Source organism: Neoarius graeffei, chromosome 1, assembly GCF_027579695.1.
Source record: "Neoarius graeffei isolate fNeoGra1 chromosome 1, fNeoGra1.pri, whole genome shotgun sequence".
NCBI classification, from domain to species: Eukaryota; Metazoa; Chordata; class Actinopteri; order Siluriformes; family Ariidae; genus Neoarius; species Neoarius graeffei.
Window position 1 is genome coordinate 44,458,189 of NC_083569.1, and position 121,896 is coordinate 44,580,084.

Genomic DNA, 121,896 nt, shown 5'->3' on the forward strand with positions numbered 1-121,896 from the left:
TGGAAAACCATATTGGGTGCCCGTGATCTTCGAGCCCTTAGACGGCACTGCATCACATACAGACATGCTTCTGTATTGGAAATCACATGATGATGATGATGATGATGATGATAGTTTATTTCAAACATGTAAACAAACAATGAATAAATAAGCAGATAACAAGAAAAACAAAACAGCATTTGCAACAAGAACACGTAAAAAGCCACTAAATTAGAAAATAAACCTTAAATAATATAGGTAATAATAATATATCAAAATTAAAACAAAAGAAAACAAGACAAAAATACAAACAAGGATGCACTAAGCAGTTTTGAGTTTACATGTCCGAAAAGGAGTGGGCTGAAGTAAAAACTTATTTAATCCCACCCCTCTACTTTAGTCAATATAAATTGATTATCGAGCTTCCTTATATATATATATATATATATATATATATATATATATATATATATACACATATATACATATATATACACACATACATACATACACTGTATATTACTTATTACTTCACCTGTTCAGATATCAATTCTCTATGACTATATCATATAATTAATTAATTATATGTGTATATCCATATGTCTAAACACAAGTTTACTACAAATGCCACACTCACAATGGAGAACAAAATAAAAACAAAACAAATAGATGAAGACTCAAAAAAGAAAAAAAGAAAATTTTTACAATAAACAGCCAGTTATGATTAATCCCCTTCATCCTTATACCTTGTGAAAATCAAATTTTTATACATCTTTTTAAACCGCTTCATGTCTGGACATCCCTTGAGCTCCTCATTTAAACTGTTCCACCGCTTCACCCCACAAACAGAAATACAAAAACTTTTCTTGGTTGTGCGCACCCTATAATTTTTACATTTAAATAAACCCCTTAAATTATTATAACTCCCTTCTCTTTCAGTGAACAGTTTTTGAATATTATGTGGGAGTTGATTATTGTTTGCATTGAATAATATTTGTGCCATTTGAAAGTCCACCAGATCTGCAAATTTCAGTATTTCTGACTGTAAGAATAATGTATTTGTATGATCCCGGTAACCAGCCTTGTGTATAATCCTTATTGCACTTTTTTGGAGAATGAATAATGAATGTATTGTATTTTTGTAATTATGGCCCCATACTTCTGCACAGTAACTTAAATAAGGTGAAACCAGGGAACAGTAAAGAATCCGGAGTGAATTGTGATCTAGAAACTGTTTGATTTTGTTCAATATTGCTATACTTCTTGATACTTTGGATTGTATGTTTTTTATATGTGGTTTCCAGCTGAGTTTTTCATCAGTAGTTGTTCCAAGAAATTAGATTTCCTTAACTCTTTCTTTAATAACCCTATCTATTTGAATATTTATTTGTGTGTTTGTTTTGTTGTTACCAAATATCCAGTTTGTGGAGGCTCAATGCCTCCACAAACTGGACAGTGTGTATCATGGTGCTCTTAGGTTTATTACAAACTGTAGAGCTCTAACTCATCACTGTGTCTTATACAGCAAAGTAAACTGGCCATCTTTATATGTGCGTAGGCTCGGCCATTGGTATGTGCTAATTTACAAGGCTATTCTTGAGATGACTCCATCTTACTTATCATCACTTTTAATCTTGAATAATAGGGCCTACAGTCTTCGCTCTCAGGACTTGTTTCATTTTACTGTTCCTAAGGTGAGAACAGAAATGGGAAAGAAAGCTTTTAGATTTTCTGCTCCAAGTACATGGAATAGTCTGCAGGCAGAGCTCAAACTTCAAAGTCTGGTATCTCTGAATGCATTCAAATCCATGATAAATTCCATTACATCCAGGCTTCAGGAGTGCAAATTTTTATTGGAGAGCAAATATCTGACTAAACCTTGTAAATTTACTAGTTTTGATTTTGAATTTCAGGTTTTGTCTGTTTTGATGTGATGATGTAATTATGTTTTTGTTTGTGTTGATGTGGCGATGTGATGATGTTTTGTTGTGCTTGTTGTGACGATGTGATGGAACTTCATGTACTGCCATTCTTGGCCAGGTCTCCCTTGTAAAAGAGATCGTGATCTCAATGGGACAAACCTGGTTAAAATAAAATAAAATAAAATAATATTACTTTGGATTTGTTCAAGTTTAATGATAATTTGTTACTGTTGAACCATGTTATTAATTTACTTATTTCTGTTGTGATCTCCTGCAATAGTTCCATTAAATTATCACCAGAAAAGAGGATATTTGTATCATCAGCAAACAAGACAAGCTTCATTACTTTAGATACACTACATATGTTGTTGATATATAGTATAAAAAACTTTGGTCCTAACACTGACCCCTGGGGAACACCACAAGTTATGTCCAAACATGAGGAAGAGCAATCTCCCAGCTTCACAAACTGTCTCCTGATACTTAAATAGCTTTTAACCCAGTTTAAAACTATACCCCTGATGCCATATCGTTCCAGTTTTTTTTATTAATATGTCATGATTTATTGTATCAAATGCTTTCTTTAAATCAATGAATATTCCAACTGCATGTTTTTTATGCTCTATGGAATTGGTGATTTATTCAACTAATTCTATTAAAGCCAGTGATGTTGATCTATATGCTCTAAATCCATATTGGCTGTCACTAAGTAGTTTATGTTTGTCAATAAATTTATCTAATCGGTTATTGAAAAGTTTTTCAAGGATTTTGTAGAATTACAGAAGTAGTGAGACAGGTCTGTAGTTTGTGAAGTGGTGTTTGCTCCCAGATTTGTACAGAGGAATGACTTTTGCTGTTTTCATTCTGTTTGGAAATGTACCAGTTAGAAATGACAAATTGCATATATATGTGAATGGTTTGAATGTTCCATCAATAACATTTTTCAATATCATCATGTCAATGTGGCGGCACGGTGGTGTAGTGGTTAGCGCTGTCGCCTCACAGCAAGAAGGCCCTGGGTTCGAGCCCCGGGGTCGGCGAGGGCCTTTCTGTGCGGAGTTTGCATGTTCTCCCCGTGTCCGCGTGGGTTTCCTCCGGGTGCTCCGGTTTCCCCCACAGTCCAAAGACATGCAGGTTAGGTTAACTGGTGGCTCTAAATTGACCGTAGGTGTGAATGTGAGTGTGAATGGTTGTCTGTGTCTATGTGTCAGCCCTGTGATGACCTGGCGACTTGTCCAGGGTGTACCCCGCCTTTCGCCCGTAGTCAGCTGGGATAGGCTCCAGCTTGCCTGCGACCCTGTAGAAGGATAAAGCGGCTAGAGATAATGAGATGAGATGAGATCATGTCAATGTCATTACAGTCAGTAGATTTTTTGTTCATACATTTCCCAACAATATCAACAATTTCTTTTTCTTCCACTGCTGTAAGGAACATTGAAAAAGGATTATTATCTATCAAATTGCCCAGATTTTCAGCAGATGTTCCTGGATCCGGGATTTGTTCTGCGAAGACCGGTCCTACGTTTACAAAGTAATGGTTGAAACTATTAACTACCACATCCATATTATATTCATCTTTGTCATTATTAAGAAAGTACCTTGGATAATTCGTATATCTTGACCCATTTTTTATAATACTGTTCAAAGTGCTCCAAATTACTTTGATATTATTTCTGTTATTGTTTAATAATTTCTTATAATATTCTTTCTTAGCAGCCCTTATAATATTAGTTAATTTATTTTTATATTTTTTATATCTATCTGCCTCTTTAGTTTTCTGCTTTATGAACTCTTTATACAATGTATTTTTTCTTTTTACAGGCATTTTGTAAACCCCTTGTAATCCATGGACATACTGTAAGTTTGATTTTTTTACTGCATTGAACAATTGGGCAATTTTTATTATATAATGATATAAATATCCTCAAGAATTCCTCATATGCTTTATTTATGTCTTTTAGTCAGTATATTTCATCCCAATTTTGTGCCAGCAAGTCATTTCTAAAAGTGTTAATTGATTCCTCTGATCTAAGTCGTCTGAAAAGTTTTGTGTTTTCTGGTTTATTATTCCCAAATTTTGTTTCATAAACTGAGAAAACTGGTAAATGATCACTGATATTATTTATCAATAGTCCACTTACTAAATTGTCATTAAAACTGTTAGTGAATATATTGTCTATGAGGGTGGCTCCGTGTGAGGTGATTCTGCTGGGTCTAGTCATTTTCGGGAATAAGGCCATACTGTACATTGTGTTGATAAAATTGTCTGTCATTTTGTGTTTATTTGGATTGAGCAGGTCAATATTGAAGTCTCCGCATATGAAGACTGTTTTGTGACTCACTTTTGAAAACATTTCCTCTATCCCGTTATTGAAGACCTCAATACTAGAATCTGGAGCTCTATATATACAATTAACAATTACATTTTTATGTTTCTCTCTGCAAATTTCAACTGTTATGCATTCCAGTGTGTTGTCAATTACTGTTGGTATACTTTCCATTACATTGAATTTCAAGCCCCTATCCACAAATATGGCCACTCCCCCTCCACTCTTGTTTTGTCTATTTACGTAGTTGAATTCATAGCCCTCCAGCTCAAAGTCCGTGCCTTTGACGTTATGTATCCAAGTTTCAGATATTGCTATGATGCTGAACAGATGCAAAAACTGTTATAGATATTCCTTGATGAGATTGAAATTTGCATACATGCTTCTGCTATTGAAGTGGATAATTGAGAGTTTGCCATCTGTCTGATGATATGTTCAAACTCTTTGCAATTTTACACTGTCGAACTCCTTTCTGATATTGCTCCACTATTTGTCGGCGCAGAATTAGGGGGATTGGTGATCCTCTTCCCATCTTTACTTCTGAGAGCCGCTGCCACTCCAAGATGCTCTTTTTATACCCAGTCATGTTAATGACCTATTGCCAATTGACCTAATGAGTTGCAATTTGGTCCTCCAGCTGTTCCTTTTTTGTACCTTTAACTTTTCCAGCCTCTTATTGCCCCTGTCCCAACTTTTTTGAGATGTGTTGCTGTCATGAAATTTCAAATGAGCCAATATTTGGCATGAAATTTCAAAATGTCTCACTTTCGACATTTGATATGTTGTCTATGTTCTATTGTGAATACAATATCAGTTTTTGAGATTTGTAAATTATTGCATTCCGTTTTTATTTACAATTTGTACTTTGTCCCAACTTTTTTGGAATCAGGGTTGTATTATTTCATTTATGAATCACATCATTATATATATTTTATAATAATAATTATTATTATTATTATTATTATTATTATTACACTTTTCAAATCCTTTTATCAGCTTTTGTTACAATCCCACTGCCGGGCTGTAACCAGAGATCTGAGGCAGTGGGAAAGTTGATGCTTCTATCTTTAGGCATAGAAAAACTTGTCAAAGTGAGAGAGCTTTCCTTAAGATATGAACTGTACTATTTAAAACTTTTTTGGGGGGGATTTCTTGTATCTTTGGCTTCCCTGGGATTTTTCAAGTTGCTTCTCAGTATCTTTCTTGACCAGACCTAAAGCTCTGACAACTACTAGTACAACTGTGGTTTTAAGGTGCCACATTCTTTCTCTTTCAATCTGTCGGTCTTTATACTTTTATTTTTTAAAATTCTTTCACAGAAACATTTCTGTCTGTAGGTACTGTCATATCAATCAACAGGCAAGTTTTTCCTTTCTGATCCTTAACTACTATGTCTGGTCTATTTGCTTGTTCTCATCTCATCTCATCTCATCTCATCTCATTATCTGTAGCCGCTTTATCCTGTTCTACAGGGTCGCAGGCAAGCTGGAGCCTATCCCAGCTGACTACGGGCAAAAGGCAGGGTACACCCTGGACAAGTCGCCAGATCATCACAGGGCTGACACATAGACACAGACAACCATTCACACTCACATTCACACCTACGGTCAATTTAGAGTCACCAGTTAACCTAACCTGCATGTCTTTGGACTGTGGGGGAAACTGGAGCACCCAGAGGAAACCCACGCGGACACGGGGAAAACATGCAAACTCCGCACAGAAAGGCCCTCGCCGGCCACGGGGCTCGAACCCAGGACCTTCTTGCTGTGAGTCAACAGTGCTAACCACTACACCACCGTGCCAGCCCCTTGTATGGTTCTATCAGTGTTTATGCTAAAATCCCATAAAAGAAAATGAGCTTGCTCATTTTTTGTGACTGGTGGGGATTTGTGCTCATACAACTTGTCAGCTGATGGAAGGCAATAATGTTGGCATATTTTCCAGTGAAGGTATTGTCTGATTCTACCCTGTCTATTTATGTATTCATTGGGTGTGAGAACTGAGCGGCCGGATTGTTTCATCAAACTTGTCACAGAAGCGACGTTTGGGTTAGCTCAATTTTTTAATAATTTTTTATTATTATTATCCATCCATACATCCAATATCTGTAGCCGCTTATCCTATTCTACAAGGTCACAGGCAAGCTGGAGCCTATCCCAGCTGACTATGGGCGAGAGGCGGGGTACACCCTGGACAAGTCGCCAGGTTATCGCAGGGCTGACACAGAGACACTAGTTAACCTAACCTGCATGTCTTTGGATTGTGGGGGAAACCGCGCACCTGGAGGAAACCCACGCAGACACAGGGAGAACATGCGAACTCCACACAGAAAGGCCTTTGCTGGCTGCTGGGCTCGAACCCAGGACCTTCTTGCTGTGAGGCAACAGTGCTAACCACCGTGCCACCCTTCCATGGTAGTAGTAGTAGTATGTGAATCACATTATTATTATTTGATGATTATGTCATTTGTCAGTCACGTGATTATGATTTCTGGTGAGGATTGTGGGACATTTGTGCAAAGGAAGGCGGCTGTGGGTTTTTGCGCAGTGGAAGCGGCTCCTGTGTAACCGTGTCCCCGCTCCAATGCGCGCAGTAATAAGTGGTCGCGTCGCCCTCCGTGACTCCTGTGATGGTCAGGGAAAAGGTTTTCCCCTTTTTACCACCATTAAATCTGCTGCCAAATCCCGAATCCTTGGTGGCTGATGAAGCTCCCTGTGCGAAGTACAGAATGCGCCTGAGGGCCTGTCCGGGTTCTGCTCTGTACCAGTGAACGGGCGTGTCTGAAGTGTCCAAGGTGCAGCTGAGGCGCTTACTCCTGCCCTTGCGAGCCAACTCCCACAGGACCTGGGGCGCAAACTGCGCACTGATGCAACCTGAGCAGCAGAAACACGCATTAATATTCCGAACATCACAGAAGAAATCACCAAAATTATACATGAGGAAAGTTTATCAGTGCGTTAATGGGCGCGATCTCACCGATTAGAACCAGCAAAAAGCATGAAACTGTCACTTTGGACATCTTGGGCAACACACACGACTTCCCAGGGGTCTGTCAGTGAGAATGGCTTTAAGGAAGCGCACATGCGGGGCTTCAGTGAGCAGCTCCTGTATGGTGCAGTGGGTGGGCATTAAACCTGCAGGAGGGCGAGTACACAAAGCAAACACTATTTCATCATCACTGACAAATGAGATGAATTCGAACTCCATTCGGCTACTAGAGGCAGGTGTGTGTGTGTGTTTTGCAAAGCACATAGTATACAATACTGAGCCATGAGTGTGTTCAGGTGTCAACAACTTAAATATTTGTAAAAAAATTTTTGTCTTTTTGTTTGTTTGGTTGTTTGTTTTTTGTAAAAGAAATTAATTTTGTGTTTGCCACAGGTAGGCTTAGGCATTTTGAAATATTAGGCAACCATAGACATATAACGTGCAAACTCTAAAGACCACATGAAGATTTTAAAAAATCATTTTAGAGGAATAGAACATTCAATTTGGCTTTATTATTATTATTATTATTATTATTATTATTATTATTATTATTATTATTATTTGCACTCATCACCACATTATGACACTGATCAATGTTAAGAGAACAATTTATTATAGCCAGTATGGTTAGCTTTTATTTTAAGTAAATAAGAAAGTAAGTAAGTGAATGAATAAGTAAGTAAGTAAATCCATAAATACATAGGGCAGACTTGGGACAGTTTGTATTCTCATGAATTAATTTCGACCAAATGAGATGAACTTGAACTCTATTCGGCTACTAGAGGCAGGTGTGTGTGTTCTGTTTTGCATAGCACATAGTCTACAATACTGAGCCATGAGAGGGTTCAGATGTCAACAACTTAAATATTTGTAAAGGGTTTTTTTGTGTTTTTGTTTCTTTGTTTGTTTTTGTAAAAGAAATTAATTTTGTGTTTGCCACAGGTAGGCTTAGGCATTTTGAAACATTAGGCAACCATATACATATAATGTGCAAACTCTAAAGACCACATGAAGATTTTAAAAAATCATTTTAGAGGAACAGAACATTTAATTTGGCTTTATTATTATTATTATTATTAGTAGTAGTAGTAGTAGTAGTAGTATTTGCACTCATTACCACATTGTGACACTGATCAATGTTTTAAGAGGACAATTTATTATAGCCAGTATGGTTAGCTTTTATTTTAATAAATAAGAAAGTAAGTAAGTGAATGAATAAGTAAGTAGGTAAATACATAAATACATAGGGCAGACTTGGGACAGTTTGTATTCTCATAAATTAAGTTCAACCAAATGAGATGAACTTGAACTCCATTCGGCTACTAGAGGCAGGTGTGTGTGTGTGTGTGTTTTGCAAAGCACATAGTCTACAATACTGAGCCACGAGTGAGTTCAGGTGTCAACAACTTAAATACTTGTAAATGTTTTTTTTGTCTTTTTGTTTGTTTGTTTCTGTAAAAGAAATTAATTTTGTGTTTGCCACAGGTAGGCTTAGGCATTTTGAAATATTAGGCAACCATAGACATATAACGTGCAAACTCTAAAGACCACATGAAGATTTAAAAAAATCATTTTAGAGGAATAGAACATTCAATCTGGCTTTATTATTATTATTATTATTATTATTTGCACTCCAACACATTGTGACACTGATCAATGTTAAGAGAACAATTTATTATAGCCAGTATGGTTAGCTTTTATTTTAAGTAAATTAGAAAGTAAGTAAGTGAATGAATAAGTAAGTAAATCCATAAGTACATGGGGAGACTTGGGACAGTTTGTATTCTCATAATTTAAGTTCAACCAAATGAGATGAACTTGAACTCCATTCGGCTACTAGAGGCAGGTGTGTGTGTGTGTGTTTTGCAAAGCACATAGTCTACAATACTGAGCCATGAGTGAGTTCAGGTGTCAACAACTTAAATATTTGCAAAGGGTTTTTTTGTTGTTTTTTTTCTTTTTGTTTGTTTGTTTGTTTGTTTTCGTAAAAGAAATTAATTTTGTGTTTGCCACAGTTAGGCTTAGGCATTTTGAAACATTAGGCAACCATAGACATATAATGTGCAAACTCTAAAGACCACATGAAGATTTTAAAAAATCATTTTAGAGGAACAGAACATTTAATTTGGCTTTATTATTATTATTATTATTATTATTATTATTATTATTATTATTATTATTATTATTTGCACTCATCACCACATTGTGACACTGATCAATGTTTTAAGAGGACAATTTATTATAGCCAGTATGGTTAGCTTTTATTTTAAGTAAATAAGAAAGTAAGTAAGTGAATGAATAAGTAAGTAGGTAAATACATAAATACATAGGGCAGACTTGGGACAGTTTGTATTCTCATAAATTAATTTCAACCAAATGAGATGAATTCGTACTCCATTCGGCTACTAGAGGCAGGTGTGTGTGTGTGTGTGTTTTGCAAAGCACATAGTCTACAATACTGAGCCACGAGTGAGTTCAGGTGTCAACAACTTAAATACTTGTAAATGTTTTTTTTGTCTTTTTGTTTGTTTGTTTGTTTGTTTGTTTGTTTGTTTGTTTGTTTGTTTTTGTTTTTGTAAAATAAATTAATTTTGTGTTTGCCACAGGTAGGCTTAGGCATTTTGAAATATTAGGCAACTATAGACATATAACGTGCAAACTCTAAAGACCACATGAAGATTTAAAAAAATAATTTTAGAGGAATAGAACATTCAATTTGGCTTTATTATTATTATTATTATTATTATTATTATTATTTGCACTCATCAACACATTGTGACACTGATCAATGTTAAGAGAACAATTTATTATAGCCAGTATGGTTAGCTTTTATTTTAAGTAAATAAGAAAGTAAGTAAGTGAATGAATAAGTAAGTAAATCCATAAGTACATGGGGAGACTTGGGACAGTTTGTATTCTCATAAATTAAGTTCAACCAAATGAGATGAACTTGAACTCCATTCGGCTACTAGAGGCAGGTGTGTGTGTGTGTGTTTTGCAAAGCACATAGTCTACAATACTGAGCCATGAGTGAGTTCAGGTGTCAACAACTTAAATATTTGCAAAGGTTTTTTTTGTTGTTGTTTTTTTCTTTTTGTTTGTTTGTTTGTTTGTTTGTTTGTTTGTTTGTTTGTTTTCGTAAAAGAAATTAATTTTGTGTTTGCCACAGTTAGGCTTAGGCATTTTGAAACATTAGGCAACCATAGACATATAATGTGCAAACTCTAAAGACCACATGAAGATTTTAAAAAATCATTTTAGAGGAACAGAACATTTAATTTGGCTTTATTATTATTATTATTATTATTATTATTATTATTTGCACTCATCACCACATTGTGACACTGATCAATGTTTTAAGAGGACAATTTATTATAGCCAGTATGGTTAGCTTTTATTTTAAGTAAATAAGAAAGTAAGTAAGTGAATGAATAAGTAAGTAGGTAAATACATAAATACATAGGGCAGACTTGGGACAGTTTGTATTCTCATAAATTAATTTCAACCAAATGAGATGAATTCGTACTCCATTCGGCTACTAGAGGCAGGTGTGTGTTTTGCAAAGCACATAGTCTACAATACTGAGCCACGAGTGAGTTCAGGTGTCAACAACTTAAATACTTGTAAATGTTTTTTTTTGTCTTTTTGTTTGTTTGTTTGTTTGTTTGTTTGTTTTTGTAAAATAAATTAATTTTGTGTTTGCCACAGGTAGGCTTAGGCATTTTGAAATATTAGGCAACCATAGACATATAACGTGCAAACTCTAAAGACCACATGAAGATTTAAAAAAATAATTTTAGAGGAATAGAACATTCAATTTGGCTTTATTATTATTATTATTATTATTATTATTTGCACTCATCAACACATTGTGACACTGATCAATGTTAAGAGAACAATTTATTATAGCCAGTATGGTTAGCTTTTATTTTAAGTAAATAAGAAAGTAAGTAAGTGAATGAATAAGTAAGTAAATCCATAAGTACATGGGGAGACTTGGGACAGTTTGTATTCTCATAAATTAAGTTCAACCAAATGAGATGAACTTGCACTCCATTCAGCTACTAGAGGCAGGTGTGTGTGTGTGTTTTGCAAAGCACATAGTCTACAATACTGAGCCATGAGTGAGTTCAGGTGTCAACAACTTAAATATTTGCAAAGGGTTTTTTTGTTGTTCTCATCTCATCTCATTATCTCTAGCCGCTTTATCCTTCTACAGGGTCGCAGGCAAGCTGGAGCCTATCCCAGCTGACTATGGGCGAAAGGCGGGGTACACCCTGGACAAGTCGCCAGGTCATCACAGGGCTGACACATAGACACAGACAACCATTCACACTCACATTCACACCTACGGTCAATTTAGAGTCACCAGTTAACCTAACCTGCATGTCTTTGGACTGTGGGGGAAACTGGAGCACCCGGAGGAAAACCACGCGGACACGGGGAGAACATGCAAACTCCACACAGAAAGGCCCTCGCCGGCCCCGGGGCTCGAACCCAGGACCTTCTTGCTGTGAGGCGACAGCGCTAACCACTACACCACCGTGCCACCTTTTTTGTTGTTTTTTTTTCTTTTTGTTTGTTTGTTTGTTTTCGTAAAAGAAATTATGTTTGTGTTTGCCACAGGTAGGCTTAGGCATTTTGAAACATTAGGCAATCATAGACATATAACGTGCAAACTCTAAAGACCACATGAAGATTTTAAAAAATCATTTTAGAGGAACAGAACACTCAGTTTGGCTTTTATTATTATTATTATTATTATTATTATGGGGTGGCATGGTGGTGTAGTGGTTAGTGCTGTCGCCTCACAGTAAGAAGGTCCGGGTTCAATCCCCGTGGCCAGCAAGGGCCTTTCTGTGCGGAGTTTGCATGTTGTGTCTGTGTGGATTTCCTCTGGCAGGTGTGTGTGTTCTGTTTTGCAAAGCACATAGTCTACAATACTGAGCCACAAGTGTGTTCAGGTGTCAACAACTTAAATATTTGTAAATGGTTTTTTTGTGTGTTTTTGTTTGTTTGTTTTAAAAGAAATTAATTTTGTGTTTGCCACAGGTAGGCTTAGGCATTTTAAAACATTAGGCAACCATAGACATATAACATGCAAACTCTAAAGTGGGTGGCACGGTGATGTAGTGGTTAGCACGGTCTCCTCACAGCAAGAAGGTTCTGGGTTTGAACCCAGCAGCCGGCGAGGGCCTTTCTGTGCGGAGTTTGCATGTTCTCCCCGTGTCTGTGTGGGTTTCCTCTGGGTGCTCCAGTTTCCCCCACAGTCCAAAGACATGCAGGTTAGGTTAATATGGGATGGCCTTGGGCTGAGGTGCCCTTGAGTGAGGCCCCTAACTCCCAACTCCTCCCCGGGTGCTGTTAGCATGGCTGCCCACTGCTCTGGGTATGTGTGTGTGCTCATTGCTCACGTGTGTGTGCATGTGTGTGTTCACTGCTTCAGATGGGTTAAAGTGCTGATGACACGTTTTTGACATCTTTGGCGATGTTTTATAACATAAAAAGTAATTCCCGATGATCCATATATTAATTCACGAAGGCGCCTATTTTACAAGTTATGATAAAAAACGCGGCTATTTGGGCAAATTTGACGGAGCTGCAGCACCCAGGAGACGAAGGATGAGGAGGAGCTATATAACGTCAGCGAAAGAACCTTCCTCCTAACTTACCAGTTTTTTGTTGATGCGACAGGTGTTCAGTTTATCATTATTAGTATTTTTATTATACATTATTATACATTATATATATATATATATATATATATATATATATATATATATATATATATATATATATATATATATATATATAGTTATTATGCCTTTGCGTTGTGTTGCCGGCTTTTGCTCCAAAACCTACAAGGATGGGGTAAGTTTATTCAAGTTTCCCAGAGATCCCGAGCTGCATGGGAAGTGGGTGAAGCAAGTCAGGCGCACTCGTGACAAGTGGGAGCCCTAACCAACATCCGTCCTGTGCTCTGAACACTTCGATTTGGATTGTTTTGACACCCTTCCCAGCTTAAAAGAATCTCTTGGGTGTTCAGTTCAGCACAAACGTGTGTTACTACCATCAGCAGTGCCTACACAGTGTTGCCAGATTGGGAGGTTTCCCCACCCAGTTGGGCGGTTTGAAGTGCATTTTGGTGGGTTTTGAACAAATTTTGGGCTGGAAAACATCAGCAGTATCTGTTGCCAGATACCACTGAAGTTTTCCAGCCCAAAATATGTTCAAAACCCACCAAAATGCACTTGAAACCGCCCAACTGGGTGGGAAACCTCCCAATCTGGCAACACTGCCAGTATTCCGGAGGGGGTCTACTAGTAGCTATGCCGGATCCAAAGACAGTCCTCCTGTCAGAACATGTGTTGTGAAACGACATAAGATAAAGGTACGTAGAGCTATAGATTCTACATGATAATCATAAATGTAATCATAAAGTCGGCGTGATATCAGTCATGTATTTGCTTGTGAAAGCTTGCGGCTTTCATGTAACTGCCGCCTAGCAACGAGAGGCAAAGGGTAAAGAGGGTAGGCTATCATAGATTCTATTCGGAAGAGATCAACACAATTCTAGACTCCCAGAAGAGGAAGAGCTAGCACTAGAGAGTTCACCGGCGTTTTCATGCGCCATTTCCATTGAGTAGAACCAGAGTAGAACAGCCAGTGAACCGCAGCGTGTTCTACCGCTGACGTCACAACATGGCCACGAGCCACGGACCCAGTTTTCTTGCGCTGTGCAATTAAAAGTTGGATATTTGCATAACAACAGCTTCTTTTCACGTAATTATAACAGAAATCTAACATGTTTGCCATGTTGTATAGTTTATTTAAGAAATTGCATAGAGTCATGTTCGTGTCATCAGCACTTTAAATGTAGAGAGGAAATTTCACAAGTGTGTGATGAATAAAGTTGTGCTTTCTTTCTTTTCTTTTCTTTTCTTTTCTTTTCTTTTCTTTTCTTTTCTTTTCTTTAAAGACCACATGAAGATTTTAAAAAGTCATTTTAGAGGAACAGAACATTAAATTTGGTTTATTATTATTATTATTATTATTATTATTATTATTATTATTATTATTTGCACTCATCACCACATTGTGACACTGATCAATGTTTTAAGAGAACAATTTATTATAGCCAGTACGGTTAGCTTTTATTTTAAGTAAATAAGAAAGTAAGCAAGTGAATAAACAAGTAAGTAGGTAAATCCAATACATAGGGGAGACTTGGAACAGTTTGTATTCTCATAAATTAATTTCAACCAATCAGGTTTGAGATTACATCATAACTTAGATGTTGCCCCTTAAAGTAACCTACTTCCTTTGGAGCCATGAAGCTGGACACTGCAGTAAGGTTTGTGCAGTTCAATATTTTAGTCAAGCAAAATTTGTGTTTTCTACTTTGCCTCCACCTCCATTCTATAGTGTAGTGTACGCTGGTGAATTTGGGATTTGATAGGAATTAAAGTATGGAGCCTGGAGTTACTATATATAGTATTTTTTATTCAACTTAAATTTTGAGGAGGAAAAAAATCAGTGAATTTTTTTTTTTTCAAAATGGCCAGATAGGTAGAGTTGGGACAGTTCATCATGTTACAGGGTTTTTTTCTTGTGGTTTACAAATATAAAATTGTTTAAAAAGTTTTTGTTAAAAATGTGATCATGTCCCTGCATGAGAATTAATCTTATTTCATTTCTTCTTGAGAATGGAGTCATTTTGTCTTGTCAGGTTTTGGGTAAACTGACATTTTTCTATCGCTGTACCACCATTGTGTGTTTATACAGTTCATATGTTACAAGTTCTGATAATTAATAAAAATTAAACATGTTGGCCTAGGTATTTTATTTTTGTTTTTGTTCCATGTCTCCCAACATAATGTCTCATGTCTCCCTGCAAAACATACTGACAGGAAAAGTGAAACCTGAAGGCCAATGTATGTAACAAGCTGAGAAACTAATGTTGTGGTAAGATGGTTTAGTAAATACTCTCTAATGCAATATGAATATGATGCTACCTGCGAAGAATTTCACACAATTTTACAAAAGCTGAAAACTTGTCCCAAGTCTCCCCGCTCTCCCCTACATACATACATTAAAAAATATCAAACAACAAATGGCCTAATTTACTGAGGATTCTTGATTTCATTGCTAAATATTTTTAGCGCATTCATATTATTAAATATAGTTTTAATATGCTTTAGTCTGTCTGGATTTTTATATTCCAAATATAAATTTTTTTCATATATTTTATACAAAGTGTAGCCATGTTAGTGTTTACAGTTTAGTTTCTGCTGCTGCTTGGTTGTAATATTGCACTCTGAATTACATTATTATTATTATTATTATTATTATTATTATTATTATTATTATTATTTGTGGCAGCGGGGGCGTGGTCAAGCGTCGGTCTGTGACTGGAGGGCGGAGTCAGGGAAGGTAAGTGATGTCAGTTAACCTGTGTCTGTGTGTCTTCCCCAGTGACCGCGCCCTATATAAGGATCTCTCCTTATATAGCAGAGGAAGGGAGCTCTCTCCCCAACCAGACGACTGATGTGTGTGTGCGTGTCTGTGTGGCTGGGAGATGGTGATAACACTGAAAAGTGTAAAAATAAAGAGTTTTGGAAACTCAGTTCTGGCCTGCCATACTTCTGTGCTCCACCCACCCGCTCAAAGCTCTACATTATTATTATTATTATTATTATTATTATTATTATTAATCTGTTATTTCGGATTCACTTCCTTCACACACATGTAGACCCACAGCTTCCTCTTTTGTCTAATGAACCAGCTACACTTTGGGCTACTGACGCTTTTCACATTGGTCAGATGAAAAAAAAATGCAACTCCATTAATTGTGGTCCCAAAATCTGTTTACAGACCATATTAAGCTCGGTATCCTATGTCTGGCAGCACAGTGGTGTAGTGGTTAGCACTGTTGCCTCACAGCAAGAAGGTTCTGGGTTTGAGCCCAGTGGTCGACAGGGGCCTTTCTGTGTGGAGTTTGCATTTTCTCCTCATGTCTGCGTGGGTCTCCTCCAGGTGCTCTAGCTTCCCCCACAGTCCAAAGGCATGCAGGTTAGGTTCATTGGAGGCTCTAAATTGACTGCACTGTAGGTGTGAATGGTTGTGAAGCTGCAACAGGCCTAGCAAGCCGATGGTAGAGTAAGTGTGCTCTCGATAGACACAGATAGCCTGGTAAGAGGCTGGCAACTGACAGGCCAATTGGCCTACAGGGTGTCAGGATGAAAAAAAATCCTATGTCTAAGGAAGCAGAAGGAGGTCTTTCTGAGATTATTGACTCCCTGGTGCAGAAGAGAGCCATTTCAGAACGTCACAGTACATCACTGTACCACCCTGAATCTGGCTACATGTTTTCCTACTGCTGAAGATCAGGTACCTCATGACTTTCAGACAGTCTTAGATATTGTTTCTAAGTCATGTCCTGGCATCTCCAATGAGCCTGATTATAACACAGATTGTTAAGGCTGGAACCATTTGTGGATGGGTCCAGCTTTTGTCCTTCTGCTTCCACTGCTTATACTATATGTACATCTGACTCTGTTATTGAAATGTTCATGCTTCCATCACACTTCTCAGGTCAGGTCAGAATTATTTGCACTTACCAGAGCTTGTATCTTGGCATCAGGTAAGTCTCTGACTGCTTTAACTATGCTTTTCATACATTGCATGACACCAGTGTCATGTACAAACATCATGGTTTTGTTATGTTTGTTAATAAACCTATTGCACACAAAACACTCATTGTGAACCTGTTAGATGTTGCTCTCTTACTTATATGTGTCACTGGCTACAAATGTCACGCACATTTGAAAGAAGATGATCCCATTTCTCTAGGTAATTTTTTTTTGCTGATGAAACTGCTAAACAGATTGCTCTAACTTCTTCACCACCTTTACTGATGCAATAACCCATGTCTAATGTATCACTGACTTTTTTGCAGGATCTCCCCATTATCCAGCAACGTGCCACCCCATGGAGCTGAAGGACTGGCACACTCACTGTCCAAAGTATCCAACTACCGGCACCTGGGTGACCAGTAATAACAACTTTACCTTCCCAAATCAGTGTTGCCCTATTTAGCTAAAATTATAGAAGAAGAAGCCTTTATTTGTCACATGTACACTCAAACACAAACTTAAGCACACAGTGAAATTTCTCCTCTGCATTTAACCCATCTGAAGCAGTGAACACACACAATAACACACAAGGGAGCAATGAGCACACATGCAACCAGAGCAGTGAGCAGCTATGCTACAGCACCTGGGGAGCAGATGCCTTGCTCGGGGCACTTCAGCCCAACCTCAGGACATAGCTGCCCCATGTTAACCTAACCACATGTCTTTCAACTGTGGAGGAAACCAGAGCACTCAGAAGAAACCCATGCAAATACAGAGGGAACATGCAAACTCCACACAGAAAGGCCCCCTTTAGTCACTGGGCTCGAACCCAGAACCTTCTTACTGTGAGGCGACAGTCCTAACCACTACACCACCATAGCATTGACCATGTCTCAAAGGCAAGGATGGTAAGCATGGTGAATAGATATTGGTATGTGCCTGGGTTCTCTATTGTTGCCTCCGAATTTTGCGAACAATGAGCTATATTTTTACAAATGAATGTTTCGTAATTGTTGATGTTTTCAAAATATCCTGAATATTTTCCCTGCAGGAAACAAGACACAATCACAGTGCCCAAATACCTAGTTAGGGACATCATTCCTAGATGGGGGATCCCTAAAAAAAATTCTTCAGACAATGGGCCAGGATTTGTGGGTAAAGTTACGGGATGTCTGTTGACACACTTAGATTTTGACCTCAAACACCATTGCGCTTATTACCTGCAATCAGCAGGTGCAGTAGAATGATTGAATCACACAATAAAGCAAAAATTGTCTAAAATAATGATGTATATGGGCTTAAATTGGTTCTGATGTATGTTCGTGCTTGAGCAAAACATCAAACAGGGTTAAGCTCCATTGAGGTGTTGACAGGCCTTCCTTACAGGAACAGTGAGTTGGAGAGCATACTACAACAGGTGGATTACCAATTGATGATATATATGTCTGGTTTATGTAACATGGTTAAGTCTTTGCATTCACAGGTGAAAGAGGCATTGCCTTATCCACAGGAGGGATAGCTGCACTCTCTCCGAGTAGGAGATTGAGTCATGGTGATAGACCAGAGAAGGAATTGTCCATGGAATCGTCCTTGTTGGTGTGGTCCTTGGTGTGTGCTTTTGACAACCCTTCCAACCATTCAGATGGCCAAAAAGGATACTTGAGTCCCCTGCAAAAAAGCATCTCTACCAGACTTGACGAAGACATCCATCCATTATCTGTAACCGCTTATCCTGTGCAGGGTTGCAGGCAAACTGGAGCCTATCCCAGCTGACTATGGGCAAGAGGTGGGGTACACCCTGGAGAAGTCACCAAATCATCGCAGGGCTGACACATAGAGACAAACAACCATTCACACTCACACACACACCTACAGTCAATTTAGAGCCACCAATTAGCCTAACCTGCATGTCTTTGGACTGTGGGGGAAACTGGAGCACCCAGAGGAAACCCACGCAGACACGGGGAGAACATGCAAACTCCATGCAGAAAGGCCCCCATCGGCTGTTGGGCTCAAATCCAGAACCTTCTTGCTGTGAGGCGACAGTGCTAACCACTACACCACCGTGCCACCCTTTGACTAAGACATTGGATAGCAATTGAAAGAAAGAAGAATCCCTTAGGGGAACAACGCACTAGATGGTGGTGGAACTTCTGAGCATTTCTAGTCACTGTAGAACTCACACTTTCAGAGCTCCCACACAGTATCAAAGACCAGGACTAGTCCTACAAATACACAACTACTAGGCCTTTGTTACCAGAAGTATGGGCCTCAGCTAATGTTCATAGAATACTTATGAGGCTTTTTAGAACCCATGTTATGTCATGTAACCCAACTTCAGCATCAACCCCATCCTCTTTATGAAATAGAAGTTATTGTACTGTATTAATATCTGTACAAAGGCATTTTGTTACTTCTTATGAACTTCTGGAAAAATGTAATTCTTGTGTACATCACCAAAACTAGAGAAACCAAATATACCCCACAAATCTTGTTTTGCATACTATGGCACCATTTGCCTCACAGTATAGATGTTGTGATCACAGACCTGAGACTGAATCTGTCGAATATAAAATGAGAACCGTTCTTATTATTGGACTCCTGCTTCGTTTAATAGGATGGCCTTTCATTTGTTTTTACAAGCAAAATACTTTCTGGAAACATGCAAATTTTATAGCCGTACCTCTAAAAGCTCATGTCTCCAGCTGCCATGTTTGTGCTTTCATACTTCATAGTGCTCTGAACCCGTTCATGTTCACATCACTGTTTTGTTGGCACGTAGTGTATGCGCCACCACATGAGGCATAATTGGGAATGGATTACCACTCAGTCCCAATGACAGTGTCACCATGACAGAGTGGGTTAAAAATCCTTGTCTGGATGTTGAAAAATAAAATTTCCACCATTAGCATTAGCCTTTATAGACTACAGAAAGAAAATAATTAAACTTTAATAATTGTGTGGCCCTTTTTATATGTTTGATTCAAAGTGTAGCCATGTTAGCAGACACAATTTAGTTTTTGCTGCTGCTTGGTTGTAATAATGCACTCTAGTAGTTGCTGCAATGCTTTTTTTTTTTAATTAAATTAATTAAACTGAAATCTGAAGAGTTGATCCCAAAATTTCTCCCTATTAAAGTGCACTGCTTATGTCATAAAAATTTATTGATAATTTTATTTATTTATTTATTTATTGGTCAGCATGTCCAGTTTTTAAAAAAAGTCATAATTATCAAGTGTGTTTCAAATAGAGTGCAGAGTATTTGGGGGGTCGTTTAGAAATCAGGTCGCTCGCTGACATTGTTCCTAAATGCACATTCATTAGAAAGTTTAAATCTCACTGATTCTAATCCTGTGTCTCGTACCTGAGACATAAAACTAAGATGGAGTGCAAAACATTAAAAAAACGAAACAGTTGAAAATATGATCATTATATAGCATTTTGTTTAAGTATAAAAAAGTATCAAATGGTCAGTTTGAATGATGTGTATGCTTGAATGGTGTGTGTGTGTGTGTGTGTGTGTGTGTGTGTGTGTGTGTGTGTGTGTGTGTGTGTGTGTGATGAATTTATAATTATTTGTGATTGTCAGTTTTGTGTTCTTGTGTTCTTTGTGTGCATGGCACGGTGGTGTAGCGGTTAGCACTGTCACCTCACAGCAAGAAGGTTCTGGGTTTCAGCCCAGCAACTGACAGGGGGCCTTTCTGTGTGAAGTTTGCATGTTCTCCCCGTGTCTGTGTGAGTTTCCTCCAGGTGCTCTGGTTTCCCCCACAATCCAAAGACATCCGATTAGGTGAACTGGCTACTCTAAATTGTCCATAGGTGTGAATGGTTGAGAGGAGAAAACCTCTATAATAATCCGGTAGAAGGCAATGGGAAACCACTACTGTAATGTTCCCTAGAAACTCTGATGGACATCAGAGCCAGACCTGTCATCAGGCAGAACACTAAAGAAGAAGAGAAGGGTTCTTTGTGTTGGCCTAGATTTTGGTCATGATTTGAGACAAGTAGCTACTGCAATTTATAAGAAGCCAAAGACAAGCAAAGGCTTTTGCACAAATGTAATGTTAAACGAGAAGGGCTATTAAAAAAAACTGTCAAGTAAGTAAAAATAAAATTAATAATTAATAACGTTTTTTATAATTAATAACTTAAATTCAACAAAATAAAAATGCATGTCAAAAATCCATCCATCCATCCATTATCTGTAACTGCTTATCCTGTGCAGGGTCGTAGGCAAGCTGGAGCCTATCCCAGCTGACTATGGGTGAGAGGCGGGGTACACCCTGGACAAGTCACCAGCTCATTGCAGGGCTGACACATAGAGACAAACAATCATTCACACTCACATTCACGCCTACTGTCAATTTAGAGCCACCAATTAGCCTAACCTGCATGTCTTTGGACTGTGGGGGAAACCGGAGCACCTGGAGGAAATTCACGCAGACACGGGGAGAACATGCAAACTCCACACAGAAAGGCCCTCGCCAGCCACTGGGCTTGAAACCAGGACCTTCTTGCTGTGAGGCGACAGTGCTAACCACTACACCATGTCATAAATCTCATCTCATCTCATCTCATCTCATTATCTCTAGCCACTTTATCCTGTTCTACAGGGTTGCAGGCAAGCTGGAGCCTATCCCAGCTGACTACGGGCGAAAGGCGGGGTACACCCTGGACAAGTCGCCAGGTCATCACAGGGCTGACACATAGACACAGACAACCATTCACACTCACATTCACACCTACGGTCAATTTAGAGTCACCAGTTAACCTAACCTGCATGTCTTTGGACTGTGGGGGAAACCAGAGCACCTGGAGGAAATTCACGCAGACAAGGGGAGAACGTGCAAACTCCACACAGAAAGGCCCTCGCTGGCCACTGGGCTCGAAACCAGGACTTTCTTGCTGTGAGGCAACAGTGCTAACCACTACACCATGTCATAAATCATAATGACATAAACCTGTGTAAAATAAAGATCAATAAAGTACTTGTCCAAAAATAAATAAAAGGTGTGGCAAAAGTCGCACTTTAAGTAATTGCAGGCTTAATTCCAAGCAATTCCCATCTAATTTGCAATTTGTCAGATGTGGTCAGAGAATATTTTTAACAGATGGTGAATTTTAGGCATTAGGACACATATTTACTTATACATGCATTTTTAAACTGAAGATCTACAATTGAGACGTGCATTCAAAACATAAAACAAGGCCAATAGCGCTCTCTGGTGGTCACAAGTTAGTGGTACATGTGTAGATTAATTTCCACAGAACCGGATAGTCACCAGCCGTAATATTACAACCAGTGACAGGTGAAGTCTCATCTCATTATCTCTAGCCGCTTTATCCTTCTACAGGGTCGCAGGCAAGCTGGAGCCTATCCCAGCTGACTACGGGCGAAAGGCGGGGTACACCCTGGACAAGTCGCCAGGTCATCACAGGGCTGACACATAGACACAGACAACCATTCACACTCACATTCACACCTACGGTCAATTTAGAGTCACCAGTTAACCTAACCTGCATGTCTTTGGACTGTGGGGGAAACCGGAGCACCCGGAGGAAACCCACGCGGACACGGGGAGAACATGCAAACTCCACACAGAAAGGCCTTCGCCGGCCCCGGGGCTCGAACGCAGGACCTTCTTGCTGTGAGGCGACAGCGCTAACCACTACACCACCGTGCCGCCCGTGACAGGTGAAGTGAATAACATTATCATATTACAATGTCACTTGTCAAGGGGTGGGATATTTTAGGTAGCAAGAGCACAGTCAGTTCTCAAAGTTCATGTGTTGGAAGCAGAAAAAATGGGCAGGCATAAGGTTCCGAGCGACTTTAATAAGGGGCAAATTGTGATGGATAAACGAATGGGTCTGAGTAGCTATAAAACAGCAGGTCTTGTGAGGTGTTCCCAATATGCAGTGGTTAGTACCTACCAAAAGTGGTCCAAGGTCCAGGGTCAAGAGTACCCAAGGCTCATTGATGCACTTTTTTTTTCCTCCGTGCTCTCACAGAAGGCGGTCGCATCTCTGCTCTCCTCTCCTCTCCTTCTTTTCCTGCTTGTGCTCTTTGTTCATCTCGTCTGCCTATACTTTTTTTTTGAGAGACTCTCTCCGCATTGAATTTCTAAACTAAAAAAGCATGGATTTGATAAACTGGTCTCCTAACAAAATTGACACAGTTTCTGGGTTCGGGGGAACCCTCCTGTCCTGCCGGAACGTCTGTAGAGGACATTGAAGATATCTACCTATTCGGAACCATGATTACAGGACTTTTGCTGATTGGATTAGGCATTGCCCTGGTATATCGAGGAAATCAGACAACGGTGACAGCTGTTCAAAGCCCCACAAAGCTGCCCAATATGATTGGAGTGGTGGGCAAAGCTGTTGGCACTCGGACTGTGGACATTCAGAACTTTAACCACAAAATGGTTATCTCAGAGCAGCTTTCAGCTTTGCAAGGAATATGTATTTCGGAGACCAAATGGAATTGAATTGAACAGAATGGACGAAATGGACAGATATGGACAAGTGGTGTGGACGTGTAAAGACTGCGTCTGTTTGAAAGACTAAACAATCTCTATCTTATCGACATTCGGCTCCCTGAACAGCACTGGCCTTGATCAAGGCCGTTGCTGGGATAACATTTCCCCCAGAGGGTTACTGCTGGGAGACACTCTCGCATTTTTCACATTCCTTCCCCAATTTTCCGCGGTCGCCGTTTTTCACCCCCAGTGTAACAAGCGGGTGCGTGACCAGCGTCGTTTGCATGGCTGCAGGAGCGGACGGCTGCTTGCTTGCGCTGGGTTACCTCTACCTCCTCCCCTCCTACCCCCTTACCCCTTCCCCCCACCCCTGATTGCCCCCTCCTTCCCCCTTTCCCCCCCTCAAGTCCCATGTTTTAAAGTGTACTTGTGTTATTGTGTGCTTTTGCGGAGGTTTTTTAAATGCTCCCACACTGTACTCCTGATAGGAGCATAGTGGGAGGGTGTTCTTTTTTCCTCATCTTTCCTTTTTTTCTTTTCTTTTTCTTTTATCCCTGTCTTCCTGTCCTGTTCCCCCTCTGTAAGGACAGGTTGATGGTCAATTTCACTGGTAACAGTGACAGTAAAGGGTTCATTCATTCATTCATTCATTCATTCATTTCATTCACATGAGGGGTGAAGGCTAGGCAGTCCTGTTCGATCCAACAGAAAAGCTTCTATAGCATAAATTGCTGAAAACGTTAATGCTGGCTATGATGGAAAGGTGTCAGAACACACAGAGCCTCACAGCTTGCTGTGTATGGGGCAAGATCAGTCAGAGTGTCCATACTGAGCCATGTCAGTGCTTTCAGTGGACATGTGAGCTCAGAACTGGACCATAGAGCAATGGAAGAAGGTGGCCTGATCTGATGAATTATGTTTTCTTTTATATTTTGTGGACAGCCAGGTGTGTGCACATCTAAGGTACACTAAGGGAAGAAGTCAAGCCAGTGGAGGCAGTGTGATACTCTGGGCAATGTTCTGCTGGGAAACCTTGGGTCATGGCATTCATGTGGATGTGACTTTGACACATATTACATTGCTGGTGACCAAGTACACCCCTTCATGGAAGCAATATTCCCTCATGGCAGTGCTCTCTTTCAGCAGGATAGTGCGCCCTGCCACACTGCAAAAATTATTCAGGAATGGTTTGAGAAACATGACATGAGTTCAAGGTGTTGATTTGACCTCCAAATTCTCCAGATCTCAATCCAATCAAGCATTTGTGGGATGTGCTGGACAAACAAGTCTGATCCATGGAGCCCAACCTCACAATTTACAGAACTCTAAGGATTTGCTGCCAATGTCTTGATGCCAGATACCACAGCACGCCTTCAGAGGTCTTGTAGAGTCCATGCCTCGATGGGTGAGAGCTGCTTTGGTGGTACTTGGGGGATCTACACAATATTAGGCAGGTGGATTAAATGTTATGGCTGATCAGCATAATTTTTTTTTTTAATTCAAGGTTTATTTGACATGGACAATGTGCATTAATAAACATAAAATGTAAACGTGCCAGAATTAACCAAAATGGTTATGTTACATCGGTTGTCCATGGACTAATGTTAAAAGGTCAGATGCACCTCAAAAAAAAAAAAAAAATATATATATATATATATATATACATCAATGTAAAAGTAAAAGGTAAAAGAACACATAACACATAAAACATGCAATAAGAATATGATCAGTATAAATTAGAGAAAGAGGGGGGAAAGAGGAAGCATGGCAGGAGTGGCATAAGTAGAACAGACAGCAGACAGAACAGGTGAGCAGAAGATTGAGCAGTGTGATGTTAATGTTTGGTGTTGACAGGTCTCATTGCTGGGCGGCACGGTGGTGTAGTGGTTAGTACTGTCACTTCACAGCAAGAAGGTCCTGGCTTCGAGCCCAGCGGCTGACAAGGGCCTTTCTGTGTGGAGTTTGCATGTTCTCCCCGTGTCTGCGTGGGTTTCCTCCGGGTGTTCCGGTTTCCCCCACAGTCCAAAGACATGCAGGTTAGGCTAATTAGTGTCTCTAAATTGACCGTAGGTGTGAATGTGAGTGTGAATGGTTTGTCTCTATGTGTCAGCCCTGCAATGAGCTGGTGACTTGTCCAGGGTGTACCCCGCCTCTCACCCATAGTCAGCTGGGATAGGCTCCAGCATGCCTACGACCCTGTACAGGATAAGTGGCTACAGATAATGGACGGATGGAAGGTCTGATTGCTAATTAGCCACTTCTTTAGATTGGATTTAAATGTAATGTATGTTTTTATATTTCTAATGTGGGTTGGTAATGTGTTCCACTTATGCATCGCTCTCATTGAAAATACAGATTGTCTGAAACTGCTTTTTCTTACAGCGAAATTATACAGTCTCCTCTGACTGCACTACATGTAGATTTATAAGCAGATGAACCTGTTTTTACAAATTGTCTTAGTACTGGAGGAGCCAGTCCATTAATAATCTTACATATAAGACAGGAGTTTGTGTATTTCACCAGGTTTTCCCAAGTTAGTCATTTATATTTTGTTAAAATGAGACAGTGATGATGATGTCTAGGTTTTTTGTCAAGAACTTTGAGGGTTTGTTTGTACAAAGAGTGGCTTGGTATAAGACCAGTGGCATGCACAGATAGACACGAGGTGGTGCTCAAGCACCTGCCCCACTGCCCTCTGTCCAAAAAAGTGCCCTTTTGGATTTTTTTTTTTTTACAGTTTACTGAGGCCAATGTCGACATGATCTTTTAGAAAAGCCGCGGCATTAAAAGCGTGTGTGAAAATAATGTCCCGATGTGTGCCCCCTCTGCACACACACCGGACCTCTGTCTCTCTTGCTCTGTCACGTGAACAAGTGTGCTTTGCATTCAATGTGAGGTTGCAGCAGCATAGTGTCCTGGAAGCCACGGCCTTGTCATAGCGCAGACAACACATCGGGCAGTCAGTCAGCTCTTCCCCTGCCCCACCAGCCAGGTAACACATGAATCGAGTGAAAATGTATTGTTTGCCCTCTAAGCCCAGGCTGTAATTATTTTGTCGTGAAGTAGCCCGTCGCATACAGAAACAACTGCACATAAGTATTATATTTTTTGCTAGACCATTTTCAAATTTAGGAAAACAAAAATTTCTTTTTCTATTTTGTTCAACTAGAGATTCCTGGCAAAGTCAAAAAGCCTTGGTGTAATAAATTAACATTAAGTGGTTGTTTTACACCTTTAAAAACTAAAATGGGTCAGTGGCGACCCGAACACAAGAGGAGGGTTAAATCTCAGACTTTTATAATAAGGTGTTCCACATGCGCAAAAAAGTGCCCTTTTCCCCCCCAGAGCACTTGCCCCCCAAAATGTCTGTGCACGCCACTGTATAAGACAAGTGGTATTGGCCTGAGACCAGGTCATTAAATAATATTTAATATGGGAGAAGATCATTGAGTGCATATACGTAATTGCAGCCTCTGTTGACATACAATTGTGGATGTATCTAAAATTTGCAAGATTAAACTTGACTCGCTGACAAACCTTTTATATTTGAGCTTTAAATGATAGCTGACTGTCAGTTAGCACTCCAGGATACTTAAACTCTGAAACAACCTGCAGTCTCTCCCCTGCTACAAATACATCTGGCTCTACACAGTAGTTTTTTTTTAACCTTGCTGTGATACATTGCATGAAATTTGTTAGGTAATCTGCAGTTTGACCTGTACGAAGTACAAAGATTGACCATGTACGAAGATCACTGTATCATCTGCATATATTTGAGTGTTGGCATTGGGGCAGACAGTTGGCAGATCATTAACATACAGTGTAAATAAAAGTGGACCCAATATGGATCCCTGTGGGACACCTGTGGGCATTGCGAATGGATAATGATTGATAATTTTTCTTCACTCTAACAAACTGCAACCGATTTGTTAGATATTACTCAATTCAATTAATGGCAGTTATGGAAAAATTAAAAGTAGATAATTTAGATAAAAGGACTCGATGACTAATCAAATGCCTTCTTTAAGTCTAGAAAAATAACTCCAACAATCTCTCCTAGATCTAATAAATATTTTACTTCTTCTATTAAAAAAACAATGTCTCCAGCTGAGCCGGTTTGGAGATGTAGGAAAGAGTGACCAGTTTTATAAGACTTTCTAAACTACAGGGATGTTTTATCTATGTCTGACCTTTTCCACACTGAATCATTTTAAGGATTTAAGGTATTTTGTATCAAGTTGCTTCAGTTGAAATTGGTGCTAATTTAGTTAATACGTTTGCTTTCCTGAAGAAGAAGAAGAAGAAGAAGAAGAAGAAGAAGAAGAAGAAACACAAAGCCATATGGAGTATTCTTTATTCACATTAAAGATAAATTAACATGGATATGTACATCACAAAAACTCTCTACTGTGAAGGCTAACAAACACAGGAGTGACCTTTACCTCTAAACAATCAAGACAATGGTTATCTTTTTAAACCAAACAACACATATTGCATATTTTTGCAGATATCCCAGCCCAAAACTCTCATAACGAGCTTCACTTTAAAAAATATAAAGTTAAATAAATATAATTTTTCAAAACATAAAACTTTATTCAACACTTTCTTTTCCATACATGTTCACATCATAACTGTTTTTTTTATGTAATGGTGGATATAAGGAAACTTGTATCACTAGGTTCTGTGTTATGTATTTTGCAAAGCTGCATTTTGCCAAAAAAAGTTCTTCTTGAAACATTTCATGTTTGTAATTCTACAGGATATCCATGTTTCTCTTATAATCAGTTCACATATTTAGGATTTTATTATTATTTTGGCAAGAGCACAGCAATTATTTAACAAACAAATTGTGCCCTTAGTATTACGAGGTTCTATCTGGAATTCTATCGTTACCCAGTTAGAGACTTATAACACTAAAATCACAAAATGTCGACTTTAGTTTCTCCAGATATTGTCACCAGAGCCGTCCACGTCCAGCCATTAAAACTACAGAGAACACTGACAAGGATGCAAGGTAACATTTAGGTCGGAAATGTCTTAAAGGAAACATTGAAGTCTTGCATAACACTTAGAACGGTTAAATAGATCATATCACTACAAATTTGGATAAAATTTGCTGCAGAGCAACAAACTCAGTACAATACACTTGCAGAGAAAATATTTTTTGTCTTTAGAGCATAATTTACCTTTAAACAGATAGGGATTACATGTGGAGGTCACCACAGTTCCAAAAAAGCACACATCAATTCGTTGCTGCTTACAAGTAAACAAACATAAACAGAGAGCTCTCGGGTCAAGAGTAAGGTAGACCATACTATCGCATCATGCTCTGTTATTTTCTTTACACTCTGAGTAGAGCTTTTGTGTCCTCTCATATTGTTGATTGTATAGATACGATTTGCTTTGTTCGCTCTGATCGACAGCTGTGTGTCAGGGCTCCAGACTGCACTGTGGTGTTAGGGCTGTCTGTAGCTCTTGGCTCTTATAAGTTGTGTCCCAGCATGCTGTGAGGCTTTAGCCCAGTCGCGTTATGAAATTCTCTGGAAATAATCCTTTCGAAGCAGAGGTTCCCTGCTGTAGCCAGTCGTTCTCCTTGATGCCAGTGAGCCAGCCAGCATCCTGCGGAGATACTTCGTCAGTATAAGCTAATTCTATTTCACAAAATACTCATTTACATATACAGTACCAGTCAAAAGTTTGTACACCTCTACTCAGTCATAAGTTTTTCTGTATTGTGATTATTTTCTACTTTGTAGAACAATACCCAAGACATCAAAGCTATGAAATAACATATGGAACATATATGGAAGGCGGCACGGTGGTGTAGTAGTGAGCATTGTCACCTTACAGCCAGAAGGTCCTGGGTTTGAGCCCAGTGGCCGACGAGGGCCTTTCTGTGTGGAGTTTGCATGTTCTCCCTGTGTCTGTGTGGGTTTCCTCTGGGTGCTCCAGTTTCCCCCACAGTCCAAAGACATGCAGGTTAGGCTAATTGGTGGCTCTTGGCCATAAGTGTGAATGTGAGTGTGAATGGTTGTCTGTGTCTATGTGTCAGCCCTGTGATGATCTGGTGACTTGTCCAGGGTGTACCCCACCTCTCGCCCATAGTCAGCTAGGATAGGCTCCAGCTTGCCTGCGACCCTGTACAGGATAAGCGGCTACAGATAATGGATGGATGGAACATGTATGGAATTATGTGGTAAACAAAAAGTGTTAAAAAAAAAACAAAGTGCTTCATATCTTAGATTCTTCAAAGTAGCCAGTGTTTACCTTGATGACACTTTGCACACTATTGGCATTATCTTAACCAGCTTCATGAGGTAGTCACCTGGAATGCTTTTCAATTAACAGGTGTGCCTCGTCAAAAGGTAATTAGTGCAATTTCTTGCCTACTTAATATGTTTGAGATCAAACCATGCTTGTAGTACTCGAGTCCAACTTGTGCCCTAATTTTAAGGACTTGTGACTCGACTTGGACTTGAGCACTGATAATTCGGACTTGGACTCAGACTCGTGCATTAACTGCATTCGGACTTATAAATTGGAGACGAGGATTCGGATTTTTTCTTTATTTTTTGCAACATGCTATAATAATTTGGCATAAGATCTTTTTATCTACATTGATTTTTATACTAATTTTGTGCAAGAGAATGCACATTCACCTGTTCATACGTCATGTTCAGGAACAAACTAAAGTTAATGGTGCTAAAATGCCTGGAGAGAATGCCCCAGGATTGTCCACTTTGCTGATACAGACTTCTCATGCAGTTGGAAAAAATGCACTGCTATATGTTTCATATGTAGAAGAACTATCGAGGAGACAACAGGGACAACCTCGAACTTCAATTGTCATCAGGCAAGACTCCACCCAGAGAAGTAAGTGACACGCTGTGTTCATTGCTCTGTTGATAGCGGGGCTTGCTGACTGATGAACTAGCTAGTGTTAACCCTCTCTCACGTTATTTGCCTTATTGATAGTGGGTGGGGCTTGCTGAGCGATGAATAAGCTTTTTATCTGTAGCCTATTAACTATAATGGGGCAGTCAAGCAGTAACGTTAGTCCAACACAATAGATAGTTTTCACTGACGTCATGGCATTCCGGGGAACGCCCCCCCAGCCGCCATCTTGGAGGGCAAACAAAACGGACCATCGCCACTACTGGCTACGTTATCTCGGACGAATTTATGAAGTTATATAGTCAGTTTTCTAAAATAAAGATCAATGTCGGCAAAATCAAGCAAACAGAAGTATATAGATACACATCTCACGGTATGCAGCCAAACTGGCCTTGATTGGGGGAATTGACCCCTATGAAGTGGACAAAGATGCATTTTCAAGTGACTATCCAGGGCTGCCAAAGCCTGAAACTTCCAAAGCCTGAAACTGACTTCATCAAACTTTAAAGGCTGTCTGATATATACAACTTTATATATTCACAGCGCGCCTTTTGGCGGATGCTGCCTGAATCGCGCAGATCCGATTTTTTTTTTTTAGGGGGGGCGTTGGAGTGTCCGATTATAATTTCAAAGTAAATTCTGCATTAAAATTACTAAATAAGCAAATCCGTTACAGTCCATGAAACAGGAAGTATAAGGATGAGAAAAAACAGTTTAAATCGGGAAGCTGCGCACATTTGTGCATTCCTGCACACTGCTCGGGCTGCACAAATGTGCGCAGCTTCCCGATTTAAACTGTTTTTTTTCTCATCCTTATACTTCCTGTTTCATGGACTGTAACGGATTTGCTTATTTAGTAATTTTAATACAGAATTTACTTTGAAATTATAATCAGACACTCCAACGCCCCCCCCTAAAAAAAAAAACGGATCTGCGCGATTCAGGCGGCATCTGCCAAAAGGCGCGCTGTTTGCATCCCAAACACAAATCAAATCATACAGAATAGACCTAAAATGTTTTTCAAAAATGACCCTTGCGTGAGTGAAGTGACAAGTTTCAAATAGAAACGTGACAAACGAGCGATATTAAAGTGTACATTACAATGTAAACGTACACTCAGCGGTTCCAGTTAGGCATTCTCCAGAGATTGTTCACATGATGTTTTGGTTTCCAAAAACAAACTTAAACACAATTGATTGTTTATTTAAACAACTTACCACTTATAAAATGATCGGAGCAGACTTTGCTGTGTTTGGAAGGCCGATAATCCTTGCGGTTGATTCTCGCAAGCCATAGATTTCTCCTTTGTATGCTGAGTTTGTTTGCTTGCCTTCGTGCTCCCGTACAGTGGGAATTCCATAAAAGCTCCGCTTGACTTCATCATCTGACCTATTACGACAGCCGTGAATACAACAGGTGTGCACCATTGCTAGCTTTAAATAGTAGTAATGTAACTATAAATGTAAATAATATATAAATGAATGTAACTCGCGCGCTACAATGTGTGCTCAGTGACCCGTACGGTAAGCTAGCCCTCCAAGATGGCCGCCACCAGGGAATCCCCGACTCTGTGACGTCATGTGAAAACTATCTATAGCAAAGACAGTTTCACATAAAGGCAGTAACAGCCACCATCAAATGGTGCGGTTGGAGTCTGGTTCTCGGACTCAACTCAGATCAATAGTGGACTCGACTCAGACTCCACTCGAAATTTTCTTTCATGACTTGAACTTGACTCGGACTTGAACACTGGGGACTCAAGACTGGACTTGGACTCGAGGTTTAGTGACTCGACTACAACACTGGATCAAACAGTAAATAATAAAAATACAGTAAATAGCCCTATTCCACAGCTGTAGTAATCCATATTATGTCAAGAACCACTCAAGTATAGAGAAACGAAATCCATCATTACTTTAAGACAGGAAAGAAATGTCTTAATTAATAAAAAATAAAGAAAAAACATTGCATTAGAAGGTGTGTCCAAACTTTTGACTGGTTTCATATTTTCATATTTACAATGATGGACTAGAGTTTGTCCACAACCTAATAAATAAATTACTGTATGTGATAGTTTTATGTGATAAATGTAGACTCACTGGTCACTGTAAAAGGAACACCTGTACAGCCATCGTGTGGCAATAGCACAATACAAATACAGATCAAGTGCTCCAGTTAATGTTCATATCAAACGTGAGAAAGGGAAAATGAGGGGAGAGGGGAAATGTGATTTCAGTGACTATGACTGAGGCATGGTTGATGGTAACCCAACCACTCTTGGCAAATGTGGTGAGCAGAAAAGCATCTCAGAATGCACAACATGTCAAACCTTCAGGGAGATGAGCTACAACAGTAGAAATACACTGGACACAGTGAAATACTCAAATACGCTCATGTGATACCAACAACCATGCCATGGTCAAAGTCATTGAGATTGCATTATCCCACATTCTAATATTTAATGGGCACAATACCTGAAGCTCTTGACCTGTTTCTGTATGATTTTATGCATTGCACTGCTGTCACATGATAGGCTGATTGGATAAGTGCATGAATGGGCAGGTGGATAGTGTTCCTAAAACTATGGCTAGATTTTAATGTAATAGTTTGGGTTTGATAAGTCAATAAATCACCTTTAAAAATTTATAAAACATGCTTTAGACAGACTGGTCAAAGTCCAAAAATACCTGCAGTTATCAGCAATTGTTCTACATTCTTTTAGAAAACAGAGAGAAGCATTTTAAAATCTGAGTTAGTAGTAATCATCAGACAGGCAAGTGTTTTTACCATTTACAAGTTCTATCAAGATGTACTATGCAAATATGGGCCAGACAAAACCAGAGGAAGGCATGGAAACATTAATATAAATTATCCATCCATCCATCCATCCATCCATTATCTGTAGCCACTTATCCTGTACAGGGTCGCAGGTAAGCTGGAGCCTATCCCAGCTGACTATGGGTGAAAGGCAGGGTACACCCTGGACAAGTCACCAGGTCATCTCAGGGCTGACACATAGAGACAACCATTCACATTCACACCTACGGTCAATTTAGAGCCACCAATTAGCCATAACTTGCATGTCTTCGGACTGTGGGGGAAATCGGAGCACCCGGAGGAAACAAATATAAATTATATAAAACATTAATATAATCCTTTTTTTAATTCACCATGTCAATAAAGTATTCAGTATACAAAAACAATGATCTTTAAATCAACTTTTGGATAGTCTGGATAATTCAGTTTTATAAATAACTATAGTATTTATACCAGGTTTGTAGTTGCATGCAAGCTGACACATATGATGCATTTGTGCTGAGGTTCCTGAACCTTTAAAAGAATCAAAATGTTCCAGAAATCTCATGAATGACAACTACACATCCAGGTCCTGAATGAATTCCTGTTTTACACTCCCACTTCACTCTAGGATGTATTACCATTATGGAAAGTAACAGTAGTAACTCAAAAAACGGGACAGTTACATAATTTCTGCATGCAGGTGAAATACCACAACACATTGAACATCAAACAAGTTGCTTTGTTAACTAACTATGTGGCAATGTTACAGTATTTCCAGTAGAGGCATGTGGAAAACACCTGTGTCCAACATCCCAGATAGCACACCTATGTCGGCCCAACGTTGGCCCACTGTTGGCTGCGCTGATGGTCCATCAGACGTATGACCAGCGGGCCTTCATACAAATATAAATATAAAATAAATATACAAATAAAATACAAAAAGTGCCAGCTCAATGAAAAGCCATAGAGAAAAGATGCGTTTTTAAAGAGGATTTAAAAACCTCTATGGAGTCAGCCGATCTAATGTGCCATGGCAGACTGTTCCAAAGCCTAGGAGCAGCCACCCCAAAGGTTCGATCACCTTTGGTCTTCAGCTGAGATTTGGGTACAGTCATGAGCAGTTGATTTGCTGATCTTAAAGTCATATCCTGGACCAATTTCGTGTTTTTTTTTTTTTTTTTTATATGAAAGTATGTCCCTTTACACACTCATCCAGAAGGGTCATTTTGCACAAGGCCATCTGTCTACAGCAGAAAAAATAAAATAACAAAACGTGTCTGGAAAAATCCCAAGGGAGTCTGAAGCCAGATTCATGACGTTACCTGCGGAAGCGCCAGCAGGCTGTGAGAGCTTGCATGGTTTCAGTGCACAGCCTCTGTAGACCAAGCGCTCCCATTTCTCTCTCATTGTCCGGTCTTTTGGAAAACAATGAGTACTAATCCCATCAAGACTGGTGTTGCTACACCCTCCTACAATACATCTGTTAACCATTTTAATAATTATGTGATAACGTTGAAGAAATTTGCAGTAAACCACCAGATCGTTTTCTCATAAACAAACCAGTGCTGACGTAGGATTCAGAAGGAGGCGTCCCGCACGCGACGTCATGAAAATCAATGTTTGCCAGGAAATCCAAATGCCAAATTTTTTCAGAGGCGGACCAATTCGCCTCAAATGGTTTGATTTCAACTGAATTTTTCTGGTATTGCGCAAGGTAAAAAAATTGCACAAAATGCAAAATGTGACAGATATTTGACCAAAGTTTAATATAAAATAGGAGAATTACATTGATCTTGCTCCTGAATTTACACGTGATATGCACTTTAATGTTCTTCCAGCGGCATGAAGGTGTAGCAGCTCGGTCAGGTACTGGGGGACCAGCCCATTAAGAGCTTTGAAAACAAAGAATAAAATCTTAAAATCAATCCTAAATGAGACTGGGAGCCAGTGGAGTGAGGCTAAGACTAGGGAAACATGGCCACGCTTGCGTGTCCCAGTAAGAAGGTGGACCATTGTGTTCTGCACAAGCTGCAGACGATGTAACAAAGTGTGATCCAGGCCAACATAAAGTGAGTTACAGTAATCCAGCCATGTGTTAATAAAAGCATGAATTACAGTCTCCAGGTCTCTCCGGGAAAGATAGCCCTTAACTTTAGATAAAATCCTTAGGTGGAAGAAGCTGGTTTTTACAACTGAGCTAATCTGCTGATCAAACTTAAGTCTGGTGTCAAAGATCACACCAAGGTTTTTTACCAATGACCGAATGTTTGGTGTTAGTGGACCAAGAACATATGCCATACTATCCAATGGATCACACCCAAACATTATGATCTTGGTCTTATTCTCGTTTAAGTTTAAAAAGTTTCTGGCCATCCAGGATTTTATATCATTTAGGCATTCCAGCAGTGTTTTTATACAGCCATTGTCTGTGGATTTTAAGGGGAAGTAGATCTGAACATCGTCAGCATAGCAATGAAAAGATTATATTTTTTGAATATTGAATGCAGCGGCACCATATAAAGCAGGAATAAAATAGGGCCTAAAATGGGGCCTTGGGGGACCCCGGAGGTAAGAGGGGCTGAGGTTGAGCTAAATTCCCCTAACTGCACAGAGAAGCTCCGATCAGTCAGGTAGGACTGGAACCATAAAAGAGCAGGACCTGTAATGCCTACCCACTGTTGAAGTCGTGCTAAAAGGATCCTATGATCCACAGTGTCAAATGCAACCGTCAGGTCAAGGAGCACAAGCACAGCAGGATTACCTGAGTCAAGAGTTAAAATCAAATAATTAAAAACTCTCAAAAGTGCTGTTTCCGTGCTGTGCCGAGGTTTGAAGCCAGACTGAAATTTCTCATAGATGACATTGACCACCAAGAATGAGTGTAACTGAATAAAAACCATTTTCTCCAAAATCTTGGACAAAAATGGCAATTTGGAGATAGGCCTAAAATTAGACAGGTTGGAAGGGTCCAGATTCTTCTTTTTTATAAGAGGCTGCACAACAGCATGTTTGAGAGCAGCTGGCACACTCCCTGTGCTAAGGCAAGTATTAATCAATAAAAGAACAGAAGACCCCACAGTGCCAAATACCTCCTTAAAAAGACGTGAAGGAATACTGTCAGAGGACAGTTTGTAGGCCGCAGTTGCCCAACTACAAGAGACAGTGAGGAGAGGGATATGGGCTCAAACTGATCAAAGACAGCAGGTACAGGAGGGGCAATGGGATCTGAGCCAGAGTCAGCAAAAGAAAGGGCAAATGGCCTAAGAGCAGAAATTTTCTCTATGAAAAATTTCAGAAAATCCTCACATAGCATGGGTGACGATACAATAGGAGTTATCGCAAGGATTTACAAGGGAATTAAAAATATTAAACAGTACTTGGGGCTTACGACTGTTAGTGGAGACAAGATTAGAAAAGTACTCCATTTTAGCTGCCTTAACAGCACTCTGGTAAGCAGAGAGACTTTCACGTAGAGCGTCTTTAGAGACATGAAGCTTGTCTTTTTTCCACTTTCTCTCAGAACGCCTACATGAGTGTCTGAGAGTACGAGTGGAGTCATTTAACCACGGCTCGGAAAGTGCTTTTGTGCATTTTAGTCTAAAAGGAGCAATAGAGTCCAAGATACCTGTGCAAGTAGAAGTAAATGTACTTAAAAGTTCCTCAGCACAAGGAGTGCAGTTAACATCCACCATGCTAAACAAGTGTCCAGATGTAATAAAATTGTTGTACATGGCTGAGAACCGTGATGCAGTCTGAGGGTTGATTGCATGCAAACGACGTGAAGAAGCACAGCTTTTAGCCCTCAAGCATGGGATTGAAACAGAGAATAACACAGGCAGATGGTCAGAGATACAAGAAGTCTCACAAATTTCAAATTTCAGTAGTTACAATACTACCCTGCTGTTGTTATAATTGAATAATCTTTAGAATAAAAAATATGAGAACAGTTAAAGTGAATATCTGCATCCTTTTTTTTCCTTTATCGGCTTGCTGACATCAGCCTGATGAAGGCCTGCTGGTCATACCTCTGATGGACCGTCGGCGCAGGACCGATGTAGGTGTGCTACCTGGGATCAGGCAAAACTGTCCAAGAGTGCACCCTACTGTCAGAAAAGCATCCATACCTGGGGGTACTAAAGACTACAACCCCAAATAAGAAAAAGTTGGGACGGTATGGAAAATGTAACTAAAAAAGAAAGCAGTGATTTCTAAATTTAGTTTGACTTGTATTTCATTGCAGACAGTCTGAACCCAAGATATTTCATGTTTTGTCTGGTCAACTTCATTTAATTTGTGAATATACATCCATTCCTGCATTTCAGCCCTGCAACACATTTCAAAAAAAGTTGGGACGGAGGCAATTTAGGGCTAGTAATGAGGTAAAACAATTCAATAATGATGTGATTTGAAACAGTTGATGTCAACAGGTGATTGTAATCATGATTTGGTACAAAATCAATATCCAGGAAAGACCTAGTCTTTGAGGAGCAAAGATGGGCCGGGGATCTCCAGTTTGTCAACAAATGCATTTATTGAAATGTTTAAAAACAATGTTGCTCAAAGAAAGACAGGAAGGGATTTGGATATTTCACCCTCTACGGTGTAAAATTTGATTAAACAATGCAAGGAATCTGGAGGAATTTCAGTGTGTAAAGGGCAAGGGCACAAGCCTAAGCTGAACACCTGCGATCTCTGATTCCTCAGACAGCATCAAGAACCATCATTCATCTATAGCCAATATACCGTAACCACATGGGCTCGGGATTACGTTGGCAAACCTTTGTCATGTACTATAATACGGACTTACGGTACATCTACAAATGCCAGTTAAAACTTTACGTGCAAAAAGGAAGACTTATGTTAAATGTGTCCAAAAGCACCAGTGGCTTCTCTGGGCTCAGAGGCGTCTGGGATGGACCATCACACAGTGGAAATATGAACTGTGGTCAGACGAATCAGTATTCCAGGTCTTTTTTGTAAGTTATGGATGCCAAGTGCTCCAGACCAAAGACAAACATGAACATCCACAATTTTCCCAGCAACAAGTCCAAAACCCAGAGTCTGTCATGTTATGGGGTTGTGTCAGTGTCCTTGGAAAAAAGTACCTTACACTTCTGTGATAGCAGAATTAATGCAGAAAAGTAGATTGAGATTTTGGAGCACCGTATGTGCCTTCAAGACGACATCTTTTCCAAAGGTATTTCAACAAGGCAATGCAAAACCACATTGTGCTCACATTACAAAGGCATGGCTGCAGAAGAAGAGGGTGCCTGTCCCCTCTGTCCCCAATAGAGAATGTGTGGAGAATTTTAAAACGAAAAATATGACAACGGCAACCCCGTACTGTTGCACACCTTAAGACCTGTTTGAAGGAAGAATGTGACAAAATAACACCTGAAATGCTTCATCACTTGGTGTCTTCAGTCCCTAAAAATCTTTTACATGTTGTGAGAAGGAATGGCAACATTACAAAATGGTAAATTATTTACCATCCCAACTTTTTTAAGTATGTTGCAAGAATCAAAATTGAAATAAGTGTTTATTTTGAAAAAAAAAACCAATAAATTTCATGAGGTAAAACATCAAATAATGTGCTGTCATATTGTTTTGAGTGCAATGCAGGTCAAATATTATTTACACATAATTGTTTTCAGATTTAATTTCAGTTTCAACATACCGTCCCAACTTTTTCTGATTTGCAGTTGTAATATTGACCCTTTCTCTGTTTTCTGTCGCTCAGAGTGACACTAGTCAATTTTGGATGTCTGTTAGCTTATTTTTTACAGAAGATGGCATTTAGCGTTTTCCTCCAAGTGGCTTTGATGCCATTTTGTCAAAGCAAAACGTTCCACTTTGCCCTTTGTGCTGTATCACCACTGGTAAAGAAAAACAGTTTAAAAAAAAAAAGGCAGATAGTCAAGACAGTCATTCTGTTAGTGAGCTATATATACAGTGGCATGCAAAAGTTTGGGCACCCCGGTCAAAATTGCTGTTACTGTGAACAGTTAAGCAAGTTGAAGATGAAATGATCTCCAAAAGGCATAAAGTTAAAGATGACTCATTCCCTTTATATTTTAAGCAAAAACAATTTTTTTATTGTCTGTGAAGATTCTCAATCATCCAGGTCATAGTAAACTGTGGGTGGTAGAAATGGGCAACTGGACTTGCTTGAAGATTCTTGAAAACGTTTCACCTCTCGTCCAAAAGGCTTCCTCAGTTCTGTCTGACTAATAGGGAGTATCAGATATTTATCCTCTCCTGGCTCAGAATCAGAATCAGAATTCTGATGACCAGCTCATCTAAGGTGTCATTGAGGCATCATGTTGGTGTGGGTCGCTGGAGGCTGGGTGTGAATGGCGAGTCATTAGGGTGATCAAAGGATTGCCCGTTAGGGTGATCAATGGCAATCTGACTCTCTCTGTCCTCCTGTGAGTCCCCGAAAACAGCTGGGTCCTGGCGTACACCCAGCCGTCTGGGAAGAGTGTCCAAGACCACCTTGTAGATGGTTGACAAATGATGTCTTAGACCCCCACCTCTGTTCAGTGATGGCCGTTCCAGGTTGACAAAAAATGGCTTCTTTGACTCCTTGCTCATACCAACGATCCTCTCTGGCTAAAATGCGTACGTCACAATCCCGAAATGAGTGTCCTTCGTTGTTAAGATGAATGTAGACAGCCGAGTCCTGGCCTGAGGAGCTGGCTCTCCTGTGTTGGGCCAAGCGTCTGTATAGCGGTTGTTTCGTCTCCCCAATATACGAATTTGTGCAATTCTCATATTTCAGACCCAATAACACCCTGAAGCAGAAACTGGTCCACCCTAAGGACAGAATACCCAGACACAAACAGGACAACGTAGTGTATGCAATTCAGTGCAGTGAGAATTGCATAAATTCGTATATTGGGGAGACGAAACAACCGCTATACAGGCGCTTGGCCCAACACAGGAGAGCCAGCTCCTCAGGCCAGGACTCGGCTGTCTACATTCATCTTAACGAAGGACACTCATTTCGGGATTGTGACGTACGCATTTTAGCCAGAGAGGATCGTTGGTATGAGCGAGGAGTCAAAGAAGCCATTTTTGTCAACCTGGAACGGCCATCACTGAACAGAGGTGGGGGTCTAAGACATCATTTGTCAACCATCTACAAGGTGGTCTTGGACACTCTTCCCAGACGGCTGGGTGTACGCCAGGACCCAGCTGTTTTCGGGGACTCACAGGAGGACAGAGAGAGTCAGATTGCCATTGATCACCCTAACGGGCAATCCTTTGATCACCCTAATGGCTCGCCATTCACACCCAGCCTCCAGCGACCCACACCAACATGATGCCTCAATGACACCTTAGATGAGCTGGTCATCAGAATTCTGATTCTGATTCTGAGCCAGGAGAGGATAAATATCTGATACTCCCTATTAGTCAGACAGAACTGAGGAAGCCTTTTGGACGAGAGGTGAAACGTTTTCAAGAATCTTCAAGCAAGTCCAGTTGCCCATTTCTACCACCCACAATTTTTTTTATTTTCATCTTTTACACTTTCAAAATGATAAAAAATGGAAAAGGGCCTGAAACAAAAGTTTGGGTACCCTGCATGGTTAGTACCAAGTAACACCCCCTTTGGCAAGTATCACAGCTTGTAAACACTTTTTATAGCCAGCTAATAATCTTTCAGTTCTTACCTGGGGGATTTTCACACATTCGTCCTTGCAAAAGGCTTCCAGTTCTACAAGTTTCTTGGGCTGTCTTGCATGCACTGCTCTTTTGAGATCTATCCACAGATTTTCAATGGTGTTTAGGTCAGGGGACTGTGAGGGCCATGGCAAAACCTTCAGCTTGAGCCTCTTGAGGTATTCCATTGTAGATTTTGAGGTGTGTTTTGGATCATCGTCTTATTGTAGGACCCATCCTCTTTTTAACTTCAACTTTTTTACAGATGGTGTGATGTTTGCTTCCAGAGTTTGCTGGTATTTATTCGAATCCATGCTTCCCTCGACCAATGAAATGTGCCCTGTGCCGCTGGCTGCAACACAACCCCAAAGCATGATCGATCCACACCCTTGCTTCAGAGTTGGAGAGGTGTTCTTTTCCTGGAATTTGGCGTCCTTTTTTCTCCAAACATACCTTTGCACATTGTGGCCAAAAAGTTCTATTTTGATTTCATCAGTCCACAGGACTTGTTTCCAAAATGCACCAGGCTTATTTAGATGTTCATTTGCAAACTTCAGAAGCTGAATTTTGTGGCTAGGATGCAGGAACGGTTTTCTTCTGATGACTCTCCCATGAAGGTCATATTATGTTCAGGTGTCGCTGCATAGTAGAACAGTGCACCACCACTCCAGGGTCTGCTAAATCTTTCTGAAGGTCTTTTGCAGTCAAACAGGGGTTTTTATTTGCCTTTCTAGCAGTCCAATGAGCAGTTCTTTCAGAAAGTTTTCTTCATCTTCCAGACCTCACCTTGATCTCCACTGTTTCTGTTAACTGCCATTTCTTAATAACATTACAATCTGAGGAAACAGCTACCTGAAAATACTTTGCTACATTCTTGTAGCCTTCTCCTGCTTTGTGAGCATCGATTATTTTATTATTCAGAATGCGAGGGAGTTGCTTAGAGGAGCCCATGGCTGTTGATTTTAGGGACAAGTTTGAGGAGTCAGAGAATTTGTACAGCTTTGAAATCTGCATCATCTGACCTTTCCTAACGAAGAATTTGAACAAGCCACAGATCAATAAGCTAATTAAGGTCTGAAACCTTGGTAAAAGTTACCTGAGAACTCAAATGTATTGGGGTGCCCAAACTTTTGCATGGTGTTCCTTTTCTTTTTTCACTCTCCAATTGTACAAAACAAAAATAATACACAAATCTTGCAGAAAACGCTGAAAAGAAATGTGTTGTCTTTACTTTTATGCCTTTTTGTGATCAGTTCATCTTCTGCTCACTTAACTACAGTGGTGCTTGAAAGTTTGTAAACCCTTTATAATTTTCTATATTTCTGCAAAATATGACCTAAAACATCAGATTTTCACACAAGTCCTAAAAGTAGATAAAGAGAACCCAGTTAAACAAATGAGACAAAAATATTAGACTTGGTCATTTATTTATTGAGGAAAATGATCCAATATTACATATCTGTGAGTGGCAAAAGTATGTGACCCTCTCGGATTAGCAGCTAATTTGAAGGTGAAATTAGAGTCAGGTGTTTTCAATCAATGAGATGACAATCAGGTGTGAGTGGGCACCCTGTTTTATTTAAAGAACAGGGATCTATCAAAGTCTGATCTTCACAACACATGTTTGTGGAAGTGTATCATGGCACGAACAAAGGAGTTTTCTGAGGACCTCAGAAAAAGCGTTGTTGATGCTCATCAGGCTGGAAAAGGTTACAAAACCATCTCTAAAGAGTTTGGACTCCACCAATCCACAGTCAGACAGATTGTGTACAAATTCAACACCATTGTTACCCTCCCCAGGAGTGGTAGACCAACAAAGATCACTCCAAGAGCAAGGCGTGTAATAGTCGGTGAGGTCACAAAGGACCCCAGGGTAACTTCTAAGCAACTGAAGGCCTCTCTCACATTGGCTAATGTTCATGAGTCCACCATCAGGAGAACACTGAACAACAATGGTGTGCATGACAGGGTTGCAAGGAGAAAGCCACTGCTCTCCAAAAAGAACATTGCTGCTCATCTGCAGTTTGCTAAAGATCATGTGGACAAGCCAGAAGGCTATTGGAAAAATGTTTTGTGGATGGATGAGACCAAAATAGAACTTTTTGATTTAAATGAGAAGTGTTATGTTTGGAGAAAGGAAAACACTGCTTTCCAGCATAAGAACCTTATCCCATCTGTGAAACATGGTGGTGGTAGTATCATGATTTGGGCCTGTTTTGCTGCATTTGGGCCAGGACGGCTTGCCATCATTGATGGAACAATGAATTCTGAATTATACCAGCGAATTTGAAAGGAAAATGTCAGGACATCTGTCCATGAACTGAATCTCAAGAGAAGGTGGGTCATGCAGCAAGACAACAACCCTAAGCACACAAGTCGTTCTACCAAAGAAGAATAAAGTTAATGTTTTGGAATGGCCAAGTCAAAGTCCTGACCTTAATCCAATCGAAATGTTGTGGAAGGACCTGAAGCGAGCAGTTCATGTGAGGAAACCCACCAACATCCCAGAGTTGAAGCTGTTCTGTACGGAGGAATGGGCTAAAATTCCTCTAAGCCAATGTGCAGGACTGATCAACGGTTACCGGAAACGTTTAGTTGCAGTTATTGCTGCACAAGGGGGTCACACCAGATACTGAAAGCAAAGGTTCACATACTTTTGCCACTCAGAGATATGTAATATTGGATCATTTTCTTCAATAAATAAATGACCAAGTATAATATTTTTATCCCATTTGTTTAACTGGGTTCTCTTTATCTACGTTTAGGACTTGTGTGAAAATCTGATGATGTTTTAGGTCATATTTATGCAGAAATATAGACAATTCTAAAGGGTTCACAAACTTTCAAGCACCACTGTATTCACAGTAACAGACATTTTCAGTAAGGATGCCCAAACTTTTGCATGCCACTGTATATTGTGACAGGCTTCATTACAGTAGTTAATGGACTGCAGAAAAGTATGTAATATGGAGCAGGAACTAAAACCTTTTTTTCTGGAACTTTGGCCAAGAAACTAAAATTCTTGCTGATCTATAAGAGGGTTGACTCATGCAACCCCGATTCCAAAAAAGTTGGGACAAAGTACGAATTGTAAATAAAAACGGAATGCAATGATGTGGAAGTTTCAAAATTCCATATTTTATTCAGAATAGAACATATCAAATGTTTAAACTGAGAAAATTTATCATTTAAAGAGAAAAATTAGGTGATTTTAAATTTCATGACAACAACACATCTCAAAAAAGTTGGGACAAGGCCATGTTTACCACTGTGAGACATCCCCTTTCCTCTTTACAACAGTCTGTAAATGTCTGGGGACTGAGGAGACAAGTTGCTCAAGTTTAGGGATAGGAATGTTAACCCATTCTTGTCTAATGCAGGATTCTAGTTGCTCAACCGTCTTAGGTCTTTTTTGTCGTATCTTCCGTTTTATGATGCGCCAAATGTTTTCTATGGGTGAAAGGTCTGGACTGCAGGCTGGCCAGTTCAGTACCCGGACCCTTCTTCTACGCAGCCATGATGCTGTAATTGATGCAGTATGTGGTTTGGCATTGTCATGTTGGAAAATGCAAGGTCTTCCCTGAAAGAGACGTCATCTGGATGGGAGCATATGTTGCTCTAGAACCTGGATATACCTTTCAGCATTGATGGTGTCTTTCCAGATGTGTAAGCTGCCCATGCCACACGCACTAATGCAACCCCATACCATCAGAGATGCAGGCTTCTGAACTGAGCGCTGATAACAACTTGGGTCGTCCTTCTCCTCTTTTTAGTCCGAATGACACGGCGTCCCTGATTTCCATAAAGAACTTCAAATTTTGATTCGTCTGACCACAGAACAGTTTTCCACTTTGCCCCAGTCCATTTTAAATGAGCCTTGGCCCAGAGAAGACGTCTGCGCTTCTGGATCATGTTTAGATACGGCTTCTTCTTTGAACTATAGAGTTTTAGCTGGCAACAGCGGATGGCACGGTGAATAGTGTTCACAGATAATGTTCTCTGGAAATATTCCTGAGCCCATTTTGTGATTTCCAATACAGAAGCATGCCTGTATGTGATGCAGTGCTGTCTAAGGGCCCGAAGATCACGGGCACCCAGTGTGGTTTTCCGGCCTTGACCCTTACGCACAGAGATTCTTCCAGATTCTCTGAATCTTTTGATGATATTATGCACTGTAGATGATGATATGTTCAAACTCTTTGCAATTTTACACTGTCGAACTCCTTTCTGATATTGCTCCACTATTTGTCGGCGCAGAATTAGGGGGATTGGTGATCCTCTTCCCATCTTTACTTCTGAGAGCCGCTGCCACGCCAAGATGCTCTTTTTATACCCAGTCATGTTAATGACCTATTGCCAATTGACCTAATGAGTTGCAGTTTGGTCCTCCAGCTGTTCCTTTTTTGTACCTTTAACTTTTCCAGCCTCTTATTGCCCCTGTCCCAACTTTTTTGAGATGTGTTGCTGTCATGAAATTTCAAATGAGCCAATATTTGGCATGAAATTTCAAAATGTCTCACTTTTGACATTTGATATGTTGTCTATGTTCTATTGTGAATACAATATCAGTTTTTGAGATTTGTAAATTATTGCATTCCGTTTTTATTTACAATTTGTACTTTGTCCCAACTTTTTTGGAATTGGGGTTGTATTTATTTTTATTAACACTGAGCTATGTGCTTCAATTCAATCAGACATTTTGAGTATAAACACATAGTTCATTAGTGAAGTTCATACCTGATCTTCTGCCAGCTCTGTGGGAATAACAAGAACAATATCTCCCCTCTTCAGATCAAGTTCATCTGGGTTTGCAGCCTCAAAGTCATGCATTGCTTCAACCTAAAACCAAGGTAATATATTTTGTTTTGTATTGTTTTCTTTTTGGGGCACACATATTCTGTCAGGTATGACGAGATGTCTATTGATTTTGTTTATTGACCTTATACAGGAAGCCTGGAGGCATGCCAGAGGAGGAAATATCTTTGTCTGTCTGGATGTCTGGTGTCACTCCATCTCCACTGGTTGCTATTGGAGATACAATGTCACCATCTCGGTCATCATCACCCTCATTGCTGGATGCAGGCTCAATTACCACAGATGGAATAGGCATCTTGTCCTGAGATGAGCAAGATGTATGTGATGTAATTTCATCAAAATTTCATGAATGTACATTTCACAAACAACATTTTAAGCAAATTGTTCAAACAATTATTTGGGTAACATTCTAAACATAACAAAACCATGGTTCAAATTAAAAAAAAAACATAAATTAAAGGAATAAAAGTTTCAAGTTACAAAATGATGCATTCTATTATGAAAAATAATATAATTTATACACCAAATGTAAATGGTCCATTCACATTCTGTATATAATATACTAACATCGTATTCAGCAAACAGCCTTTATGCTGCATCCAACACACAGACATCCTGGTTCTTATTAGTGGCAAATGTACCAAGTATAGCATCATGACTGAATATCTACCTCCTCTTCAAAATTCTTTGAAGCCCCTTCCTTACTGGCTTCATCCCCTGGTTTGACCTCTACTGTACCAGTTTCTCCTTCTGGTTCGACCTCTATGGTACCAGTTTCTCCTTCTGGTTCGACATCTATGGTACCAGTTTCTTCTTCTGGTTTGATCTCTAGGGTAGCTGTTTCATCTTCTGGTTTGGTCTCTACTGTACCAGTTTCATCATCTGGTTTGCTCTCTATGGTCTAAAAGATGCATCCAGTTGTGAGAGTCAGGCACGAGACACTCACCACAGCCACTCATTTGGATGGATCAGTGCAGAGCAGCACATGGGAAGGTACTTAGCACAATGAAGGGAACTGGGACCAGTTTAACTGCAGTGGTTGAAACTGTCCTCAGTGTGGAGGGGATGAGTGTCATTTTAGGGATAAACAAACTGGATCATGCCATTTGAGTTGGGGAAGGTTTACTAGGTATGATGAAGGGTTTTGCAGAAAAAAACAAGTCATGGTTCTTAACGCAGGGGAAAGGGACCAATAGCTGAGATGAAATCAGTAACAAGTTGAACTAAATAATCTTAATGCTAAGCTACCACTTAGCAGGAATTAGCCTTGGGTGTGATCATTCCCTTATTGAAATTCTTCTTCTTCTACATTTGATACCACTACAATTTACAAAGTCTACTTAAGGAGTTGTATTTGATATATACTATATTTAACGTAGTCTGTCAGTACGGCTCAAACATTTGACTCTAAGAAAAAGAATGCTTTTTTTTAATCAACTATATGAAAGAAAAAAACAATCTTTTTTTAAACTTTTTAAAAAACTTGCAAAAAAAGAAAAAATATCCTGTTTATATTTTGAAAATAGGTTACATTATGTAATTTTTGCCTCTACAACCTGCTACATCATTCTTCTCTGGATCTAACAAGCTAAATAATACCACAGCACATCACACATTCAGAATTTTTGAATGATGATGTCTTAAAATGATACAAAACTGTTCATTACAATGAAATGGGACATAGTAACCACTGAAACCACAAAGAGTCATTTAAGATTAGAGTTCATGTTCAATATGCAACAAAATGCTATGGTAGGTTTTTCTTTTATTTCCGTTTTTTTGTTTTTTTTTAGTCAAGTATCTTCATTTGACTTTGTGGTATCATGGTTCAAATAATTTGTGCCACAAATAATACAAAAGAAATAATAATAAAAAAAAAATCAAACCAAACAACATATCTCATTAATGTTCATTAAGTGGGGAAGAGGCTCAGAAAAGTGAAGTGTTTTAAAGTAAACTTTAAAATATTTTTTTCTGAGCTGACACGTTGAACAATGTCATAACCAAGAGTATGAACTATACACTGCAGTTTAAATGAATGTTGTACAGTCTCCATCCACCAATAAACTATTCACATAAAAACAACTGTCAAAAAATAAATGTTCATTAAACAAAATATTAATTAAACAAAATTTGAAACGTTGCTTTTCTTTAATGAAACAAACCCTGTTAATAGGGTGGAAACTGTTTTTAGGTTGTCCAAACACAACAGTTTCCACTCAAGTAAATTAATAGCTACTCAGTACATTGACACGAACACTAATATTTGACTGTTATTCTGATTATGACAATATTTGGGATTTGATATGGGCCATGTAAACAGCATATTCCATTTGGATATTCCAAATTTGGTCTTATTCTGAATTTAGCATTTTCCGATTAAGACGTGGGATATGCCGATATTATTTGGGTTATAGGACCATTCTTTGGACATGTATACAGCACACTCGGAATATGTGTCTCAACTGGGGTTTTTACATCAGTTTGCCACACATGGCCTCATGCCTGCTTACGATCAGCTCTGTGTGTTGTACACAAGCCAACTAGACATTGGGAGTATGCAAGGCTTCATGTAAACATTTTTATTTTTATTCTATTTATTACATTCTATTTTACTCCCTTTCTTCTTACTACTCCCCCCCCCCAACTATCTTCACTACTTACGGAGCATTGCAATAAGCATTTCACTGCATGTCATGTCATACTATGTATGATTGTGTATGTGGCAAATAAATTTGAATTTGAATTTTAAATGGGAATATCAGTGGAATATTTTCATTCGCCATGTAAACAGCTTGGTAGGAATAGTGTCTTTTTCCAAATAAGGGCAAAGAATGGAATATTTTGTGTATATAAACGTAGTGACGATCTCCTCTGAAGCTATGGGTATTTTAAAAAAGTGTAAAAATCGCATATTTTTACTGGTTAATGGCATGGACTAGTAGAACAAAAGACATGTTATATAGTGCTCAGCATAAATGAGTACACCCCCTTTGAAAAGTAACATTTCAAATAATATCTCAATGAACACAAACAATTTCCAAAATGTTGAAAAGACAAAGTTTAATAGAACATCTTTTTAACTTATAACGTGAAAATAAGGTTAATAATATAAACTTAGATGACACATTTTTCAGTTTTACTCAAATTAGGGTGGTGCAAAAATGAGTACATCCCACAACAAAAATTACTACATCTAGTACTTTGTATGGCCTCCATGATTTTTAATGACAGCACCAAGTCTTCTAGGCGTGGAATGAACAAGTTGGTGACATTTTGCAACATCAATCTTTTTCCATTCTTCAACAATGACCTCTTTTAGTGACTGGATGCTGGATGGAGAGTGATGCTCAACTTGTCTCTTCAGAATTCCCCAAAGAAAATAATTTCTTTCCACCACAAAGGTGAAGGCTACAAGAAGATCAGCAAAGCTTTGCTTATCAGTCAGAATACTGGAGCAAAAGTGGTACAAAAATTTAAGAAAGCTGGAACTGCAACCATCTCACAGAGACGTCCAGGTTGTCCACGGAAGGTAACGCCTCGACAGGAGCATCTTCTGATGAGAAGGGTTGAAGAAAATCGGCATGCAAGTTTACTGCAGTTATCTAAAGAAGTAGAAAGCCAAACTGGGGTGACTATTTCCCGTGACACAATACGGCGTACACTGCAGAGGAATGGCATGCATGGATGCCGTCCACGAAAGAAGCCTCTCCTAAAGCCCAAGCACAAAAAAGCCCGCCTAGAGTTTGCCAGGGCCCATGCTGACAAAGATGAAGACTACTGGGACTCTATACTCTGGAGTGATGAGACCAAGATAAATGTTTTTGGAACTGATGACTTCAAAACTGTATGGCGTTGCAAAGGTGAGGAATACAAAGAAAAATGCATGGTGCCTACAGTGAAACATGGTGGTGGCAGTGTCCTTATGTGGGGCTGCATGAGTGCTGCTGGTGTCGGGGAGCTGCATTTCACTGATGGCATCATGAACTCACAGATGTATTGCTCTATACTGAAAGAGAAGATGCTACCATCACTCCGTGCCCTTGGTCGTCGTGCACTTTACCAACATGACAATGATCCTAAACACACATCTAAGGCCACTGTTGGATTTCTGAAGCACAGGGTGAAAGTGATTCAGTGGCCAAGTACGTCTCCTGATCTGAACCCAATCAAACACCTATGGGGAATTCTGAAGAGACAAGTTGAGCATCACTCTCCATCCAGCATCCAGTCACTAAAAGAGGTCATTGTTGAAGAATGGAAAAAGATTGATGTTGCAAAATGTCGCCAACTTGTTCATTCCATGCCGAGAAGACTTGGTGCTGTCATTAAAAATCATGGAGGCCATACAAAGTACTAGATGTAGTAGTTTTTGTTGTGGGGTGTACTCATTTTTGCACCACCCTAATTTGAGTAAAACTGAAAAAATGTGTAATCTAAGTTATATTATTAACCTTACTTTCCCGTTATAAGTTAAACAGATGTTATATTAAACTTTGTCTTTTCAACATTTTGGAAATTGTTTATGTTCGTTGAGATATTGTTTAAAATGTTACTTTTCAAAGGGGGTGCACTCATTTACGCTCAGCACTGTAGAAAATCCATAAACATATCTCGTGCTTTATTAATGCTATAGGATTATTAAACAATGATTACTGATACACTGTAATACTAGTTTTCTATTTAGCGACATAAAGTGGCAAACTTGAACATGTCATGACATTTTGGATTGAATTGGAGAAATTTCTGAAAATATTTGTAAGTCCTGATGTTTAAATAATGTTGACAGTAATGACAGCATGTTGTAATCTCTGTTAGAAGCTGTAAAATGCCTCAGTGAACAAAGACAATGTGGTGTGGACAACACTGACAATGTCTGTTGCTGTAGGCTGCATTAACCTTGATGTCAACCCAAAACTACCTGAATAGGTTTGGACACGCTTAGTCACTATTATATAAGTGGTGAGGAGATTAGAAAATGTTGAGATTTAATTAGGAGATAATCTACTATTGAATTACTATTTAATTTAATTATTGACTCATTAGGTAGCCTACTAATGATGTTGTAATTATCCTGATAAACGTTTGTCATTTAAAGAAAAATATTTTGCTTCGGAAAAACATAAAAGGCTGTTTCATGCTGAAATAGTATACAAAGCAGACACTATAGCTGGAATAGTGTGCGAAACACAGGGTGAATTTAATCAGCCACTATTCCACTTATGGGTCTGCTTTTACCAAGGCAATAGTAATTGAGAGAGAGTTCATCAAGGAGTTACCGGAGTCTCTTCAATAGGAGACTCTTTATCTTCTGCAGTGGCCTACACACAAAAGAGACATGAATAATTATCTTACACATGCACAAGTATGAAACATATAAAATACCTCCTACACAAGAGTGTGTTTAAAAAGCTTCAAAACATAAGACACAGCTTTCAAGGTCTATTTCTAATGCAAACAACAAAAACATAAATCTAACTAGTAGCACTTGTGCATATGTACATGTACTTTTTCATTACATAGGAAATGAAAACAGAATAATCAAGTGCCAAGATATACTTGTAACTAGCTTTAAAAAAAAAGGGGGGGGGGGGGGGGGTTATCTGGGATACCCAGAGGAAAATTTTGTTTCTCATTTGTATCCCTTCTGTTGCTCAGGAGACAAAATGGTGATTCTCTTTTAAGGATCATTTAAGTATTACTTTTGTCACAGTTCTTTCTCCTAATTTTGCCTTAGGAGAAATAAAAGAAGCAAAAGATGAGACATAGCAATGAGACAAGTAGGAGTCACAAAAGAGATCTTAGTTTTTTTTTTTGGGGGGGGGCTTTTTTCACCTTTATTGGATAGGGCAGTGTAGAGACAAGAAATGAGCTGGAGGGAGGGATCGGGAAATGACCTCGGGTCGGAATCGAACCCAGGTCCCCGGATTTATGGTATGGCGCCTTAGTCGACCAAGCCACGACTAAAACTATTTTATTAGCTGACTAATTTCAACTTTCGTGAGAAATAACGCGAACGTCTGCATCATGCGGGATTTGCGGGCGGGAGAGGGACAAAATATGGCAGGCGCGGGCGGGAGCGGGACTGAAAATCATAATCTTTGCGGGAGCGGGACTGCACAATGCAGGAGCGGGTGGGAGCAGGACTGAAAATTCTGTCCCGCGCAGACCTCTAATCTGAGTATTGTTTAAGCCTTTGTTGAGATCTCTTTTGTAAATCAAAAAAGGACTAGACTGAGATGACTAGAATGAGAATGGTTCAAGATTGTGTAGAGACCTCTTTTACAAAACTGACGGAACCTAATCTGAGACTCACCAAATAGATCTGAAATGAGAATTGTGTGAGTTTACAGAGAGAGCTCTCTGGTGGATCAGCCTGAGTAAAGTATGAGATGTATAAATTGGTCAACACTGAGCATTATTTAAAACATTGTTGAGAACTCATTTGTAGATTAAAAGGAGTCTACAATGAGATAACTTAACTCTTTTGCTCTAGAGACAAACCTGAGAAGCAGGAGACAAAAGCAATAATCTCATTTTAATATCACTATGATCTCATTATTGTCTAGGAGAAACAATTGAGAAAGAGAAGAGATCTCATTTTAAAATTTCCTTTCCTCTGGGTAATTTGCTCTGCTATTATGTAAACCACAAAGGCCTGAAGAAATGTCTATATAGACTGTAATGGGGTTCTAGGGTAGTGTAAAAACAATTCATTACAGTGAAAATAGTCTGATTTTATATGTGGGAGTGGAGTTACCAGAGCCTCTGGAGATGGCTCCTTTCCTGGTTCTGCTACTGGAGCAGATTCCTACATATGGCAAAAAAATGTGCTGTAATTTAACAATCTGGCTTTATCTGTGTTACAAATGTGTAGAAGTACAAAAGTGGTCAGAATTACATGGCACAGTGGATTTGCAAAGTAGAGAAGTCAAGCTCATATGAGATAGTGCCATATATGAACTTGAATTTGAACTTATCTAATGCCGTTCATGACAAAACGCATATTTACCGGAGCCTCTTCGCTGAGTTGCTCTTTCTCAGTGTCATCAGCTGGGGTGGTCTACACATAAAATATTTTAAACCCCAGTTACTCAAGAAATCCTTGGCTCAAATATACACTCACCAGCCACTTTATTAGGAACACCATCCACCTGCTGTTTTATGCAGTTCTCTAATCAGCCAATCCTTTGACAGCAGCACAATGCATAAAATCATGCAGATACAAACCAAGATGTTCACTTCAAACATCAGAATGGGAAAAATCGTGATCTCAAAGTGTGACTGTGGCATGGGTGTTGGTGCCAGATGGACTGGTTTGAGTATTTCAAAAACTGATGATCTTCTTGGGTTTTCACACACAACAGTCTCTAGAGTTTACACAGAATGGTGCGAAAAACAAAAAACATCAAGTGAGCAACAGTTCTGTGGGTGGAAACGCCTTATTGATAAGAGAGGTCAAAGGAAAATGGCCAGATTGGTTCGAGCTGCCAGGAAGAATATAGTAACTCATAACAACTCTTTACAACCGTGGTGAGTAGAAAAGCATCTCAGCATGCAACAGCAGAAGGCCACACTGGGTTCCACTCCTGCCAGCCAAGAACAGGAATCTTAGAATCAAGAACAAGTTCCTATTAAAGTGGCCACAGAGTGTATATTCAGTCAGATAGCGAAAGATAATACATATCCTTATGCTATATAAAATATGTAGTAGGAATAATAAAACACAAGAAAACAAATGATTTTCATGGGTAGACGCTCAACCTCATTTTTCCAGGATATATTTTTATGCCCATGATGTAAAGGAGAACACACAAGTTAAATATTGTCTCTATCCAAAGTCAATATAAGCTAGTGTTACATGATTTATATGAGCATTATTATTATTATTATTATTATTATTATTATTATTATTATTATTATTATTATACTCTGATAAGTTTATCTTCAGTGTCATTATAACAGAATCGACATAATCAATAAAAACAAACAAAAAATCAATCATGATTAATAAATGCCAACATATGAGTGGCAGCCTGTGAAAAACCAATCAGATGTCTGGCAAACAGCAAAAAAATAAATAAATAGTGGTTGAAATACTGTTTTTCTGTCTATAGCACAGTTTTAAGAACTTTAAGAAACCATTAATATATCGTCTTCTGGCTGCTTCTGTTAGGGGTCACCACAGTGGATCATCCTTCCCAATTTATGGTCCACTTATTTTATTTGGAGTAGGTTTTTACACAGGATGCCCTTCCTGACACAACCCTCCCCAGTCTATCCAGGCTTGGGACCAGCACTAAGTATGCACTGGCTTGTGCAACCCCAGTGGCTGGGTATTTTACCTAATCTGCATGTCTTTGGACTGTGGGGGAAACCAGAGCACCTGGAGGAAACCCACTCAGACACGGGGAGAACATGCAAACTCCACACAGAAAGGCCCCCGTCGGCCACTGGGCTTGAACCCAGAACCTTCTTGCTGTGAGGCAACAGTGCTAACCACTACACTACTGTGCCGCCCCTAAACCATAGATATACGGTACAGTATATTTAACCAAAATGATATGGAAATGGGGCGGCACGGTGGTGTAGTGGTTAGCGCTGTCGCCTCACAGCAAGAAGGTCCGGGTTCGAGCCCCGTGGCCGGCGAGGTCCTTTCTGTGTGGAGTTTGCATGTTCTCCCCGTGTCCGCATGGGTTTCCTCCGGGTGCTCCGGTTTCCCCCACAGTCCAAAGACATGCAGGTTAGGCTAACTGGTGACTCTAAATTGACCGTAGGTGTGAATGGTTGTCTGTGTCTATGTGTCAGAACTGTGATGACCTGGTGACTTGTCCAGGGTGTACCCCACCTTTCGCCTGTAGTCAGCTGGGATAGGCTCCAGCTTGCCTGCGACCCTGTAGAACAGGATAAAGCGGCTAGAGATAATGAGATGAGATATGGAAATGTTTTATTTCATTTTTTTGTCTTGCCTAGTATATCCTTTTTCCTTTGCTTACACTAAGGTAAGGAGCCACATTAACAAATGCAGTGGTAAATACAGTCAGGCAGAAGCATATTTCAATTCAAGAAAGTCTGTACTTTTCATAAATACACTATAAGACCAAAATTTGTGGACACCTGTTGATCACACCCAGATGTGGTTCTTCCCTAAACCGTTGCCACAAAGTTGGAAGCACACAAATGTACAGTATATGATGTCTTTGTATGCTGTAGCATTACAATAGTTAAAAGTGCTATATAAATAAAATTTAATTGAACTGAAATTCCCTTCACTGGAACTGAGAGGCCAAAATATGTTTCAGAATGACAACGCCCCTGTTCACAAAAGAATAGCTATGAAGACATTGTTTGAGATGGAAGAACTTGAGTGTCTTGCACAGACCCCTGAACTCAACTTCACTGAACACCTTTGGGATGAACTGAAATGCAGACCAGAATGGGATGTTCAACAACTGCATATGGTGTGACAGTCACATGTCCACAAATTTCTGACCACATAGTGTATATGTAGTGCATAATGTCAAAATTTCACCATGTGAAGGATTTTCCCAGGCCACCACACATATACCAAGAAAGATGCAGTGAGTGTGGTAATGTTTTTTTTCTTAAACCAAACTACTACAATCACAGATATCAAATTAACCACAGAAAATACTCAGAAAATGAAAATAATAAAAAGAAAAAACACAATTTTCTACACTTCCATAATTCTGGTTCCCACTGTCATACATGAGAGAATGAGTGTATAATTTGAGGAAAAAAATTAAATAAAACATTTGTTAATTAAATGTTTCTCACAAAGCACAGTAATGTGATGAGCAAGATGATGTAAGCAGCTCAGGCAGTGTGAGGCTGATAGAAAAGGTACATACCTCAGTTTGCTCTGCTGCTATAGTTTCAGCAGCTTCAGGAGACTCCACTATGCTCTTAAAGAGCAGCACAGTGCATGGAAAAATACCATTAACTACAACCCATTGATCAACATTTCTCAAAAAACTCATGATGGGAAAAACATACTTAAAATGTAACAAAATGGTTAAAACATAAAAAAAAATTGGTCAAACATAAATCACCAAAGCATAATGATAAACAGAAAGATGATATGGTGATAGTAAAGAACGATGACTGATGGATGATGCGCCTCTTGTAAATAAGTGAATAAACAAATAAATGAAAAATACAATGAAGCCACTGACAAAGAAACAGATTTTTGTAGTGAGAGCAAAATGATGAGGGTGCTGATGAAGATAAAGGTGATGGTTACAAAGTGATGATGACGACGATGATGACGATGATGATGACGGTGATGTTGATGATGATTATAATTGTACAAATGATTAAAATGACATCTACAATTCTAATAATATTTGCGCACCAATAGCCCAATATCACTCACAGAATCAGTCTCTGCAGGTGGACTGCTAGCAGCAGTGGTCTCTGCCTGTTCAGTAGTGGTTTCTGCAGGAGGAGTTGTGACACTGCCCTCAGCCTCTGGGGCCTGGGCTGGGGACACCTCCCCTTCCCCCTCTCCCAGTCCCTCTGGGGCTGCTTCTGTCCCAGTTTCTGCCCCTTCTGGGGCCTCAGACTTTAGGTATACACACACATATGCATATGAGAATCACAAACTCTGCAAATTCAGACCAGACACACTGTGTCTTCTCAAAAGGGACCAGCTTTAGAAATAATGGTCAATAAATATTTATCTCAGATCTAAAAGATCTAAACAACCCACAATGTTTGTGTTTATACCCAAGTATATATTCATGTATGAAAATAGTATATAATAGTAAATCTGTAAAGGTCATGAAACATGAACATCAAGTTGTTAACTTAATGGAAACAAATGCTAGCTTTACATATCGCATTCATAACATTATAACAGATCTTAATTTCCCCAGAAGGTATTTTTCCAGAAATTTTTACTCTTTTATGGAAATGAAAAACTGAAAAGGGGCTGTCTGGGTTCAAAGATAATTACATAAAATCACACAGGTGCATAAGCTATCAATGAGAAAGATTAATGGATCTGAGTACAGATTAGAAGAGAAGAATTTCATATTTTACAACCAGATAAACAATACAAACCAAAACTGATATTACTTACAAAACAGCACTTTTATGAAAATAAAGCCTATTTTTTTTATTATTTGCTATTTTGTTTCTGAGTATATACATGCATCAGTGTCATGCTCTGTCATCCTAAAACAAATGCTTTATAGACTTAGATACTCTTTCAATTTGTCTTAAATAAGATATATTTTAATATCCTTAAATACAAAGCAGTCTACTGTACATAATGCAAATAATCAAACTTTAATACAATACATTAACATTAACATTTCACAATGTGCTCTATGAGAGAATAATATATTTTACAGAAGAGAACCAACGACTCACCATTTTATTAAAGTCAGCCCCAAAAGCTGGAACTGAGGCATCCACCTTGGTAAGCAATACAAGAGATATGAGAGGAACTGTTAACAAATCAAGTAAGTTTCTGTAACATATGAAACATTAAGGTTAGTAGTCAAGGTAAGACATGTCCAAAATCATATCTAAAAATAAAAAATATTTTAAGGAATCTGAAACTTCTAGGGAAAGGGGATGATTAAGGATCATTAATATATTAGAGACAATGCTAGATGTGTTAACAAAACACACTCCATAATTGTTCAAGGTTGCTAAATATCAGTTCAATTCTATAGCTATATATAAGATTAAACTATCTGCAGAAAGGTTTAAGGTGAATTAATCTAAGTATAAACAAAAACTGCTTTTTAATTACATTTTGGCAATGTCACTTCTAAGTGTCATGATAATCAGAGCAAACAAAAAACTTTCTTGCAGCAGTCATTACAAAACTCTATTGTCACTACAACCTAAACAGGCAATGTCTAATTGCCTATTTACCTGAGCAAGTCCATTTAAAGCTTTGCTGGACATCTAAACCAAATTGCAGAAATAGTTTAAATGCTGGCTCTCAACACACTTGCCATTTATAAGTAATGGGAGTAGGAATACTATTTAAATCAAACATCAGAAGCAAGCAAAGGAGAGACACAGGACCACGATCTGTAGAGTGTAAGGGATTCTGGGGTCTGAAGGGTTTTGTAGCAGGAAACTATTGCTTCATCTGCAGGCAGGAAAAGAGCTTCTCATCTGTTCATGCTACACTAAAACAAGGAGGAATTCAGGTACCTCATCCGTCTCCGCATCTATTTCTTGATACAACTTTCCGTATCTCCGATTTGCAACCTCGTCTTCAGACAGGTCAGAATTCTCTGGTTCTTTAACACTGCCTGTCTTTTCCATGGCTGCAGCCTTTGGACTAGGAATGTTCTTTTGACCAGGACAAGCAACAAATGGGTCTTGAATTGGTCCACTGTCTCCAGGCCAGCCTGTAATTATGTCACTTTGGCCATCTGACAGGAAGAAGCCACCACTCTTGTCCATGTCCTGCCAAGAATCCTTACTGGAGCTGTCTAAATCAACAGTTGAGTGAGGAAAGACTGCCCACTGGACAAACCCATTGCTAGTTGAAAAGCCCATTCCTTCCCCACTTTCTTGCCCAGTTATTGTAGACTCCCAACCCCCTGCCCATCCCTGGTTGACCTCACTGACCAAAGGGTCTTGGGTTGTCTCTCTCGAAACAGGAACCTGATTAGTGCAACTGGCAGAAAGGTCCTGGTTAGTCTCACTAGCAAATGCATCCTGGTTAATCTTGCTATCAAAAGGATCCTGGTTAGTTTGACTTGCAAAAGGGTCTGGGTTATTCTCACTAGCAAGAGGTTCTTGGTTATTATCACTGGCAAAATAGTCCTGGTTAGACTCACAAACAAAAGCATCCTGGTTATTATCACTAGAAAAGGTATTCTGGTTAGCCTTACTATCAAAAGGATCCTGGTTCTCATGGTTCTCACTAGCAAAAGGATCCCAATTAGTCTCACTAGCAAAAGGATCATGGTCTGTTTCACTGGCAAAAAGATCCTCATTAATTTTATTGGTGAAAGGATCCTGGTTAATCTCACTAGCAAAAGGATCCTGATTTGTTTTACTGGTAAAAGGATCCTGGTTGGGATCAGCTGTGAAAGGATCCTGATCAGTTTCACTGGAAAAAGGATCTTGGTTAGTCTCACTGGTGAAATAATCTTGATTATTTTCCCTGGAAAAGGGATCCCAATTAGTTTCACTTCCAAATTGATCTTGGGCAGTTTCACTGGCAAAAAGGTCTTGGTTAGTCTCACTGGCAAAATGATTTTGGTTAGTCTTACTGGCAAAATAGTCTTGGTTAGTCTCACAAACAAAAGCATCCTGGTTATTATCACTAGAAAAGGTATTCTGGTTAGCCTTACTATCAAAAGGATCCTGGTTCTCATGGTTCTCACTTGCAAAAGGATCCCAATTAGTCTCACTAGCAAAAGGATTATGGTCAGTTTCACTGGCAAAAGGATCCTCGTTAATTTTATTGGTGAAAGGATCCTGGTTAATCTCACTAGCAAAAGGATCCTGGTTTGTTTTACTGGTAAAAGGATCCTGGTTGGGATCAGTTGTGAAAGGATCCTGATCAGTTTCATTGGAAAAAGGATCTTGGTTATTGTCTCTGGAAAAGGGATCCCAATTAGTTTCATTTCCAAACAGATCTTGGGCAGTTTCACTGGCAAAAAGGTCTTGGATAGTCTCACTGGCAAAATGATCCTGGTCAGTTTCACTGGCAAAAGGACCATGGTTTGTCCTAGTAGCAAAAGGACCCTGGTTAGTTTTACTGGCAAAAGGATCCTGGTTAGCTTTACTGGTAAAAGAATCCTGGTTGGGATCACTGGTGAAAGGGTCCTCATTAGTTTCACTGGCAAAAGGATCATGGTTAGTCCCAGTAGCAAAAGGACCCTGGTCAGATTTACTGGCAAAAGGATCCTGGTTAGTTTTACTGGTAAAAGGATCCTGGCTGGGATCACTGGTGAAAGGATCCTGGTCAGTTTCACTGACAAAAGTATCCTGGTTAGTCTCACTGGTGAAAATATATTGATTATTTTCACTAGAAAAGGGATCCCTATTAGTTTCACTTCCAAATGGATCTTGGGCAGTTTCACTGGCAAAAAGGTCTTGGTTAGTCTCACTGGCAAAATGATCCTGGTCAGTTTCACTGGCAAAAGGACCATGGTTAGTCCTAGTAGCAAAAGGATCCTGGTCAGTTATACTGGCAAAAGGATCCTGGTTAGTTTTACTGGTAAAAGGATCCTGGTTGGGATCATTGGTGAAAGGATCTTGGTCAGTTTCACTGTCAATAGGATCCTGGTTAATTTTACTGGCAGAAGGATCCTGACTGGGATCACTGATGACATTATCTTGATTATTTTCATTAGAAAAGGGATCCTGATTACTTTCAATTGCAAACTGATCCTGGTTGGTTTCACTGGCAAAAGGATCCTGGTTAGTCCCAGTGGCAAAAGGATCTTGGATAGTTTCACTGACCAAAGTATCCCATTTAGTCTCATTGGTGAAAGTATCTTGATTATTCTCATTGGCAAAGGAATCCCAATTAGTTTCAGTGGCAAAAGGATCCTGGTCAGTTTCACTGGTAAAAGGATCCTGGTGAGTCTCACTGGGTAAAGGATCCTGGTTAGTTTCACTGGGCCCTGTAGGGTCTGATATGATTTCAGTAGCCCACAGATCTTCTGCTTGAAAAGGATCTGAAGTAAAACCAATTGCTTGGCCCTCTGTAGATGAACATTCAGAGCCAAAAATATCTCCCCCATGCATAGCAAAACAGTCACTGGCAACTTTCTGAGATATCTGAGAGTTTTCTGATTTTGATGGCCAAAACAGATCCTTGTCCGATTTGGCATATGAGTCATTGCCAGTATCAAATGGATCCTCCTCTGTTGAAGCACATAGATCAGGCCCTGAATCAAATGGGTCACACTCTGATTTGCAAAATGGGTCAGAGCATAATTTGGATTCTGAATTAGTTGAACTGTGTTGTTCAAGCTTTGTTGCTTTATTAAGCTTTGTTGATTCTCTCATTGCCAACCGATCCCAATTAGCAATAAAAGTATGGCCAATAAAGCTTGTAACATGTATGGTGCTCTGTTTCATGAAGGATGAATCACTATCATCCACAAAGTCCCCTTGATTTAAATTGCTACTGGTGATATCCTGATCAGATATTTGTCCTTCATTCTCTGCAGATTCAAGCTCATCATCATCAGCACTGATCCATCCACTATTCTGATCTGGAGCATCTCCCCACTCCTCAGCAGTCTCATATTCAGACCCTGACCCATCCACATCTCCCTGACCTGTTAAGTACCACTTTGAGTTGTTTCCCTCTTCTTCTGTGTTTGATCCTTGCCCACTTCCCTCGGTGGCCTCTGTTATTTCTTGGCCAAACTCATTTGTGAATATAATCCCTGGCATGGACCTTCCAGCTCCACTGTCCTCTAAACCTGTGATTTTCTTTTCTGTGGTCCATCCTTCCTCATCCCCTGTCCACCCAGAGTGATATATGTCTGAGCCTGACTGCTCTGATGCCCACTGTTCCTCAGTACCCTCGTGAACAGGCTGCTGCTCAAATGGAGACTCTATCTTGCCACTCTTCAGAGCACACACTTCACAGTCTGGATTTGGCTCCTGATCATACTTTGTATCCCAACTTCTAACCTCGCCTGTAGCATCGCTTTGGGGCACTGTATCTGTGGGCCATCCTTCTGCAGGAGGCCAACCTTGCCCATCTGTTGCAGGCTGAACATCTCCCAAATCTTGACCTGCAGAACCAAAGTCAGCTGTCCAGTTGGCATTGAAGCCAGCATCTGAAGCCTAGTCAGAGAAAACATGTATTTATTGTCAAGACCAAGTCCTCAGCAGTCACAAACACAGAGTCTGCCTCAAGTAAAATACAGGAGAGGGCACATAGTTGACATGAGGGGTGTCAAACTTTTTTTTTTTGTACTGGGCCAAAGAATTACACTCAATCTAATGTTAAGTGGACTGGACCAAAATGTAAGATTAGTAGACCAATAACACATCACAAAACTGTGAAAGTTCATTCTTAGTGCACAAATGGATTGAACATACATACAAGACTGTGCAAGTCTTAGGCACATGTAAAAAAAAATGTTGTAGACCAAAAATGGCTTAAAAAATAAGGAAATGTTTCAACATTTTAAAAAAATACTATAAACAGAAGTAAGACATAATAAATGAAACAAAGTCAATGTTTGGTGTGAGATGATCCTTTGCTTAAAAAAATAGTAGTCTCAGGTACATTGAGTGCAGTTTTATAAGGAAATGAGCTGTAGGTTTTACTGAGCATCTTGCAGAACCAGCCACAGTTCTTCTGGACAGTTTGTCATACTTGCGTCTTCATTTAGCACCAAAACCCAGTAGCCATTATGTTTTCTTTTTTTAATCTGAAAAGTGGTCTCTTGTGCTGCTCAGATGCAAACTTTTTTTTCTGTAACATTTCATTTTGTGCTGGAAAACAAAATGTGTGGAACCCTAAAATGTTTTTCTACTGACTCGATAATGAAGTCATAAAACAGAAATCTATAACAAAGTTTGTCAGAAAAAAATAGGGCGCCTAAGACTTTTGCACAGTAATATATATATATATATATATAATTGGGTTTATATTTCATAAATATACACTAAATAGCCCATAATATTGAATTGGGAGGATAAATATTGTTTGCAAAATTATTTTTAAAAATGATTGTTGTAATTGTCTAAGTACTCACCCTATTGCTGTGAACTCCATACATTTGTTATTTTAGAAAGCAATATGTTCACAGCATCTAATTTCCAGCTTGATAACGAAATACACTCCATTGCCCAATTTTTCCCTTTAGTGGAATAATAGAAATCAGCTCTTTTTATTTCTATAATTCAATTAATCCACAAGGTTATTTTAATTTAGAGCACTGATTGAAAATTCATTCATTTGAAAATTCATGGTGTTAGTCTGACACCCTTGGTTTACATAATCAGGGTCATAGATAAATAAATCAGGGTCATAGATAATAAAAATGTCAAGGCAATTCTCACAGGAAATTATAGCAAATGTCTGTGAAAAATACTTTATATAAATTTATTAGGAAGTTTTCACTGGAACCGTTTCCGTGACAAACAGCAAAAACATAAGTATTAAACCCATAATGTTTGCAAAAAGACAATTTCTTAGTCATTATAATTATTATTATTATTATATATACTTACAGGCTGGGCCTCAGTATTTGTCTGGAAAACAGAGAAAAATGTATATCAAACACTTAGTGTATCAAGTCCTACTTGAGAAGCATTGTGTACAGGGCAAACAAGTACTGCGAACATGGCAAATGTCTCCTCATAATGCTTCATATATATTACAGTAACAAGGACAAAATAATTCCAGTGCACATTTACTGATCAGCATACCATTTAGTCCAATACCCAGAGACATAAGCAGAACAAAAAAGCTCTCTTACCGTCCAAAGATCCCATGAGAGTGCCTGGAAAAGGACAAAATAAAGAATCTGCATTAGATTTCCTATTGTTGTACACTATTATATACATTATTAATTAATGATGTAAAGCACATAGAAGATGCATGTTGTTATTTTCATAATCATGAATGTAAATCCCACTGATTGAGGATGGGACATGAGATAGAAAGGGACCTGAGATGCAGGTGATTGGGTTTGACCAATGGTTGTATTGCTGTCTGGCTTGAATGGGTCAAAGTCCAAGTCCAGGAGAGATTCTGTGGGTTTCTCATTTGGCTAAAAAAAGATGCATTTTGAAATTACTTGCAATGTCATATGATGCTTAGCAACTACAAACACATACCTTCACGAAGCTTTAAAGTAGTTATTCTAAAATAAAAAATAAATTTTCACATGTGCCTTCACCTGTGGTGAGGTGACACTGATCTCAGGAAAGCCTCCAACGAACAAGTTGATGATTTGCTCTTGGGGCATCTCCTTAGTTGGAGTGACTTTGGGAGGAGGAGGCTTTGGCGGTCCCATCTTGAGCTGATAATTATATGTTGTGGGCATACAATTATTTAAACCACCACGCCATGTCAAAATTTGTGTATCATGACTACGCTAATATATGCATGTCAACATCACAGTAAACTACTCTAAGCTACAGGTTCACTTACATCTTCACTCTGTCTCATGCAAAACAGAAAAAAGCAAATATGAATCAATAGAGATGTTTCTAAATTTCATGTTTTGTTTTAAAAGTTTACACTAAAAAAAAACAACATGCATTGAAGAGGCCAAGGTATCAGAAATTTAATACTAGTGCATCCCAAGCAATTAGAATATGGTCAGTAAACCTGCAAAAGACACACAAACTACAAACATGGACACTCAGAACTACAAGCCCCAAGATCCACAGCGCCCTCTGTCACCACAGTATTAATCACAGCTGACACTCATCTCCCTAATTAGCTCTTCCCCTACTTAAGCCACTCCCAAACACCACTCCAATGTGAAGTATCATTCTGTTTCATCCAGTCCATACCAAGCTTTGCTATTCTTTATCTGCCACTTGATTTTCTGACCTGTGCTAGCCCTATTTTGTTTATTCTCTTTGTCTCATCTATTCTACGTTGTTTGCCAATCACCCAACCCTCGCTTGCTTCCTGACCTCGCTTCTGGTTTATCGTTTTGGCATTGTCAACAGTCTGCTTCCCCGCTCTCCTCTGCATTTACATCCGTAAGTGCCTGCATTCTGATAGGATACTTTACCACCATGGATGTAGCGGAAGAGGCAAAGCAGACTGCTTTGAACGATCAGGGATGCTTACTGGGAGAACATCAACAGATGCTAGCAGATCTCAACACCCATATGATGTAACTAGCAACCATGATGTCGCAGGCCCTCCTACCATGCTCTGAGTCTCTTCCTAGCCCCGCGCTACAACTTCCTGCACCCGAGAAGTTTGCCAGAGATGCTCTCGACTGTAAGGGTTTCTTGCTTCAGTGCTCCATGTTTTTCGCTACCATGCCGAACCGCTCCGATAAACATAAGATCACCAAATTCCTTTCTTTTCTCACTGGTAAAGCGCTACACTGGGCAAGTACAGTGTGGAACAAGAACCAAGAGCAAGCCACTTCTTATGAACAATTCTTCTCTGTTTAAGAGAGTTTTTGACCATGAACCAGAGGGTATCGAAATTGGTGAAAGTCTGTTCTCCATTTCACAAGGTCCCCAAAGCATGGCAGAGTATGCTCTCGACTTCAGAACACTAGCAGCAGCCAGTAGATGGAATGAACCTGCTTTGAAAGCCGTCTTTCACCAAGGTTTATGTCCCACAATTCTTAGTGAACTAGCTTGCCGGGACAAATAACTCACGCTGGACTCTCTCTTATTGATTTAGCCATTTGACTTGATCATCTGTTGGCACACCACCCCTCCATTCAGGAAGGTACTAAGCCTATCACAACTTCTGAGGACAGTTTGCCCATGGAAGTCTCACGCACCTGGCTGTCCTGCTCTGAGCACAAAAGAAGGAGAAGGGAGGGTTTGTGCTTCTACTGTGGGAGCTCCGAGCATCAACTCAACCACTGTCCCATTTGTTCATCCCATACAGCTCCAGCAGAAGGTTCTACACACGTTGTGAGTCCGGTGAGAATTTAATTCAAGGTCTTTTAAAGTGCCAGTATTACTGAAGCTGACCAACTCCACACACGTCCTGTGTGCTTTTATCAATTCAGAGGCGGAACGGAACTTCTTCAGCTGCTCTATTGTGCAGAAATTCAACTTGCTCATGGTCCCCCTGCAGAGCGCACTTAGCATTAGGACCATCGATGGAGGACCAATAGGAGATGGTTTCATCACTTCACGGACCACACCGCTCCACATCCAAGTGGGCATTCTGAACACATCTCACTCTGTCACTAATACTGTAAGTCACGATCTTATTCTCAGCTATCCATAGTTGCAGCTTCACGATCTCTTGATTTCATGGCAGAACAAGGAAATTCTCCAATGGTCTCCAACTTGTTTTCAGAACTGTATCTCTCATCTCCAAGTCAATCTTTCATCCACTACTGTGGACAGTCCTCAACCTGACTCCCTGGATGGCATCCTGGAATGTTACGGTACATGGACCTGCAGGAGGCCTTTAGCAAGGGAAAGGCATGTGGGCTACCACCACATTGGCCCTATGACTGCGCTATTGACCTACTGCCAGGCATGTCACCACTACGGGGGCGTATCTACCCTCTGTCCCAGAAGGAACACACCACCATGGAGGAGTACATCCAAGAGGCCCTTAAGCAAGGATACATCCGCCCATCCAAATCTCCCACTTCTGCAGGCTTCTTTTTCATGGAGAAACGAGGCGGCGGACTCCGACCATGTATTGATTATAGAGGTTTGAACCAGGTATCTGTAAAATACCCTTAGTATTTCCACTAGTTCCTGCAGCACTAGAACAACTTGGATCAGCTATGATCTTTTCCAAATTGGATCGCCGCAGTGCATACAACTTGATCAGGATCAAAAAGGGCAATGAATGGAAGACTGCCTTGAGCATGACCGCTGGCCATTTTGAGTACCCTGTGATGCCGTATGGTCTTTCTGTGGTGCCTAGCATGTTCCAGTGCTTCATCAATGACGTGCTACGGGACATGCTAGGTAGCTATGCTATCGAGTACATTGATGACATCCTGGTCTACTCCCCAGATGAAGAAAGTCACAAGAAACACATCAGAATTGTCCTGAACTGCCTGCTAGAGAATCACATCTACATCAAAGCTGAGAAATGCAAGTTTCATCAGGTTCAAATCTCCTTCCTAGGATATATATTATAAGTGCTGAAGGAGTTAGCATGGACTCCTCCAAGGTCTCTGTGGTTATATCCTGGCCCACACCTACCTCTGTAAGAGAGCTTCAGTGTTTTTTGGGGTCCACGAATTTCTATCACTGGTTCATCAGGGGTTTCAACACTATAGTTACCCCCTGAACGACTTTGCTAAAGAAGGGACCACAGTGCCTCCAGTGGAACTCCAAGGCCGAGGAAGCATTTCAGCGTCTCAAGCAGGCTTTCACATCTGCTCCGGTCCTCCAGCATCCAGACCCCACTAAACCATTTACAGTAGAAATGGATGCATCTGACACGGGAGTAGGCATGATTCTGTCTCAGCAGTTTGGTGAGAAACAGAGACTACATCCCATAGCTTTCTTCTCAAAAAAAAAACTTTCTACAGAGAGGAACTACAACATTGGCAACAGGGAACTGCTTGCCATTAAGCTAGCTCTCAAAGAGTGGTGGCATTGGCTCAAAGGGTCCACTCACCCTTTTTATCATTCTTACAGACCACAAGAATCTGAAATACCTCAAGAAAGCCAAGAAGCTAAACCCTCGCCAGGCCAGGTGGGCACTGTTCTTCACGAGGTTCAACTTCACCATTTCATTCCGCCCTGGCTCCAAGAACACCAAGGCCAATGCTCTATCTCGTGGTTTTGGTTCCACGCACCAAGATTCTGTAAATCACCCCATTCTTCCAACTCAATGTTTCATACAATCCATCACCTGGACCAAGAGATAAGGAACACTCAACCACAAATTCTTCCTAATAACCTCCCACCTGGTCTTCTCTGTGCCCAAGCGATTTCGAGGTCAACTAATCACATGGGCCCATTTGTCACCCACCACAGGTCATCCTGGCAGTCATCACACCCATCTAATGCTAAAGAATAAGTATTGGTAGGAAAACATGCTTACTGAAATTAACCAGTTCATAGCTTCTTGTTCTACATGTGCTCAGGCTAAAGTTCCTAGAACCCCTCCTGCTGGCAAATTGTGCCCCTTTCCTCAGAGACCCTGGTCCCATATAGCTATTGACTTCATCATGGACCTCCCTCCCTCAGAAGAGAACACTTCCATTATGGTAACCATTGACCGCTTCTCAAAGGCTCTTAAGCTCATCCCCTTACCAGGCATCCCAACAGCATCTCAGACAGCAGAACTTCCTCTTCCAGTATGCGTTTAGGTACTATGGTATCCCAGAGGATATAGTCAGCAACCGGGGCTCACAATTCATTTCTCGCTTCTGGACCTGCTTTATGGAGAAGTTAGGGGTCACAGTGAGTCTTACATCAGGCTATCACCCACAATCCAATGGCCAGGTTGAGAGAGCCAACCAGGAAATCAGCTGCTTCCTGAGAATCTTGTGCATGCACAACCAGGGGGACTGGGCACGCTTTCTCCCATGGGCCAAGTATGCACAAAACTCCCTCAGACACTCCAACACAATTAACACCATTTCAGTACATACTTGGCTATCAGCCACCCCTGTTCCCCTGAGACAATGCACCAAGCCAAGTACAGGCCATGGAGGATTGGTTCACATGCAGCCAAGCGATATGGGAGGAGGTTCACCAATGTCTCAAAGCAATCAATACTAAGTACAGTATAAAGAATATACAGACAAACACAGAGGAGAAAATCCAGACTTCCCCCAGGTGACAGAGTATGGGTGGCCACTAGAAATCTTAGAGAGCCCAACACCTGCAGAAAGCTTCAGCCATGCTACATTGGGCCATTCAAGGTATTACAGCGCATTAATGAAGTTTCCTACTGCCTAGAAACCCCCCCCCCCCACAGTAGATTATCCCCCATGTTTCATGTCTCTAACCTTAAACCAGCTATCCTGGGCCCTCTTGCTGAAAACACTCCAGTCCAAGAACACCCTGAACACCTTCTAGAGGGGGAAGCCATCTACCAGGTAAATAAGATCCTCGACTCCAGACAGAGAAGAGGACAGGTAGAATACCTGGTAGATTGGGAAGGTTATGGAGCAGAAGAACAAAGCAGGGTTCCTGCCAAAGACATCCTAGACCCTCTCCTCAGACAAGAATTCCATGCCCAACATCCATACAAACCAGCACCTTGAGGTAGGGGGCGTCCTCTAAAAACTTCAGCTCCCAGAGGGAGCTTCTTGGGGGATGCTCTGTCGGTAAACCTGCCGAAGACACACAAACTACAAACATGGACATTTAGAACTACAAGCCCCAAGATCCACAGTGCCCTCTGTCACCAGAGTATTAATCACAGCTGACACTCATCTCCCTAATTAGCTGTTTCCTTACTTAAGCCACTCTCAAACACCACTCCAATGTGAAGTTTCATTCTGTTTCATCCAGTCCATACCAAGCCTTGCTATTCTCTATCTGCCTCTCAATTTTCTGACCTTTGCTAGCCCTATTTCGTTTACGCTCTTTGTTTTCATCTATTCTACGTTGTTTGCTGAGCGCCCAACCCTCGCTTGCTTCCTGACTTCACTTCTAGTCTATCATTTTGGTGTTGTCGACAGTCTGCTTCCCTGCTCTCCTCTGCATTTACATCTGTAAGTGCCTGCATTCTGACAAATACCGTAAAAAAGTTCATTTTTTCATAATTTAATTAAAAAAGGTAAACTTTTAAATAGTCTATATTCATTACACGTAAAGTGAAATATTTCAAGCCTTCTTTTGTTTTAATTTTGATGATTATGGCTTATAGCTCATGAAAATCAGAAATCCAGTGTCTCAAATTATTAGAATATTTCCAAAGATCAATCAAAAAAAGGATTGATAATACAGAAATATCCAACTTCTGAAAAGTATGTTCATTTATACACTCAGTACTTGATTGGGGCTCCTTTACCACAAATTATTGCATCAATGTGGCGTGGCATGGAGGTGATCAGCCTGTGGCACTGTTGAGGTGTTATGGAAGCCCAGGTTGCTTTGATAGCAGCCTTCAGCTCATCTGTATTTTCAGTGTGGGTGTTTCTCATCTTCCTCTTGACAATACCCCATAGATTCTCCATGGGGTTCAGGTCAGGCGAGTTGGCTGGTCAATCAAGCACAGTAAAATAATGGTCAGCAAACCATTTGGTAGTAGTTTTGGCTGTCCTGCTGGAAAAGAAAATGGGCATCTCCATAAAGCTTGTAAGCAAATGGAAGCATGAAGTGCTCTAAAATCTTCTGGTAGATGGCTACATTGACTTTGGACTTGATAAAACACAGTGGACCAACACCAGCAGATGACATGGCACCCCAAATCATCACAGACTGCGGAAACTTCACACTGGACTTCAAACACTTTGGATTCTGTGCCTCTTCACTCTTCCTCCAGACTCTAGGACCTTGATTTCCAAATGAAATGCAAAATTTACTTTCATCTGAAAAGAGGACTTTGGACCACTGAGCAAGAGTCCAGTTCTTTCTCTCTTTACCTTAGAAGGTAAGATGCTTCTGATGTTGTCTCTGGTTCAGGAGAGGCTTAATATTAGGAATGCGACAGTTGTAACCCCTTTCCTTAAGACGTCTGTGCGTGGTGGCACTTGATGCACTGACACCTGCCTCAGTCCACTCCTTGTGAAACTCTCCCAAGTTCTAGAATCGACTTTTCTTAACAATACTCTCAAGGCTGCAGTCATCCCTGTTGCTTGTGCACCTTTTCCAGCCAACCTTTTCAGCAGTGACCTCCTATGGCTTACCATCCTTGTGCAGGGTGTTGATGATCATCTGGACAACTGTCAAGTCAGCAGTCTTCCCTATGACTGTGGTTGCGTGTACTGAACTAAACCGAGAGATGCATGCTATTTATACTGTTTTACTCAAACTCGAAATGAAATATTCTCATATTTTACAATGGGTTGGGTTTTTTGCGCTGTAGGACATAATTTTCAAAATTAAATGTTTGAAACACTTTAGTTTGCATGTAAAGAGTCTAGAATATAGTATTAAATTTTCACTTTCTTAAATAACTAATGAAAAATATTTAACTTTTTCATGATATTCTAATTGTTTGAGATGCAACAGTATGTATGAATTTTATAATATTCTGTGTAGTCACAAACATGGAGAAGTGACACAGAAGAGATTATGTCAATTATTCTTATGCTGTTCACTCAAAACTGAAAGACATAATGTTTTCTCAAACTGAAACTGCTATCACCGCTAACTTCATTATCACAGTCTAATTCCATAACCAATGCATAGGATTAGAAAACCAAAAACACACAAGTGGATCATGGGCCTTATATACAAGTTACACTATATATTACATTTGTAAACACTGATGTGTTTTAGAACATCCAATATGATTTGTGTGTGTAGTTTCTGGACTAATTCTGAGGTTATTTGGTTTAGGTTATTCGGGGAAGAAGCGTTCCAGGGCTGACCTGTGAGGGGGATTTGGGTCGAGGAGGGCCAGGTGAAATAGGTCTCAGTGTGTGGTTGGGGCTGACAGCAGGGCTGCCCTCTGGACTCTCATCCTCAGGAGGTGTTGGGGTCCTGGCCAAGCGCAGTGGGCCTGAGTCACTGAAAATAAAATTATACAGTATACATGTTTTGATTTATTCATAACAGCAGAAAAGTAACAGTATTTAGATGAAATAAAGCAAAAATATTAAACAAAATGCCCACTGACATGAATACAGTAATGGTTCAATAGACTGTTGTGTTTGATATAGTAACTAAAGATACTATAATACTTTTATATGAATAATCCAAAGTAGGCATCCTTCAAACCAGCTAGAGACTGTCATAAACAAGTATATCAACTGATTATCAACATATCAAATGATGTTTCAGTATGTCAAATGGATCTGTACAGTCCATATCTACTGAACATCAAGGCCTATAGACTGAACAGAAATAAACTGAACTACAAAATGGATATGTTCTTCATTAAATATCAGCCACCATGTTGTGGTATTGTTTAATTTATTAATTAATTAATTTAATGGGTTAGCTGATGACAGTCAAACAATAGCTTTATGGGTTATCAACTTTATAGAGTGTCTATTTTGGACTATCCAAATAAAGTGTTACCAGAAGGACTACACAAAGCTACAGCACACACCACTTCACTATTGTTTCCATTTGCAGTGTGAAGAAGATATTTTGCTTCTGAAGCACTACTATGGCACTACTACAATACTGTCTAGTACCACAGCCCCAGGGTGTCTATCCTATATTACTGTCTGTTATCCATCACATACCTTCTGTGACAGCTATAAAAAGGAGGACAAACAGAACCATAGTACATGAATAACTGAATAAAAAAAATAGTTTCCAAACCATAGGTAGGGAAATTTAATAGTTCTAGAGCTTTCTATAATACAGTAAACGTGGCACGATTAATGTCCCAGGACTATGTGTATATATCTGTAATCTGTATTAACAAGGGCAAATAAATGAGAGATTCACCTGGGTGCACCTTGAATGGTGAACATTTTGTCTGAGTGTTGCTCTGCAAGCTTGTTCATCACCTCATACAGCTTGTGACAGAACTAGTGAAACAAATAAGCAAGAAATGGGAAAATCAGTTATAGTTTAAGTACATTATTTTTTTAAATGTCTCTAAACTTTCAGCTTTTGATGGAATTGTCTTTCTGATAATCAAGTGGAGGGCGGCACGGTGGTGTAGTGGTTAGCGCTGTCGCCTCACAGCAAGAAGGTCTGGGTTCGAGCCCCGTGGCCGGCGAGGACCTTTCTGTGTGGAGTTTGCATGTTCTCCTCGTGTCCGCGTGGGTTTCCTCCGGGTGCTCCGGTTTCCCCCACAGTCCAAAGACATGCAGGTTAGGTTAACTGGTGACTCTAAATTGACCATAGGTGTGAATGTGAGTGTGAATGGTTGTCTGTGTCTATGTGTCAGCCCTGTGATGACCTGGCGACTTGTCCAGGGTGTACCCCGCCTTTCGCCCGTAGTCAGCTGGGATAGGCTCCAGCTTGCCTGCGACCCTGTAGAAGGATAAAGCGGCTAGAGATAATGAGATGAGATAATCAAGTGGAAATAATCATTTATATAAATATACAGTATATCAATATTTATTCTATCTATCTTCAGTGGATATGAACAATCGCGCGCTCTGATTGGCTACTCTATTACTAGGCTATCAGCTCATATATCGTGAGTAGAGCAAAACAAAATAGCAGACCATGTTGCTGAACCAACCAAGGACAAAATAAAAACTGTAGTCGAAAACAAAACGCCCAAAAATACAAAAAAATGGAATAAAAGTATTTGATGGTAAGAACGTATCGTTTTTTATTTTTCAAGAATTATTATTATTATTATTATTATTATTATTATTATTATTATAGCATTTTTCACAAATTGCTACTGTCATTTCGCCGGTTTGTTTACATTCTAAGCGGAAATGATTTTGTTAGATATTTTGTATAAAGTTTTTATTTATCGAATTTGCAAAAAGTAAAAATAAAAATGCTCTGTTTCTCAAAATCCAGTGAATGTGGATATAATAAAACAGTTAGTCCACTCACTCATCGTACATGGCTTACAGCCAACTCGGTGCTACGCGACTCGTCGACTATCAGCTCATGTACGACTCGATTTCGTGGAGTAACTGTTCAATACCATATACAGTGGTGCTTGAAAGTTTGTGAACCCTTTAGAATTTTCTATATTTCTGCATAAATATGACCTAAAACATCATCAGATTTTCACACAAGTCCTAACAGTAGATAAAGAGAACCCAGTTAAACAAATGAGACAAAAATATTATACTTGGTCATTTATTTATTGAGGAAAATGATCCGATATTACATATCTGTGAGTGGCAAAAGTATGTGAACCTCTAGGATTAGCAGTTAATTTGAAGGTGAAATTAGAGTCAGGTGTTTTCAATCAATGGGATGACAATCAGGTGTGAGTGGGCACCCTGTTTTATTTAAAGAACAGGGATCTATCAAAGTCTGATCTTCACAACACATGTTTGTAGAAGTGTATCATGGCACAAACAAAGGAGATTTCTGAGGACCTCAGAAAAAGTGTTGTTGATGCTCATCAGGCTGGGAAAGGTTACAAAACCATCTCTAAAGAGTTTGGACTCCACCAATCCACAGTCAGACAGATTGTATACAAATGGAGGAAATTCAAGACCATTGTTACCCTCCTCAGGATTGGTTGACCAACAAAGATCTTCCCAAGAGCAAGGCGTGTAATAGTTGGCAAGGTCACAAAGGACCCCAGGGTAACTTCTAAGCAACTGAAGGCCTCTCTCACATTGGCTAATGTTAATGTTCCTGAGTCCACCATCAGGAGAACACTGAACAACAATGGTGTGCATGGCAGGGTTTCAAGGAGTAAGCCACTGCTCTCCAAAAAGAACATTGCTGCTCGTCTGCAGTTTGCTAAAGATCATGTGGACAAGCCAGAAGGCTATTGGAAAAATGTTTTGGGATGGATGAGACCAAAATAGACCTTTTTGGTTTAAATGAGAAGCGTTATGTTTGGAGAAAGGAAAACACTGCATTCCAGCATAAGAACCTTATCCCATCTGTGAAACATGGTGGTGGTAGTATCATGGTTTGGGCCTGTTTTGCTGCATCTGGACCAGGATGGCTTGCCATCATTGATGGAACAATAAATTCTGAATTATACCAGTGAATTCTAAAGGAAAATGTCAGGCCATCTGTCCATGAACTGAATCTCAAGAGAAGGTGGGTCATGCAGCAAGACAACAACCCTAAGCACACAAGTCGTTCTACCAAAGAATGGTTAAAGAAGAATAAAGTGAATGTTTTGGAATGGCCAAGTCAAAGTCCTGACCTTAATCCAATTGAAATGTTGTGGAAGGACCTGAAGCGAGCAGTTCATGTGAGGAAACCCACCAACATCCCAGAGTTGAAGCTGTTCTGTATGGAGGAATGGGCTAAAATTCCTCCAAGCCGGTGTGCAGGACTGATCAACAGTTACCAGAAACGTTTAGTTGCAGTTATTGCTGCGCAAGGGGGTCACACCAGATACTGAAAGCAAAGGTTCACATACTTTTGCCACTCACAGATATGTAATATTGGATCATTTTCCTCAATAAATAAATGACCAAGTATAATATTTTTGTCTCTTTTGTTTAACTGAGTTCTCTTTATCTACTTTTAGGACTTGTGTGAAAATCTGATGACGTTTTAGGTCATATTTATACAGAAATATAGAAAATTCTAAAGGGTTCACAAACTTTCAAGCACCACTGTATGGTGTAGATTGAAATATGAAATGCACCTAAAACTTTAGTGTTACTTCAACATACATTCCCACTTGACTTTTATTCCAATATGTCCTCACTCAGAAATAATTTGGGGCTAGAACAACACAATGATTTTGCAACCACAAAATATGTTCGCTTTTCTCTTTCTTCCTTCTATTAATAATCAAATAGTAGATGCTCCTTGTTATTACAATCAAAAATTTTGACTTACATAGAAGACCAAATATTGCATATAGAGTTGATCAGGATTTTTGAATAGGCAACAAAACTTAATTACGTGTTAATACTCTTGATCTTTCAGTTACATGCAGGAAGGAATTGAGACAGACAGAACAGCAGATTGTTGTGTAACACATCAGTTGTCCTGCAGAAGGCAGCATCGAGGATGTCTCTCACTACAAAGACAAGTTAAAATGGAGCAACACAGTACAGGCTAGACTACAAAGGCTATTCTGCAGACAACACTTTGCAGTTTAAACATGAGCTCCGGTTTCTAAAATAGGTTTTATTCTCTCTCTCTCTCTCTTATTGGAATGAAGGAAATGAGGCAATTTAGAAAACTTTTAGAAAGGATGCTAAAAATCAGGAGTGGGTAAATCATCAAATCAAATCAAATCAAGTTTATTTGTACAGCGCTTTTAACAATAAACATTGTCGCAAAGCAGCTTTACAGAATTTGAATGACTTAAAACATGAGCTAATTTTATCCCTAATCTATCCCCAATGAGCAAGCCTGTGGCGACGGTGGCAAGGAAAAACTCCCTCAGACGACATGAGGAAGAAACCTCGAGAGGAACCAGACTCAAAAGGGAACCCATCCTCATTTGGGCAAATCATAAATTCATTAGCTACTACACAGAGCAAGTAAACACTCCAGTATCAGGTTTTCATTGCCCAGATACATCTAGGCTTAAAATTTGATATATAACATATTATTCTATCCACATTCACTGGTATGAGCAATAGCGCACTCTGGTTGGCTACTCTACTACTAGGCTATCAGCTCATATACCATGAGTAGAGAAAAACAAAATGGCTGTGTGTGTTGCTGAACCAACCAAGGATGAAATAAAAACTACTTGAAAACAAACCCCAAAAAATACAAAAAGAAAAAGCAACAAAATATGGAATAAAAGTATTTGATGGTAAGAACATATCTTTAATTATTTTTCAAGAATTATTATTATAACATTTTTCACAAATTGCTCCTGTCATTTCGCCGGTTTGTTTACATTCTAAGCGGAAATTATTTTGTTGGACGTTTTGAATAAAGTTTTATTTATCGAATTTGCAATAAATAAAAATAAAAATGTTCTGTTTCTCAAAATCCAGTGAATGTGGATAGAATAAAACCGTTATTTCACTCAATCTCGTAGTACATGGCTTATAGCCGACTCGGTGCTACAAGCCTCGTTGGCTAGCAGCTCATGTACGACTCGATTTCGTGGAATAACTGTTAAATGTAATCACGTATGGAGAAATAGTTGGCTAGTTAAGTATATCAACACAGACTAAGGATACAAACAAAAAGTCAAGAAATTGTCAGTCAGTGTTTAATTATGAACTACATACGGTATTCTGTGTTCTGGTCTTCTGTCCTCATATTGCACACAAAAGACATTTTGAGTCTGTTCAGCATCTTTTTCTCTCAATGTATAATAGCTATGTAGTTCTACATTGTAGAACAATACTGAAGACATGGAAACTATGAAATAGCATATGGAGCATATATGGAATTATGTGGTAAACAAAAAAATGTTAATAAAACAAAACATGTTTCATATTTTAGATTCTTCAACGCAGCCAGTGTTTACCTTGATGACGCTTTACACACTATTGGCATTATCTTAACCAGTTTCATGAGGTCATCACCTGGAATGCTTTTCAATTAACAGTTGTGCCTTGTCAAAAGTTAATTAGTGCAATTTCTTGCCTTCTTAATGTGTTTGAGATCAAACAGTAAGCAGTAAATAAAAATACAGTAAATAGCCCTATTCCACAACTGTAGTAATCAATATTATATCAAGAACCGCTCAACTAAGTAAAGAGAAATGACAGCCGTCATTACTTTAAAACATGAAGTGTCTTTAAATTAATACAAAACATTGAATTAGAATGTGTGTCCAGACTTTTGCCTGGTACTGTATTCTGAATGATCATCAGTCATATTTGCATGTACAAATCATTCTTTTGTCTACCAGATCACCTCAGCTGATGTGTTTAGTGCAGATGAAGTATGACACACTATCGTTACAACATCACAGCATCGAGATGTGTCACACTATAAGAATCTCATTATGTTTAAACTTTTATTAAATGAATACTATTGTTTTTTTCTGGTTGTTGAACCTACTTGTGTAGCCATGGCAACTAGGAATAAAAAAAAAACTGATAGTTTGGATAGGAAATCTGCTTATCCCTGGTGCCTGAATTACTGATGTGTCTTCTGCTATAAAGTCATGAGTCATAATATTAATTCATTAATATTCATACACTAATAAATGCATAGATTCTGTGTTTTTAAAAAAAAAAAAACCTACAGAACATGGCACAGTAATCACAAAACTTGAAAGCCTGATTGTTTTTGCAGAGAAAGTTGAAATTAAGCTTATTTAATTAGCCCGGTAAGTCTAATCATATGTCTTGAAAGCACAAATTTTATGCATAAAGTGGACAACTATCAATATGTTTAGAAAAGATGACTAATTACATATGGCTCTTATTCAAACACTGCAATGGAAGAGGTGGTCTTGATTTAAAATATGTTGATGCAGAACAATGCACATTGATATTCCTCATGTAGAAGATTGCAAATAAGTTGTATCAAATAATGAGTAATGTGTTTCAAAACCAAGCCTTGACTTATTAGTTCTAGACTAGACCTAACAAGACCTAATACTGGTATTAGTAGTACTGAATTGAACTGTTTTAATTACCTTTGCCTTTTTCTGAATATGATCCAATAATATAACGACTTAAAGTCTTTACACATACTGTACAGTATGATTTGTCATGATGAGTTTTTTGTCCAACTGTCATGTAAACAACAGTAGACAGATGTAATCACGGGAAGAGAGTTTATTAAAAAGCAGGCTGGCAAACAGATGCAAAAGCAGTGTCAAGAAACAGACAAGGGTAATGCGAGGCATGGACAGAATATCAAAGGCTGAGACAAAGGGCAAAATCCAAAATAAAAAACAGTTAAAACCAGAAAGGCAATACAAAGACAAAAGGCTTGGTAATGTCAGACACAAAGTACAGCACATATACTACGCAAAGTATGTGTTACTGAGAGTCCTTATAAGAATGAGCTGTGATAGTGCTCTGAGCAGGAACAGGTGCATGTCAATTAGTCCTAATAAGCTTGAGCACATCACTGGGCATGAGTTGCCATTTGCATGCTTCAAGTACCAATGTGCGCATACGTAACACCAACAGTATATTTTTTTGAACAACTATCCTGTGAATAAACACTTTCATATCAAGTTCATGTGCAAAAAAGCACCGCTTATTTTTTCTGCAACAAGTTTGAGTTTTCTAATAATTCGTTTCATTGAACACACTCAATCAAACATGGCGTAGGTTCTGGAAACGGCATCACGCTGCTGCAGGCATGGCATTGCTTTTAATGTGAATATTAATATTGCATTAAATTCATCAATTATTTTTTTCGCACTTTCACATCATTTATTCGCATCATCCTGTATATTTAAAGGTAGACTACCTTTCAGATTTTTCAAGTGTAGGTCATAAAAAGAATTTTCCCTGACACCCAGTTATTTTTGTTTAGTGGACTGAAAGCTATTGAATTTGAAATCACAGACTTACAATTTTATGAGATTTTTTCAATACAACAATTAATTAATTTAGGACCACGTGGGGGCGGCATGGTGGTGTAGTGGTTAGTGCTGTCGCCTCACAGCAAGAAGGTCCGGGTTCGAGCCCCGTGGCCGGCGAGGGCCTTTCTGTGCGGAGTTTGCATGTTCTCCCCGTGTCCGCGTGGGTTTCCTCCAGGTGTTCCGGTTTCCCCCACAGTCCAAAGACATGCAGGTTAGGTTAACTGGTGACTCTAAATTGACCGTAGGTGTGAATGGTTGTCTGTGTCTATGTGTCAGCTCTGTGATGACCTGGCAGCTTGTCCAGGGTGTATCCCGCCTTTCGCCCGCAGTCAGCTGGGATAGGCTTCAGCTTGCCTGTGACCCTGTAGAGTAGGATGAAGCGGCTAGAGATAATGAGATGGGATGAGGACCATGTGGTCCTAAATTCTCTGCTATTTTTTCCTGCTTCACCATGACGTAATTCAAGATACTACATCATGCATCACGTGGTGGGCTTTCCCCATTTGCGCAAGGCATTGTGGGATAAAAATTTGAAACGGGAGAGGAAAATGGAGGATGTGACTGTGCGGCTGAAACGTGAAAGACCGACTACAGTAACGGAAAGCAAGAAGAAAAGACGTTATGTTGCGAAGGAAAGGAAACGCAGGACCAAACTAATAAATATCGGCGGTCAACGAGCACCTCGGTGTGATCAGCTGTTCATTTAGCGACAGAGTGACGTAACTGTCAGCGCACGGTCAAGGTAAACCTGTAGATGGCAATAATGCAACACTGTGGATGCCAGCTGCCTAAAACCCAGAAGAAGAAGAAAAAGGTAAACCTGCATATGCGCACACAGACTTCCTCTGTTTGCTTGACTGCACGAAGTGAACGATTTCATGCACGTTATTTGCTCGGGAATTCCCTCAAATTAAATAACTTCCCAGCCACAGAATGGCCTGATATTTTGTGAGATATTACAGAAATAAACATGTATCACAATGACCAAATTTCAGAGGGAACTAAATTTCACTGATTTTATTAAATCAGAAGGCCGTATAGCTTTAAAGGCCTTTGTGTCAATGTGCCCTGAATGTCTCAATAAAACATGAAATAATAACCTTCCCTCTTTGTATTCCTTTTCTCTACACTGATGATATTCTAAAATACAAAATAATGGAGGAATGGAGAGAGTTAAGGAAAGAAAGAAAGAAAGAAAGAAAGAAAGAAAGAAAGAAAGAAAGAAAGAAAGAAAGAAAGAAAGAGTGAATGATTGATTGAGAGTGATAGATATAGAAATGTCTGTGGTGAGGTTCAGTCTGGTGCCCTGCTGGCTAAAGCTAAAAATATACCACACACACTCGTCAGACACGACATCACGACCTCTAATGATAATATACAGTACTGTGCAAAAGTCTTCGGCACATGTAAAGAAATGCTGTAGACCAAAAATGGCTTAAAAATAATTAAATGAAATGTTTCAACATTTAAAAAAAATACTATAAACAGCAGTAAGCCATAATAAATGAAACAAAGTAAATGTTTGGTGTGAGACGACCCTTTGCTTTAAAAAAAAAATAGTAGTATCAGGTACAGTGAGTGCAGTTTTATAAGGAAATGAGCTGTAGGTTTTACTGAGCATCTTACAGAACCAGCCACATTTCTTCTGGACACTTTGACTGTCATACTCGCTTCTTCATTTTTCCGCAAAACCTAGTCGCCTTCATTATGTTTTCTTTTTTAATCTGAAAAGCGGTCTCTTATGGAATATGCTGCTCAGATACAAACTTTTTTTTCTGTAACGTATAATTTTGTGCTGGAAAACAAGCATTTGGAACTCTAAAATGTTTTTGTACTGACTCGATAATGTAGAAGTCTTCTTCTTCTTTTGGCTGCTCCTGATTAGGGGTCACCACAGCAGATCTTTCGTCTCCATTGCTCCCTGTCTTCCGCATCCCTGTCTTCCGCATCCCTGTCTCCCTGTCTACCACACCTGCAACTTTCATGTCCTCTCTCACCACATCCATGTATCTCCTCTTTGGCCTTCCTTGTTTTCGTTTGCTCCATCCTCAACATTCTCCTTCCCACATGCTCTGCATCTCTTCTCAGGATGTGCCCATACCATCTCAGTCTCATCTCTCTTAGCTTAATTCCCAAACTCTCTACATGTGCTGTCCCTCTGATGTACTCGTTCCTTATCCTGTCCAACCTTGTCACTCCCATTGCAAACCTTAACATCCTCAACTCTGCCACCTCCAACTTTGCCTCCTGTCTCTTTGTTAAGGGTACAGTCTCACCACTGTCTTATACATTTTACCTTTCACTTTTGCTGGGACTTTCCTATCACAAATGACTCCCGAAATCCTTCTCCAACTGCTCCACCCTGCCTGCACTCTCTTTCTCACCTCACTATCGCAGCCCCGATTTTCCTGCACAGTTGATCCCAGGTACTTGAATTCACCAACTTTCTTTACGTCTGCTCCTTGCATCTTCACTACACTCTCATCCCCATTCTCATTGATGCACATGTATTCTGTTTTGCTCCTGCTCACCTTCATTCCTCTTCGTTCCAATGCATACCTCCATCTCTCCAAACCCAACTCAACCTCCTTTCTACTTTCACCACATATCACAATATCATCCGCAAACATCATGTTCCATGGTGACTCTTACCTCACTTCGTCCGTCAAGCTATCCATCACTATGGCAAATGGGGCACGGGGCAGTCATCATCATTACAGGGGACTTTAACCATGCTTCCCTCTCATCCACACTCCCAACTTTCTACCAGTTTGTTACATGCACCACCCGTGAAAATAAGACTTTGGACCTGCTGTATGCAAATGTTAAGGATGCATACAGCTCCACTGCCCTGCCACCACTGGGCAGGTCAGACCACAACCTAGTCCTGCTCTCTCCATTATACAAGCCTGTGGTTCAGTAGCACCCGGTCACGGTGAGGACAGTGAGGAAATGGTCTCTTGAGGCCATGGAAACACTGCAGGGAGCACTGGAGGCCACAGACTGGGAGGCTCTGTATGAGCCACATGGTGAGGACATTGATGGCCTTACTGACTGTGTCTCGGAGTACATTGGGTTCTGCATTGACAACATCATCCCCACTAAAGAGGTCCGCTGCTACCCAAACAACAAACCGTGGGTAACCAGCGACCTGAAGGCCCTACTCAATGAGAAGAAGAGGGCCTTCAGATCAGGGGACCGAGCAGAACTCCAACGGGTACAAAGACAGCTTAAACACAGCATCAGGGAGAGCAAGGACAACTATAGAAGGAAACTGGAACACAAACTGGAGGAAAATAACATCAGGGACGTCTGGAGTGGGATGAGAGAGATCACTGGTTTCCAGAGGAGAGGTGGGGGTGCAGCTGAGGGGAACGAACAACGTGCGAATGAGCTGAACATGTTTTTCAATAGGTTCAACTCCAACCCCCCTCCCCCAGCTGCCCCCCTACTGATCCTCTAAGTAACAACTCCCCACTTCCTCCCATCACCTCTTGTCACACACCACTCCAGCCACCTCTACCTCCTTCCCCCTTGTGGACACTCACCAAGAACTTTTTCACACCCCACGCCCCTAGGATATCCCCAAAGCCCCCCCAGTCCCCCACCACTTCCTGCAGCAGACACCTTTCTGCATTACCCTCGTCACCTCCAACCTCCAATCCGCTGCTGACTCTCACCTCAGACCCTACAATACTCCCGATTCCCCAGCCTGGACTACACATCACAACCAGTCAGTTGAGGAGAGAGCTGGAGAGGCTCAAACAGAGAAAAGCTGCGGGACCGGACCACATCAGCCCTCACATGTTGAAGGCATGTTCCAGCCAGCTCTGTGGAGTTCTCCAGCACCTCTTCAACCTGAGCCTACACCTTCAGAGAGTGCCAGTACTGTGGAAAACATCCTGCCTGGTCCCAGTGCCCAAAAAAGGATGTCCTGCTGCACTGGAGGACTATAGGCCGGTGGCACTGACTTCTCACATCATGACGATAATGGAGAGACTGGTCCTGGCACACCTCAGACCACTGGTGTGCCTATCACAAGACCCCTTGCAGTTTGCATATCAGCCCCATGTCAGGGTTGATGACGCAATCATCTATCTGTTGCAGAAGGCCTATTCTTCCCTGGACACACCCGACACCGTAGTCCGCATCATGTTCTTCGACTTCTCCAGCGCCTTCAATACCATCCAGCCCAGACTACTGAAGGCTAAATTGGAGGACATGTGGGTGGGTGCTCCCCTTGTCACTTGGATTGATGACTATCTGACGGGCAGACCACAGTTTGTGAGATTAAAGAGCTGTGTGTCTGATCGTCTGATAAGTAACATTGGGGCCCCTCAGGGAACTGTGCTGTCCCCCTTCCTCTTCACCACATACACTTCAGATTTCAAGTACTGCACTGAGTCGTGTCATCTTCAGAAATTCTCTGATGACACGGCAATTGTGGGGTGTATTGAGGGTGGGGGGGGAGGCTGAGTACAGGGACCTGGTCGACCGCTTCGTGAAGTGGTGTGGGGAGAACCACCTGCAGTTGAAAGTGAAGAAGATGAGGGAGATGGTGGTGGACTTCAGGAGGAACAAACCCCTGCTGTCTTCAGTCAGCATCAGTGGGACAGATGTGGATATGGTGGCCTCATATAAGTATCTGGGCATTACACTGGACAACAAATTGGACTGGTCCACCAACACAGAGGCCATCTATAAGAAGGGCCTGAGCCAGCTTTATTTCCTGAGGAGGCTCAGGTCCTTTCATGTCTGCAACAAGATGCTGCAGATGTTTTATCAGTCTGTTGTGGCAAGCACCATCTTCTTTGCTGTGGTGTCCTGGGGTGCGGGCATCAAAAGGACGCCAACAGACTGAATAAACTGATCAGGAAGGCAGAGTCTGTTGTTGGCTCTAAACTGGTCACCCTGGAGGAGGTTGGTGGAGGGCAGGATTCTGACAAAACTGTTGGCAATCATGGACAATCCCTCTCACCCCCTCCACAGAACACTGGACAAGCTAAAGAGCAGCTTCAGCAACAGACTCATTCAACCCCACTGCTCCAAGGAACGATACAGGAAATCATTCCTACCCATGACAATCAGACTTTACAACTCATCTACGTCTGTTAGAGCCATGATCACACATCTGGACTAATTCTACCTGTCACTCTCTGCATCACATATTTTAGTGTTTACTATGGGACATGTGATGTGGGAATATTATCCGTATTGATATTTATATATCATATTTTTGCAATATTCGCATCCTATTGTACATTCTATGTACATACAGTGGTGCTTGAAAGTTTGTGAACCCTATACAATTTTCTATATTTCTGCATAAATATGACCTAAAACATCATCAGATTTTCACACAAGTCCTAAAAGTAGATAAAGAGAACCCAGTTAAACAAATGAGACAAAAATATTATACTTGGTCATCTATTTATTGAGGAAAATGATCCAGTATTACATATCTGTGAGTGGCAAAAGTATGTGAACTTCTAGGATTAGCAGTTAATTTGAAGGTGAAATTTGAAAACACCTGACTCTATCAATGGGATGACAATCAGGTGTGAGTGGGCACCCTGTTTTACTTAAAGAACAGGGATCTATCAAAGTCTGATCTTCACAACACATGTTTGTGGAAGTGTATCATGGCACGAACAAAGGAGATTTCTGAGGACCTCAGAAAAAGCATTGTTGATGCTCATCAGGCTGGCTGGAAAAGGTTACAAAACCATCTCTAAAGAGTTTGGACTCCATCAATCCACAGTCAGACAGATTGTGTACAAATGGAGGAAATTCAAGACCATTATTACCCTCCCCAGGAGTGGTCGACCAACAAAGATCACTCCAAGAGCAAGGCATGTAATAGTCGGTGAGGTCACAAAGGAGCCCAGTGTAACTTCTAAGCAACTGAAGGCCTCTCTCACATTGGCTAATGTTAATGTTCATGAGTCCACCATCAGGAGAACACTGAACAACAATGGTGTGCATGGCAGGGTTTCAAGGAGTAAGCCACTGCTCTCCAAAAAGAACATTGCTGCTCATCTGCAGTTTGCTAAAGATCACGTGGACAAGCCAGAAGGCTATTGGAAAAATGTTTTGTGGACAGATGAAACCAAAATAGAACTTTTTGGTTTAAATGAGAAGCATTATGTTTGGAGAAAGGAAAACACTGCATTCCAGAATAAGAACCTTATCCCATCTGTGAAACATGGTGGTGGTAGTATCATGGTTTGGGCCTGTTTTGCTGCATCTGGGCCAGGACGGCTTGCCATCATTGATGGAACAATGAATTCTGAATTATACCAGCGAATTCTAAAGGAAAATGTCAGGACATCTGTCCAGGAACTGAATCTCAAGAGAAGGTGGGTCATGCAGCAAGACACTGACCCTAAGCACCCAAGTCATTCTACCAAAGAATGGTTAAAGAAGAATAAAGTTAATGTTTTGTAATGGCCAAGTCAAAGTCCTGACCTTAATTCAATCGAAATGTTGTGGAAGGACCTGAAGCGAGCAGTTCATGTGAGGAAACCCACCAACATCCCAGAGTTGAAGCTGTTCTGTACGGAGGAATGGGCTAAAATTCCTCCAAGCCGGTGTGCAGGACTGATCAACAGTTACCACAAATGTTTAGTTGCAGTTATTGCTGCACAAAGGGGTCACACCAGATACTGAAAGCAAAGGTTCACATACTTTTGCCACTCACAGATATGTAATATTGGATCATTTTCATTCAATAAATAAATGACCAAGTATAATATTTTTGTCTCATTTGCTTAACTGGGTTCTCTTTATCTACTTTTAGGACTTGTGTGAAAATCTGATGATGTTTTAGGTCATATTTATTCAGATATATAGAAAATTCTAAAGGGTTCACAAACTTTCACGCACCACTGTATTCATAGTATATTATTTAAGGTATGTGTATATCTTGTTTATATCTTGTTTTTTTTGTTTTGTTTTTTAATTTTCTTGACCTCAGTACGTTTTATTTTATTTTGACTTTAGTACTTTATTTTATTTCATTGTATTTTTTTATTGTGTTCAAATTTACCGGACTGCTATGACAATTTAATTTCCCTTTGGGGATGAATAAAGTTTATCTATCTATCTATCTATCTATCTATCTATCTATCTATCTATCTATCTATCTATCAAACAAAAAAGGACTCAAAGCAGATCATTGATGGAGTCCCATTTTCACCTTGAACCATTCAGTCGTTCCAACTGCACACCTCACTGCTGTTTCACTGTTCTCATACATGTCTTGCACCACTCTAATATACTTCTCATTCACTCCACTCTTTCCCATACAATACCATAACTCATCTCTTGGCACTCTATCATATGCCTTCTCCAGGTCTACAAATACACAATGTAGCTTTCTCTGGCCTTCCCTGTACTTCTCCATTAACATTCTTAAAGCAAAATTTGCATCCGACGTCCTCTTCCTTGGCATAAACCCGTACTGCTGTTCACAGATTGCTACCTCTCTTCTCAATCTCGCCTCCAATACCCTTTCCCATAGCTTCATGGTGTGGCTCATCAATTTAGTCCTCTGTAATTACTGCAGCTCTGTACATCTCCCTTATTCTTGTATATTGGGACGAGCACACTCTTTCTCCATTCATTTGGCATTTTCTCATTCTCTAGGATCTTATTAAACAATCTCGTTAGGAACTCCACAGCCATTTCACCCAAACATCTCCAAGCCTCAATCGGGATACCATCTGGTCCGACTGCTTTCCCAGTCTTCATTCTTTTCATGGCTGCCCTCACCTCATCCTTACTAACCAACTCTGCTTCCTGATTTGCTGTCTCCAACGAATCTGACCTTTTCTCTCTTGGATTCTCCTCATTTAATAAATCCTCAAAGTACTCTTTCCACCTTCTTAATACACTCTCTTTGTTTGTCAGCATATTTCCATTTCCATCTTTCATCACTCTTACCTGCTGTACATCCCTCGCTTCCCTGTTTCTCTGCCTAGTTAGTCTGTACAGGTCTTTCTTGCCTTCTTTGGTCTCCAGTCTTTTGTACAACTCCTGGTATGCATCTGCTTTCACCTTCACTACAGCTCTTTTTGCCTTCTGTCTTGTATCTCTGTATAACCGCCTGCTTTCCTCATCTCTCTGCTCATCCCAATTCCTCTTTGCTAGCCTCTTCTCTTTTATAATTTCCTGCACTTCTTTGTTCCACCACCATGTCTCCTTGTCTTCCTTCCTCCTTCCCGATGACCACCCTAGCACCTTCCTTGCTGCCTCTCTTACTAGTACAGCAGTAGTATTCCAATCTTCCGGCAGATTTCCATGACTACTCAATGCTCGTCTCATTTCTTCCCTAAACTCCTTCTGATGTTCAACCTCTTTTAGTTTCCACCACTTAATCTTCATCTCCACTATTTCACGCTTCCTCTTTTTCACTTTCAAGCTCATCCTGCACACGACCACTTGATGTTGTCTAGCTACACTCTCCCCTGCCATCACTTTACGGTCTCCAATCTCCTTCAGGTTACCCCTTCTGCAGAGTATGTAGTCCACCTGTGTAGATCTTCCTCCACTCTTAAACGTCATCCTGTGCTGCTCTTTCTTCTCGAAGTATGTATTGACTATTGCCAAATTCATCCTCTTTGAAAAATCAACCACCATTTGCCCTTCCACATTTCTCTCTCTTACACCATATCTGCCCATCGCGTCCTCATCTCCTCTGTTTCCCTCACCAACATGTCTGTTGAAATCTGCTCCTATCAGCACGCGCTCCTCCCTTGGTATACTTTCTACCACTTCATCCATCTTTCCCCAAAAAGACTCTTTCTCTTCATTCTCACATCCAACCTGTGGGGTGTACGCACACACAACATTGATTACCACTCCTTGAATCTCCAACTTCATGCCTATCACTCTATCCTACACCCTCTTCACATCAATCACACTGTTGACCAACTCTCCCCTCAAAACAATACCAACACCATTTCTCTTTCCATCCACTCCATAATAAAACAACTTGCATCCATCTCCAATGTTCTTGGCCTTGCTTCCTTTCCACCTCGTCTCCTGCACACACAAAATGTCCAACTTCCTTCTTTCCATCATACCTGCTAACTCTCTCGCTCTGCCAGTCAGTGTTCCCACATTCAGTGTTCCTACCCTCAATTCTAAGCTCCTTCCCTTCCATCTTTCACGCTCTCTCCTAACACGCCTCCCCCCTCTCTTTCTCCTTCTCCGTTTTGACGCAACAGTAGCACACTTTCCACCGGCACCCTGTTGACCAACAGTACCAGAGGCGGTCGTTGTTAACCCGGGCCAGGACCGATCCGGTATGGCATTTCTCTTTTCATTCCGCATGTTAGATTTGGCACAGTTTTACGCCGGATGCCCTTCCTGACGCAACCCTCTCCAATTTATCCGGGCTTGGGACCGGCACCAAGAGTACGCTTATGCACCCCCAGTGGCTGGATTGATAATGTAGAAGTCATAAAATAGAAATATATAACAAAATTTGCATGAAAAAAAAATAGGGTGCCTCAGACTTTTGCACATTACTGTATATGTAGTTACTGCCTAATTGACAGGTGAACTACCCAATGACTATCTTCCAATCAAAAGTGGTTAAATATAAATGTAAATTTATATTCAGATTATGCATCATAAGCAGCAAAGTGTTTAACTCCGGTTCTTATTATTTTCCATTCAGATAACAAAACATCCTCGGCAGATTAAATACATTCGGCTTAACTGAAGCTTTAAAAATAAGACAAAGCCCTTTGTCATATTTCAGTGTGTTTTAGGCCACAAATATGAAGAAGGATAAAAAGAATTCAGAGGGGACCATTTTGTAAAGCTAAATATAAAGCAAATGGGCATCACTTTTAGAGAGTTAAATAGGCCATAACTATCTCCGTTGAGAAAATCACTGTCTGCCCTGCAATTTAGAAAAACGCACAAGCCAGAATGTTGACCTTTTATGCATAATAGTCAAGTGCAGTGCTGCAAATCCAGCTGGGAGGAAGATGAAATTGAAAGGACAATAATAGTCTCTGCCTCCAAGGAGAAGAGCATGTTTTTCAGTGCATGAAAGCAATGCTTGCCAGACATCTGTTACTTTTTGTTAATGAATAGATTACCCATTTTCCACATGGTTATATCTCATCGCTTACATTTATTCTTATTATGATGGTATCTATCAATCACTTCCAGTCATATCACTGAAGGATCACATGATTGACGGATGAGAAATGCTAAGACCTTTAATACTCGTACACAGAAAATGTTAGCGCTTAGCTGAACCGTTTTTGGTCCCTGGAGCGAACTCTTACTGTTAGCTACATTAGCATATCTCTTACTGTGAGTCATGTGAGGCCACAACAGTGCAAAAGAGAAATGAGCATGATCACAATAAGCCATCATCAAGGGAGTAACTTTGATTCTGACATTGGTGGGGACACAAAAGTGATCCAAGGCAGAGATAGCCAACCATGTAAGTTAGCGAAAAATAGGTAGCTAATCAGAGAATGATATCTACGTTAGAGGGGGGATTATTAGCAGTGTCATACATTTAACCCTTTGTGTGCCATATAATCATTGCTCAGGTTAGGACATCGGTTTTATTGATCGTGATTACACAGTAGCGGCTGAATATTGGTAGGGACACGTCCCTACTGTAGCGTCCCTACCCAAAATTACACCCTAGGCCATCATCATCATTCTTTTTTTTTTTTTGTCATTTCATGTCCACTTAGAAGAAACATAATGATACCAATGAGATGTCGTTGTTGGGGGGGTGGGTTTGTTTGTTTGTTTTTTAGAGCATGACTTACAATTGAGATTTCCCTGTGAAATTTGGCTTCCAGGCTGCTGACACTCTTGAAGGTGTTCACATAAAATCCCACTCGACTGCAAAGACAAGAAGAGCACTCTATTAGAATATACAGATGACTCATGCTTCCAGGTCCCACTCAGCCATGAAAATGCTCACATCTAGGTCTCATAGCACTGCAAGAACAGCCTGAATGTTAAAATCTGCAAACTAATATTGGAAAAGCAGATGGACTCCAGTCTGATAGGCAATGAGTAACTCACTGAGGCAAATTCGTACCTCAGTCCTCATTGATCCATTGTATTATGGACATGCATAAAAGTAAAAGTTATGCCAAATAAAAAAAAAAAAGCAAGTAAAAGTAGTGTTTACAGGCCGTCTCAAAATATCGAGATAGTTGTTTAAGAGAGAGCTGGATGAACAGAAATTTTTATATGAGTGATTCCACGCTTATGGGTACTGAAATGGGGACATGAACTTATTCACCTAAAACCATTTCTTTTTTTACCATCAGGTCACAAAACATGTAATCTTTAATGAATGATATGTTAAAAGATAACTTTAATTTTCTGAGATGTAATAAAAACATATTTATATGCCAAAGTCAAGCCTATGAGTTCCAAAATGATGTCTGTTACATTACTTCTGTTACGATTGTCCATCTCGCGTCTGTTACAAATTAATTACAATCTAGCTATATACCATGTTAATCTTATTGAAAGAATGTGTATGTTTATTCTACTACACATGTTTATTAATTATATTTGCTAAAACATCACCTTCCTATGTTTCAAAAAGTAATTCTACATTGTTAAAATTGAGAATATATATGTCCACAACACTTCTGTTACGTTCTGACTTTGGCATATAAATATGTTTTTATTACATCTCAGAAAATTAAAGTTATCTTTTAACATATCATTCATTAAAGATTACATGTTTTGTGACCTGATGGTAAAAAAAAGAAATGGTTTTAGGTGAATTTTTAAAAATAAGTTCATGTCTCCATTTCAGTACCCATAAGCGTGGAATCACTCATATACAATACATTTTACTTTATGACTATATTTTTCCCCAGGTCATGACTGAGCAGAGCTCAATGGGAAAAACATGACTGAAACCATTATGTAAGCCCACTGCTGTTCCTCTAGTAAGCTGTAAATACTCAACCCTCTAAATGAAACACTCACTAGATCATATGTATTGTTATAATGCTATTCCATTAGATAATAATACACTCCTGTGCCAATCAAAGAAATGCTGTACAGCAAAAATGCCTTCAGAAATAATACAATTAAACATTTATACATAAAACAATTGCTGTAAAGAGCAGCAGTAGTAAATTAAACAAAGTCAGTATTTGGTGTGACAAACATCCATCCATTATCCATCCATCCATAACCACTTATCCTGTGCAGGGTCATGGGCAAGCAGGATCCTATCCCAGCTGACTACGGGCGAGAGGTGGGGTACACCCTGGACAAATCACCAGATCATCACAGGGCTGACACATAGAGACACACAACCATTCACACTCACGGTCAATTTAGAGCTACCAATTAACCTAACCTGCATGTCTTTGGACTGTGGGGGAAACACCCGGAGGAAACCCACGCAGACAACATGCAAACTCCACACAGAAAGGTCCCCGTCGGCCACTGGGCTCGAACCCAGAACCTTCTTGCTGTGAGGCAACAGTGCTAACTACTACACCACCGTGCCGCGCCTGTGATGAATATTTGCATTTAAAAATGTAGCAGTAGTCTCAGGTACACTTTAGGAAGGAAACTGGCTTATATGTTTTTGTCAGCATCTTGGAGAATATGCCACAGTACTCCTGGAGACTCTGACTGTCACACTTGCTTCAGTTTTTGCTGATAAATCCTGACAGACTTCATGATGGTTTTTGCCTGAAAAGTGGTCTATTGCATTCTGTACTGGCATACAAACTTTTACTTCTGTTTAAAAGTTTCTTTTTTATGGACTTTTTTTTTTTGGACTAACCCAATAATTCACAAGTCAAAAAATAAACATCCATCCATTATCTGTAGCCGCTTATCTTGTTCTACAGGGTCGCAGGTAAGCTGGAGCCTATCCCAGCTGACTACAGGCGAAAGGCGGGGTACACCCTGGACAAGTCACCAGGTTATCACAGGGCTGACACATAGACACAGACAACCATTCACACTCACATTCACACCTACGGTCAATTTAGAGCCACCAGTTAACCTAACCTGCATGTCTTTGGACTGTGGGGGAAACCGGAGTACCCGGAGGAAACCCACGCGAACACGGGGAGAACATGCAAACTCCACACAGAAAGGCCCTCGCCAGCCACTGGGCCCAAACCCAGGACCTTTTTGCTGTGAGGCAAGAGTGCTAACCACTACACCACCGTGCCGCCCCCCAAAAAAATAAACATGTACGACAAAATTTGTATTTAAAAAAACCAGGATGTCTAAGACTTTTGCACAGTACTTTAGCTGTCTACAAATTATGACTAAGCACTCTATCTACAAGACTGTATAATTTGCAAACACTTCTATAGGCTCTGCAGTAGAAATCTCATCAACCACAGCAATACCCATGCTTTTAAAAAAAACCATTGCTGCAACCCTGTTATATAAAGACATTTTAACTCTTCATTAACTTGCAGAATATCATGATCAGACTCTGACGTATATGCGACATAAACGCTGCAGTCCCTAATAAATCATTCTGATTATCAAGACTATAGCCTCATTGAGAGTTGCATTTTTAATACAGACCCGCAAAAAGTCCAGCAACACAATACATTTATTTCTTACATAATACTTTGCTTCTATTTGTTTCTACACAGATTTTAACAGTCCAATAAATAAGACATATGATTTACAAGCCCCATGAAAAGAGAGAGAGACAAAGACAGAGACAGAGAATATGCCTCAATGCTGCTACAACAACAAAAACAACAAAAATCTGCAAGTCAATAAATTCAACTTACATGCTAAGGAGAAACAGTAATTTTCCTGCTTTAGCTAACTAAAGACGTACTTCAGCATCATTTTACATATTTCAGGAGCATACCTGTGCTCTGTTATCACAATGATGAAGCCATGAATGTTTCCTGCTGCCATGCTACAGAGCAAACTGCACAAATGGACACACTGGGCTACAGGGAAAAGTGATGTTCGAAAGAATTCAATAGTATTGATACGAGTAGATCACTGTCAGCGAATCAGACTGGAGTTCTTCCTGTTTTGCCCAATATGGGAATCACCTCGGGTGCAATGAACTGGAGCTTCAGTAATATAATTCACATGCAACTGTTTGAAGACTGACTCTTTTAATTATCAACACCAACTTTGTTGGAGGAGGTTATGTTTTCACCTCCGTTTGTCTGTCTGTCTGTTTGTTCGTTCCCAAAGTAATTCAAAAAGTAGTGAATGGATTTTGATGAAATTTGGAGGAAAGGTGGGCCATGGCCCAAGGAACAATTCATTAGATTTTGATGCAAATCCGGATATGTATGTGGATGCAGGATGTTTTTGTCTGTTCCCAACGTAACTCAAAAAATAGTCAACAGATTTGGATGAAATTTGGTGAACAGTTTTAGCCCCTGTTTACATTATTTTGAATCAGCGGATCATCAGATTAACGTTTTTAAAACAATTCGCGTACACACAGCAACGCCAATACACGATTCGCGTGCACACAGCAACGCCAATACACGGATACGCTAATCACATGACTAATTAGACGGCACGTCACATGATCCCAGTGCATATCGGGCATGCGCAAGTCACTCACCACTTGCAAGTGGAAGGATGGCAAGCGAACACCTCCAGCAGATAAACACACCTGGCTGTGATGTTCATGTTCTCACTGAGTTTAAGCGCCTGAAGGAGGTTGAAATGTGTAAATAAACCTCAGTGCGGCTCAGCGCTTCCTCCTGCGCTCCAAATCACTCCGCCCTGAACAGCGAGTGCCCTCTGGAGGGTGCGCACTCCGGCCCTGCGCAGCTCACAGAGCGCGCGAGTGAAGCACACGAGCAGTGATTCGGGACTGAGCCGCTGTGTGTGAGATCCCAACGCCAGCGAATCAGGAAGGTGGATGTCACAGTGACGTTGTCCAATGACGACGTCAGCTAGAGCTCAGCACAGCGTATCTGCGTATTCTCAATGTTTACACAGCACCGGACCAGACACGAACTGGATTGAATACGTGGGCTCTGGCGGATTCCCGTTTCCCGGCGTTTCCCGGCGTTTTAATGTGAACGGACAGTGCATCCGCGAAGAAAACGAGACAGATACGGTCTAATGTAAACTTGGCCTTAGTATTATCCTGTGTTCAAGTGATGTGATTTTGATGTTGATCCACATCCCAGATTAGTAAACATCTGGATATTGTAATATGTGGCTTGGCGAAGGTATGCGCTCTACCAAGTGCTTTTCTAGTTCAGTATTTGACAACTACTGAAAAGAAAACAATGGGTTAAAATGCAGGCATTGGGCTCTTCCGTGTCAATACAAATCTGTAAATACATGAAGTAGCCACAATAATCAGAAAGATTACCTAAGCTACTGACCTTAAAAACTCCTTTCCCATGAAAACAATTCATTCATGAAGCTGTGATTAGGGCACAGTTTCAGCGCTCTCTTCAAAGACGACTCACCTGTCCCACAGATTGGGCAGCTCATCCTGCAGATCCACGTTCAGATCATCAAACACTTTCTGTGCCTTTTTCAAGTCTTCTTCTGCCTGTGTGAAAACATAGAATGAGAAATCAGGTTAATCTTTAGCACATCCCACATGACCAATACAGTACACACCGACTACACATCCATAGGTACAGTACACTGTACAGGCTGTATGGTGTATAAAGTGCATATCTTCCTTCACCTTCGCAACCTTTCTTTCATTCTTAATGGCAGAAGCCTGCAGGGTCTCGAGATGGTGCCTTGCACTGTCATAGTCAATTAGCTTTCTGCTCCGCTTCGCGACACGCATCTAGAGAGGTGGGGGGGGGGGGGGATCATTATCAGACCTTTGCTTTACACTCAAGTTGCCCTTTACTAAGTAGCAGCAATAAGTTACTTTTATACCCTCAGACTGTAAGATGCACATAGATTTAATTAAACTAGTGCACTGACAGAGGAGTCATAAAAGTTGTAGAATGGTACCTTGATATCCGGAAACTGGACCAAATATGTGTCCAGTGCTAAGATTGTGGAGTCCACCAGTTTTTGATGGAAGTCTTCCCATAATGCATCACAATTCTAGAAAAGAGTATGAAGTGCTGTAATTATCAAGAGAAAAAGGAACAAAAGAAGGTAACTGGCAAATCTCTGAGCTGAATCTGAGAGCTGAAGTGTAGCTCTCAAGGCAACAAAATGAACATAAATTATGCTTTCACTGCGTCACAACTGGCAGTTATTCAAAAGTTTTTGGATGCAACATCAACCTCGTTCAGAAAAAGGAGGATTTTGGGGTAAAAGGAACAATCAGGGAAACGTGCTTAGTCATGCTTCATCATCTGAGATTCAGTTCTCAACAGGGACATTTCAAGTGATGCTATTAAAAGCTGCTTTCTTTGAACAACTGCCAACATGGTTTAGTAAAAAGGGATAAATTACATCGATTGAGTTTGATTTTCCAGAGCCTTATCATTGCAAATACCTTTTCCAAGGAGTTAATTTTTATCCCATACACTCACTGGCCACTTTATTAGGTACACCCATCCACCTCCTGTTTTATGCAGTTATCTAAATCAGCCAGTCCCTACACAGCAGCACAGTGCATAAAATCATGCAGATACAAATCAAGAGCTTCAGTTAATGTTCACGTCAAACACCAGAATGGGAAAACATTGTGATCTCTGGGACTTTCACTGTGGCATCAGTGTTAGTGCCAGATGGACTGGTTTGAGTATTTCAGAAACTGCTGATCTCCTGGGCTTTTCACACACAACAGTCTCTAGAGTTTACACAGAATGGTGCAGAAAACAAAAAACATCGAGTGAGCGACAGTTCTGTGGGAGGAAACGTCTTGTTAATAAGAGAGGTCAGAGGAAAATGGCCAGATTGGTTCGAGCTGCCAGGAAAGATATAGCAACGCTTTACAACCATGGTGAGCAGAAAAGCATCTCAACATGCAACAGCAGAAGACCATGTTGGGCTCCACTCCTGCCAGCCAAGAACAGGAATCTTAGAATCAAGAAAAACGTCCTATTAAAGTGGCCAGTGAGTGTATTTTATTTAAATTGCATGCATTTAAGTTGTCACTTAAAACCTTCTTAAAACTATACAGCCTTTCGAGTTCATAAAATCGGTGAAATTTAGTTCCCTCTGAAATTTGGTCATTGTGATATATGTTTATTTCTGTAATATCTCACAAAATATCAGGCCATTCTGTGGCTGGGAAGTTATTTAATTTGAGGAGATTCCCAAGCAAATAATGTGCATGAAATCACTCACTTCGTGCAGTCAGGCAGACAGAGGAAGTCCATGTGCACATGTGCACACTTACCTTTGTCTTCTTCTTTTTCCTTTTTCTTTTGGGTTTTATAGCAGCTGGCATCCAGTGTTGCATGACTGCCATCTACAGATTTACCTTGACCGTGCACTGACAGTTACATCATTCTGTCGCTAAACAAACAGCTAATCACACTGAGGTGCTCGCTGACCGCCAATATTTATTATCCCCCGCCTAAACAAAGTTTGGTGGGGGATATAGAAACAGGTTCCATCCATCCAGTCACGTTTTAGTTTCCGGGCCATATCTTTAAAAGATACTGAATATATCTTCATGAAACTTTGTATACATATCAAGCAACATGAGAACTGGTGCCTTTTGCTATTTTGGATTTTTGAAAAAAAAAGTTTTTTTCAAATTTTTACATAAAATATAGATTTTTGGGTGGCACGGTGGTGTAGTGGTTAGCGCTGTCGCCCCACAGCAAGAAGGTCCGGGTTCGAGCCCCATGGCCGGCGAGGGCCTTTCTGTGCGGAGTTTGCATGTTCTCCCCGTGTCTGCGTGGGTTTCCTCCGGGTGCTCCGGTTTCTAGTAGTGGTTAGCGCTGTAGCCTCACAGCAAGAAGGTCCGGGTTCAAGCCCCGGGCTGGCGAGGGCCTTTCTGTGAGGAGTTTGCAAGTTGTCTGCATGGGTTTCCTCCAGGTGCTCCGGTTTCCCCCACAGTCCAAAGACATGCAGGTTAGGTTAACTGGTGACTCTAAATTGACCGTAGGTGTGAGTGTGAATGGTTGTCTATGTGTCAGCCCTGTGATGACCTGGCGACTTGTCCAGGGTGTACCCCGCCTTTCGCCCGTAGTCAGCTGAGATAGGCTCCAGCTTGCCTGCGACCCTGTAGAACAGGATAAAGCGGCTAGAGATAATGAGATGTTTCCATGGAAACAATTTCAGACTTAGTCTCTCAGGTTAGTCTTAGGGGTAGGTTTTGTTTCCGGAGCAGAACTTGAAAACTATGAGTGGTATGGTCTTGAAAGTTGGTATATGTGTTGATTAAGTAATGTACAGCGCCCTCCACAATTATTGGCACCTAATATAGGACAACAATGCAAAAAAAAGAGAAAAATCCAACCTTTAATTCAAGTGCATTTATTCAGTGGGAAAAAATCCCACATTAAGAAATAATTATTTTACATGAACTCATGTGTGCCACAATTATTGGCACCCCTGATGTTAATATTTTGTACAACTCCCTTTTGCCAACAAGACAGCACTTAATATTCTCCTATAACGTTTCACAAGATGGGAGAATACAGAGCGAGGGATATTTGACCATTCCTCTTTGCACAATCTCTCTAAATCATCCAGAGTCCTGGGTCCTCTCCTATGCATTCTCCTCTTCAGCTCACGCCACAGGTTTTCAATTGGGTTGAGGTCTGGGGACTGAGATGGCCATGGGAGGAGCTGGATTTTGTGTCTGGTGAACCATTTTTGTGTAGATTTGGCCACATGTTTAGGGTCATTATCTTGCTGAAAGACCTAGTGATGATCCACCTTCAGCTTTCGGGCAGAGGCCACCAGATTTTGATTTAAAATGCCCTGGTATTTCAAAGAGCTCATGATGCCATGCACCCTAACAAGGTTCCCGGGGCCTTTTGAAGAGAAACAGGCCCACAGCATCACTGATCCTCCCCCATACTTCACAGTGGGCATGAGGTGCTTTTCCGCATACTCATCTTTTGTGATGTATTAGAGTGTTTGTTGCCAAAAAGCTCTATCTTGGTCTCATCTGACCAAAGCACACGGTCCCAGTTGAAGTCCCAGTACCGCTTAGCGAACTCCAGACGTTTACATTTATGCTTGCAAGTGAGAAAAGGCTTTTTCCGTGCATGCCTCCCAAACAGCTTGTTGGCATGTTGATAGCGCCTGATGGTTGTTATGGAGACTTTGTGACCCCAAGATGCTACTCTTTGATGCAATTCTCTAACAGTGAGCTTTGGAGAACTTTTTACTTCTCTTACCATCCTCCTCAGTGTGCATGGTGGCAAGATAAACTTGCATCCTCGTCCAGGCTTGTTTGCCACTGTTCCAGTTGTTTTAAACTTCTTGATGATTCCTCTGACTGTAGATATGGGCAGGTGGAGGCGAGTGGCTATTTTCTTGTAGCCATTGCCTGGCTTATGAAGGTCGACACACATCTGCCTTACTTGAATGGTGTGTTCTCTTGTCTTTCCCATGTTGAAGAGTGGATAAGAAAAATAGGCCTCTGTGTCACATCATATTTATACCCCAGGGAAACAGGATGTGATGAATTACTAATTAAAGGTTCCTAGATACTCTGATCAACTTTATAAACTACAGTAGAAATGGCAGAAATGCTTCAATTACATTAATTTTCTAGGAATTGTTATGGGTGCCAATAATTGCGGAACAGGTGATTTTATGAAAAATAATTATTTCTTAGTCGGGGATTTTTTTTATTCACTTGAGTTAAAGGTTACATTTTTCTACAATTTTCAGTGTGAGATTATGCTTCTGCAATAAAAATTGAATTTATTTTAAGGCTTTTAATACATCTTAACCGGGGGTGCCAATAATTGTGGAGGGCACTGTATATGTGCCTTTTGATACTAAGAAATGTGAGAAATTTAAATTTTTAGCTCACCTGAACCAAAGGTCTGGTGGGTTTATGCCATGGGCTGCTGAGGTCAGTGTAAAGAGGTAGGGTTGGTTTCCTGCAGCAGAACTTGAAAAATGTGACAAATAATATCTTGAAACTTGGTGTACCGTATAGTTGGTATATAGGGTGGGGGACATAGATGACTATCTTCTTGTTAGTTTGGTCCTGCGTTTCCTTTCCTTCTCAACATAACGTCTTTTCTTCTTGCTTTCCGTTACTGTAGTCGATCTTTCATGTTTCATTCATACACTCACGTCCTCCATTTTTCTCTCCTGTTTCAAATTTGTACCCCACACTGCCTTGCGTGAACGGAGAAAGCCCACCATGTGATGTATGACATAGTGTCTTGTATTGTGTCATGGTGAAGCAAGAAAAAATCTCATCTTATCTCATTATCTCTAGCCGCTTTATCCTGTTCTACAGGGTCGCAGGCAAGCTGGAGCCTATCCCAGCTGACTACGGGCGAAAGGCGGGGTACACCCTGGACAAGTCGCCAGGTCATCACAGGGCTGACACATCGACACAAACCATTCATACTCACATTCACACCTACGCTCAATTTAGAGTCACCAGTTAACCTAACCTGCATGTCTTTGGACTGTGGGGGAAACCGGAGCACCCGGAGGAAACCCACGTGGACATGGGGAGAACATGCAAACTCCGCACAGAAAGGCCCTCGCCGGCCATGGGGCTCGAACCCGGACCTTCTTGCTGTGAGGCGACAGCACTAACCACTACACCACCGTGCCACCCAGCAAGAAAAAATAGCAGAGAATTTAGGGCCACGTGGCCTTAAATTCATTAATTGTTCTATTTTTTTTAACTAATAAAATTGGTAGTCTGTGATTCAAATTCAGTAGGTTTCAGTCCACGAAACAAAAATAATTGGGTGTCAGGGAAGATTCTTTTTATGACCTAAACTTGAAAAATCTGAAAAGCAGTCTACCTTTAATGTTGATTTTAGGGAAAGGGAAGATTGTTATATTACCCTACACATTGTGGCTATTAAGACACTGAGAACAGCTTATTTAAATATAACCTGTAAGCTATAATTTATGCTATTAAAATCCCTCTGTGGGGTTGTACTGAGCCCAGTGGTGTGAACAACTGTTTTCATCACTCAATAAGGTGCATGTGTTTTTACTACACTACAGTATCAGGTATGTTTCAGTGAGCCATTGTCTCTCAAAAAGGGATGACAATAAAGATGGCTAATGGAGATATTGCAACTCAACCTGTCTCAAACTGACCCAGAATGCCCTGACAAGCTTCCCCACTCATCCCTGACGCTATTTCTGGCTTGATCTTATTCAAAGCTTATGTAAACATATCTCTCAAGCAAGCCATTTTCTTCTAGTTGCCACAGTAAATGATTCCATGTGCACACAAAACCGCAGAGGGAAATTCGATCGTGCTTCACCTTGATCCTTTGCTTCAGAGCCGGCTTTGAAATACAAAGCCCAGGGCCTCCCTTTAGACATTCTAGCAGGTTTCTCATCTGCCAGCAAATAGACACTATCTAAGCTGTAGCTGACTAATTAGTGCAGCCTTTTACAGGGAGGAAGTCATGTGGCTCGTTTATAGTCCGTGTTGGTTGAATATATATTTTCTTACAGATGAATTGAAACAAATGAAATTACACTCACCTTTCCAATAGACATCACGTCATCCTTGCCGTGCCAGTCAGGCTCGTACACTTCGTGCAGAGATTCTGTCAGGTTCATGGAGGCCTGCTGCATTCCTGAAGTATTATCACAGAGCAGGTTTAGCTAAGCACTCTTATCCATCACCCCAGCAGCATCATTTACAGAGATCTGTTTATCTAGTGTGTGCATGTGTGTGTTTGTGTGAGTGTGTGTTAGGATGAGTCACCTTTCACAGCTGCTATATAAGCCTTCATCTCCCTCTGTAGCCTCGCACCCTCAGACTGGAGAGACAAAACAAAATAAGGCTCAGAGCATAAAAGCACAAAGCAGCATTAAACCAATATTTACCGAAACCCTTTGAGCCAGTAAACATAAAATATGCTATACAGCATATCTGTCACATCGAGGTTAGAGTTTTTATTCATAAACACACATTTGCAGCTTTAATGTAAATAATGCATGCCATAAAACAATGCTAGCATGTGTGCAATTATTGAGTGATTGCTAGACTGGCTTCAATTAACAGCTGTCCAGGGCGCTGTGCTGTTTGTACCACCAAATAAACAAGAGTAAATATTAAAAAAAAAAATTTTAAAAGAACAATGCTAAAGCTAAACAAGGCAGTCATTTTAACGACGGGGTTTGTATGATGATGTGTTGGTAGTTAGCGGTTCACGATGCCCTATTTCACTGACATTAATGTGAGGTTTATGTACTAGCTGATGTACAGCTCTGGAGGTGAAATGTTCCTGCAACAATGCCAGTGACAGACACTGACTCAGCAGCTTTGGTGTTGAGTTTCCATCTGAATTTTAGACACGAAGAGGCAGTGAAGAAGTTTGCAGTACAGACAGACAGAGATAGTTCCATCGAGGAAAGGAAAGGAAAGGAAAGGAAGAAGGGTTTTTGCTCGAAGCTTTAGCAGGCTGATATATAAAACAGTCTAATCAGGATTAGTGAGGACAGGTGGAAAGGGCAGGATTAGACTGTTGGTTTTCTTCACTGCAAGCATGCTTTGCCAATAAAACACGTTGCCCTTTTAAATTTTATTTAATTCAATTCTTACAGACTGTCCTAATTATATACTTAGAGTGGAAATACATAATAGCATACCAAACTAATCCAATATCAAAACATTCCAAAATTTGAACACAGCCAAAATACTAGAAGGGCACTCCGTAGAGTGAAACCTCCACCAAGCCACAGAATATCAACATCAAAATCAAATCACTTGAACCTAGGATAATACTAAAGCTGTACACCAAATTTCATCCAAATCTGTTCACTACTTTTTGAGTTACGTTGGGAACAGACAAAAAAATCCTGGATCCACATACATATCCGGGATTTGTATCAAAATCTAATCAATTGGTCCTTGGGCCATGGCTTACCTTTCCTCAAAATTTCATCAAAATCTGTTCACTACTTTTTGAGTTAAATTGGGAACAGTTAGATAAACAAACAAACGAAGGCAAAAACATAACCTCCTCCAACAAAGTTGGTGGCGGTAACTCTATGAGACTTAGGCCATAACTGATTAATGTGAGAAAATGTACAGTACCTTATAATTTCTTATTCATAGTTCATAGAAATTAGTGTAAAACCAACAGGAAAAAGGGGAATTATGATTATTTTCCCTTTTTTTTTTAGCTCTAAACATCAACAGTTTTGAGATTTGAGCTTTGAGTCAACATCCCTGACAGAATAATTTCACCTGTTTCCAAAAACTATGAAGGAGAAATGATGAATATTATTTATTATTATACATACAGGACACTTTTTCAATGGAATAAAAACATGTATTCTATTCCCTTCCAGCAGAATAGAATATTCATTTGATTTCATTTGATTTGATAGCATGCAATATTGCGAGCAGATCGCTTATCCTACGTGTATTACGCCACTCTACCCAATGGAGAATGACCGTTGAGTATGGTTTACGAGATTGCATGGTTGTCAAGACAACATGATGTCACATGTCAGAAGCTGATACAAATATTTAATGAGAAATTTTTCTGCTGCGCATGCACAGAAGCATTTCTGTGTTCGAATGTGTCTGGATAATAATAATAATAATAATAATAATAGTATTGGCTGGCTTTTTTCATGGTCTATCAGATATATTACATTCAGTTAGCATGATATTGAACTCGTCTTTGACTCATTCAGCATCATGCTAGCTGAATGAAATATACCTGATATACCACTTAATGCTAGCCAATATTAGTTAATTATTACAACATGCTTTTTGGTATAGCCTTTCAAAACTGCAGTATCAGAAGATCAATATTGAGATCAATCTTTTAGCTATTAATGAGAAAATTATAACCGGTCTCACAACCAGAAATGAGAAGAGGAGACAAAAAAAATTTACATAAATACTAAAAGCATAATCTCGGCTCATCCATAATCATGTTCTGTAACCATAATACTGATGACTGACTGTTTGATTGACTCGGATATCTCACCTCCTGTCTCTTGAAGTTCTGAACACACTGTTCAAACTGCTCATCTTTAGTCTCGTCAGCCTTCCCCAACTTTTGCAGCACCTGAGAGAAGAAACAGAGAACAGTGCATCACACAGGGCTCACCTTCATTTTCTGCATATCATACAGGTATAATATACTAATAAACTAGTGGCTGTTATGTCCGCTATCTCTAATAAAGTTGTGTTTTTTGTCAGACAACCCTATTATCATCAAAAAGGAAAACAAACACAATTCAGATAAGAAACAATGATCATATACTTTGGATTATTATTAATAATGTACAATGGAGAGAAAAGATGCTGGAGGAAAAACGAAATGTGTCTCATCTCTCATTATCTCAAGCCGCTTTATCCTTCTACAGGGTCGCAGGCAAGCTGGAGCCTATACCAGCTGACTACGGGCGAAAGGCAGGGTACACCCTGGACAAGTCGCCAGGTCATCACAGGGCTGACACATAGACACAGACAACCATTCACACTCACATTCACACCTACGGTCAATTTAGAGTCACCAGTTAACCTAACCTGCATGTCTTTGGACTGTGGGGGAAACCGGAGCACCCGGAGGAAACCCACGCGGACACGGGGAGAACATGCAAACTCCACACAGAAGGGCCCTCGCCGGCCCCGGGGCTCGAACCCAGGACCTTCTTGCTGTGAGGCGACAGCGCTAACCACTACACCACCGTGCCGCCCAACGAAATGTGTACAGCAGTAAAAAAAAAAAGCCTGTCATGTGTGGCAAATACTCTTAGAAAACCTGTTTGACTGGTCTGACCCCAGCATGCCTTCAAAACAGTAACATTACGTAGATCCTCATTGGGTAGAAGATGTGAAATTCTGACATTTGAATTAATTGCTCTGTCACTAAGAATGTCTTAGAGTCTTACAGAGTGTAATCAGTTTTTATGTCTCTTTGATAATTACAACACACATTTCTGAGATATCACAGTACCATCAGTACCTTTGTAGCATGATGCATCAAATAGCTAATCAGATGGTAAAATATAGTTGAGGCTTTTTTTGTTTTTTTTGTTTTGGGTTGTTTTTGTGGATGGCACAGTAGTCTCACAGCTCCAAGGTCCTTGATTCGATCCTATACTCAGATTTCTGTCTTTTAAGTTTCACATGTTCTCTCCACGTTTGTCTGGGTTTCCTCTGGGTTCTCCAGTTTCCTCCCAAAAACATGGCTACGCTTAATTGCCGCTTTGTGTGAATGCATCGTGTGTGTTGTGCCCTGTGATGGACTTGCAAACAATCCAGGCTGTATTTCTACCCAGGTTTAAATGATATAACTTCCTGAAAATTGGAAAGGTTGTTTAAACTGGTCAGCATTTTTTTTTTTTTAAATATGCTTTGATTCGGTTAAAAACTGTTTGATGTAGCGTGTATATTCATTATAAAGAGTACAGTGCCTTGCAAAAGTATTCATTCTCCTTCGTGTTTGTCCTGGTTTTTCGCATAACAAGCTGGAATTAAAATGGATTTTTTTGGAGGTTAGCACCATTTGATTGACACAACATGCCTACCACTTTAAAGGTGAAAATTGTTGTTTTATTGTGACACAAACAATAATGAAGATGAAAAAACAGAAATCTGGCGTGTGCATAGGTATTCACCAATCTCCCCCCAAGTCAATACTTTGTAGAGCCACCTTTTGCTACAATTACAGCTGCAAGTCTCTTGGGGTATGTCTCTATTAGCTTAGCACATCTAGCCACTGGGATTTTTGCCCATTCCTCAAGGCAAAACTGCTCCAACTCCTTCAATTTAGATGGGTTGTGGTGGTGTGCAGCAATCTTCAAGTTATGCCACAGATTCTCAATTGGATTGAGGTCTGGGCTTTGACTAGGCCATTCCAAGACATTTAAATGTTTCCCTTTAAACCACCCCAGTGTAGCTTTAGCAGTGTGTTTAGGGCCATTGTCCTGCTGGAACGTGAACCTTCATCCTAGTCTCAAACCTCTGGCTGACTCAAACAGGTTTTCTTCCAGAATTGCCCTGTATTTAGTGCCATCCATCTTTCCTTCAGTCCTGACCAGCTTTTCTGTCCCTGCAGATGAAAAATATCCCCACAGCTTGATGCTGCCACCACCATGCTTCACTACAGGAATGGTGTTCTCAGGGTGATGGGTTTGCGCCACACATGGCATTTCCCATGATGGCCAAAAAGATCAATTTTATTCTCATTTGACCAGAGAATCTTCCATGTGTTTGGGGAGTCTGCCACATTCTGTTGGGCAAACTCCAAATGTGTTTTCTTAATCCATTCAGACACAAGGAAAAATGCTATGGAACGTCATGTGTACAATTGTACACATTAAGGGAGAGTGAGGTAAGATGAGCCAGTGGGTAAGTTGACCCACCCCTTGTATCTAGGTAACTGTGCACATGTCTTGTCATGTGACCATAAATTCAAGAAGCACCCGTCATTTCCATCTTGCTGTGATGCAGAGAAGCACATGGGAGAAGTGGTATTTTTTTACACAAAAAACTGTTTTTTGCTTGTCAAAGTAAATTTTCTGCCTATGAGGTAAAATGACTGTTATGTCAAAGCAAATGTATCCAGGTCTAAAATTATATATTATACGTGTTGGTTCGGGTGCATCAGTTGCCCTCACTTTCATAAAATCTGATGCATTTTTGTTTGGGTGTTCCTTTTCACCAATAAAGACATCCTGTAAAATTTTTTGATCATATTCAAAAGTCTAATGGTGGCACCATGAGGTTCATTTTTTGCCAAAAAATGCTTATTTTATGTTTTCGCGTAAGGTTTGAATCACAATGTTGGGCTCCATTTATTGATTTCTTGTGACCCAGAGATCATGTTAAGAACCTTTGCAAGGGATTGAGAAGCATTAATGTGATTCATAATACATTTGTATTGTTTAAAAGTAGTTGAACAATGATTCCATGAACAGCTTAAATTCAAACTGTGCTTGATAATATATTTAGAATATGTACTAAAAATGTGTATCTAAGATATTTGGTATACTCTATAAGGTGCCATAATGTTTCATGAAAAGTGATCAAAATTTTGTCATAAGTCATAAAATAGCAGCTTTTTCCATAACTTTGAGCTCCTGGTGTCACCATTAAACTTTTGAATTTTGTCAAAATATTTCACCCAGTGTGTTTTCTTACCAAAAGGAACATAAAAACAGAAATGCATCATGATCGGAGGAACTTTTCATTTTTAGGGGGCAACTGATGCACCCTAATGTTGGTGTTTTGCTAATGTATAAAATCTTGTGACTCACTTCACGAAAGATTAGCCTGAATTTCTAAGCGAGCCCGTTTTTTCCAAAATGGTGGCTGTGGGGCAAAGTGAGCCAAAGGCTATGGGGTAAATTGAGCCAATGGTTCAAGCAAGTGGGCGCCATCACATCTGCTGAAAAGGCGAACTTGTGACTGTGGTCTGTGCAGTCAATGCGACTGGTAATGCAGTCCCTCCCATGTTTATCTTCTCAAGGGTTAGATACAAAGACCACTTCATTACAGGAGCACCTCCAGGATCAATTGGTACCTCCATCAGATCAGGCTGGATCAATGAAGACACCTTCATTGAGTTCCTTGAACATCTGGTTCAGCAAACCAAGTGCTCCCCTGACCTGCCACTGCTGCTAATCTTGGATAACCATGAAGCCCACATTTCACTGAAGGCTTTGGACATAGCAAAAACAAATGGTATTGTTATGTTCACAATTCCACCCTGCACATCCCATCGCTTGCAGCCTCTGGATAAGAGTGTGTATGGTCCATTTAAGACCTATTACAACAGAGCTCTTGATGGTTGGATGAGATCCAACCCAGGCAAAACAGCCAGCATATACCAAATCCCTGGTTGTGTGAATCATGCTTTCATGTCAGCAATGACACCACGGAATATCTCTTCTGGATTCAGATCCACTGGGATTTTCCCTTACAACAGAGATGTCTTCTCCGATGCAAAGTTTGAGCCATCCATGGTGTCAGACAGGCCCAACCTGGAGCAGCAGCCTGCAGCTGCAGGTGATGCACCCGTGGTTTCAACCTCCCTTTCTGCTGAGCTACCTTCACCAGGCCCTGCACATGCATGTGCTTCACCAAGTGACACAGATTCACACCCCAACCATGCTGGATATGTGCCTCCTATTGAGATTCTACCCTTACTCAAAAGTCAGCAGCCCAGGAAACAAACAAACCGAAAGTGTGTGAAGACAAGAATCCTGACTGATACACCTGAAAAGCAGGCAATTGAACGTGCCCATGAAGAGAGGAAAAATAAACAGAAAGGCAAAACAGAAAGAACCATCAAAGAGCAAGGAAAGCTGAAGAGGAAACAAACCCAGATGAAAATCACAGTGGAAAGCAGCTCTGAGGAGAGTGATGTTGCCATCCCATTTGATCACACTTCTGAGCATGAGAGCTCCAGCCATGAAAGGAGTGAACCAGATGTCTCAGATCTGGTAGTTGGTGACTTTGTCATTGTAAAATTTGCATCCAAATGCAGGAGCCACCATTACATTGGCTTGGTTGACAGCCTTGCGGGCAACGAAGTGAGTGCCAGATTTCTCAGAAGAATCCGAGGGATCACTGGCAGAAAGAAACCCACCTTTGCATTCAAAGAAAAGGATGAGGCATCTTTCCCACGGAGTGATATGCTGAAGAAGCTACCTCAACCTCAAAAGGCTGGAGGAACTGCAAGGAGGGAGCAACAGTTCATATTCCCCTGCAACCTTGACAGTTGGAATATTGAATAATTGTTTTGATTAAATGGTTTTGAAACTAACTGGTGGTTTGTTCTCACAAGTTCAAAACTGTTAAAACTGTTTGTTAGCACAATATGCTCAGGTTTACATTTTAAAACTCAGATGGTCAGTTTACCCCCAGATGGCTCAACTTTGTTGCATCTCTGATTAATGCCCTCCTTGCCCGGTCTGTGAGTTTTGGTGGGCAGCCTTCTCTTGTAGTGGTGACATATTCTTTCCATTTTGCTATAATGGAATTAATGGTGCTCCCTGGGATATTCAAAGTTTGGGATATTTTTTAATAACCCAACACTGATCTATACTTCTCCACAACTTTGTCTCTGGCCTGTTTGGAGGCTCCTTGGTTCTCATGTTGCTTGCTTAGTAGTGTTGCAGAGTCAGGGTCCTTCCAGAACAGGTTGATTTTATACAGATATCATGTGACACTTTGATTACACACAGGTGGAGCTTAATCAACTAATTATGTGACTTATGAAGTGAATTGGTTGGACCAGCTCTTATTTAGGGGTTTCACACAAAAAGGGGTGAATACCTACACTGTAAAAAATATAACTTGCAAAATTGTTGAGTGAAAAAAGGATTCTAAGTTGAATGAACAAATTTCCCTTCTAATTGTTCAAGTAACTAAAAAAAATAGTTGAGATGCCTTTCCTTCGCCACAAGTTCATAGGAATTGGAAAATTAAGTTAAGTGAACTTATATATTCAAGTGCTGATTGACGCCCCTTAACCGATGCCACTGCGCATGCGCACTTCACAAGTTCGAAAGTTTCGACGGTCGGGTGGAGTGAGAAGTCCGTGGAAACTGACACGAGACGTTGTATAGGAGTCTAGGCTAAGCTTTCCTCAGCAGAGGCCAGGGAATTCGCTCCTTGTATGTCGGTATTTGTTTCTGTTTGTGTAATAATAGGCAAAGTGAAGTAGAACTTAAGTGTTGAGAGGTTTGTGTTAACTAAAAAATGTAATGCACACTAAATCATTGTAAAAAAAAAATAGTCAAGCCAACTTAAAAATGTAACGCAACCTGCTGCCAAAGGATTTTGAGTAAACTCAACTTAGAACCATGATGTGCCAACTTGCTCTTCTAAGTTAATTGGCATTATTATTTCAATTTATTTCAACTAAACAATTTGTTGGACGGGGCGGCACGGTGGTGTAGTGGTTAGCGCTGTCGCCTCACAGCAAGAAGGTCCTGGGTTCGAGCCCCGGGGCCGGCGAGGGCCTTTCTGTGTGGAGTTTGCATGTTCTCCCCGTGTCCGCGTGGGTTTCCTCCGGGTGCTCCGGTTTCCCCCACAGTCCAAAGACATGCAGGTTAGGTTAACTGGTGACTCTAAATTGACCGTAGGTGTGAGTGTGAATGGTTGTCTGTGTCTATGTGTCTGCCCTGTGATGACCTGGTGACTTGTCCAGGGTGTACCCCGCCTTTCGCCCGTAGTCAGCTGGGATAGGCTCCAGCTTGCCTGCGACCCTGTAGAAGGATAAAGCGGCTAGAGATGATGAGATGAATTTGTTGGACTGACCTTCTAAAGTCAAATCAACTCAACATTAAATACACTTCTATGTGAACTTAAAAGAATAATTTGGGAAGTTGTGGCTCAGGTGGATAAGGCACCATACTATAAATCCAGAGACCCAGGTTCAATTCTGACCTGAGGTCATTTCCCAATCCCTCTCCTACTCATTTCCTGTCTCTATACTGTCCTATCCAATAACGGTGGAAAAAGAATAATTTAGGATAACTTAATGTTTTTGTGCCAACTTGCTTTTCCAAGTTAATTGGAATTATTATTTCAATTTATTTCAACATCACAATTTGAATGCACTGAACTTGCTAAATAAAGTAAGGTCAACATAAAATACTCATCTGTGTCGACTTAAAAGAGCAAGTCAGCACAACTATTTGGCCCGGAGTTGAGTTTACTCAAAATCCTTTGGCAGCAGGTTGCGTTACATTTTTAAGTTGGCTTGACTAATTTTTTTTTACAGTGTATGCACACTCCAGATTTCTGGAGTGGTAGGCATGTTGTGTAAATCAAATGGTGCTAACCCTCCAAAAATCCATTTTAATTCCAGCTTGTAATCCAATAAAACAGGACAAACACCAAAAGGGATGAATACTTTTGCAAGACCCTGTATATTCAGTCCAAACTGTGGTTTTACTGAAGTACTGTAGATAGAGAATAATGCCAGTTCATTCTAGTCGTTGTAGCTGTGGCTTTATTTCTTATATTTGTTTCATGTTAAATTGTGTTTAGATGCTTCTTATAACTGTCTTTCACCTGAATATGGGTTTTAATGTATATGAATTCAGCAGCAGTCCACCAGCGAGATGATGAAAAGCATCAGCCGAATGAGTATCTATAAATATAAACCACACTAAATGGACCGTACCGGCTCAGTGTACTAAACTCTAAACTCTTTGTGCCATATGATTCTATAAAACTCTCACTGAATTTACAACAGGGAAACATTCCAAGCCAAGAGCAATGACACATACCACAATTGAGATAACTACTACCATTTTCAGTGCAGGCTACAGATCCTTATAGTCATAATATACATACACACACACACACACACACACACACAGTGGATATAAAAAGTGTACACACTTTTTATACACACAAAAAGTGTACTCATATTTTTTATATATCAGAAAAACCTATAATTTTAATGCTGTGTACACTTTTTATATCTACTGTATGTGTATATATATATATATATATATATATATATATATATATATATATATATAAGAGCCTTGTTTTCACCCTACGCCACATCTTCCTACATGATCTGATTCTCTGCATTTCAAGCATTTAACGCACAACTACGCTCACAAATTGGTCTTTAATGTCATCACGCAGTGTGAAAATTCTCACCTCCAGTGGTAGACTAGTCTCCTACACTCAATATCATTACACCGCTCTCACCCTAGGGTTTATGTTGTGCTAAAGCTTCCACATAAATGCATCGAGTCACATAACCAGATAAAACAACCAACTCTGATCAGAGAAAACAGCTCTCGGTTTGATGTTCTGCTGTCAGACAGAGGGATTAATATTTCTATTACCATTACTAAACGTCCAGTGTATCATTAACATGCATCATTGTGCGTGAGTTTTGTCCCAGCTGTGTACAGAAGGGAATCTGTGTGTACAGTGATGTCGTGACACAGAGCTACACAGTGGGCCACCAGGGAACACACACACACATACGGCAGGATTACTACAGCTAGAATTACAGCTTCGTCGTGATATTCCATGTGCGTATCTGCTTCTATGACACACACTCTCAGATATGTCTGTCTGCAGGTGATGATTAATGCCAAAAGATGAGTAATTATGTCAGCAGATGTAAAACTGCATTTAAAGCAGATGATAAGAATATTACTGTTATATGGAAACAACACACTTTTTAAACATGGAAATATAATGGGGCCCAAAAGTCTGAGACCACATTGAAAATCTAGGGTTTTTCTTTCCTTTAAAATTGGAAATAAACAAAAGGGTTTTGAATTTTTTTTTCAATTTCAAAACAAAGAAAGTAAACGCACAATATCTTGAATATTTTTCTATTCAAGATTCTGCACTATTTTTAGGTCCCTATTAAGAAATGTTGTGATATTGACCACATGCTTTGTTCCAAAAAAAAAAACCCACAGATTTTCCTCATGCCTAATCTCTCCAAGTGAAGCATGATGCATGATCAGATGACTTGATCTAAAATGTATCATAAGGTTTTGCACAAACTTGTATAGTCCATACCAGCTTGAGTGCACGCTGACATTAAAGCAAAAAGGTGACGTACCAAACACTGTACAAAGAAACTCTGAAATTCATGTAAATATTTCAGAGATTCTACTTTTCACTCAGTAATATAACTTGTAATGAGAATCATTGCGGGTGGCACGGTGGTGTAGTGGTTAGCGCTGTTGCCTCACAGCAAGAAGGTCCGGGTTCGAGCCCCGTGGCCGGCGAGGGCCTTTCTGTGTGGAGTTTGCATGTTCTCCCCGTGTCTGCGTGGGTTTCCTCCAGGTGCTCCGGTTTCCCCCACAGTCCAAAGACATGCAGGTTAGGTTAACTGGTGACTCTAAATTGAGCGTAGGTGTGAATGTGAGTGTGAATGGTTGTCTGTGTCTATGCGTCAGCCCTGTGATGACCTGGCGACTTGTCCAGGGTGTACCCCGCCTTTCGCCCGTAGTCAGCTGGGATAGGCTCCAGCTTGCCTGCGACCCTGTAGAACAGGATAAAGTGGCTAGAGATGATGAGATGAGATGAGAATCGTTATAAATTAGAAAAGAATGTAAAATACAAGCTTTCAGACTTCTGGACCCCACTATATACTGTATATTCTGCATTTACAGTATCAGTCAAAAGTTTGGACACACCTTCTAATTCAATGTTTTCTTCATTTTTATTAAGTACAAGACACTTAATGTCTTAAAGTAATGATGGATGTCGTTTCTCTTTCCTTAGTTGAGCGGTTCTTGACATGATATGGATTACTACAGTTGGAGAATAGGGCTATTTACTGTATTTTTATTATTTACTGTTTACTCTTTGTTATTAAATGCATTAAGAAGGCAAGAAATTGCACTCATTAACTTTTGACGAGGCACACCTGTTAACTGAAAAGCATTCCAGGTGACTACCTCATGAAGCCGGTTAAGATAACGCCAATAGTGTGTAAAGCATCATCAAGGTAAACGCTGACTACTGTGAAGAATCTAAAATATGAAACGTTTTATTTTTTTCACACTTTTTTTGTTTACCACATCATTCCATATATGGGTGGCACGGTGGTGTAGTGGTTAGCACTGTCACCTCAGAGCAAGAAGGTTCTGGGTTCAAGTCCAGTGGCTGAGTGGGGTCTTTCTGTGCGGAGTTTGCATGTTCTCCCCGTGTCCACGTGGGTTTCCTCCGGGTGCTCCGGTTTTCCCCACAGTCCAAAGACATGCAGGTTAGGTTAACTGGTGAATCTAAATTGACCGTAGGTGTGAATGTGAGTGTGAATGGTTGTGTGTCTCTATGTGTCAGCCCTGTGATGATCTGGTGACTTGTCCAGGGTGTACCCGCCTCTCACCCATAGTCAGCTGGGATAGGCTCCAGCTTGCCCATGACCCTGCACAGGATAAGTGGCTATGGATGGACATAATTCCATATATGATCCATATCTTATTTCATAGTTTTGATGTCTTTAGTATTGTTCTACAATGTAGAAAATAGTCAAAATACAGGAAAACCTATTAAACCTTTGACTGGTACCGTATACATATAAAGGCACTACATCCATCCATCCATTATCTGTAACCGCTTATCCTGTGCAGGGTCGCGGGCAAGCTGGAGCCTATCCCAGCTGACTATGGGCGAGAGGCGGGGTACACCCAAGTCACCAGCTCATTGCAGGGCACTGCATCTCATCTGTTAAAATTTCTAAATGTCCAGTTACAGAAAATTCCTTGCTAAAGGTCCAGATAATGGAATACCAGTCACCTTTTAATGTTTAACCATTAAATATTAGTTTATGGCTGTAGTGTCACTGATGCGAGGAGAATTAATGCACACATCGCTGTCTAATTGTCTTTAAGCATTCTGTTTTCATCCACTTTAAACAGGCCATAATGTTAGTTCAAGAGACAGTAAATCAAATGAAAACTCTACAACTGTCTGTTCAAACTCTCCCCTTTGGGATCTAATCTGTACAAAGCTCTAGCTAGTCTCTGGTTCGATGAGCTGCCTTGAGTTAAATAATTGACATAAATGCATGTGAGAGGATCAGCTGCAACTGAAGATCTGCTACAGAAGCTGAATAAGTTTAAATTTTTAAAAACTGTCAAAAGCTTTACGATGACCAGGGGTGGGGGTTTTTCCCTATATTTATTGAGTCTGCTAGTGTATTTATTCAAACACTCAGTTCAGTGCACTGAACTACTTTGCTGGATCTGCATCCAGACTACTGTGAGCCAGTTGATGAACCCTGGATGAGCCTAAATGCTTTGTTAATCCTCTCCTGTCCAAAATATTTGGCGAAACCCTTGTATTAAAAAAGAGCAAGAAGATGCATGCACAAGTGTCTCAAATTCCAAAGGAATGAAAGTGCAGCAATGCAATGCGGCTTTCCACCTGGCACGGATGCACTAAACTTACTCCCAACTGGCTGGAGACACCATGCAGATACAGCCAGCCTATAAAATATTAACACTACTTGGGCCCCAAAAGCAAACCATGTCCACTACACAGCCTTCTCTTCTTCTGCAACTTTGATTCTTTTAATAGTGCTCTTTCTGAGCATGCAATATTAGCATACGGTCAATTCTGGGTTCGAATTATAAAAGGGCATTATTTGGTCTTATCACAGGAAATACAGCCAGTCCTGTAATGACGTGTTAATTATACATGTCGTCTTGTGCTCAGACAGAAGCCTGCATCTGCCAACCGCCTCCATTGTGTGCGATGGCTAAAAGCCAGCTTTCAGAAATTTACCGGATTGGTATTTCTAGTACTGTTTGAATAATGTGCATTCCAAAGATCTTATTTGCTACACAGTACAGTTTTACTTAATTATATTGCTGTACATTGTGCAAAGGTATATTAACCAGATCACAACTGATGAGTCGCGAGTGCTTATTCTGATAATTTTTAACCAGTGAGGCTCAATAGCAAGGAGCTCTTTCACCACTTATCATATTATCTGTCCTGAGTGAGGATCTCGTATTCCACCAGGGTCAGCTGTACGCTTACGCTTGTCTGTGTTTGTCTGCAGGTAGGCAGTCATTTTATATCAATCACAGGAACCCAGATAAATGTCGAAGGTGGCTTAATACCTGTCAAATACTTGTGTAATATTATATCACCCCCGAAAACAATCATTTGTGGAAAACAAAGCAAGTTGTATGATCTGGGCTTTTGTACAGCACATAACAGCCACGTTGAGAGTTTCACTTCCTGTCTCACTAGATATATAAAAAAGAACAATCCTCTTACAAAAATGCTCCTCATGTTGAGAAAGCCCAGTTCACCTGTAGGCTACAAAACATTGTACAGGGTTTCAAATTAACTGCAAGAAAAAGTGTGCTAAACAAAAACTTAGCAACAATAAAACACATTCAGGGATCTCTGGCCACAACAAAATATATAGCAGGTTGTCAGGTGTGCCTTTCTAAAGATGACTACAATACACTGTATGAAGCATAATTTGTTATTTTAATTACGCAACATAATCTGTAATATAGACTTAAGAAAAAAGTTTTTAAAAAGTGTGATGCGTGGGGGCGTCGTGGCTCAGGTGGATAAGGCGCTATACCATATATCCAGGGACCCAGGTTCGATTCTGATCTGAGGTCATTTCCCGATCCCTCCCCGTCTCTCTCTCTCCCACTCATTTCCTGTCCTGTCTCTACACTGTCCTATCTAATAAAGGTGAAAAAAGCCCCAAAAAATATATTTTAAAAAAAAGTGTGACAATCGGCCTCTGGCTTTCCTTGTATAAACAGATTAGGCTTAACTTATTATTCTTCTTGTTTTGTTCTCATGTCTGGGTTAGAATGTGTCTCATGAGTAAGGGAAGATTTTTAGCACAATTAGCACTATACAAAGTAATCAAACTCAACTAATCAAAAAAGCCTACTTTTCTCAAACTGCATTGTGATGATGTGTAACTCCATGATGTAAAATTCCACTTCCTAGTTACCTCCGCCAAGGAGGTTATGTTTTCGGTAGCGTTGGTTTGTTTGTTTGATGGTTTGTCTGTTAGCAACATTACGGAAAAAGTTATGAACGGATTGCTCTGAAATTTTTTTCCAGAGGTGTGACTGGGTACAAGTAACAATCCATTAAATTTTGGCGGTGATCCGGATCACCGTCTGGATCCTGGAATTTTTTAAAGGATTCTTGGCGGAGGTCTGCGCTCTCCGAGTGCTTTTCTAGTTCGAAACCGTTACTACAGTAGTCTAGTGACATCATCAGCAGGCATGGCAAATGATCCTCTTAAGGAATATAACTCTTGACTTAAAATACGAAGGCTCATCAAATGAAAATGAAAAGGAAGAAGGGACATCAATTTTACTGGACACATTTAATCTTTAACATGTACAATTCCATGTGCGCTAGCTAGCCAGCTAACCAATGGGCTATAAAGTGAGTATGGCTTCTTCTTCTTCTTCTTCTCTAGCGCAGGTATTTTCAACTTGTGGATCATTTTAGGTGCTAAATTCTTTCAGCTTAGCTTTAAGAGAAGAAGAGAGTGTTCCTGAGTTCAGTAAGTGGGTAATGCTCAATATGTTACTCAAAAAAGGTGGTACAATTATTTATTACGTATTAATATTTTTCAAATCGCATTGCACTAGAGTTTGCTTGGTTAAAATACATTGCGGGAGAACATCTCATACAGAGCAATCGCATTGAAAGTTTGATATATTGCTATGCAACATATGTTTATGCAAGTAGTTTGAAATTCAGTTTATTGAAGGTGCTGCAAATATCTTGCATGCAAATGTTTTTTTCTGTGCTGGAATGAGGTGGGCATACACCCTGCTCATTCATACTCAGGGTCAATTATCACAGCCAATTCACCTACTAGCCTATTTTTAGAAGGTGGAAGGAAACCTGAGAGCCCGGAAAAAACCTGCATGAACATGCAAAACTCCACACAGACAGTAACCCAAGTTCAGGATCAAATCTGGGACACTGGAGCTGTGTGGCAGCTGTGAGTGCTACCCATTTTTTTAAATTCAGAATAAAAATGTACCTAAAGTGCCCTTCACAATTATTGGCCCACCTTGTAAAGATCAGTAAAAAGGATGAGAAAAAAAATCCACCTTTTGTTGAATTACAGTGGTGCTTGAAAGTTTGTGAACCCTTTAGAATTTTCTATATTTCTGCATAAATATGACCTAAAACATCATCAGATTTTCACACAAGTCCTAAAAGTAGATAAAGAGAACCCAGTTAAACAAATGAGACAAAAATATTATACTTGGTCATTGATTTATTGAGGAAAATGATCCAATATTACATATCTGTGAGTGGCAAAAGTATGTGAACCTCTAGGATTAGCAGTTAATTTGAAGGTGAAATTAGAGTCAGGTGTTTTCAATCAATGGGATGACAATCAGGTGTGAGTGGGCACCCTGTTTTATTTAAAGAACAGGGATCTATCAAAGTCTGATCTTCACAACACATGTTGGTGGAAGTGTATCGTGGCATGAACATAGGAGATTTCTGAGGACCTCAGAAAAAGTGTTATTGATGCTCATCAGGCTGGAAAAGGTTACAAAACCATCTCTAAAGAGTTTGGACTCCACCAATCCACAGTCAGACAGATTGTGTACAAATGGAGGAAATTCAAGACCATTGTTACCCTCCCCAGGAGTGGTCGACCAACAAAGATCACTCCAAGAGCAAGGCGTGTAATAGTCGGCGAGGTCACAAAGGACCCCAGGGTAACTTCTAAGCAACTGAAGGCCTCTCTCACATTGGCTAATGTTCATGTTCATGAGTCTACCATCAGGAGAACACTGAACAACAATGGTGTGCATGGCAGGGTTGCAAGGAGAAAGCCACTGCTCTCCAAAAAGAACATTGCTGCTCATCTACAGTTTGCTAAAGATCACATGGACAAGCCAGAAGGCTATTGGAAAAATGTTTTGTGGATGGATGAGACCAAAATAGAACTTTTTGATTTAAATGAGAAGCATTATGTTTGGAGAAAGGAAAACACTACATTCCAGTATAAGAACCTTATCCTATCTGTGAAACATGGTGGTGGTAGTATCATGGTTTGGGCCTGTTGTGCTGCATCTGGGCCAGGACGGCTTGCCATCATTGATGGAACAATGAATTCTGAATTATACCAGCGAATTCTAAAGGAAAATGTCAGGACATCTGTCCATGAACTGAATCTCAAGAGAAGGTGGGTCATGCAGCAAGAAACAACCCTAAGCACACAAGTCGTTCTACCAAAGAATGGTTAAAGAAGAATAAAGTTAATGTTTTGGAATGGCCAAGTCAAAGTCCTGACCTTAATCCAATCGAAATGTTGTGGAAGGACGTGACGCGAGCAGTTCATGTGAGGAAACCCACCAACATCCCAGAGTTGAAGCTGTTCTGTACGGAGGAATGGGCTAAAATTCCTCCAAGCCGGTGTGCAGGACTGATCAACAGTTACCGGAAACGTTCAGTTGCAGTTATTGCTGCACAAGGGGGTCACACCAGATACCGAAAGCAAAGGTTCACATACTTTTGCTACTCACAGATATGTAATATTGGATCATTTTCCTCAATAAATAAATGACCAAGTATAATATTTTTGTCTCATTTGTTTAACTGGGTTCTCTTTATCTACATTTAGGACTTGTGTGAAAATCTGATGCTGTTTTAGGTCATATTTATGCAGAAATATAGAAATTTCTAAAGGGTTCACAAGCTTTCAAGCACCACTGTAGCATCATCTCACACTGAAAAAATAAGAAAAATCTGACCTTTAATTAAAATTAATTTATTCAGAGAAAAACATATCCCTCATTAAGAAATAATTATTTTCAACAAAAGCATGCCACTATCATTGGCACCCATCCATCCATCATCTGTAGCCACTTATCCTGTTCTACAGGGTCGAAGGTAAGCTGGAGCCTATCCCAGCTGACTATGGGTGAGAGGCAGGGTACACCCTGGACAAGTCGCCAGGTCATCACAGGGCTGATACATAGAGACAAACAACCATTCACACTCACATTCACACCTACGGTCAATTTAGAGCCACCAATTAGCCTAACCTGCATGTCTTTGGGGGAAACCGGAGCACCCGGAGGAAACCCACGCGGACACGGGGAAAACATGCAAACTCCACATAGAAAGGCCCTCGCTGCCGCTGGGCTCAAACCCAGGACCTTCTTGCTGTGAGGCAACAGTGCTAACCACTACACCACCGTGCCGCCCTATCACTGGCACCCTTGGAAATTATTTTACATTATATTACGTTATATTATGTAAATATATTACATTTATTCTATTTATTATTTATTTATTTTTTATTTATTCTTTTTTCAGATGATTTTATCTTCTATTTTTAGACATGTTTACTTCTTCTTTGATTCAGGAGCTTGGTAGCAAATTTGAATTTCCCTCCGGGGATTAATAAAGTGATTCTGATTCTGATATTATGTGGCATTTAGCGGACAACAAGTGCAAAAGTCAGGTACAAGAAGTGCTGAGTGTAATATTCTGCTGCAGTGCCAGCACTCAGCAAACAGCCAAGGAAACAATCCAACCATACAAATTAACTGACAAAGAGGAAAAAAACTCCACTGGCTAACCCCAGGCTAGACAGTCCACAACCTGGGTTGGTCTAGACCAGTACGCAATTATAGTGAACACAATGTAACTGAAGCATGTGTCCCATTTAAATTGCACATTTTTTAGTTGATTGGAGTGCGTAGGAACTTTCAAGCTGTAATCCATGACTAACTGGGGTACAAATATGAGGTGACACAGAGGCCAAATTCCCTTAGTTGGAGGGAAAATGGGAAAGATGACAGAACATACAAACCAAATGAGGGAGATGTGTGTTGACCTTCATAAGTCAGGGAATGGTTATTTTAAAAAAAAAAACTACTCCCCTGAAAATGTCAATTTCTACTGTTAGGGCAATAATTAAAAAAAAAATAAACAAAAAAAACTGGACACCAACTGGAAGTGTTATAATCTTGCCTGGAAGAGGACCCAAGTTTATTTTGCCCCATGTACAGTAAGGAGGAGGGTAAGAGAGGCCAAAAAAAAATCTCCAAGGATCACAGTTGGTGAATTACAATAAAAAGTAAAATCTTGGGGTTTCTAAGTCTCCAAAACCACCATCAGATGCCACTTCCATGCCAACAGATTATTGGAAAAAGCCTTTTCTGTCAGTTAACCACAAACGTAAGCACCTGAAGTTTGCAAAATCCTACTACAACTTTGACTGGAACCGTGTTCTATGGTCTGATGAAGCAAAACTGGAGCTTTTTGGCAATAAACACTCAAGGTGGGTTTGGTGTAAAAAGAAGGATGGCTATAATGAAAAGAACCTGATCCCAACTGTAAAATATGGTGGAAGTTCTGTGATGTTTTGGGGCCGTTTTTCCTCCAAAGGTCCTGGAAACCTTCATGGCATCCTGGACTCCATGAAACACCAGGACATTTTAAATCAAAATCTGGCTGTTTCTGCCAGGAAACTAAAACTGGGTCGTCACTGGATCTTCCAGCAGGACAATGATCTGAAGCATGTGTCCAAATCAACACACAGATGGTTCACTGACCACAGAATCAAGCTTCTGCCATGGCCATCTCAGTCACCTGACCTGAACCCCATTGAAAACCTGTGGGGTGAGCTGAAAAGGAGAGTGCACAAGATAGAGCCTCAGACCCTGGATGATCTCGAGAGATTGTGTAAAGAGGAATGGGCTCAGATGCCCTGCTCTGTATCTCCAACCTTATAAAATGTAATAGGAAACTCAGTGCTGTTTTACTGGCAAAGGGAGGTTGTACAAAGTATTAAATACAGGCATGCCAATAATAGTGGCATGTGTGTTTTTATTGAAAATAATAATTTCTTTATGAGGGATTTGTTTTTCTCTGAATAAATGTATTTCAATTAAAGATTGGATTTTTCTCATTTTTTCAGTGTGAGATGAAGCGACTTCTTCACCAAAAGGTGGATTTTTTTGAACCTTTTATACTAATCATTATGGGGGGGGTCAATAATAATGTACAACACTATATATAAATTTTAATTAAATTATACTGTATGTTGAGGCTATTTTATGGTAATTTCATAAGCAGAAATTATTTGTCAGCTTTGGTGGCCTGAAAACTTCAGTGCAAAACTGAAGAGGCGGAATTTATGCAGAAAACATGTTTTGAAGCATACATTAGATTTCAAGGTTCAAGACTGCCACACAACATTAGTTTTTGGTGGTAATGATGTGTGGTACAGCACAGCAATCAATAATAAACAACACCCTAAACAGTAAGGTATGGTGCTGCAGTGGTTAGCACTGTCACCTCACAGCAAGAAGGTTCTGGGTTCAAGCCCAGCGGCTGACGGGGGCCTTTCTGTGTGGAGTTTGCATGTTCTCCTCATGTCTGCATGGGTTTCCTCTGGGTGCTCCAGTTTCCCCCACAGTCCAAAGACATGCAGGTTAGTTCAATTGGCTACTAAATTGCCCATAGGTGTGTATGTGTAACCACCACTAGATGTGGGTTTGGGTCTCTCTGGCGTGCTATAATCACCCAAGAAAACTCATGGAAGCTAGTTGATGGCTTCCTGGATCATCGACCCTCAACTATGAGGATGGCGAGACGAAATGTGCATGGAGAAGAGTATGTGCATTAATGATTATACAAGATCGACAAAGTATAGATTGTGCAAACATTACAGCATGGAAGAAGGAAAATTCTTCAGCTGAAATATTTGATGTGCTGGGTGCGAGGGCATCAGAGGACATTTCTAAAGCTCTTTTCTGAATGTGTTTGGCATATAAGGATACACTGATGATACGTCATGGTCATGTTCATTTGAGATGGATGGAATATTTTAGCCTGTCTAAAATAAAAAAGATCTAATGGAGCGTGTCCACCTCCTCCATCCACAATGGGTTAATTTTTTGCATGCCTAAAATCCCCTTCCTCCCTCCTCCTTCTCCCTGACCTTGCAGAAAAATATTTCACACCAAATAAAATCTTTTTTTTAAATATATTTCACACTGAACCACGAGAAAAACACATTCGTCTTGCTGTTCGTGACATGTTCTAATCTGCCCTGCTATAACGCAGTCACACTGGGTGTCTATATGAGCAGAGGATGTAGTGCGCAACTGTAGGGAGCTCACAGTCATTTGGAATTCAGCCTGTGTGCGTGAGGCTGTTATTAAAACCGAGGTCAACTGGATTTCCTCACGCGAGCTCGATTGGTGCAAATGGATTGATGAATGTATTTATTTATTTATTTATTTATTTATTTTTTACATTTGTAAATGTTTTCATATAGAATGATATGGTCACGTGTCACGAAAACTGCCTCAGTATCCTGTTAGTCGTTTCCAATGACAGTGCTGGATAAGATTGCAAGGTGGAATGGACGGGGATCAAAGAAGTAATTTGCTATTTAAAGGATAATTATTCTAAGATAGCCAATTCATTCTGAGTTAAGCTCCCCCCCCCACAAGCTAGTATATCACTTACTCCGCCTTTGAGCTTCCCTGAGCCTGAGCATCTTCCCTCAGACATTTAGTTCATCTTGTGCTGACATTGTTATCAGTAAGCAAACTGAATTGAGCATCTTACCTTCTCCTGAGCCCGGCTGAGCCTCTTCTGGACGTTTTTGGCGAAAATGCCCGTCTTTATTTCTGCCATGGCTGCTCGGGGATTGAAACGGGGAGAGTGTTTCAGCACCTAGGACAGCGGAGGAGGAGGAGGCGGAGGAAGAGAAGGAGGAGGAGCTCTTAAAGCCACACCCCCACCTCAACCCCCGCATTACTGCTACACACAACCTGAACACCTCGAATTCCATTCAACAATACTGTTTTTAGTAATATATCAACAGAAAAGACCTTAATAGTTCAGATTTGCAAGTCTAGTCCGCCTCTCTCTCTCTCTCTCTCTCTCTCCTCTACGTCAGCAGTTATCCACAGTTTGGCTGCGTCCCAAATTGCAGCTTGTGCTACTCTACTCAAGAGCATGTCAGCTGTCCTCAGTCTTTTGGCACA

General features: G+C 40.2%; 2 protein-coding genes across 2 annotated transcripts in view; both read right to left on the reverse strand.

Moving 5' to 3' along the window:
* LOC132893349 (immunoglobulin lambda-1 light chain-like) overlaps nucleotides 1-7,361 on the reverse strand; it is a 23,641-nt gene extending 16,280 nt beyond the window's left edge. The window contains exons 1-2 of the mRNA XM_060932394.1: nucleotides 7,205-7,361; nucleotides 6,801-7,101 (exon numbers count right to left, since the gene is read on the reverse strand). Coding sequence (XP_060788377.1) covers nucleotides 6,801-7,101; nucleotides 7,205-7,247 — 344 coding nt within the window. The 5' untranslated portion in view covers nucleotides 7,248-7,361. The remainder of the gene's footprint in view (nucleotides 1-6,800; nucleotides 7,102-7,204) is intronic.
* A 20,762-nt stretch (nucleotides 7,362-28,123) lies between these two features.
* amph (amphiphysin) lies at nucleotides 28,124-121,553 on the reverse strand. Its single transcript, XM_060932406.1, has 24 exons — nucleotides 121,475-121,553; nucleotides 102,387-102,467; nucleotides 100,145-100,199; nucleotides 99,919-100,013; nucleotides 94,309-94,404; nucleotides 94,028-94,135; nucleotides 93,801-93,886; nucleotides 89,148-89,223; nucleotides 71,700-71,782; nucleotides 70,670-70,808; nucleotides 63,389-63,511; nucleotides 63,158-63,259; nucleotides 62,966-62,989; nucleotides 62,718-62,738; nucleotides 61,164-61,319; nucleotides 56,904-56,948; nucleotides 55,903-56,091; nucleotides 55,379-55,432; nucleotides 52,519-52,569; nucleotides 52,267-52,317; nucleotides 50,786-50,827; nucleotides 45,631-45,807; nucleotides 45,429-45,530; nucleotides 28,124-28,952 (listed from the first exon to the last, which is right to left on the reverse strand). The coding sequence occupies exons 1-24, from the start codon at nucleotides 121,541-121,543 to the stop codon at nucleotides 28,848-28,850; spliced, it is 2,130 nt and encodes a 709-aa protein (XP_060788389.1). The 5' UTR covers nucleotides 121,544-121,553; the 3' UTR covers nucleotides 28,124-28,847.
* Between the last annotated feature and the right edge of the window lie 343 nt (nucleotides 121,554-121,896).

What these genes read in the sequence shown, in the direction of transcription:
- amph (XM_060932406.1), bottom strand. Translation starts at nt 121,543, where the DNA reads ATGGCAGAAATAAAGACGGGCATTTTCGCCAAAAACGTCCAGAAGAGG. An exon ending in TCCAGTTTCCGGATATCAAG is followed by an intron (nt 94,136 to 94,308) that starts GTACCATTCTAC and finishes CCACCTCTCTAG; the next exon opens with ATGCGTGTCGCGAAGCGGAG. An exon ending in CACCTGCAGAGACTGATTCT is followed by an intron (nt 55,433 to 55,902) that starts GTGAGTGATATT and finishes CTGCTCTTTAAG; the next exon opens with AGCATAGTGGAGTCTCCTGA.